This window comes from Lygodium microphyllum, chromosome 26 (assembly GCF_053477565.2).
Source record: "Lygodium microphyllum isolate KBCC chromosome 26, Lygodium_microphyllum_v1.1.10, whole genome shotgun sequence".
NCBI classification, from domain to species: domain Eukaryota; kingdom Viridiplantae; phylum Streptophyta; class Polypodiopsida; order Schizaeales; family Lygodiaceae; genus Lygodium; species Lygodium microphyllum.
The window spans coordinates 23,627,362-23,771,540 of record NC_141160.1 but is presented as its reverse complement, the minus strand read 5'-3'; the positions used below and the strand labels follow the sequence as shown (position 1 = coordinate 23,771,540).

The window sequence follows — 144,179 nt, the reverse complement described above, 5'->3', positions numbered from 1 at the left end:
CAGCGGAGGTAGCGGCTTTTGCAAATGCGAATTCAAACGTTTCCCAAGAACAAGGCATTGTCTAAACTTCGGTTGCGAAGGATTCGTCCAATAGGCCTAAGTCGAGGCGATCGTAGCTCAGAGCTAGCGACACAAAGGTGGCGTCCAGTCGCTTAATGCAATTCACCACGTCATCCCTTGTTTCTTCAGCTAAATCAGTTGCTAGTGAGAGAAAGGATTTCCTCTCATAAGAGGGCCTAAGGCCTGCGGGTGGTTGGGGTTTGGTAGGACTTAAGCCTTTGGCGACGAAAAGTTGCGGTGATGAGTGTTCTTGAGCTTGCGATTAGGTCGCTGGGACGAAGGCTGGGTTAGCAGCAGCCTCGAGTGACGGCCTGCTGCTTTCAGGATGGATTTGGAAAGTCGGATCGATGCTGGCGAGTGATGACTCTTGTGACGACGGTTGTCGCTTGGGTCGATAGGCTTGGGAGACTCTCTTGGGTTCGCGCATGGATGAACTTGATGGTTGCGGGTCAGGGAAGCTCTGCAGCTTGTGGTTTTGAGGTTCTACGATTTTTGGGATGACTAAGCTTGAGGCTGGCGTACGAGTGGTGCCTTCGGCCGTGTGGGCCGTAAGTATCCATATCCAAGCATTGCCCTCATAGTAGCCTTATGCATGCAAGAGGGCCTTGGGGACCCATCTTTGACTGATTACACATCTATTCCTGTAACTGCGTTTGGGCCTCCTAGGTTTAGAGTTTCTGGTCTTATGAGGGTAGGAGCGTCGACTCCTAGGCGACTGTTGCGGCTGTTTAGGCATCTATTGAAGGCGAGGCTGTGGGGCCTTAGCTTTGGCTGCTATGGGTTGCGGTCTATGAAATTCGGGGAGTGGCGACCGTGCACTATCCCCCCCTTTAGACTTGACTACATATGTTTCTATCGGTGGCTTTGTGGCCCGGGATGAGGTCGCGCAGCCCTTGCTAAAAGCTGTAACAATGTGAACATTGCCTATTGCGAGGTGGATGCACTACCACATGTAGTCAACATTGCAGTGGGTCTGCTTTTTGAAGGTTCGCCCCAACAATGACTCTGTGCCTATGTTTTTAGCATTTGGCAACACTTAAAAAATCATTGGAATAGTCTCAGGCTCGATAGAAACGGCTGCTTTACACTTGCCGAGTAGTGCATAGGAATGGGCCCCATATGGGCTTAATTTGGCAGTGGTGGGTTGAAGTTGTGGTCTGCCAAGTTGAGTCCAATGATCGTGGGTTAAGACATTGAAGTCTGCTCCCTCGTTGATCAAGTCGTTGAAAGCACATGTTTGTGTTGCTGTGACCGTGATACGGAGGTATGTGGGTTCTACGACTTCCTCATCCTCGTCGTCGACTTCAGTGATTGTGGCTACGCGTACTTTGACAGGTAGTTCTAACATTGGTGGCTCATGCAAAAGATGCGTAGGAGGGTAGTACTTCTTGACACGACTGCCATTGAAGAAGCCTATTCCTTCACCGTTTAGGGTCTCAAGTTTGACATTTCCTGTTTGGCTGATCGCACGAACTTTAAAAGGTCCAAGACCTCTAAATTTCATTTTTTGCTTATGCCCCTTAATTGAGTAGAGGAGCACTAAGTCACCCTGTTCGAACTCATGTCGCTTGATGTGCTGGTCAAACCAGCTCTAGCGTCGGGCTTTCTCACAGATCAACGCATGGGTGGCTAGAAGACGAGTCTCTGAGAGGCGTTCGAGCTCAACTAGGTGTTGTGTCCATACCTCCTTCCCTTCCCATCATTCTTGAAGCACTATTCTCAGGCTAGGAATGAAGAATTCTAATGGTAGAATCGCTTCTGTTCCATAGGTCAGGCTAAAGGGGGTTTGACCGACAGCCGTTTTATAAGTTGTTCGGGAAGCCCACAGAGTTGCCATCAGCTTGTTGTCCCAGTCGCTGTGTGAAGCAGAGACAACCTTAGTTAGGACATTGACAAGAATCTTATTCGTTGATTCGGCCTGGCCGTTTGCCTTAGGATAGTATGGCGAGGATTTGCGATGGATGATGAGGAAGGTGGATAGGAGTTGCGCGATCACTTCACTGATGAAGTGCATGCCTTGGTCACTCACCAGTTCGATGGGGCAGCCGAATCTTGAAATCACTTGCTCCCATAAGAACTTAGCCTTCATTCTAGCGTCATTTTTTTGTGTTGCTCTCGCTTTTGCCCATTTAGTGAGGTAATCCGTGGCCACAATGATGTACTTGGCCTGCGAATACTGTGCCGCAGGACTGATGGGTCCAATGAAATCAATTTTCCATTTTTCGAAGGGTTGTCGAGCAATAACTGGGGTTAATTCCATTTGATCCTTGTGAATTGGGACCTTCATCTGCTAGCACTCATCAGAGTGCTTGACAAATCGTGCTGTGTCGCGGAAAAGCGTGGGCCACCATAGTTGAGACTGCAACACTTTTCATGCTGTCGTGTCTCCGCTAAAGTGCCCTCCGGCAATGCCGCCGTGCGCTTCTGAGAGCACATCATGCATTTCATATTCGCATATGCATCTATGCAACAATCCGTCTTGCCCTAGCCTATAGAGTTGGCTTGCAATCAGCTGATAGGGCTGGATCTTAAGGATTAATTGCCTAAGTCGGGCTTTTTCTATTGGTCGGTCAGGTAGTCCATGCTCAAGCACTTGGACTATGTCATCTACCCAATACATCATTAGATCAGCCTTAAATAGATCTCTCTCACTGGAAAGGTTGAACAGATGGGTGTCGAGCAGTTCATCAACAACACCTTGTCCAGTGGCTTATCCGGTGGGAATGCATGACATGTGATCAGCCATGTGATGCTGCTTTCCCTTCCGTACCACCACGGAGAAGTCGAACTCTAAAAGCAGAAGGAGCCATCGAGCTATGCGTCCTAGATAGAGCAAGGTTTGATGGTCCACAAAGAAGGTAAAGGGCGTGGCCAAAAGATAATGCCGGAATTTCTTCACTGCGAATACCATGGCTAATCCCTCTCTTTCCGTCGTCGAGTAGTTCATTTCCATCTCAGTGAGTTGTCTGCTAGCAAAGCTCACTGGATAGTCTAAATTGTGTTTGCCAGGTTGGCACAACACTGCCCCTATGGCAAACTTGGAAGCATCGATATGCACGTGGAAGGTGATGGTCCAATCTGGGGCTCGTAGGATTGGTGCTGTGGTTAGAGCCTTCTTCAATTCTTCGTATGCCTGTTGGCATGCTTCAGTCCATTTGAATACAATAAGCAGCTTGTACAAGGGTCTGGCGATCAACGCATAATTCAGTACAAACCGCCGATAGTATCTAGTATGGCCTAGGAAGCATTGAACTCCCTTGTAGTTGTTTGGGGGTGGAAGGTCAACAATGACCCTGACCTTCGAGAAGTCAATGGCAATGCCGTTCTTCGAAACCACATGCCCTAGGATGCATCCGTGCTTCACCCAAAACTAGCACTTTAAGGGGTTCAAGGAGAGATTATATAAGCGACACCGCCCGAAGACTGCTCGGAGTTTGTCTAAGTGTTCGATCCAGGTCAAGTGGACACAGAGGTCATCGACAAAGACTTCTAACTCCTTGTGAAGCATGTCCTTAAGGATGGTGCACATGAGGCGTTGGAAAGTGGCAGGGCCATTAGTCAACCCGAAGGGCATGACTATGTAAGCAAAGACACCCCACTCAGTGGCGAAGGCAGTTGTCCAAACAGGATGCACTTGCACCTGGTTGTACCCTGAGAAGACATCCAGAAAACTGTAGGCTTCCTTGCCTGCCACTCTCTCAAGCATGTGCTCAGTGATGGCAATGGATAGTTGTCCCTCTTGGTAGTAGCAGCGTTTACCTTCTTGTAATTGATGCACACTCGGATTTTTCCATTCTTCTTCATCACGATGACTATGGGCGATACCCAGTATGTGTGCTCAATTTCGTAAATGAATCCTGCTCTCATCAGCTTATCAATCTCTTCCTTGACAGCATGAGCATGTTTTGGATTCATAGGGTACGATCGCTGCTTGACTGGCGTTGCGTCTGGTGTCATGGGTATATTGTGAGTCACGACACTCGGATCTATCCCCTTAAGCTTTTCTAAGGACCAGGAGAATACATCTATGTACTCTCGCAAGAGAGTGACAAGACTCGTTTCTTCTTCATTAGTCAAGTCATCGGCAATGATGACTAGTCAGGGTGTTTCCCCTTCATGGGCTAGGTCCACCTCCTTGACCTTGGGTGGTCCCTCGATTGGTTTGCTTGTCTGTGCTTGACATTTGGCACCTAACAGAACTACCACCCTATCCCCTTTTTTGAATTTCATAAATCGTTTAGGGAGGTCCTGCGGTTTTCACTGTTCTTTCGTTCGAGTATCCCTAGGTTATTTTGCCTTTTCCTGCCTTAATCGTCTGTGCCTCAGGTGGACAGGTAGGTCCCCCTTAGTGCGTTTGGTTGTGGGTGGCCTAGGGATTTCTGGATCACTATCCGAACTAACCTCTGATTCAGAGTCGAACCCTCCGTCTTCGCTAGAAGAGGTGGTCTCCCCTGGTGGGCGTAGTTCAGATGGTCATTCAGTCCTAAACACTGATGTCATTCCTGGCTGGGCTAGTCCTGCTTGCTCAAGGTCTATGGCTCCTACGTGTTCCAACCAGGCGCGATCACATTCCACGCGCATGACTCCTCGCTCCATCCTGAAGATACTCTTTTTCTGCGGCTTGGAGTCTGCTCGTATTTGCTCTATTTCTTGTCCTTCAGTGTTGTATTCCACGGTATCTACCTCACCCTCACTTTCATCACTGAAGGATTGACAGTCTTCGTATTCGTCGTTAGAATTCTCTCCATCAGGCTGCTCGTCGCCTCCTAGGGCTTGGTATATCTTTGGTCGTTGGTCAGGAACCAGGGCCTAGTTATACATGAGGTTTAAGTCATGCACCCTGGTCCATTGCCACTTGGATTCATCTAAGAGATCCTGGAGTGGTTTGAAATTTGCAGCTGGATTGCCAGCTAGGTATTCCAGTATCTCCTGGAGTTCCCTTTTGTTGGTTGGGACTTGGGAGTTGACGAGCTTCGGCTTCCCATGAAGGCTTCCTGTCATCATGCAGACTGGCACGAAGAGCGTGTCGTTAGCATTGTCGATTGTGGAAGCTTTCACTCAACGCCAAGACCCACGGACCGCTTATTGTTTCAAGCATTCCAAGCGAGCTCTAATGGCTATCTCTCACCTAGCCGATGCGCTATTGATCCTACGAGTGTAGTGAACTTCCCTTGATGCTTGATCGAGTACCCTCCTCTCTCTTGCACTCCGGTAGCTCCACGATTCTTGATGCTAGCTCAAGCATCCTCAAGCCTTCTCCATCTCCAAGCTCCATCCTCCATAGCTGCGCACGCAAGAGAAGAGAAAAGAAGAGAAGAGAAGAGAAGAGAAGAGAAGAGAAGAGAAGAGAAGAGAAGAGGAGATGGTGAAGAGCTTCACCCTCTTGATCCCTCACTCCCACACACACTCACTCCCTCACACTCTCACACTCCCTCTCTCAAGAGCACACACAAGCAAGAAGGAGAGAAGAAGAGAGAAAGAAGAAGACTCTTTTGCCACACACCAAAGAATGAGCTTCTCATTCACTTTTCAACTTTATATACAAAGCCCTAAATCCTTTTTGGGCGGTCATCCCCTTTTCACTTTTTTACATGGCCGGCCGTAGCCTAGGCTCTTTTTCCCATTTTCCACCATTCTAATTTATCCTATTCCCAACTAATGCGTACACTTTGCACAGGAGCGAGCTTGGCGCTCTTTTACAAGGGTTCGGGGGCGCTTCCACATTTTAATGGTGTGCCTTTTACTCTTTTGTTGTCTCAGGGTGACACTGAGACTTTCTGAGGGACATGCTTGAACATTTAAATTTTTCAGGGTCTGGTTACCAGTCAAGGCGCCTTTTTTTACTTTTATTCTACGCTTTTTTTGCTATTTCCTTTTTTCCATTTTTCGCTCCTCTATGCTGCAGGAAACATGGTAACATTACCCCCCTCCTAGCCAAGTGCCAGACCCATGGCACTGCGATGGGAAGAAGTGGCTAGTTAGGTCTGCTGCTAGGCGGAACTGGTAGGTGGATAACACTGCTTCCAAGGTGATGGTGTGAATGAGAGGTGATGGAGTTTAATGACGATGACCAGTAGAGATTCTGGCATGCTTTAGGCTTCATGAAGATGGTCGGCATCTTTCACATAGTTGTGGCATCCATTATGTATCCGATCATCTCTTGAGCACCAAAAACGCTTGAAGCAATAAGCAATCCCTTAGGAGGATGGTATTGGAGGGATTTATCCTGGAGAAGCCCCCTCGAATACTGCCTTGACAATGATATGGTTTGCCTTCACATTGAAAATCTATGTCTTTGATTTGAAGAGCTTTGTCTTTGAGTTGAAGGTCTTCAGTGCTTCGTTGAAGATCTTCAACCTTGCATTGAAATTCTTCAGGCTTGTGGAATCAATAAGCGATCCGTAGATCTTGAGATGTTGGGCATGCATCTTTGGAAGATGAGGTTCCAAGATCTATGCCAATGGCCGGTCTATTACTGAGTACTCCTTTTGCTTGATTTGGTTCAATCATGGTAGCCATCTCAGCAGACAGAGGGTTGGCGGCGTGAAGCATGTTGGTCCGTTCACTCCAATGCAGAAAAGCTCCTGAAACAGCAAATGGTGTCACGTCCGACGTATGGAACAGATGTTGGTCATTCACGAACGCCGTGGGTAATCTTCTTTAGCTGAGTAGCCAGTTGTTGAAACTCGAACCTAACCTGCAAGAAAAGTTGTGCCCTCCCTAAGGGGTGTATCTACCCCTCCGTATAGTGCATGGTGCCCGTGGGAGTGGAATTGGGAGATGGGTCTAACCTTGGGCAAGCCCTTGGTAATGTCCACACTTGAGGACCTAGTCCATGTATCGTTGGAGGTGCGGTGCAAGTCTTAGGGTGACAGGTCTGAAACTCCTGCCCTTGATGTGCCCTAAGTGTGAAGTGGGGAAGGGGCTAGGGAGAACCCTAGGTGCAATGACGGCGGTGCACGATGAGGCGAAGGGGAGTTGCAAGCGGATCTTGCGAAGGTCTCTCTCGCTTATCTTGGCTTAATAGTAGTTGCATCCCTTGGCTTTGCTATGCTTTGCTATTGTCTCTTCTTTCCAGTTCACCCTGTTCTTTTTTTGTTTTGTGGCTTGCTTTTTTTAAAAAAAAATAAGGCTTATACATGGATACATATGATACAAGGGCACGACGGGAGGTTACTCCTTGTCATCCGAATGGCAGGTAGGGGATGGTGGAGGGCAGGGGGCCTTGTTAAGGAATCTGCGACTCAACAAGTAGCCCTTGAGATTGAGGCAGGTTTTGAGAGTGGTGGTGGAAAGGAAGGGGTCACTGGGTGAATTTGCTATTGATCATATCTTCGAGCAGTGCAACACAGAAGGATGGCAAAAGAGTAGCGCGCATCATGAGGCAAGTCATGGTGCTGCTATCTATGGTGTTGGGGTCGAAGTAGAGGGGTGGGAGGTGGCATTCTTGAGGTACAGGCTCTCGGTGTACTAGGACCCTAATTAGTCTAAGATAATTACAAGTGGTTATGAAGGCAGGGTCAGGGCAGGAGGTGAACTCACTAAGAAATCTATCTATAGAACTGTACAAATCAGGGAGGGTAAAGAGAAGGGCATCCTTATGGGAGGTGCTATTGGCGTTATAGATAATGGAAAAGTCAAACCTGCCATGGATGGATGGATTAAAGTCAACAACTACCCTTCGAGGATACGGCATGAAAGTGGGGTCGTTTCTCTCAGAAGGGAGGGTGTTATAAAACGCCATCAAAGCGTCAAGGTTGACGTCAAAAATGTGTCTTCTCCAAGTGGGTTGGCAATTATAGCCTTCCACCAATCTAGGCACCTGGAGGACTTTATCCTACCAAAATTCGTGGTCCTCAACTCCCCAAGCAGTTGGGTTGGCCTCTCGCTCTGCTAGCCACTTGTCCTTGAGCCTCGCACCCATAGTGATTACGTCGTTTACAAGTTGAATGGGCATTACTCTGTTTAATGTAGCGGGAAACTCAAAGCTCAAGTCGAAGGGATCGCGGGCACATTCCTGTTGTTCCCAGATAATCAACTCTGCATGGAATTCAACGGGGAGATTCTCAGGGCATGGTAGGAGAGGGGCAGGTTGTCTTGGAACAGGTCTAACGTTCAGCTTTTTCCTTGCCTTCTCTACCATTTCTCTCTTGCAGTTAGCCTAGGCTACTTTCCTCTCAGCAGATGTGTCATGGGGTTGCACTTCGTCTTGTTGTGGAGGAGGGGGTGCTGGGATGTAGTCCTCCTCTTGAGGTCCCAGATCAAACTCTGGTTCACCCCCTTCTGCTTGCACGTCTTCTTGCGCCTTCACCTCTGTGAAGCCGAGTTCATCTATTTTCTGCACTGTCAGGCCTACCTGTGCAAGATATCTTCTTTGCTCCTCCAGGCTCTATGGCGGGCCTCCTAGCTACAGTGCCACATGCAGGCCTACTGTTAAGGCTCTGCGTGCAATGGCTAGCTTCTTCTGCAGCTAATCATTGGCCTCGTTTCCTTCCGGTTTGGTGGAGTGGAGCAACGTGTTGAGGAAGGTGTGTTGTTGGGCTATCATGGAGAGCTGGGCCGCCTCTGCTTGATTCTCAGCCAACACCCTATCTCCTTCCGCTTTGTCTAGCCGGTGTGCCAAGTTTCGTATTCTCCCCTCATTGTGGTCAGCCCATTCTTTTGCTCTTTTTTCCATATCTTCCACGCTCTCCTCCTGATGGAGGGACATAGCCATGAGTTGTTGGTGCTGGTCCTTGAGCTCGCGATGTAGGCCGGACTCCTCCTGGCGTTCATTGGCGATCTGTGCGTTGAGCTGGTCCAGCTTCACCTGCATCCTTCGCACCTGCTCTCCTCTTAACTGGTCCAGCTCTGCAGCCTCCTGTCTGATCTTCTCAAGCTGGTTTTGTGCTTCCAGGTTGACTGCTGAGAGCTGGTCGTTCTTGCGCCATAGGTGAGCATTGGTCTCTCTCTCTTCGTTGAGGCGTTCCATTAAGATTTTTCTTCTTCCTTCCCAAGTAGCTTCACGCTCCTTCACGGCTTTTGATTCTTCTGCATCCTTATTGCTGGCTTCTTCCTTTAGCACAGCAATCTCCCTTTGGTATTCTGCTATCTGCTTTGTTTTCTCTAGTTGGAGAGCGGCTCGCGATTCTCGTTCTGTTGCCAGCTCCTCCATGGCTGTTCTCTTTTCTTCCTTGGCCTTTTTTAGCTGCGAGAGCAGCTCCTTAACGTATTCGTCGTATTGGCCTGCTGGAGGTGGGGGATGGGACATGGTGGCGGTGGTGACAACGGCCTCTGTTTTCTATCTTTTTAGCTCTGGCCTTGGCTCCATATCAACCGTGGTTGCCCTCTTGACTCCTAATGTTGGGGTGGCCATGCCTACTTCTCTTGCCAACTCCCTTTCCACCCGGAATTGCAGCCAAGTGACCATGTTGCTCTCATCGACTTTTGGGGTGGATCCTTGGGTGGCGGTGACAGTGGGTGTTGTCATGATGAGAGTGGCTGGTGTGGAAGGTACGAAGAGGAGGGGAGTTGGCATCATTGGTTCTTTGCCTTTTCCTTCTGGTGGGGCCGGGGGTGTGATTTTTAGCACACTGGTACTAGAACCGGGTGCCTCTGTTCGGTGTGGGCTCTCTGCGCCTTCCCCATCTATTTTGTGCTGCTCCTCAATGGAGTGACGGGTGGCCAGTGCTAGTTCTTCCTCTTCCTTCCTTCTCAGCTCCTCTTCAGTCTTCTTTTTTCTCTCCTCCTCATCCCTGACCGACTCCCTTCGAGTCCTCTCCAGATCTTCCTTCTTTTTCTTATTGCGCTCCTCTTCCCTCTTTCCATGCAGGGCTTTTGTTCTTTGTTCTGCGTGCCTCTGTGGGCTGCCCTGGGACTCTCCCTCTTCATCTTTGTCAGTCTCCGTTTCATCTACGCTGCTCTTCTGTGTGAGGTGGGGATTGTGATGGTGACTCGTCACTTCCTTCTTCGCCTCCCTTCTTGTCTTCTTCTTCCTGTCCTTGCCCTAGTGCTTCTTGGATTATGGCAGTAAGGATGCCTCCAAACCCTATGGTTGCGGCTTTGAAGGATGAGGCCTTGCGTGTTGATTAGGACAATGGGGATTCTTCTCCAGCGGCTCTTCCTCCTGTTGCTAGGGCCTTAGCCGAAGACTCTATGGTTCTCCTCACAAACCCATTCAGGTTTACCTCGTCTAGTGATTGTGCCGCAATGCTGTCGTGCAGAGGCATGTTGATCCGGCTCATTATGATATTGTACCTCTAGCTCGAGAACAAAGCGTGCACCATTTTTGCTTGTAGTTGGATTTCTGGGTTTCGGATGTCTGCCAAGCTAATCCCATCATTGGTATGGACCTTCACCTTGTCCATTCCCAACATGGCGTAGACGTCCCTCTTCGGATTTCTTTCCACCTTCTTCGACAGACCCAGTGCCCTTTCCACCAACTTCGGGGATCTGTGCTTGCCTGGTGGCTTCATTCTCATGCACCATGATGGTGCCTTTGTTTCAGTTAAAGGTGCTCAAAAAGTCGGCGCACTGGGTGTAGTCCACCCTCTGGCCCACTGCATCTATGTATTTCTACAGATGGCACTAGTCTATGATCTAGCGCACTGCTGGCTCTTTGATGGCCACATCTTCAAGATTGAAGATGTGACGGAACTTCAATTGGTTGAAGGCTCTCGTCTCCACCGTGAGGCCGTACTTCGCTTGCTCCTCCTCCGAGAAGGGGAGCTTGCCTGCTTTGTCCTGGCTTGCCATGATCGGTGCCTGCAAGTTCAGCCATTTTCACTCACTCGTAGTAGCCTTACGCATGCAAGAGGGCTTTAGGGACCCATCTTTGCTTGATCACGGACGCTTCCTATGATTGCGTCTTGGTTTCCTAGGTTTAGAGTTCTAGGTCTTATGAGAATAGGAGCGTTGACTCCTAGGCGGTTGTTGCGGCTGTTTAGGCACCCACTGGAAGTGAGGCTGTTGGGCCTTAGCTTTGGCTGCTGCGGGTTGCGGTTTATGGAAGTCGAGGAGTGGTGACCTCGCACTACCCCCTCCTTAGTCTTGTCGATGGATGTTTCTACTGGTGGCTTTGCGGACGGTGATGGTGTCGCGCAGCCCTTGCTGAAAGCTATGACAATGCGCACGTTGCCTATTGCTAGGTGGATGCGCTGCGACTCATAATCAACGTTGTAGTGAGTTTGCTTTTTGAAGGTTCACCCCAGCAGTGACTCCGTCCCTGCATCTGTAGCACTTAGCAATACGTAAAAAAGCATTGGAACAGTCTCAGATTCGATAGAAACGGCGACTCTACACTTGCCGAGAAGTGCATATGATTGAGCCCCATATGGGTTTAATTTGGCAGTTGTGGGTTGAAGTACTGGTTTGCCAAGTTGGATCCAATGATTGTGGGTTAAGACATTGAAGTCTGCTCCCTCCTCGATCAAGGTGTTGAAAGCACATGTTTGCTTGGCAGTAACTGTGACACAGAGGTAAGCGGGTTCTACAGCTTCCTCATCCTCTTCGTTGATTTCAGTGATTGTAGCTACTCGTACTTTGACCAGCGGTTCTAACAATGGTGGCTCATGCTAAGGATGCATGGGAGGGTAGTACTTCTTGACACGACTGCCATTAAAGAAGCCTATTCCCTCACCGTCTAGTGTCTCAAGCTCGACATTGCTGGTTCGGCTGATTGCACGAACCTTGAAGGGTCCGAGACCTCTGAATTTCATTTTTTGCTTATGTCCCTTAACTGAGTAAAGGAGCACTAAGTCACCCTATTCAAACTCGCACTGCTTGACATGCTTGTCAAACCAGCTCTTGCGTCGGGCTTTCTCACAAATAAGCGCGTGGGTGGCTAGAAGATGAGTCTTTGATAGGCGTTCAAGCTCGACCATGCGTTGCGTCCATGCCTCCTTCCCTTCCCATCGTTCTTGAAGTGCTATTCTCAGGCTAGGAATAAAGAATTATAATGGTAGAATTGCCTTAGTTCCATAGGTCAACCTAAAGGGGGTTTGGCTGACAGCCGTTTTATAAGCTGTACAGTAGGCCCACAAGGCTGCCATTAGCTTGTTGTCCCAGTCGCTGCGTGAGGCTGAGACTACTTTAGTCAAGACATTGATAAGAATCTTGTTAGTTGATTCTGCCTGGCCATTCGCTTGAGGGTAGTATGGTGAGGATTTGCGATGGATAATGAGAAAGGTGGATAGGAGATGTACTATCACTTCATTGATGAAGTGTGTGCCTTGGTCGCTAACCAGTTCGATGGGGCACCCAAAGCGCAAGATCACGTGCTCCCATAAGAACTTGGCAGTCATCCTAGCGTCGTTTTTTCATGTGGCTCTTGCCTCTGCCCATTTTGTGAGGTAATCCGTGGCCACAACGATGTACTTGGCTTGTGAGTACTACGCCGCAAGACTGATGGGCCCTATGAAGTCGATTCCCCATTTTTCAAAGGGTTGGCGAGCAATAATTGAGGTCAGCTCCATTTGATCTTTACGAATCGGGAATTTTGTCCATTGGCACTCGTCACAATTCTTAACGAATCGCTTGGCGTCGTGGAAAAGTGTGGGCCACCATAGTTGAGACTGCAGCACCTTCCGTGATGTCGTGTCTCCACTAAAGTGTCCTCCCGTGATGCCATTGTGCGCCTCTGAGAGCACATCGTGCATCTCATGCTCACATACGCATCTACGCAGCAATCCGTCTTACCCCAGCCTATAGAGTTGGCTTGCAATTAGGGCTGGATTTTCAGGATCAAGCACCTAAGTCGGGCTTTTTCTATTGGTCGCTCAGGTAGTCCGTGCTTGAGCACTTGGACTATGTCATCCGCCCAATATGGCATTAGATCAGCCTTAAATAAGTCTCTCTCGCTGAACAGGTGGAATAGGTGGGCGTCGGGTAACTCGTCAACGATGCCTTGTCCAGCGGCTTCTCCTATGGGGATGCGTGGCATGTGATCAGCCATGTAATATTGTTTTCCCTTTCGTACTACCACAGAGAAATCGAACTTTAGAAGTAGGAGGAGCCATCGAGCTATGCGCCCTGTAGCACAAGGTTTGTTTACTAAATAGAGCAGGACTTGATAGTCCACGAAAAAGATAAAGGGTGTGGCCAATAGATAATGCCAGAATTTCTTCATAGCGAACACCATGGCTAATCCCTCCCTTTCTGTTGTCGAGTAGTTCATCTCCGTCTCAGTAAGTTGTCTGCTAGCAAAGCTCACTGGATAATCTAAATTGTGCTCACCAGGTTGGCACAACACTACCCCCACGGCAAACTTAGAAGCATCGATGTGCACGTAGAAGGTAATGGTCCAATCTGGGGCTCATAGAATTGGTGCTATTGTTAGAGCCTTTTTCAATTCTTCGTACGCTCGTTGGCATGCCTCGGTCCACTTGAAGACAATCAACAGCTTATACAATGGTCCGGCGATTAGCACGTAGTTCAGTACAAACCGCCGATAGTATCCTGTATGGCCTAAGAAGCATTGAACTCCCTTGTAATTAATTAGGGGTGGAAGGTCACGACCTTTGAGAAGTCAGTGACAATGTCGTTCTTCGACACCACATGTCCTAAGATGCATCCGTGCTTTACCCAAAACTGACACTTCAAGGGGTTCAAGGAGAGACGATATAAGCAACACCGTTCAAAGACTGTGCGGAGTTTGTCTAAGTGTTCGATCTAGGTCAAATGGACACACAAGCCATCGACAAAGACCTCTAACTCCTTGCAAAGCATGTCCTTAAAGATAGTACACATGAGATGTTGAAAAGTGGCGGGGGCATTGGTCAACCCAAAGGGCATGACTATGTATGCAAAAGACACCCCACTCAGTGGCAAAGGCAGTCTTGTGCCTGTCTGCAGGATGCACTTGCACCTGGTTGTACCCTGAGAAGCCATCCAGAAAACTGTAGGCTTCCTTGCCTGCCACCCTCTCAAGCATGTGCTCAGTGTACGGCAATGGATAGTTGTCTCTCTTCGTAGCAGCGTTCACCTTCTTGTAATTGACGCACACTCGGATTTTTCTATTCTTCTTCATCACAATGACTATGGGTGATACCCAGTCTGTGTGCTCAATTTCGTAAATGAATCCAGCTCTCATCAGCTTGTCAATTTCTTCTTTGACAGCATGAGCATGTTTTGGATTCATAGGGTACAGTTGCTGCTTGACCGGCATTGCGTCCGACATCATGGGTATGTTGTGAGTCACAACACTTGGATCTACCCCCTATAGCTCTTCTAAGGACCAGGAAAACACCTCTATATACTCTCGTAAGAGAGCGACAAGGCTCGTTTCTTCTTTGCCCATCAAGTCGTCGGCAATGAACACTAGTCGGCGTGTTTCCCCTTCCTGGGCTAAGTCTACCTCCTTAACTTTGGCTGGCCCCTCGATTGGTTTGCTCGTGTGCCCTTGACGTTTGGCACCCAACAGAACTACTACCCTATCCCCTTTTTTGAATTTTGTGAAGCGTTTAGGGATGTCCTGTGGCTTTTGCTGTTCTTTTGATCATATATCCCTAGGTTGCTTTGCCTTTTCCTGCCTTACCCGTCTGTGCCTCAGGTGGACGGGTAGGTCCCCCTTGGTACGTCTGGTCGTGGGCGGCCTAGGGATCTTTGGATCACTATCTGAACTAACTTTCGATTCAGAGTCAAACCCTCCATCTTCGCTGGAAGAGGTGGTCTCCCTTGGTGGCCGCAATTCAGATGGCGATTCAGTCCTAAGTATTGATGTCGTTCCTGGCTAGGCCAGGCCTGCTCGCTCAAGGTCTATGGCTCCTACGCGTTCCAACCAAGCACGATCACATTCCATGCGCATGACTCCTCGCTCTATTCTAGGGGTCTGCCCTTCCTGCGGCCTGGCGTCTGCTCGTATCTGCTCAATTTCTCATCCTTCAGTGTCGTATTCTATGGTATCTACTTCACCCTCACTCTCATCACTGAAGGATTGGTAGTCTTCGTATTCGTCGCTAGAATCTTTATCATCCGACTGCTCGTCGTGTCCTAGGGTTTGGTATGCCTCGTGTCGTTGGTCAAGAACTAGGGCCTAGTTATACATGAGGTTTAAAGCATGCACCCTGGTCCATTTCCACTTGGATTCCTCTAAGAGATCCTGGAGTGGTTTGAAATTTGCAGCTGGATTGCCAGTTAGTTGGTTCGTTAGGTATTCCAGTACCCCTTGGAGTTCCCTTTTGTTGGATGGTACTTGGAAGGTGACAAGCTCCGACGGCTTCCTACCATCATGCAGACTGGTATAGAGAGTGCTTCGTTAGACTTGCCAATCGTTTTGATGGCCTGCTCATATGCCTCGTGATCTGAGAATGGCAGGTCGATTGTAGTAAGAACATGCATCCAATCCCGCTCATACTCTGGTCATGGGATATACTTGGTCAAGGGCCCATAGGGCTTCTTGACCTGAGTGTTCCCCTTGAGCATAGCAGAGATGGTGTCTAGGTCGACTGGTGAGGTCTTCCAAGTGTCCATCTCTATTCTTACGGCGTCCGTTTTATTGTCAAGGAAGATCAAGCCGTTACCCCAATCTTCGATGACTCTAGCATTGCACATCCAGGGTTGGCCTAATAGGACATCGTAGTCCACTCCCTTCATGACTATAAAGTCGATAGAGAACTGGACATCTGTGATCTTCACTGTCCAATTCTTTAGTACCCCGAATGGCTTCACTCTCATACCATTTGCTAGCATGACATTAAACCTAGCAGCTTCGACAGGCGGGTTTCCCCAAGTTTGAAGCATTGCGTGGCTAAGCACACTAACCCCAGCTCCCATGTCTACAATTCCCTTTCTTGTTGTGTCACCCAGGGCTAGGACTGACAAGAATGCGTGCATCTCAAAGCCTTCCCAAAAGGCGTTGAGGTTCAAGGATTTAGGCACGGAGTGCAGTGTCAAACTCGGTAATTGCGTTTCTGCATCATGGTCTTGAGGGCCTGCCGTGACCTGCTCTTGTGACCCTTCGACCCACTGCTTAAGATCTTGCCATAGGGTAGGATGCTGCTTAAGTAGATATCCCAGGCTAAGTGTTACAGGGGTGGTCACTAGCGTGGTCACGAGATCGTTAGATACTCATCCTTCCCCTAACCTAGATTGTCCGGGCCAATGGCCGCGGCTGATCTGCGGCTCTGTCGCTTCGAGGCTTGGTCTTAGCGGCACTGCTTATGGCGCGGTTTCTTTTGCCAACTTAGGTTAAGGCGGTGATATCGGCGTGCTTATACTGGAGAGGTCATCGATCTCATCCTTTACAATGGGCTCAGCGTCTCTGAGGTGCTCTTGAGCCTCCTTCACCCATTCCTTCACCTTTTCTATGGCCTCTAACTGTCGCTTCGGATGCGGGTATTCCCCTACCTTAGCGCTTCCCTTTTCGGTCGTCTTAGGGGCTGAAGGCTTTGCCTCTACATCTGAAACCTTCTTTCCCACAGGCAGAGTCGTAGCACTCTCGATTTTTAGTGCGACTTTAGCTTCCGATCTCTTCTTCTTCTGCCTGCAGCTTTTCTTCCCTATCGAGGTTGCGTCAAGATTGCTAGGTCATGCCAGAGAGATGCCGGCCTACTTTGTTTGGGCTCGGGTCATAACCCGCAATGGGATAGGTGTGGCCTCCCCATCGAGGTTTTCGACACCAAACAGGCCCAATGGGACAGATGGCACGTTGGCTGAGCTAGAGGATGGCTTTCGCTTTGGGCAATCTACGAAAAGATGGGTGATCTCGCACTCTGCGTATCTTTGGTCAGCCTTGTCTGTGTTTTGCTGCTCTCTTTCTCGGCAGTGTGATGAGACATGGCCCGGGTGATCGCAAGTTCAACATTTGACTGGTTCCTGCGTCTGCCCTCCTAGGCCTCTACCTCGTCCTTGTCCTAACGCCATCACTGGCACGGGTCGATAATCCATGAGGACCACGTTGCCCTCGTCGTCATGCGAGACATAAGGGTATATGTAGGTCTCTTCATCATTCGGCTCCTCCATGTAGTGGACTAGAGCGTCGATCGGTGGGTGGGTCACGTAAGGACCAGGCGGTCTAGGAATGCATGTAGGGTTTATGTCCATTCTAGGGACGGCTGGTTTCATATCGTTAGGCGCGGGAAGGGCCAAGCTCCCCTTCTGAAGAATGGTTGCGGCCTGTTTGCTAGATAAGGCTAGCTGTAGGGTTGTGAGTATGGAAGTCTTCTTGGCAATCTACAATGCACGACATCATGGCCGAACCTACCGCAGTTAGCGCAAGGTCTTGACTTAGGGTCTTGACACTCGGCCGGCAAGTGGTTTTTTCCACAGTATACGCATTGGACATGCGGGCGCGTTGGTCGTCTCAACATGTCTTGCAACTTGGCTAATTCCATCTTGACCTCAGCCAAGCCATGGTCTGTCTCGGTGGCCTTCCCCTTATCTTGGGATGATGGGATTGACCGCTCACCAGAGGCTGACGTTCTCTTTGAGCTTCATGAGTTGGTCTCCTCTAGATTTGAGCTCCTGGAGCTCTGCTCTTTCAGCTGATCGTCGACTCTGATGGCTTCCTCAAACACTCTAGCCACCGCGTCCTGCTGTAAGCTTGAATTGCCTGCCAAAGCCTTATACAACTCCTCGTCTCAAATTCCACTGATGAATACAGTTGAAACTGCTCTGTCCATCGATCGCTCGCCTAGGGGGATTCTCTTAAAGAGACTCCTCACATGGGTCAGGTAGTCATGGATGTCCTCCTTCTCTTTCTGCTTGATGTTCATCAAGCGTACTAGCAGGTTATCAGGGTATCCGAGCTCGGCGAATCTCTTGATGAAGAGATCCTTGAGGTCATTGAAGTTGGCTCGCTCAGCAACATCTAGACTCGTATACCACGTCCTACCCTTGTCGCCTAGGCAAATCCCGAATGCTTGCACGCATTGAGTTTGGTCGTTGAGGCCATTGGCTTTGCAGACTTGCTCAAACTGCTCAACAAAGCTGTATGGGTCGTCATGAGGTTGGTACTTATGGAGTTGCTTGGCAAAAATCGGTATTTTGGCTTGGCTTTTTGAGCCTTGGTTTGCCCCTAATCCTGCGAGCAGCGACTTCGCTAGTGCAGTGGCACTCTGCTCTACTGCGGTGTTATCGAGCAGCCGTTTCATGAGGAGCTCGCTCTACGTCAAGTCTCCCTCCAGTGCTCTCTCGTGGTTCATTCGGTTTCAGCTAGCCAAGTTCAGCACTCGCTGCACCTCATGCAGCTCCATGCTTTGCCTTTGGCTCCTAGCCTGCTGATCCCTATTGTACTCAGCTATTCCCTGCAATGCCTTGCGGGCTAGCCTTCTCTCCTCCTCTAGATCAGCAATGATTGCGTCTGCTGTCTTGCCGCGGTGCTCGTACCGGGCATGCGCATCGTAACTGCTCACCAGCTGCTGCTGAATAACATCTGGGAATACGTTCAAATCGAGCTCCTCACTAGACTGATGGTCGGAGCTCTCTTCCGTCATGGTCAAGTTCTCGCGCTCCACTATGCTGTTGATCAGGTTGAATAGACTTGACAGATCCTCGTCGTTGGCGCTCTTTGCTTGGCCCTATTCTGCGCTTTGATGGTTTGTCTATGTCTTGGTTCTCTCGTGCTGGTGGGTTCCTTGAGTGATTTTATCTGGGTGAGTTCCTTGACTTATTGAATACAGTCCTCAATTATTGTTCACTCAGGGTGTGTCTTTTCTCGTGCACTTGTGGTCAATCAGGCTTTCAGCTTCCTCATGTGTACTTCAAGTGTGGAATTCAATGTGAGTGCAGCAACAATCTCTATATGCTTACGCCCTCTTGTCTCATCTCGGGCCTGATAAGTTTTGTCGCTCAAGTCCTGGCCATTCTAGTGGATTCTGGGGTCTGCGCTGCTTCTTGCTATTCACTAAGGGGTCGATCACAGGTCCTATGATTGGATTTTCGTTCTCAACGCGTCTGGTCGTTGGGGAGCGCTCCAGCACCGTCCCCCTGTCCCTTGGTGGTAACTCCTATGTCGGGAACTACCTACGAGGCGCTCGCTACATTGTCCTGAAGCAGGTTGTGCTTCCAGTCGATCGTGGGGGTCAATTTTGAGGTTTTTCTTTTTTTTTTCTTTTCTGCCTAAGGGTGTGTCCGATTTTGAGAATCGGACGTCTGATTCACCAGTGGTCCGATTCTAGGAATCGGACTAGGTGGGTCCGAGTTTGAGCTGTCCGAGTCTCAGAATCGGACGGGGGTTAAGTGTCCAATTTTTGAAAATTGGACAAGTGGTCCGATCAGACCAGGTATGTGGTCCGATTGCTGACGTGTCCTAATTTGTGAGTCCGATTTCCTCGATCGGATGATCGGACTAAGCGTCTGATCGGAAAGGGTTGGTCCAAGTGTTCGAGGGGTGCGAGTCCAAGTTGTCCAAGTCCGAGTGGTCCAATTTCCAAAATCGGAAGGGTTGGTCCAATCGGACGATTGTCCACCGAACATCCGATTCTCAAAATCGGACGTCTAATTCTGAGAATCGAACGTCCAATTCTGAGAATTGGACACTGAATCGGGTGTCCGATTCCACTGACCCGAATGCACTTTTGAGCATAAAATCATCCAAAATCTTAAGATACTGATTATTATAAGCTACAAGATTCAACCAGAATGATGCTGGAGTGATAGGGGAGAGATCTATATACCTGGGGATCACCGATAGCAACGTCACTCCTCGCACTCATCGATCGAACGGGTCGCCCAAGCTTCCCCCCCCTCTCTCTCTCTCTCTCTCTCTCTCTCTCTCTCTCTCTCTCTCTCTCTCTCTCTCTCTCTCTCTCTCTCTCTCTCTCTCTCTCTCTCTCTCGCTGTCTCTCTCAGCTAATTGCAAATGAGGATTCCCTTGCCCTTCAAGAACTTATAACCCTACTAGGCATTACCCGGATGTTGCCGATCACTCTCCTTGCGATTCCTACACATTCAAATGAGCATTTCCTCCATTTTCCACCTGTTTTCCCTAATTTTCTCCCTGTTTTACAGCAGCAAACCCTATGCCTCTCATGTGTGATTTCCTAATGTTAACCTACTCTAAATGCAACAAAAATCGAAAGCAAAAAACTGAACTAATTTCTCCATGTTTTCGAATCATCAAACAACCAAAATATCCCAAAATACTTACTTGTTTTGAATATCAAAAACACCCAAACTTCCTACCTATCTCAAGCTCCGTTTCGGGGATGAATCCCTTACTTCGATGCTCGATATGAGGCGCATAAGTGCTCAAGCTTGAATCCGTTGGTCCCGGCAATGGAACCAAAATGTGCGAGCTTTTGCTCTACTACCAAGACCCACGGACCGCTTATTGTTTTAAGTGTTCCAAGCGAGCTCTAATGGCTATCTCTCACCTAGCCGACGCGCCGTCGATCCTACGAGTGTAGTGAGCTTACCTTAGTGCCGATATGAGTTGCCTCCTCTCTCACATACGCCGGTAGCTCCACAATCCTAGATGCTAGCTCAAGCATCATCAAGCCTCCTCCACCTCCAAGCTCCATCCTCCATAGTCGTGCGTGCAAGAAGAGAGAAGAGAAGAGAAGAAGAGAAGAGGAGATGGTGAAGAGCTTCATCCTCTTGATCCCTCACTCTCACACACTCACACCCTCACACTCTCACACTCCCTCTCTCAAGAGCACACGCAAGCAAGAAGATGAGAAGGAGAGAAGAAGAAGAAGACTCTTGTTGCCACACACCAAAGAATGATCTCTTATTCACTTTTTGAACTTTATATATACAAACCCTAAAATCCCATGGGCACCCATCCCTTTTTTACATGACCGGCCATTGTGGCAAGGTCCTTTTTCCATTTCCCTCTTCTAGCCTTGTGTCTCTAGCCTACACCCATCTAATATTTTACAATTGGCACAGGAGGGAGCCTAGCACTCTTTTACAAGAGTTTTCCGAGTTTTTTGAGGCGCCTTTTCATTTAAGGTTGCGCTTTTTGCCCCGATTCATCTTTAGAGGCTGCCTGCATGTCGTTGCTCTTTTTCCATCTTCCTTTTACTTTTTCCTCCATTTTTCCGCCATCTCGACTTGGGGTTAACACCTAGTGCACCCATCGATACATAGTGCACAATGCATTATGCACATGCAACGGTGCACATGTACTAGTGCACACATGAACTAGTGCACGTACCTACATTTACGTGGCTTACAATGGCACAGTATACCCATTCTCTAGCCTATTAGGATTTTATCCTGTTGCATAGTACCCCTATGCATGAGCCCTTGCTCAATGCATGGTGCTGAGTGTACACATACACATGTACTAGCACACACCATGCTAGTATATAAAAAATGAATGTGTACATCTGTACTCTCTAATTGAAGTGTGAGCTCACACATGACTGCCAAGACCCACATGCCGCTTATTATTTCAAGTGTTTTAAGTGAGCTCTAATGGCTATCTCTCACCTAGTCGACGTGCTTTTGATCCTAAAAGTGTAGTGAGATTACCTTGATGCCCGAATGAGTGGCATCCTCCCTCAAGCACTCCAATAGCTCCACAATTCGTGATGTGAGCTCTAGCAAGCTCAACCCTCTAGCATCAAGCTCCATCCACCATAGCCACATGTGCGAGAGAAGAGAAGAGAAGAGAAGATGGAGAGCTTCTCCACCATGGTCCCTCACCCTCACACACTCACTCCCTCACTCTCACACTCCCTCTCTCAAGCACAAGCACAAGCACAAGAAGCAATAGGAAGAGAAGAGAAGAAGAAGAGAGCTACTTTTGCCACACACCAAGAATGAGCTTCTCATTCACTTTTGGAGTTTATATACAAGCCCTAAATCCTTTGGGCACCCATCACTTTTTTTACATGACCAGGCGTCTTGCTAAGGTCCTCTTTTCCTATTCCCTTCTATTTACCTTATCCCTTTACCTATGCGTGTCTAGATTTTACAATTTTCACAGGAGGGAGTCAGGCACTCTTTTACAAAATTTTAGGGGTGTCTTTCATTTAAAAATGCACCTTTCGTCTTTTGCATTTTGCTGAGGTTGCCTTTTGCATTTTCTCCTTCTTGTTGACTTCATGGGTCTGCATTTTGGAATTTTCTTGGATTTATTTTTTCTTTTCTTTTTTCTTGTCCTGCATTGGGGTTAACATTACCCCCTCCTAGTCGAGTGCCAGTCCCATGGCACTTGGGGCTCTTTGTTGATGAGGGCTCAATGAGTTGAAGGGTTGTCGTGTGGGTCGATGATGGGGCCTTGTGGGGATTGGTCATGGAAGAGAAGCTTATCAAATGATTGAGGTGGTGGAGGTCGAGGGTATGTCAAGTGGATGATGGGGCCTCCGAGGTCCATGGTTGGTCACCTTCATCTTTACCTGAAAGGAAAAGAAAAGTGCATTGTCTAGGGGGTGTGTCTACCTTACCGTGTGGTGTAATGTGCTCGTGCTAGTGGAACTTGGAGCTAGGTCAGCCTGGTTATTGTCCCACACTTGAGGACCCAATTTGTGCTGCATAAGGGAGGTGCAATGGGTGAAGTTTAGGGAGACAGTTCTAACCATAGACAAGTGTGACCACATTAGGTATGTCCTTCCCTTGAGGTGCCCTAAGTGTAAAGTGGGGGAATCAAAAAGGGGATAGGGGTTAGAGATAGAGCTGGCCGACTGAGGCCACTGGATTCTTGAGAACCCCCAGGTGCAGTGACTGTGTGTGGCGCTCATGTAGTGAGTTTCTTGCTTTCTCTTGTGATTTTCTTCTCTGTTTTCTTACTCTTTTATTTTTCTCTTTTTTTAAAAAAAGTAATGAAGAACTAATCTTTGTCATCACGATCATGAGAAGAAGTTGGGGGCTTAAGGGACTTGCGAAGGAAGCCTCTTCCTTGCATATATACGTTTAGATTCATCATAACTTGGAGAGGAGTGGTGGACAAAAATGGGTGGCTGCACCTATAGTGAAGTGACTACCATTCATGTCCTCTAAGAGGGCCATGCAAAAGGATGGTAAGAGGGCAGCTCACATCATCAACCAACCCATTCATGTCCTCTAAGAGGGCCATGCAAAAGGATGGTAAGAGGACAGCTCACATCATCAACCAACCCATGGTACAACTATCTATACCGGCATTAAGATTAAAAAATAGGGGTGGGGGGCAGTATTCTTGTGGTATAGCATCTTGTTTAAGTATTACCCTAAGTAATAGAAGATAGTTAGAAGTAGTGATAAAGGTGGGATCTGGGCAATAGGTGAACTCATTAAGAAAATGGAAAATCGAGTCTCATAAGTCATTCTTGGAGAAGGTCGGTGGCATTTACATTGTATATTTTTTCGGGATATCATATCTGCCGTGGATGTCAGGGTTGAAGTTCACCCCTACCCTTCTCAAATATGGCATATTTTTTTGGGATACCATATTTGTCGTGGATGTCAGGGTTGAAGTCCACCCCTACCCTTCTCGAATATGGCATGTATGTGGAGTTGTTTCTCTTGAAGGGTAGTGTGTTGCAAAATGACATCCAGATGTCCATGTTGCCATCCTAGATTCTCCTCCTCCACTTTGGTTGGGACTCGTAGCCTTTCACTGTCCTGGGCATTGGATTCTTCTCCCTCTCTTGGTTCCAGCTATCGTTCCAAGCCTTCCTCCCATGCTTATCACCTCCTCCACCACTTTGGTTGATAGTACTATGCATAGTGTAGAGGGGAATTTGAAGGTAAAGTTGAAGGGTTGGTGGCCTTTCTCTTTCTACTTCCACACTATGAGCTCTACATTCTAATTCACTGGGAAATAATCTTCTCATGGCGCAATGGGCACTTCTAGGGCTACTATGGGTTGGGCTTTTAATCTTCTCCTTGCCTACTCCAACATCCTCATTCTCTTCTTCTTGATTTTTGCTTTTTCTCTCAACAATGGTATCCACCTCTTGCTGCGTTTCTGGTTGAGGAGAGGGAGGTTGCAGGACTAGCTCCTCATTTGGCTGCCCCATTTCAAATTCTAACACTGCTTCAGGATGTGACCTCTGCATTTCATATTCTCTCTTGGCCTCTTGTGGTTCTCCTTCCTTGAAGCCTAGTAGGTCCACATCTTGGACCGTTAGCCTTGCCCTCTGCCTAGTGTTTCAACAGTCTCCTCCTCTTCTAATTGTGTGACATCCAAGATAATGCTACTGAGGAAGGCACATTGTTGGGCTTCCAATCTTGTCTGTGTTCTCTGCCCTGCTTTTAGCTAACATTCTATTCTTTTCTATAAGGGCCAAGAAACTTGACAAGTCTTTCACTGTCTTTTCACTCTTCCCATTCTTCAGCTCTTTGTTTCATTTCCTCTAAGCTTTCATTCTATCTTTGAGCTAAGGCCACTATCGTAGGTTCTTGCTCTTTCCACCTTTCAGTTATTTTCTCTTTCTCCTTCTTCAAGCATTCAATCTCTCTCTCTAATCTCCCTTGCTCTTCCATCTCCATCAGCACCCTACATGTCATTTCATCTATCTATCTTTGATGCTTTTCTCCTTCTTGAGCTTTCTCTGTTGCTTCTGTGATCCATGGTTTCTTGGATTCTGTCCATCTGCCCTGTCAACTCTTCATTTTGCACAATAAGAAGTTTGTATTGTCTTTGTAGGCCAATCATCAGTTCTCCTGATGCTCTTCTTCAAACCCTTTTAGTGATGGACCTAAAAACGGACCGGCACTGGCTCATGCACTAGCCGGACCTCGTCACTACGCACAAGACAATCCCTCGGCCTCGCGGCCAGGAGCGTCTATCAAAATCTCTACCTTCCTAAACATTGCGTTTGTAATTCGTTGTAGTCCAACTGATCCTAACCCAATATTACTCCTCAGAGGGAGTCCCTTTCACATAGCCAAAAGGCTCGAATCACATACACATGGGGTTCCTCCTACGGCTGAATGCCGTCAACCCTCTGCGACTCTCCTACACCTTGGGGATTGGCCCCTCGATGCGTCGCTCAACATCTAAACATTTCGCACAAAAGTCGCTCAAGGTACCAAATAAGCGTGTCCAGGAGTGTACCATTTCTTCCTCACTTGCTTTCCCCTTTGGGACCCGCGTCTACCTACAGCATGGGTACCTCACTGCCTCTCATCGTAGGCGAGGTTCCAATAAACCAATTGCAATGCATGTCCAAGAGCTGGTCACTGATACTTTTTAAATTCTTTTCATGCTCTATGCATTTGGTGGATGCCTAGTGCTCAAACATTTAGCAAAACAGTATCGTGCACAAGTGCAAAAACATTCTTTTAATGGTTTCCAATTACCATTCGTGCTTCGTTGCATGGGCCTAGCACCGAGGTGATCCTCGTGCTGCTAAGCTCTTAATTTTAATTATCATCCGTCCTAAATGCTATGCATAGAAATCAGCAACTCTCCCATCATCTCACATGGCATTTAGACATATTTCAACTCCTCTACTCTTCCCTGTTTAAATATTGCATCGTTGGATAGATTTATAGGGTATTCTACCATCATTTTATGTGAAAAAAACCGGAAAAAGACACACTAGAACAAGAAGGTGGGGTTGAACTGAGGCAAATCCCCATGCTTCAGTCCCCACAAACATTCACGAACATTGCTCTTATTTATCCTTATTTTTCGAAGCCCAAAATATATTTTTTCCCTTTTTTTTAGGATTTTTCCACCCTTTTCTTGTATTTTCCCTTATTTTCCTGCATTATTTAATTACTGAAAATTCAAAACAGGTTTTGGACTGTGGCCCTTAGTTCCTTCTTGCAGAAAAGTGAAAGTTTAGTTGGTGTTCCTATTTACTTTCCCATTTTTATGCCAAAAAACCATCATTTTCCCTTGATTTTTCATATTTTACGTGTTTTAATGTATTATTTTGAACCACAAGATGCATATTTTTCTGATTCTCTAATTATGACCAGCAAGAACTCATGAAAAATAGCAACATACACAATTTTTAGCCCACATGAACAACATTTCATCAATCAAAAGCCATAAAATCTTAAATTTCCTTTGAAAATTTTAAATTACTGCTTATTTGCGTGTTTCGGGTTTCATGTCCATGGCTGCAAATCTGAAAATCAGCAGCACTTCATGTCCAGCACAATCACCAATCACCATTTCCAGCCCGTGGAGCAATCCGATCCATGCCGGACAAGCCTCCATCATTCTTTCTTCTTCCTTCTTCTTCCCACATGAACTTGCCTTTAGAAGAGAGAGAGAGAGGAGAGAGAAAGACTGAAATCAGAGATCTTCAAAGAGAGCATCATTTGACGGGCAAAGGGCGGCAAAGTGATTGGCATCCAGGGGGAATGAGGGCCAATGATGATTGGCATGGGTTGTTTGCAGGCTGGAGATCACCATCAAGAGCATGGAGCGCATTTTTCGGCGCAGTATGGCGCCCCCTCTTCTCCACGTTTTTTCCTCATCATCTACATCAAACTTTCATGCTACATTTAAAATTGGGCTCCCAAGGGTCACTTGCCCATTTTGGCCAAATTTTGTCCACCTCTTTGTATCTTGACCGGTTTCTTGGCCATTTCCCCGTCCGGACTTGGAATTGAGCTCTGAAAAATCATGGGCGTCCGGCTTAGCATCCCGCATTGGCCAATAGCTCGTGTCAACCCGCACGACTATCTGAAAAATTATGAAAAATCAACGAGTGTCGCTCGGGTGCCTTTAAAGTACTTTGACGCTTAAAATCGTCCTAGATCAAGCCGCCGCCTTTGACAGTGAATATTTTTCCCTTGATATTCATAATTTTTTGCTATTTTTAAGCACTTCCCGTCACCTAAATTCCTCTCTCATTTAGCTACTTAACTTTTTCTCCTTCTTTCGCCTTGAGCTTTTCCTTAAGATCACTTATCTCTTTTTGATAGCTTGCCACTTGGTGTGTTCTCTTGAGTTTGTAGGCTGCTAGTGTCTCCTTCTCAACCTCCAACTCGGCACTATTATCTTCTTATCCTCCTTTGCTTTCTCTAGCTCTGTGAGAGAAGCTCTTGGATGTATTCATCGTAGCCTATGGAAGGAGGCACGATGATGGGGATGGAAGTGGTAGAGGCCTCTATCTTTTGCCTTTTGGGGTCTTGTCTCGACACACCATCTGTATAGTTGACGGTCTCTTAAGTTCAATCGTTGGGTTTCCTATACTCACCTCCTCTAGGGATGTCTCCTGTGCCTTGTCCACCAGGAAGAACTACAACCAGGCCATGAGATTGCTGGCATCTACCTTGGGCGTAGTGCTCTGGGAAGTTGTGGTAGCTGGGGTAGTCGGCAGCATGAGAGCGGGTGAGATTGGATGAAGCAAGCCCTTGCCCTTGCCTTCTGTCTCATTGGGGGTGGCATGATGTTTGGCACTTGGGCACTAGTTCTTGGGCTCTCTTCTCTAAAAGGGCTCAAGGCAGCCAACTCCTCCTCCATGGAGCGTTGTTTTACCGACATGCGGATGGCCCTAGCCATGTCCGCATCTTCTTTCCTTCTAAGCTCTTCGACCTCTTCGTCTGCCTTTCTTTTTCTCTCCTCTTTGGCCTTCTTGGACTCCTTTTATGCCTTGAGTAAGTCAGCTTTTTCTTTCTTCTTTCTCTCTTCTTCAACCTTCTTTTGGGGAGTCTTCTTATTTTGCTTCTTAGCCCCTCCTTGGCTAGACTGTGTCTCCTGCTCTCTTTCCTCACTCATAGTTCTCTTGCTAGATTGTTCCTGCTCATGGAAAGGTGACCTGTCGAGTGTCTCTCCAACTTGTTCTTCGCCGCCTTGCACTTCTCCTACTGCCCCTTCTGGACAACAGTTGTTGTCAATACCCCATCAAATCCTATGGTTGAGGCTTTGGAGGATGACTTCTTTCTTGCCTTTGAGGCTGGGGACTCTCCACCTCTGGTCTTCCACCTATGGCTATCTTTGCTGAGGTTTCAATTGTTTTTCGCACAAAGCCATTCAAGTTCACTTCATTTGGGGATTTGGTTGCAATGCTTTCCAACATCGGTACATTGATCCAACTCATTAGTGTGTTGTACCTATGGTTAGAGAACAAGGCATGCACCATCTTCACTTGCAATTGGACTTCCAGATCTAGGATGTCAACGAGGCTGATGGCGTCATTGCTATGGACTAGAATCTTGTCCATTCCTAGCATGTTATATGCATCTCTTTTGGGCCATCTCTCTCGACTTTGTTGGCTAGGCCTAATGCTCTCTCCACCAACTCAGGGCTCAGCTGCTCAACCTCCACCTGCTGGCGGGTTTCCTCTTCTTGCTGCACAGTTACAATGCCATGGTTCCTGTTAAAGGTTCAAAGGAATTCCACACACTTTTTATAGTCCATTGCTTGCCCCCGACTTTCTCCGCATACTTCTGTAGATTGCATTGTTCCACAATTTGTTTCACGGTTTGTTCTTCCATGGATACATCTTCCAAGTTTAGGACATGCCTACACCTGAACTGGTTGTCTCTACTAACAACCCGTACTTTTCTTGTTCCTCTTTCGAGAGTGGATTTTTGCTGCTTTTCTCCTGACTTGCCATTGTGGGTCCCTATCATAATACCATAGCTCACCATTAGTTTTCTTAAGATAATTCCTTGCACACGAAGATGAGTAGAGAATGATTGTGTGCTTATAGAAAAATGAAATGCTTAAGTACAGAAAGAGAATTTTTCTTCAAGCAATCCGCACAATCCAATAAAAATCCATACAAATTTTCTTAAAGTACGTTTTTTCAATTTTCCTTAAAGTATGTTTTTCCACCTTACCCCTTCCCCCTTGGGAATGAGAAGAATCCTTCCTAGGATTAGAGAGTGAAGGGCTAAGGGCAGTCAGCACGTGTTCACCGTGCTTTACTTCTGCATAAGCCAAGTGTAGAATTGTGGGTTGTACTCCAAGTAGGCGTGGTAGTCCATGTCAAAAGGTCGAATACCAACGCGTGTTATGTATGTTAGGACATCCGTTAGAAAGTCACCAGAGGTGATTTGGCTAGCAATATGTAGTTTCTCCTCAGTCAGCAGGACATGCGATCTTGGTAGGGATGGGTGAGTTTGTGATCTTCTAAAGTCCGACTGCGAGTGATGTCTAAGACTCTAAAAGAATGAGCTAGGAGAGCCACATAAGTGGGATCATACTCTGAGGTCTTGATTATTGCACATCTTTGCTCAGTGTTGGTCATGATGCGGCAGCCCTCTTGTGCCCATGGGAGTCAGAGAGCATACCATTTACGCAAGAATGTAGACTCGGTGTTGGTTAAGGCCTTTAATAATTCAATTTCTTGGGTCATAGGGCAGAGATCGTGCACATGTCATAAGATGTCACGAGTCATCGTTTTGCACCCTTACTTGTGAGAGATTTCATTGTCAATTAACTCTTCAGCTATACTATGGGAGCCTTAACGAATATGAATTCAGATTCCTTCCAGGAGCAAGGTAGCATACACACTTCAGTTGCTAAAGGCTCTTCTAAAAGTCCTAAGTCTAATCGGTCATAGCTTTTAGCAAGCATGGCGAATGTAGCATCTAAGCATTGAATGCAAGTGACCAAGTCCTCCCCCATATTCTCAACTAAGTCTGAGGCCAAGGTAAGGATAGACCACCACTTGTAAGAGTATTTAAGGCCTGCAAGAGGTTGGGTTTTAACTACGTTAGATAGCTCAATAGAGTAGCTGACGTCTATAGCTTCTGTGGATTTGGAGTGGTTAGTTTAGGTTCTAGTGCGATAGGCATGGTTTGCGATTTTGTTGTTGTGCTACTAGATGCTTGTGAGACTCTTAGAATGCTAGCAGTGCTAGGCTGAGGTGGTTTGGGAGCGGCAAGCTACGTGTTCGGTTGATAGACTTGTTAGGCTCTGCAAGCTTAGTGGGTTAGGGCTCTATGGGCTTCGCAGTCTTATATCGTTTCGGCTCCTTAACGGTTGTGTTGTCCTATTTAGACAAGTTCGAGGGGGGTTGCGCAAGTTGAGTAATGCTTGTGGCAGTCTTGGCCTTAGGCACCCATATCTAGGTATTGCCCTCATAGTAGCCTTATGCATGCAATAGGGTTTTGGGAACCCATCGTGGCTTGATCGTGCATCGATACCTATACTGCCTTTTTTGCCTCCTAAGTCTTAAGTATGAGTTTTTAGCATTGCGAGATCATATCTGCTTATTTCTAGGCAGCAATCCTCGGTGTTTAGGTGCCCATTTGAATTTAGGCTCATTGGCTTTGGTTGCACTCTCAATGGTCACGTGCTAGCGTTGAGGCTTGATGGGTTGTGACAAGACCCCCTCCTTAAACTTGGTTGTAGGTTTCTCTATCGGTGGCTATGAGGTCTTTGGTGTGGCTGCGCTGCCCTTGCTAAAAGCTGTCGTTGTGCATACATTATCAATGGCAAGGTGAATGCACTGTGACTCGTAATTATTGACATTGCAATGTGTTTGCTTCTTAAATATGTATCCTAACAACGATTCCTTACCAGCATCCTTTGTGTTTGGGCAACACATAAAAGACCATGGGTATGCTCTCAGACCTCGATAGAGACTAGGACTTTGCACTTTTCCAAAAGTGCATATGATTGACCCCCAAATGGCCTGAGTTTAGGGTTTGTGGGTTGTATTTGTGGTTGATTAATTAGGGTCCAAAGATCATAAGTTAAGATATAAAAGTCGACTCCCATCGATATGCATCTATTGGGCAGTGTGGCTGTTATGCATAGCTACTACTTCCTCAACTTCATCCTCAATCTCTATGATTGTGGTAACTCATACATTCACAGGGGACTCTAGCATCAGAGGCTCGTGCGATGGATGCGTTGTCGGAGGGGTTTTTGTCAAAAGGTCGAATCCACTGGGGATCTGAAGTAGAAGGAAGTAGAGATAGGAGATGGAAGAGAAGATAGAGAATACCCAAGTGGTAAACACGACAAAAACAAATCACAATGAATTGAAACAATATGTATTGAAAGAACCTGGAATCTTTGCTCTACTCAGAAGCAATCTCCAAGCATTAGTTCTCCTGGAGCTCCTTCGTAGACCAAAAACGTGGATCAAAAAAATCAGCTCTTTCTCTATTGCCCGGAACCCAAATCTAATGGCTCTATTGGCTCCGGAAGGGGGGTAAAACTGCAGGACACCTGCTCATGGATCTCCCAGATCACTCCTTCTTCTTCTTTCAGTTCAAGCTGCAGTTTTCAGCCTGTTTACAGCGATCGAGACGCATGCAATTTCGTCAATCTGTCCTTCTTGGGAAAATTCCCTAACTGGTTGAAAAAGCAACTAGCTTTTTTCATGCCATCCTAATCTAGAAGCTTTTTCTAACTTTTTTAGCTTTTTACAATAAATAATATCAAAAATAGACTAAAATTATCCAAAAATCTAGTATTTTGGGATAATTCATGCAACTTGCACTAGTACTAATGGCTCAGATCACGTTGACTCTCTAGATCAATAGAGAAGTCGGATGATGGTGCATTCCATACTTTTTCACACTGTGTCCTCATAACATCACGACATCCACCCCCTCTGAACCTGCGCATCCTCCGGTATGCACCACAAAATAGTCCTCTTGGATCGAAGGGCCACAATATTATCTTCCAAAGTAACTGCCGCATAGACAAAGCACCTCCAGGATAAAAAATCCAATGCTCTTCCATCCAACATAGGAACATCTCACCATCCAAACTCACCCCTCCTAGATCATAAGGTTTTATCAATGTATTCAAGCCACATAGCTTCACTTTTGAAGACCCCCTAGATACCGTAAACATACTCACAATGTGCCCATCTTCATAGACATAACAACACCCTTGCTCCTTCTGAATCCATTGCTTTGGAAGCAACCCATGTTGATACTTTACTTGATTTTTCACATCCAAGATCTTCAGAACATCATCCATATCCAAGCCATCCATAGCATCATGAGCATCCAGAAATAAGGTATCCACTGTAGTTCCTAGTAAAGCATCAAATGATATCCTGCGTTCATTAGCAAGGTCTTCTGACTGTGTAAGAGCCATAGGCATGGTTCCTTGAAGCACACTCTCCTCGGCATCCCCTAGCTTTGATACTTCCTTTTCCAAAGCATATCAAGAACTGATTGCTCAATAGCAAACAATGATTCTGCCTCTTGCACATCAAGAAAAGTATTCATAATTTCTTGTGCATCCTCATCGTCCTTTACCACGGCATCCTCCAATGCATTTGTCCAATCATCTAGTGCATCCTTCTCATCTTGTTGACTACCCTGCTCCAAATATTGTGGAACCTCTTGAGCACAAGCCTCATCCATAGCAACAGTATCAAAGTCATCACCTGCATTAGAAATCAAGTGAGTCTCACATGAACCACACATGGATCCCTTTGCCTCTTCATAAAATACCTCAATGTTGCCAACATGCTCTTTGTCATCTGCATGCAAACAAGTAGCCAGAGAGTCTGATGTTTCTTGCATAGTCCTTTGGTCTAACACTTCTGTATCTTCCTTGTGGATCTTTATATCTTTAGTAGTCTCTTGTAAACCTGTCATAGAATCACAAGCTGCATTCACTTTCACTTCTGGAGCAAACAATTCAACCACCAACTTTGAATAGACAACCTCGACTATAGCTTCATCAGAAGCCTTCCACAGGGTAACATCTTCTTGCAAACACTCATCAACCAGAGCCTCAAGTAAGGAATGTGCCTCATGCACATGGTCATTCACCTGTAAAGAAGTATCACTGGATAAACTCCTAGTATCATCTACATCAACAGAAACTGCAGTAGGCAAGACATCTCCATCACTACTATTATGCACATGTGTATCAACATTGTCAGACTCAGGAAATTCTTCTTTCAAAGCATCCTTGAACCCTTTCCAAGTTGCATCATGCCTTCGTTGTATACCCTCAATTCGGTCCTTAAGATTTTGCTGCACGAGTTGGAGAAAATAGACAAACCTTTGTATCTCAGGCACATCGCGCCTTTGTATCGCTATGTCAAAATAGTTGAGATATGTTGCTGCATATGACCCATCAAAGAAACCCAATTCTTGTGTCATCTACTGAAAATAATCCCTGATCAAATCCTCTTTTTCAGTCTTCACCTCTTCTAGCATGCTTTGTCCTTGCTCTTCTATCTGCTTCTGTTGCTCATACAACTGTCTACATGTGTCCAATAAAAACTTTTTGAAACCAATATCTGCATCTCCAAATTCAATTATCCAAGAACACCTGTCAATAAATTGCTTCAAATCCGCCATAGAACTCACAGCTAGAACTATGCCTCGTGATAAGTCACCCATGTCTACCCACCTTTCGTCGACTTTCACATCGAGTTTGCCAATGTCGGAGGGGTTTTTGTTGAAAGATCGAATCCATCGGGGATCAGAAGTAGAAGGAAGTAGAGATAGGAGATGGAAGAGAAGATAGAGAATACCCAAGTGGTAAACACGACAAAAACAAATCATAATGAATTGAAACAATATGTATTGAAAGAACCTGGAATCTTTGCTCTACTCAAAAGCAATCTCCAGGCATTAGTTCTCCTGGAGCTCCTTCGTAGACCAAAAACATGGATCAGAAAAATCAGTGAACCCAAATCTGATGGCTCTATTGGCTCCGAAAGGGGGGGTAAAACCCCAGGATGCCTGGTCAAGGATCTCCCAGATCACTTCTTCTTCTTCTTTCAGTTCAATCTGCAATTTTTAGCATGTTTACAACGATCGGGACACACGCGATTTTGTCAATCTGTCCTTCCTGTGAAAATTCCCTAACTGGCTAAAAAAGCAACTATTTTTTTGCATGCCATCCTAATCTAGAAGCTTTTTCTAACTTTTTCAGATTTTTACAATAAATAATATCAAAAATAGACTAAAATTATCCAAAATCTAGTATTTTCGAATAATCCATGCAACTCGCACTAGTACTAATGGCTCAGATCACATTGACTCTCTAGATCAATAGAGAAGTCAGATGATGATGCATTCCATACTTTTTCACACTGTGTCCTCATAACATCACGATAGCGTGGGAGGGTAGTACTTCTTTATGTGGCTACCCTTGAAGAAGCCTATGCCCTCTCCATCTAGGGTCTTGAGTTCTATATTACTAGTTCGGCTGATGGTGCGGTCTCTGAAGGGCCCTAATCCCCTAAACTTCATCTTTAGTTTCACTGAGTATAACAAAACTAGGTCACCCTGGTCGAAGTCTCATTGCTTGACGTGCTTGTCAAACTAGCTCTTACGTGGTGCCTTCTTGCAAATCAACGCATGGGTGGCTAGAAGTCGAGTCTCTTTGATAGGCATTCCTTCCATGCCTCCTTTCCATCCCATCTCTCTTGGATTGCCTCTCTTAGGCTAGGGACAAAGAATTCTACTGGTAGAATGACTTCAGTTCCATAGGTCAGCTTACCCCACTGTCATTTTATAGGCTATTCGATAGGCCCATAAAGAAGCCATTAGCTTGTTGTCCCAGTCACTGCGAGAAGCAAAGACTACCTTAGTCAGGACATTCACTAAGATCTTATTTGTGGATTCAACCTAGCTCTTAGTGTGAGGGTAGTAGGATGAATATTTCCTATGGATGATTAGGAAGGTAGACAGGAGATGGGCAATCACTTCATTGATGAAGTGCATGCCTTGATCACTAACTAGTTCAATGGGGCAGTCGAATCATGAGATTACTTGCTCCCAAAGAAACTTGGCCGTGGTCCAAGCATCATTTTTCCTAATGGCTCATGCTTCTGCCCACTTTGTGAGGTAGTCTTTGTGGCGGCTATGATGTACTTCACTTGCAAGTATTATGATGCACGACTTATCGGCCCAATGAAGTCAATCCCCCATTTTTTGAATGGTTTTCTTGCAATGATTGGGGTGAGCTCCATCTTGTTGAAAACATGGACCTTGGTCCATTATCACTCATCATAGTGCTTCATGAATTGTGCTACATCATGGAAAAGCATGGGGCCACCACAGTTGAGACTGCATCACCTTGCATGCTATCATATCTCCACTGAAGTGTCCTCCTTTGATTTCATTGTGTACCTCCACAAGTACATCATGCATCTCATGTTCGTACACACATCGTCGTAGTAAGCCATCTTGTCCTAACGTATAGATCTGACCGACTATCTGATAGGGTTGTATCTTGAGGATAAGTCACCCCAGCCAAGAGCCTTCTCGATAGGTCTTTTGGGTAGTCCGTGCTCTAGTCTTTGGACTATGTCATCCGCCTAGTACAGTGTCAATTTGGCTCTAAATAGGTCCTTTTCGCTAAACAAGTTGAAAAGATGCACATCTGGTAAGTCGTCTACTATACCTTATCAATGGCTTCTCCCATGGGTATGTGGGACATGTGATCAGGCATGTAGTGCTGCTTCCTTTGTGTACAACCACAAAGAATTCGAATTCTAAAAGCAGAAGTAACCATCAAGCAATGCGTCCTCTAGCGCAACGTTTATTCACAAGATAAAGCAAGGCTTGATGGTCAACAAAGAAGGTGAAAGACGTAGCGAGAAGATAATGTCAAAAAAATTTTATGGCAAAACCCTCTCTCTCAGACGTGGAATAGTTCATCTCGATATCTATGAGCTGTCTACTAGCAAAACTCATAGGATAGTCTAAGTTGTGTTCTCCAGGTTGACACAAAACAGCTCCCATGGCAAACTTTGAGGCATCAATGTGTACATGGAAGGTGATGATCTAGTCTGGGACTCCTAGAGCGGGTGCACTTGTCAAAGCATTTTTCAACTCTTCGTATGCACGTTGGCATTCCTCGGTCCATTCAAATATTATCAGCAGTTTGTAGAGTGGTCTAGCAATTAATGCATAGTTCAACACGAATCACAAATAGTATCCCACATGTCTTAGGAAGCACTGACCTTGACTTTCGAGAAGTCGGTGGCAATTCCGTTCTTGGACACCACATGCCCTAGGATGCATCCATGTTTCACTTAGAATTGGCACTTATTAAGGGGGTTCAACGAGAGATTATATAATCTGCATCGTTCAAAGACTGCGTAGATTTTGTTTAGGTGTTTCCTCTAACTCGAGTGAACACACAGATCATCAATGAATACTTCTAACTCTTGCCTAAGTGTACCCTTGAAGATGGCACACATGAGCCATTGGAACGTGGCTAGTGCATTTGTTAGCCCAAAAGGCATGACTATGTAGGTGAAGACGCCCCATTTCGTAGCGAATGCGGTCTTATGCCTATCATCGGGGTGGACTTGCACTTGATTGTAACCTGAGCAGTTGTCCAAGAAACTGTAGGCTTCTTTGCCAACACTCTCTCGAGCATGTGCTCAATGTACAGTAGTGGATAGTTGTCTCTCTTCGTAGTAGCATTGACTTTCTTATAATTAACGCACACCCTGATTTTTTTATTCTTCTTTATGACGATTACAATGGGTGAAACCCAGCATGTGTGCTCAATTTCATAAATGAATCCTGATCTTAGCAGCTTGTCTATCTCCCCCTTTGGACTGCATGAACATGCTTAGGATTCATAAGATATGGTCATTGCACTACCATTGCATTTGGTGTCATGGTAATGTTACGAGTCACTACACTCGGATCTACTCTTTTCAGCTCATTGAGGGACCAAGCAAATACATTTATGTACTCTCGTAGCAGCGCAATGAGATCTACTTCTTCCTGCTCAGTCAGGTCGTCAACTATGAAGATAAGTCAGGCTTCTCCCCTTCTCTAGCCAGGTTGACGTCCTTGACCTTGGTAGGCCCTTCCACAGGTTCGTTCACTTGTCCTTGCCTCTTGGCACCCAGCAAGATCACTACTCTATCACCTTTCTTAAATTTCGTGAATCGTTGTGGTAGATCTTATGGTTTTTTCTACTCAGCGTTTGACTCCCTAGATTGCCTCTTTTTTTCCTCCTTCAACCGCCTACAGTTTTGGTGGACTGGCAGGTCCCCCTTGGTGCATTTGGTCTTAGGTTGGTCTTAGGTGGTCGAGGTATTTCAAGGTTGCTATCTGAGCTTACTTCTGACTTAGAGTCGAACTCCCCATCTTCACTGCTAGAAGAGGGAGTCTCTTTCCTGGTGGTCATAGCTCCAAAGGTGATTCCATCCTAACTAGCAGTGTGGCACTTGGTTGGGTGAGCCCTACCCGTTTGTAGAGTCAATCGCTCCCATATGCTCCAACCGCGTGCGATCACACTTTGTTCACACAATTGCTCTCTCGACTCTAAAGGCACTCTCTTTTTGCGGCTTGGAATCTACTTGTATTTTCTCAATCTCATGTCCATCTCAGTGTCATACTCTATCGTGTCAATCTCTTCTTCGCTCTCTTCAGTAAAGGAACAACAATCCTCGCACTCATCATCCGAGCCATCCTCGTCATCATCTTCTAGGTTTCTACACTCCTCTTTCTTCTCATCTGTGGACCACAGCCCAATTATACATCAGGTTCAGATCATGTACCTTGGTCCATTTCCACGTGGGTTTGTCCATGAGATCCATGAGGGGTTTAAGATTAGCGACTCGGTTGCCACCTAGCTTGTCCATTAAGTACTCTAAGATCTCGTGGAGCTCTTGCTTGTAATTTGAGACGTGGAACGTGACAGGGTTGGACCGCGGCTATAAGAGCTTCTAGCCATCATGCATAAAGGTACTGAGGGCTTATTCATGGGCTTATCGACTACATTAGCAGCTTGCTCATATTCCTCCTCATTGTCTAAGAATGGCAGTTCGATTTATTGTGGCTAGCACATGCATCCAATCTCGCTCATCCTCAGGGAAAGAGATTACCTTGTTAGTGGCCCGTAAGATTTCCTAACTTGAGAGTCACCCTTCAGCATGGTGGAGATGGTATCCAGGTTGAATGGTGTGGTCTTCCAGTATCCATATCTACCCTTGCTACCTTCGTTTGATTTCCCAAGAAGATTAGACCATTGCCCCAATCTTCTATGACTCTTGCGTTCCGCATCCAGGGTCAACCTAGCAAGATGTGGTAGTCTACCCCCTTCATGAGGATGAAATCCACTGAAAACTAGACTTCTGCAATCTTCAACGACCAATTCTTCAACACCCCGAATGGCTTAACTTTCATCCCATTGGCCAGTGTGACATTGAACATAACGTTCCCGACAGGCGGGTTACCCCAAGTCTAGAACACTGTGAGGCTAAGTACACTGACTCCTGCCCCCATGTCTACCGCGATCCCTTTCCTTGAAGCATCTCCTAGTGCTAGGATGGGCAAGACCGCATGCATTTCAGTGCCTTCCCAGAAAGCATTAACATGTAAGGACTTGGGTACTAAGTGCAGCATCAAGCTCGCTATCTGAGTCATTGTATTGAGGTCATGCAAGAAGTAGAACTTTTTTTGTGTAGGCAGGCTCTAAAATTGCATCTTTAGATTAAAATCCACTTAAATAAAGGAATTGGTCAACTGTCCCTTGCTCGATAGGTCCTTCTACCCACTGCTTCATCTCTTACCATAGCATTGAGTGCTGCCTAAGCAAGTCTCCTAAAGCACAAAGTCACAGGGGTTGACACTAGCATCGTAAGAAGGTTGCCAACTACCTGCTTCCCTCCTAATTCCATTATGATTTTCCAATGGTCTTGGCTAGTTTACTGGCCCATGGCGCCTAAGATTTGTCTATGCGATACTGCTTGTGGTTCAGATGCGTCTCCTGACTTCAGATGAGTCGGTGAGACCGGTATGCTCCCACTAGAGATCTCATCAATTTCATATTCTAAGATGGCTCGGTGAGACCGATGTGCTCCCACTAGAGATCTCATCGATTTCATCTTCTAAGATGGGCTCCACATCCTTTAAGTGCTGTTGGGCTTCTCTCACCTACTCCTTGACCTTATCTATGGCTTCAAAGCTCGTGCTTCGGGTTAGGGTACTACCCGGCCGACCTTAGCACTCCCTTTTTCTATAGTCTTTGTAGCGGATGTTTCTGCCTCTGCATCTGTGACTCTTTTTCCTTGGGTAGTGTCGTGGCACTCTCCATGTCTTAAGCGTGACCTTTGTGTCATTTATCTTCTTCCTTTGCCTACTATGGCTCTTTTTTCCTATTGAGGTTGCATTTGGGTTACTAGGCCATGGCACTGATATGTCGGCTTGCTTCGTTTGTGTTTGGGCATGCAATAGGATGGGCGTAGCCTCTCCGTTGAGTGTTTCAACTCCGAACAGTCCAAATGGCGCACTGATGGTGCGATTGCTAAACTAGAGAATGATTTTCTTCTAGGGCAATCGTCAAACAAATGGGTGATTCTGCACTCTGGGCATCTAAGGTCAGCATTCTCTCTATTGGCTTGGTCCATCTCGGGGCAGCATGAAGAAATGTGCCCTGGGTAACTAGCTCTTGGTTCTGCCCTCCCAGGCCTCTACCTCTACCTCTACCTTTGCCTTAATGCCATCGGAACTGATCGATAGTCCATGAGGATGGGGTGGCTCTCTTTATCACAAGACGTAAGGGTTTACGTATGCCTCATCATCATTTGGTTCCTCCATGTAATGGACTGGGGCATCGCTATCGGTGGGTGGGTTATAAAATGTCCAGGTGGCCTAGGGATGCTTGTGGGATTAACCTCCATTCTAAGGATGGCCATTTGCATGTTGTTAGGTGCTAGAAGAGCCAATGGGGCTCCCCTTTCGAAGAAGTTTTATGGTCTATTCCCTAGGTATGGCTAGTTGTACAGTTGTGAATATGGAAGCCTCCTTAATAGCCTACAATGGATGGTGTCATGGCCGAACCTATTGCAATTGGTGCAAGATCGCGACCTAGGGTCCTAACATTCTGCCAGAAGATGATTTTTGCCCCAATGCATGCATTGGACATGTGGGCACATAGGTCTCCTCACTATCTCTTACAACCTTGCTAGCTCCATCTTCATCTCTGCTAGCTCATCGAGTTATTTACTAATCTTGAGTGCTCATATAGTCATATGTGCAATAACCTCTTGCAACTCTTTTCATCATGATTGGCTTTGTTCAATGCTTTTCCCTTTATCTTGGATGCCAGGGATTGAATGTTCGCTAGATGTGGTGGCTCTCTCTAAGAATCTGGAGTTAGCATCATCTCAGTTCGAGTTTCTAGAGCTTCTCTCTTTGAGCTAGTCGTCCACTCATATAGCTTCTTCGAAGACCTTAGCTAGCATTTCTCTCGGCAAGCTTGAGTTGCTTGCCAAGGCCTTGTAGAGTTCCTCGCTACGAATTCCATTTACAAAGACTGTGGAGACCGCTCTCTCAGTGGGTTGTTCGTTAATTGAGATTCTCTTAAAGAGACTCCGCACGTGGGTAACGTAACCCTTGATGTCCTCCTTGTCCTTCTCCTTGGCATTCATCAACCTAACTATGAGATTGTCGAAATATGTAGCCTTAGAGAACCTCTTGATGAAGAGATTCTTGAGGTTGTCGAAGTTGTTGCACTCTGCCACATCTAAGCTAGTGCACCATATCCTACCCTTGTCACCCAGGCAAAGACCGAAGGCTTGCAAGCGTCGGGCAAGATCGATGAGGCCATTAGCCTTGTAGGCTTGCTCGAACTACTCTATGAAATTGTATACGTCGTTGTCCGCTGGTATTTGTCTAGCTATTTCGTGAATGCATGGATTTTTTATTGTCTCTTGGACCCTTGGGTGACTCCTAACCCTGCAAGCAATGAGGTTGCTAGGGCTAATGCACTTTGCTCTGCAAACATATTGTCTATGAGCGCCTTTGTGAGAAGCTCACTCAACATCAAGTTTTCCTCTAACACTCTCTCTCTTTTCGCATTAGGTCCTGTAGGATTCCTATTGGCTAGAGCTAGAATGTGCTGGACTTCCCGCATCTCAATGTCTTGCTGCAACTTCCTAGTTCACTGCTCGTGGTTGTACGTTGTTATCTTCTATATAGTGCTTTTTGTCGTGCTAATCTCCTCTCCTCCTCGAGGTCTGCTATGATGTCTTCATATGGCCTACCATGGTGGTCCATCCTGGTTTGTAAGTCGTATTTGTTCACCATATGTTGGATGTTGATTGAGAAATCTCCCAAGTCGAGCTCGTCATTCTTGCGGTTGGAGCTGGATCCTGATATGTCTGCGGCTTCTTGCTCCATTAGGCGGTCGATGAGGCTGATTAGGCCAGGAAGTGTTGCACCTCCAATGGTGTCGGTCCTTTAATGCCTCTAGCATTCTGTGTTGGCTCTCTTGCTCCTACTAGCTGGGGTTCATCCATTTAAGTTTGAGGGCCGCCTCCTATTAGTGGGTTCATTCCGCTTGTTATGTTTGAGTGTGTTCCTTCTTATTACAAACAACCCTCAACTTACATCCACTCAATGTGTGCGTGGTGATCTTTTCGTGCACGATGCGATACTTACCTAATCATTAAAAAATCAAATATTTACTTTCTTTGAAGATTAAACTCCCAAATCTCCTACCTACATCAAGCACCGGTTCGGAGGTGAAACCCTACTTCAACGCTTGATTTGAAGTGCGCAAGTGCTCAAGCTTGAATTCATTGGTCCCGGAAATAGAGCCAAAATGAAGTACGACCGCCAAGGCCCATGGACCGCTTATTGTTTCAAGCGAGCTCTAATGACTATCTCTAGCCAACGCACTTTTGATCCTACAAGTGTAGTGAGCTTACCTTGATGCCCAAATGAGTGGCCTCCTCCCTCAAGCACTTCGGTAGCTCCATGATCCATGATGCGAGCTCAAGCAAGCTCAATTCTCTACCATCAATCTCCCTCCACCTATTACAAGCCACAACATGTGACTTTAAGTGTATGTAAACATGTTAGGTATACGTTTTTCTAATATTTATTATCATAAAGTGAGATTGGTGGCTTACAATTCATGTATACAATTATTAATGTGTTTTGTTTACACACACATATATATGGGACAATTTTAGAATTTGTTGTGAAATTTTGGACTTGTTGTGTACTTTGAAATTGCAATTTAACAAAAAAGGAAAAAGAAGGGAGTTATTGATCGCAGAAATCCATATTATTTTATATGCAATTTTGCAACCAACTACTTGGTGGACCTTTTTAAGGGTTGTTCACATTTATTAGCTCATTTATATGTCTTATGTTTTAGTAAATTTCTATATAAAAGCATGTTCAAATTGGCTTTAAAAGCATGCTTTAATTATCAAAAATGTCATGTGCAAAAGTATATTTATGTTTGCATTTGTTGTGTATAATATACACATGATTTTAGATGTGTGTCATCTAGCACATGCATAAGCACACCAATACATGCCCTTCTACCATCGTGTAAGTTTTTTGGTAGCTCATAAAATGTGTCTTATTCATAATTCATATTATGTCAAATGGTCATGTCAACTAACATCCAACATGTAATCATGAGAGACATGAATAATTAGTTGCACTTTTAACTACCTTATTACACAACTTTTGAGGCCATTGGATTGGTAGTTGACATGCTTCATAGAAAATTGTACTCCTTTGTAGCATCCAAAGATTATAGTAAGATAGGAGAGGCTTTACTTGCATCAAAGGTAGATGTTTTTTCGGAATTCAAAGTTCAATAGATCCCAGGTGGTTGATTGCACCACAAGATCCCAAAACTATTCAACCTCTTAAAAACTAGCAAGTTCCTAGAACAATATTCTCTCATTTTGTGCATAGACTTGTATTTTGTGAATCTTTTCTAGTTTTTTCGAGCTTAATTTTGATGCTCATGTCTCAATTAGATCATACTACAATTTGTATGGGAGTGAGCCCTATTCCCTCCCCCCCCCCCCCCCCCTCTCTCTCTCTCTCTCTCTCTCTCTCTCTCTCTCTCTCTCTCTCTCTCTCTCTCTCTCTCTCTCTCTCTCTCTCTCTCTCTCTCTCTCTCTCTCTCTCTCTCTCTCTCTCTCTCTCTCTCTCTCTCTCTCTCTCTCCCCCCCCCGTTGTCTAATCACATCTTCACTCTCCGTTGTCTGATCGACCAGACACAAGTGAAGAAACAGAGATTGTATTGTTGCTTTGTGGATTTCCGCAAAGCCTTTGACACGGTTCCGAGAGAGAGGCTTTTCAGATGCCTACTTGATCTGGGGGTGGATGATGACATGATGTGGGGTATTTATGCACTATATGAGCGGGTTACTGGCAGAGTCAGATGTTCGGGAGGTATATCAGATCCCCTTGTGAGCACCATTGGTGTGAAACAAGGATGCCCACTCTCATCGACTCTATTTGGGCTATACATTGATGAGATAGCAGAGGTTATTCAACAGCGAGCCGGTGGAGGTATAGATCTCAGTGGAGCCACAATTCATATCTTACTATATGCAGATGACATTGTGTTGGTCTCAGATTCAGCTCTGGGATTACAGCAGCATTTATTAGCATTGGATGATTTTTGCATACAGAGAGGCATGACAATGAACCTTGGTAAAACCAAGGTTCTTATATTCCATACATCAGCTCAGATACGCAGACAGAGTATTTTCATGGCAGCAGGAGGGAGTATTGAGGTCACTGGATCATATGTATATTTGGGAGTCACCTTTACAGCAGCTTTAGGGATTTTCTCGATGACACAGGCAGCTCGTGACCGCCTCACTAGAGGATACTCAGCATTGGCTCTTATGGAGCAACAGTGTCATTAGGCACATTTCCAGGAGCCCCGCACCAAGGGGTGGCTCTTTGATACTCTAGTCACTCCAGCACTGATGTATGAAGCAGCTATATGGGGGCCAGGCCTTGCCGATTATGTATGGACATTGATGGAGAGACCTCAGGTGATCATGATATCTAGATTGATTCCCAGCAAGGCCTCAGTCCCACATGACATTGTGCGAGCAGAGCTTGCCACACCGCCCATGGTAGTCGAGGCATTATTTCAGACAGTCTGCTTCCTACACAGATTTCAGGATATGGACAGAGATCGCATTGCATACAGAGCATATATGGCATCTCAGAAGATGGCTCGAGCGGGGGATACCACATCATGGTATGCACAGACTAGAGCTTGGTTTGACAGACATGGGGTGGACATTGATAGACTCCCACCTCTTCTATATGATACTCAGGCTCCCACTTACACCCTCTCTCTCTCTGAGAGGAACAGAGTCATCAGACAGGAGATATGGCATATTTATATACAGAGGACATGGGTCAGCCCTGCACAGCCACTGCCATCGAAGATGGCACATTATTATACGCAGTTCTTGAGCATATCAAAGCAGGGATTCATAGAGATTCCGAGATATATGCAGATCTATATGCCACATCAATTGAGAGTTCTTATTGGACAGCTCAGGGTATCATCACATCAGCTTATGATTGAGAGTGGCAGAGCCAGTGGCATCCCACGGGAGGAGAGGATATGCCCCCTTTGCAGATCAGAGGTGGAGAGTGAGGAGCATTTTGTTCTCAGATGCCCGGCATACTCAGAGTTGAGATCTAGATACACATTGAGCAGCTCACTTCAGGGATGTATGACTGATATGGATCAGAGATCATTTGGCCGTTTTCTGGGAGAGGCATGGCACATCAGAGAGCAGAGCACACAGCGGGTCCCAGTCAGAGAGGGGCCCACCCAGACGACTATTACATAGTTCTTTTAGACAGACAGAGTGAGAGCTACTGTACCAGCCTCCAGCCAGACCTCCGGGCTCACACCACAGCAGGCTGAGGACCAGCGTACCCGATGCCGTGCGAGGATCCGTGGGTTTTGGACCCCACAGCCACACCGATACGAGATCCGGAGGATTCTTGATCTACATCGACAGCAGACTGAGATCCGACGACACTCGACACATTGGATCTCAGATCTCCAGTTTGCTCTTTCTCCACCGTCAATGTACCACATCCTGCATCCAGGAGGGATCACCTACTATTAGCGACTTCGACGACTGCTACTACATCCCAGGATAGTATATCTCCCTGCATCTGTTACATATACACATCGCACCACTTTATCACAGCCGACAGTTGTTCCCCTATCACAGTCGACATTTGTTCCCCTTTTGTAGCCATTATCTGGAGTACCAGAGCTACATACGCACATACACATACACGACACTTATCACACTCACAGCACCGTATTTTCAGTTTTCAGTTTTTAGCTTTTCATTCAGCACTTTTATTTTGGATACCTGGACCTCATCAGTTGTATCACAGTTTGTCTCATAGGCCAGTTTTGGTCTTTAGAAGACGTTAATATAACTTTCTTTCTTTTGCGGGGGTTCTCTCTCTCTCTCTCTCTCTCTCTCAACATATTATAATATAATTTTTTGCCAAAAAGTAAAAATGCTCAAGAGATGCCCTTGTGCATCCTTTCCTTTTTTTTGTTTCTAAAATTTTAAATTTCTTATTGTGCACCTCACCTGCATCCTTGCCATCTTACAAAGGGTTAACAACCCATATTGACCTATTATTCCTTAATTGTCATACATGTTAAGGATGCTAATCCATACAATGCAACATATCATAGCTTAGCAATTATATTGTTAAAGCCTTATAGGAGATTCTTCATAGTTTATCAATAGATTGATACTAGAAAGGAGATGCTTCATATTCCACTATCTCATTTGGGAAGCCATTGCAACATATGTTGAGATTAAAAATTGATTATGGGTCACAGTCTCAAACCTGATTGACCAAACAATGCTACACCTCAAACACTAATGTATGCTTTCTCCTTTGTGAGGGTAGCAACCTCCAAGCACTTACTCATCAAATGTTTCATGGAACAATCCCCTTACTAATACTCACATCTATCATGAGGAGAGTAGAATATCGATTATAACATGAAGCTTCTATGGCTATCCTCATAAGAGGGTTCATTAAGTGATGGTATCTACATCCTAGCTAGCAATAAAAAGCTTGCAAAGAGCACATAAATAAGCATGAGTGTCACAATTATTGCTAGAATGAAGCTTGCAATCTCACAATCCCAACTTTATAAGAAAGAGTAAAAAATGTGTATGTGAAAACCTTGTATGTACTCTATGAACCTTTACAAAGAACAAGCTATGTGACGAGAGAGAGAGAGAGAGAGAGAGAGAGAGAGAGAGAGAGAGATTGACTATTCTCAACAAATTACATGTGCAATTTATGAAGAGTATATATGCACTCATAGATTTATACCCATTCAAGGTGTAAATTTTAAGAAACATGGTATATTCTAATCATAAAGGTGATGTAATGAATCTTCTTCTATGAGTGAGTACACACACACACACACACACACACACACACACACACACACACACACACACACACACACAAACGTGTGTGTGTGTGTGTGTGTGTGTGTGTGTGTGTGTGTGTGTGGTGTGTGTGTGTGTGTGTGTGTGTGTGTGTGTGTGTAGAGAGAGAGAGAGTGTGTGTGTGTGTGTGTGTGCATGCACAAAGCACACACGTGTGTGAGTGGGTGAGAAAATAAATGAAAGAAGGCATAATGTCCTTCTTAAAGACTAGTGCATAACCATGAATTTAGCATTCTTTTGATTGTTGAAAAAGTGGGATCCAAATAACACGTCCATAAGTATCTCAAAACCCCATAGTTTGGCATATCATCTAAAAGTTTTTTGAAAATGGATTCTATTGAGCTATTGAATGCAAAATTCAATTTATTATAGAAACCAAGTTTTGAGCATGAGTCCCAAAATTTTGGGAAATTCTTGACTTCACCAATATTGTATCCGTCCACAGAGAGAGAGAGAGAGAGAGAGAGAGAGAGAGAGAGAGAGTTCACATATATATATATATATATATATATATATATAGATATATATATCTCCAAGCTATAAGATGTCAAAGCCTAGATCCAAGGTGCATGAGCCTTCATAATATTAAGAAAACCCTCTTCTCACAAACTCCAGGGGCATGTTTCACTTCTTATGTTTTGATGATTGATGGTTAGTATCTTGTCTTTTTCTGTTTATATAGAGCTTGTCATTAGAGTTAGGCCTTAGTCTTTTTGTGTTTATTGTTGTTTAGGGGTTTCTATTTCAATTTTTTGGTTTCTGTTGAGTTTCTTCCAACCCCCTCTTCCCCACCCTGCGCCCTTCACCCCTCCCTTGGTGTCGTCAAAGAAGGGTGGAACCTTGAACTGTTCTTTGTCTTTAGCTAGACAAGTAGTCATTTTCATCCTTCTTTACTGTTTCCCTTTGTGAACCCACTCTTATTGGGATCTGGCATTTTTATGGGAACATCTACTAATATTTAATTGTTTAAGGCCTATCACCTTCTATGCAAATCTAAATGGCTTTATTGGTGGTTTTGCTGGTTAGTTTTTGGGCTTTCTCCAAAAAAAGTACTTTTTTATAATTAGTTAATGGAATAGATTTGTAAAATATGTGAAATTAATAACTAATTTATGCAATTAGGGATAGACTCTTTCATAGATACAATAGACATTCATATAGATTGGCTTCGAATATAGTTGTAAAATCTTTGCATGCATTCAATACAACTAAGCTATCTAGCATTTCACGCATTATTAATCCTTCAAAGCTTTTCTACATTTTTAAGAAACATGGATCAAAATTCTATTTTGATGGATGCTAAATTCATCAACATCTCATGTGTGGGTAATTATTAAGAAACCACCAATCCCTTTGGAATTGATACAACTTGAATTAGTCTTTTCTACCATTCTCTATATCATATCATTATATAAAGAATTAGTATCCATTAACAATGTGGCCATCTTTACATGTGATGGATCCAAGTGCATTAGAGCAACAAGTAATGTTAAATATGGTCTTCACAAATCCAAATAGCTCTTTCGTTACCATGTAAACATTTTTTGGCACAAAACGTTTTTGATAGCCTAAATGTGTGCTTGTATCCAATAATCCCTCAATGAAATCCTTTTCTCTATTGCTTTATTGAATTAATGCCCTATTTGTTAATAATTTCAAGAAATAATAAAGAAACCCTTTTTAAGTCCTATGCACTTGTTTTAGGTTTCCGCATCGTAAATCAAAAGAATAAATTTCTAACATAACTAGATATACATTCAATTTATCTACAATGACTTATAAATATCAAAATTAGACCTTATATTGATGGCCAATCACCAATAGAAGTTATTGGAATGTGTGTTGTTAGCATTTCTTAAAAATAGAAAACTAAAGCAAATGAAACAAAATCAACCAACCATGTATAAGAAAGTAGAAGGTAGAAAATATTATTCTAGAAAGAAAACTAACACAAAGGAAACAAAAATCAATCACCCATGTATGAAAAAGGGGAACGTAGAAAATATTATTCTAGAAAGAAGATAGCCATTTTTTAGGGATTAGTGGAAAGTGCCCATGTTCCATGGATGATTGTGAGTGGACCAAGATGACATAGTAGGAGAGCTAAGTGGCTAGTGATGCCATGGCAGGCTATAAATAGATAGCAAGATTGCATAAGCAACATGATCATCTAGGATGACATGGTAGGAGAGTCAAGTGGCTAGCAATCCCATAGTGGGCTATAACTGAATATCAAGATTGCATAAACAACACGATTATCTAGGATGCCTCTTCTCATGCAAGGCATCATGTGGTCAACAATACCATTATGTATTGGACTATTGTTGGCATTTTCTTAGTAGGGCCTTGAATTTTGAGATGACTTGTCAAATTGAAGGTTGAAGTTGGCTTTTTTCAAAATGAACATTTAATTTAATTGGTTGTTGGGCTACAAGATTTCCCAAAAACTTGTTGGAGACAAATAAAAAATGGGTGGTAAAAGGCATCATGGCTCATCGTCAAGTGATCATGAGTGGATTTCCTTCATGGTCATCAATATAAATATTTGCAAGTGTGTCTTCCTTCAAGATCATGCCAAGCTATGGAATAGTGGAGGGACGCAACCAAGTGAGATGACGTGTTCATGGTCGACATGAAGAGTAGTGCTCATGGCTAGATCATGGTTGAAGATTATTCGAGGCAAATCATGACATGTTGAAGAGTTGTCCTAGATCTAGAGAGCAAGGTGTCTTCAAGGATTCAAAGTGAAGAGTGCTAGTTTAACTTTGGACTACTTCAACGATGTACCTTATACAATATCCTACTTCATTGAGAGTTCGAGTAGCTCTTTGAACTTTTGGATTATTGTATATTTCTCTTTAGTTGTGCAATTAGGGCTCAACATGTTACAAATGGGGATGAGAGTGAATGATGGACAAGGAGCAATTGGAGTTGGAAGATTTTGAATTTTTTACTTCTTTACAACACGTGTACAAGTTTTTCATTTATCCCACCATTGTAGCTTTGTGAAGATAGGTTTGTTGAGTAACCATAGAGCAAGCCTTTCGATCTAAGAGGGGGACCATAGTTGAAAAGTGAAACTTAAGGTAGTAGGTGGTGTATGTGGATGTGGCTATACAAATAGAAGATTTCCAAGTTTTGTATAGTGTTAAGGTGCCTTGCCTCCTCAAATTTGACATGATTTTGGGGCAGCCATGGCTTCATAATCCCATGGGTGTTATGGATTGTCACACACTATATCCTCATGCGAGATAGATTTTAGCAAGTGGTAAGGACCTTGCTTAGCATTGTTGCACTCTTGGAGGCTCAAGCTCTATGAGTGCTCCAAGTGAGGCCTACAATTCAAATAGGTGATTGTGCTATGATGTTGTATTTTTGGGATCTTGACATGGAATCTTCTTATTTTTCTTCTTAGTGAGATGTGGATGTGGCTAAGAGTCGTTCAAGGAGTTTAACTTTCTCTTTTTAATACACTACCTTGGGATTTTCCCCCATCTTTACCAAAGGACCTCATGATTTGAGTTAGTTCTTAGAGTAAAACCTGCCTTGAAGGCACCTTATCATATGAGCAAGGAGAAACTTGAGGAGTTTTGACCATACAGACCTATTAGGAACTAATTAATGTGACCTTTAGCACATTCAACGCTCCACTTTTGTTCATAAAAAAGAAGAATGGGAACTCATGCATGTGTCCAAATGGATTATACACAGCTTAACAAGCTCATCATCATAAAAAATAAGTTTCATTTGCTATGGATATATGAGTTTCTTTATCAACTATAACTATATGTGACTTTCAACAAGTTAGATTTGAATTCCAATATCTAATGTTTGTTTCAAACTCCTGGTACATTTGAGTCTCTGGTGCTTCCTTTTGAGCTATCCAATGCACTATTTACTTTTCTAGGCTCACGACTCAAGTATTGTGCCTCTACTTGGAAACTATCTTATTGTTTTCCTTGATGGGGTATTGGTTTACAAGTCTTAGGAGGACTACTCTCTTCACTTACAAATCTTGATCTTGTTATAAGAGGATCATCCTTTCTTGAACTAGAAGAATGTGTGAAATTTGTATGGTATTGAGACCTTATTTAGGACACATTGTTTCCATGGGGTAATTTCTATGGAACCAAGGAGTCCAAGGAAATCATCGTGTGGTCTTCTCCTAAAGATGCTATGGAGATGTGCATGTTCTTAGGATTGGCAATGTTCTGTCACAAATTCGTAAAGCACTATGCACGTGGCATTGCACCTTATTTATACCACAAGGCAAGAGTTGCAATGGACATGGATGCGAGCAATGGACAAATACTTCAAAGAGGTAAAATACTGTCTACCTAAGCTAGCATCTCAAAATAAGGGACCTTTCCACATCATTGAGAAGCGACTTATTGATTGGAGCTACCAAGTTTGGCTTTTATGAAGTGCTAGAGGATCCTATTCACCTACCATACCCCAAAGGAATACACAAGATTACCCACCTAGAGAAACATGGAAGGTGTAGCATTCTATTAATCTTCAATATCAAAGTCAACAAGGATGAGGATAAATCTCAAGTTTCAAATTGGTGATTTGGTACTCTCATTTGAAGAATCTATACAAGAGTCCACCAACTGCTAGGGTCAATCTTTCATTCCTACTTGCAATTACATCAAACTTTTGATAGTACCACATACGTGGATGCATTTGGTGTCTCATGTTATTTTTCTTGCAAAGCATCATGGGCATATTCCTAATCAACTTAACAAGCTTTAGGATGATTGTCAAAGTTAACATCCACTAACTATCATTTAATCTTGGGACCATCATCCACTAATACTATCAGCATCCACCAACTCTACGAACATCCGCTAACAATCATTTAATCTTAGCTTGGTTTTGCTTGTCCGTACTATGGAAGTATTCTTTGTTTTATCTTTTTCTCTTTTCTTAATGAGAGGAATGAAGCTCTCCACAACCGGCTCTCGGAGTCAAATGAAGCATTGGTCTATTCTCATAATTGCTTTTAAAAAATAACAAATTTCCTATAGACATATAAAATCATGCCTTTTTCCTTCTAAAAAATGAAAATTACTAGGTCAAAGAGAAAAATGTGAGCGCTTGTTTGTAGAGATTTTGAGAGATGCCACACACACACACACACACACACAAAAGTAAAAATAATCAGATGAAGAAAACAAAGTTAGATGAATGTCGATAAAGGCTATAACAACCTATGAGACCAAATATACAAGTATATAATACATGAGGTTACCATAAATGAATGATAGATATTGATCCAAAAGAGAGAGAACTTTGGTATGATTTTTCATCCTAGGATGCTTTGAATTAGCCTATCATTACTATAGAAAGTTGATGAGGGTGTTCAAAATTGTATTTGTCAATGTGGCCTTGGACATCAGAGGTCCCAACATATCTCCATGGCATACACAAGTGTCATACTTTGGTGGCCTATGTAGAGGTGGTCATCTATGTCGCTCGGTTGTTTCCACTATTGGAAAAGTCATTGATGGCAAGGTTATTCTCTTGTTTTGCAATATCTCAATGCCTTTATGGACCCATAGCTCTACTTGGAAGAAGAACTCACATGATCAAAGAAAATGGCCCAAACCAAAGTGGAACCTCCAATGGATGTTACAACACAATGAACCATCAAAAAGCTCATTTGGCTCAATCTCAAACAATCACAACTCAAAGTTGACCAAAAGACGTAGGTTGGGCTCTAGTGGCTTTGGTAAAGGTGGTCATCTATATCACTCGAGTGACTCCATTAAAAATCTCATTGATAGCATGACCATGTTTCGACATATTCCCTTGTTTTGCAATATCTCAATGTCTCTATGGAAACATAGCCCCATTAGCAAGAGTCCAAGAGCATGGTTGGTGCAAGAATCCCACAATAGATGAAGGAACCCAAATTATCCTGAAAATTGAGAACCTACGACACTCTTGCAATAGAATGGACAACAACAAAGCTGCTTTCAACCTATAAATGGCAAAGCTCTTATATCCTTATGATACCCTAGACATATTTGTCTCAACTCAAAGTTCATGGGAAGAGGTATAAATCTAGTCAATCATTGATTCCACATCATGTGGAAGGTGAGTGTCTATGTACAGAGGGCATATAGTGAACCCATATTTTATAAACTAAAGTATGTAAAAGGCCACTAAGTTTGCCACTATGTAGCTGAGTGAGGTCAATTTGTGGGAGATCCATGCTAAAATAGAAAGAGTAGTGCATCATCTACAAACAATATGTACCAAACAAACAACTAAGCTATGATGCCAACAATCCTAGTCATTACCAACAACCATGGTCAGAACTTGAGCGCTGACCTAGAGTACCTCTAAATCAGTAAGTCCTCATACCTAATGCACAAAGCGACCATCTAGAAGAGAGCCTCTAGTACTATGGGTGTTGCACTTAATTTCGCTATCACAATCTTACAATATAAGGGCGTTACTTGGAGTCATGAAAGATCATCAAAATGAGCCTTTCCATTGACTTCCATCCTCTCCATCGCATATATAGTCTTTGATGCTCTACCTCTATCATGGAGGCTAAAACAAAATGGGCTTCAATGCTCTTCCCATGCAGAGAATGAAGGACCAACAAAACCTATCCCTAAGTATACACAATATGTCACATGCTCCACTAGCTCTCCCTTCTTAGGCCAAGTATGCTTCAAATCCACCAATCAACTACTGAATACCCTTACCTTGACCCTTTAAAAAAAGTTTCTTGAGCGTAAAAAGAGCATTGCAATCACTATGTTGCATCTAATATGTAGTCCATGTCATCGTAATAGAGGCATATGGGTATCTAGATTACTACTTCTGTCCCCTATACAAGTTACATCATCAAACATTCTTGTATGTGCCAAAGAAGTCGGTAATAGGGGGCAACCTTAGACCCACTCAAAATAATCAATTGATACTTAGACTTGGCTCATGGCAAGCACTCCCCATATCCTCTCCTGAGATCCCACGTCTCATAATCTTCTCAGAAATTTGCCTGCCTGGAGCATTTGGAATTGGCTGTTCAACCCATCAGCTCAACTAAGGTCTTTGACAAGATTTCACTTGCAGGTCATGTAAGATTATGAGCACTCATTTAATGTGTTTGTAGGCAGCTGCTTGCTTTGCTTCCTAAAGCGTGAAAATCATTAACGCAAGATATACTTGCATACTTTTTAACCACATAAAACTTATACATAACCTCCATTCGCAATTGTCATCTTTCTAAAGATGTGGATAATGTTCCCACATTAACTCTTAATGCATGTGGCAGCTTGAAGTATCATTGTAGAGTTGCCTCTTATCATTGGAAAAATGGTAGTACTTCGGCAACATGATATCGGATGGTCTAGCTCCACCATTATCTTGTATACATAAGCATAAATAACCAAGTTTTTGGCACTCTCACTAAGCATTGGCCTCTAGACGTTGCTTATTGGCAATTGTTCCTTTCAGCCGTAAAGTTCAACATTTGAAGTTAAGGATATTAACTGCAAATAACTGCTCCAGTTCAAGATATTCAATCCAATCGGCAGAGCGACCCACTCTGCACTAACTTGAAACACTTGACCCAAAAAAACAATTTATTCGATCAGCATATATGCAGGAAAAGCTCACTAAATTGAAGATTTGGGTTGGGGCAAAACCTTACCAGAAGGCAAGGATCATATGCCAATACAGAGATTACTTCATATCATTCAAAACTGCAGTCTATGTTACAAAAAAATAGCCATAGACATGGCTTCCTTAGCCCCTTGTTTCACTAGCATGTACATGGCCCTGCCAATAGCTTGCTTCACTCAATTCATGCATATACTCTATGCATCATTGAGTACTATAATCTATCCTCCATGGGATTTTCTTCAAGCTTGTCTATAATACGACATGTTACAAGTTAGCAGCCCCCTTGGTCCCTCCATATCTGATAGCATTTGCCCACTCATGCATAAACTTCCATTTTGGATGTGACCAGGAAACTTCCACTTTCAGCTTATTTAAGCTGTGCAAACTCCAGGCCACCTGCTCATCTTAGGCAAGTAACAGATATCCCAGTAGAGCGAAGGGCTGAAATACTTCTACAAATTTTCCCCTGTTAGCTGCTGCCTTTTGTCAGTTCTCACAAGCATTCCTGATCAAACAGGCTTTCGAGCAACTTCAGGATAAGTTCTCTTAATTGGGAAGCATCACTAGGTTTGAACCAATTTCGACCAAACTGGAAAAAGAATGCCTGAGTTCATTACTTGAGCAGGTGTTTTCCGTGATACACAAAGAAGATGCAACTTTGAAATCTGCTTACCATTTTACTAAGAGCACTCGGTTCAAGTTCCATAGGTGCCTCTTGCACAAAACGTTCAATGTAATAAAGCATGAACAGCCCACAATCCCACTCATTATCTTGCAAAGGTACCTGTCTTACAAAGTGAAGAATGAATCAATTAGAATTGTTTAATTATTAAATCAAAAGCAATCTAGTAAAACTGTGAGAAACAGCTGTGTGTCAAAGTTCATACCTGGACCCTTTTACAAATTGCATTGTCAGTGCTGAAAAGCTCCCCTGATAAGTATGCCTTCTCTGCTGCCAAATAGCTGTGAAAACATGGAGAGATGGATCGTAAAGATAACCATCCCCATGAAATACAACAAAAACAGAAACTAATCATGTGATGTACATAAGGTCCTGAGCACATTCACTACTACAAATTCATCTGCTATGTCCCACTTTAGCATAACAAATTCTAACCTCTACCAAGGACTAAAGCTATTCCTAATGATGGCACTACACTACCACTCCTCCAGTTTATCCTCCACTATTCATTATTGGCTGTTTTCCATCAATCTAGTAGTTCACTGTTGAAAAGGATTGTTATATAACCCCTTGTTCATTTGTTAATATCATTGTCTCCATTGATCCACAAAAAGTTTATGAAAAAGGAGATCACGCAATGCCCTGTATTAGCCACCAGTCATGTAAATGCAGAGCTATATAGACTGAAATAGAGAAATAAAAAGCTCTAGCAAAGAGAACTACACAGACACGCTTGTGCCATCTAGTTCAAAATTGTGAGTAATCCAATCCGAAAATATTTTAAGCTTATATATGCCAGGAAGTCATAAATCAACACACAAAATCCAAAGATTGAGAGGAGCAGAGTCTGCCATCAATTCCAAAACGGATTGCTCTGTTATTATCAACCATTTTCAAGCCTTCCTATAGTGTGGGCACTTCTGCAGCTCCAGTAAGACATCCAAAATATCATGCAGAATCGCACATAGCCTCACTACCATGCTTCTATTGCATTTCCAATCTTTTGCAATCAGATATCAAACTTGATATAATCAATTCCTGTTAGCAACACCAATGCTGCTCAAAAAAATCCCATGTAGGGTGCTTTTTCCTTGGACTTTGGAAAGGTGACATAATACAAGGATGTAACTCTTCTCATGTTGATGAACCTAGTATCATCACAGCCCAACTAGAACCCACATACTCAACAATACAATTTGTACAAGATATGTGTTGCCTGCAACTAATCTTCCACTTGCTCAGCTGATTCCCAAGCAGAAGTCCCCCCCCACAATAAGCCTCCATAAAAACACCGCCTTCAAAAAATCCCTGGAACTGCAAGCATTAATTAGAGTGATATTTCACCATCTTGCTTGGTGGCCTTGGTCCTGTTTGTCAACACTTATCTTGCACTTGTACAGCATTTGCAGACTGAGTCCCGACCAATAAGATCCTTACAGTACTTGTAACTTCCAATCCTAGAGATAGGTCCCAAAGTGGAGACAAGCTGTGTCCAATAATCCCAATGTATATAGTGTAGCCATGAGGCAATTGTACATCTGAAGACATTCCTGAAAGACAGCAGTTATGCCCCACAAGGCAAAAGAACAATTTAAAGGCACACCACCCTTAGCCTGCCATTGTATCGATGAACCTGATATGGCTAGGTAGCATAGCTGCAGACCAGGTGCAGAGACGCAAGTGACAAAGAGCAGTCAATGCAAAGGTGGCAATTTTTTAGCACATCCATTGTGCACCAGCAGGAGTGAAGATGAAGGTGACACAATTCTCAGGCAATTTGTGACATGGTAATCCAAAACATACTAGACAAGCATGGCACAGGGTCAAGAACGAGTTTGACTAACATCCACAACTTAGGAACGCAAAGATTATGCAGCTAAGTCAGCACAAGATGACAAGCCCAAATCAACACATCATAGGAGATGACTTCGAGGAATGGAAGAGGTCCATCAAGTCTACCTTGAACATACATTCACATTGGGAGTACATCACAGATGCTGAGTATGATTGTGATGCAGTCCACAAGTTGGTTGTTTCAGAGTAGGCAGCCTCAGCTGCCCTTGTCACCCTCATCTTTGAGAAGGTATTTGTTACAGCAGGTAAACACAAGGCTGCTTAACCTCTTTGAAACTATTTGAAGGATTGGTATGCTAGAACGACAGCTATCAACGTATGGATGAGGAGGTTGAGTTTGGTTCTTCCAAGCCTCATAGAGGGCCCTATTGCGAATGAGGAGCTTGTGTTTGTGGAGGTGATCAATCCTACCTCATTCCATCAGACACACCTTCACAGCATGCTTTTCTCACATCATTCCACTCCACTTCATGCCTTCCTTGTCAGCAAGCAAGGAGGCCATCTCATTGTACCAAGCCTCAACAACATTCACCTCATTCAGCGGCTCCTTGGCTAGTGGCCAGCACCATTAGGATGTGTTCTACAATGAGTATTCTTAGTGGAGGTTGACCTTGAACCCTCTGTTTTCCAATCTTCGCAAAATAAGGTTTCCTCTACTTCATGAGACTAGCCTCCCGCCCTGGCTATGCATGGCCATCTCACCCTTTGTGTCCTTCTCATACCTTATCCAACACCATGCACCTATCACCCTCCTTTGCATGTTCAGCTGGTTCAATAAGTTCCCTTGGAGGCCCCATTCATCTGTTCACCCTTTTCCACGAGTTTCACACTCTTCACCCATCCCTCTTGATCCTCCTATATACAACAAGCTTATCCTCCCACGCCCCCCATTCTTCAATTTCATCCTTTCCCCCAATTCATCCTTTCCCCAAAAGCTCTACACTCTAACCACTGGTTAGTAAGATCTAAAAGGTTCGATGTACTTGGGTCCTAAGGAATAGAAATCAAGACTGAGGCGAGGACCAACTAGATAAAGATCATACAACAATTTGCAAGCCCCTCCACCACAATTCAACAAAGTTTGATATACACCACTACAGACTGCTATAGCCAAAGCCCAGAAGCCATCATGAAAGTAGAAACGATAAAAGTGTCAATGAAACAAGACACCTAGACACATTATTAATAGCTGTAGCCTATGCCACGACTACAAATACAAATCCAATATCTGTGTGATCATCTAAACTCTGATATTTAGAAGTTGTTTCTGCTTCTCAACTAAAGCAAATAAACCAACAGATCTGTGCAAGCTTCATGTACACTTGCAAACAAATTGTGGCCTACCATTTGAGAACATTGAAAAGCACTTCACTTGAATGTCCTGATGTTTGAGACATGGAATCAAGGTGCAAAATGCAAGTCTTTCCATCACCTCTAGGCAAGCAAACAATTGCTAAACTCCAATGTGCCCTGCACTCAAGAAAACACAACCAAAATCCCATAAATTACCGAAACAGCATTTTAGCGCCTTCAGACTAGTAAAAGTTGAATGTGAGAGAACAGATCACATCATGGCACACAGAAACATACTAAATAACAACTTAATAAATGTGAGAGAACAGATCACATCATGGCACACAGAAACATACCAAATAACAACTTACTTGTCATGTATTGGCATCAGCAGATAAGATCTTTCAAAAATGTTGAGACCCTTTGTCCACTTCCGCAACTTTTCAAAACAATCATCGCGTTTTGCTTCCTTCCACAAATAGGAAAAACATGAACACTGATTAAGTTTTTTATGCCTGCACTACATTTCCTTCTTCGACTTGACAAAATACTAAACAAGCAATGTATATGCTGAAAAAAGTAGGCTAGTGACAGCCTCTCAACGCATGTATGCATCACGATATTTCCACATCTATTAGTGAAGCCTCTCATGTGTGCACTGACTTGATGGTATGTATTCACAATTTCCCCTTCCTTTGGATCAGCAAGTACTATTATTGCCATATCAATAGTACCCTTAAAACACAAGTTACAATATCAAGATGGATTGGTTGTCACGTGAGGAATCTACTAATCCCTTGCTTGCTAGCACATGTTTAACAAAGCCCTATGTAAAAATTTCATGCTATGGTGGGTCAAGGATTGCATATGGGGATGTATGGTACAACTTCTTATAGTATGCAGCAACCAATGCATGGTGTGCAAGGCCCAATGTATCCGAGTATGGCTAGTAATATGCATAACCTTTTGTACAGCAATGTTTGCATGATGTTGGGGCACAAAGTGACAAGTTTGGCAATGCATATATGCAGCCCACTATGTTTGAGACTCATGGTATCAATGATGGTCATATGCTGCTAGTAATGCCTACATAAGAAATAATGCAACTAGCAATGCATGCAATGTATGGGAAAATGTATCTTGGTATGGCTAGTAGTATGCAAATTCCCATGCACAATCACATTGCAATGCTCCAAAGTATGCAAACAAGAATGTTTCTTCATGCATCTGGTGCTCCTAGCATGTCAGGTACACATGAGGGGCGATTCAATCGGATGCAATGTTGTATATTAGTTAAGTTGGAATTGCAGCAATGTGAACATATAAAGCATCGCAATGCTCAAGAAGGAAAAAGTCCTAGAAGCTAGTAGAGGTTTTCGAGGCAAGTTAGAGGTAAAGTTTCCATATGCTTCTTGGTGAAGCTTCAGCCTTGTTTCACCTCTAAACGAATGCAACTAGATGGAGGAGGGTGACCTGGCAGAACATCCTCAATGATGCACTTTACCCTGATGTGTCTCAGCAAGAGCCGATTTTGAATCCGGCTCTTTCAGGCTCAGCAAAGCATAGAAGATCCAGAGGATTACCTGATGCTCAATGGGAGGTTGCATCTCCACTCTGCTAGTGATGGACAACTCAATTATGTAGTGGATCTTGGATGTATTTGATTTCCATCCAAGATACTGTATGTTTGCAGTATTTCCACCATTGGGATCACTATTCAATGTACTAGTCGCTGTGAGTCAGTATGCATATGGTATGGTTTGTACCTAAGCTCTAAAACAATACACTTGCAAGATTATTGACGTGTACAAAATGCATGGAATGTACATTTTGATGTGATATACATTTGCAAGGCATACAGAATACACGAATGAGACACAATATACATTTGTAGGTCATGCAAAAGACAATTGCATAAGTTACATGTGGTATATGCTTTACATAACTATCATGCGGTACATCATTGCTATGAGATGTTTATGCACTACAATGTCTTGGTGATCAAAACACTTTTGGGTTGGCATGTGGATACATCCCTTATGGTTCTGACAATGGTTATGATTCATATGTATGGATTGTAATTGGTTTAAGTGATTGAAATTTCACATGCAGAGGGCATGAGCATGGTTAAGCAATAGGTACACATGTTGTTTGACTACGATACCCGCATGTATTTCCAATAGTGGCAACAAATACTTTGATACATTGCAGTGTAATTGAGAATGATTACAAGGATTTTAAGGGGGTGGTCTATCACGAGGACATGAAATTTTATTACTTTGCTTAGCATTTGATTAAAAGTTAATCAAATGTGCTAGCGTGACTTGCACACGAGAGGTGCAAGTTCGTTATTTCACAGTGTGTGACCCAAGACCTTGAGATATCAGTTGGTCCCGAAGGCAAAAGGTATAATAAGTTATGACTGACAAGTACTAAGTGGTACTGGATGTCAAATTTTAACCTAGATCAATTTATTGGCCATTAATATCAGTAATGACATTAGAGACTAGGCATTAATTAATTAATTAATGCCAGCCTAAGATCAATAACTGCTCATAGACAGTCGGGAGACAAATTGATCCAGCCAATTTAATTATTGACTGGTGGAATTATTTTTTTTAGCACTAGAATAATTATTAAACTCATTTTCAAAATAATGTTCTAAAAATTAACTTAATAAGCTGGATAATGCTGGAGAATGTGATTAGAAGGCTTCGACTTGACAAAACTTGCCTATGCAAGTGAAAAAAATGTTTTTTAGAGACTGGTGGAAGTCTATTCCAACCATTTGTAAGAAAAAATGAGGTTGTTATAGAGCAAGGAGATACTATTGATGTGATTTGCAGCCACCAAGGATCAGTCCTATAGCAAGTGACAGCAGTTTGCAGCCCTCCAAGTACAAGTAGCAGCATGTAGGAGGAGACAACCACCTTTCTAGTGGTCCTAAGATGTAGGTGATAACTTTCATACTATCTGAGCAAGGCAATAACAGTTTTTCAGCCTTTCTTGCAATGAAACTCCAAAATTTCTATCTCTACAACATTCTCTCTCATGTCACATCCATGTCTCAAGTTATCTCAACAAAATTCAGCCATTTGAGTCATCAAACAAAGAGATTTCAGTCAATCTCTATTGTAAACCCTAATTTACAGCAAAAACTAGGGTGACAACCACCTCGAGATGTGTGCTCAAAATTGAGGGCTTAGGACTTGAATTCCAACAACTAACATTAAAGAATTTCAAGATTCAAGAGGCTAGCCAACCCGTATTAGATTTGGGGCTTAATTTGTCTTTTAAGAAGCAAGGTGAAAGCCAATCCCCAAGCAAACCAAGGGACAAATTAGTTTGAAGGCTTACTAGTCGATTTTGAAGGCAAGAGGGACTTGGACTAGTGGAGGAGATCATAGGATCTTAGTTGTACTCCATCCATTTGCAATAAAAGATAAAGAAATACCTCAAGAGGCATCAATTTCAAAGCCAATTGGGTGTCTAATGGCCAAGATTAAGTGGTAACATTAGCATTTTCAGTTTATGTGAATTTTATACTTGTTGTAATTAGTGTTTATTAATCAAGTTATTTACCATCCTATCCGAGGAGGAAAGCTGGTCTCATTCGCTGCCACCGTCTCAGACAACTATTGCCAATCATTCTCTTACGTTCAAGTGGAACTGCTGGTGTACGCAGCCCGCCATTGCCAGTCTATTCAGGGTCTGATCGTGCTGTCCAAAGGCTCTTGATTGCTGTGTTTTCTGCATCAGAGCACTACTATCTGCATTGACTGCTCTTGAAGGCTGCCACATCGCCATTACTACTGCGTTTTGCTGTTCTCCATCATTGTGCAGCAGGGTAGCACTACCAAGGGGGAACAGTGAGCACTCTATCGGCATCACACACACGGACTGTTGCTGCACTTCGAATCCGTGTCAAGTACACCACACTCTTAGAGTTGTTCTTGGCATCTCCAACACACCTCTCAGCTCACCTTTGCCCCATCCTCAAGACACAAAGGCTTGAGGCCTGTTTATATCATTCCCATTTCTATACACTCACTTCGAATCCATGTCAAGTACACCACACTCTTAGAGTTGTTCTTGGCATCTCCAACACACCTCTCAGCTCACCTTTGCCCCATCCTCAAGACACAAAGGCTTGAGGCCTGTTTATATCATTCCCATTTCTATACACTCGTTCACTTCATCAAATTGTGTTTATTGTGTGTTGTACGCTTTGCATTTCTCTATGTTTTCCTTAGTATTCCTCAATGAGGCATTGAAGAGATATTTTTTCTCTTCTTTTGCGAGACATGCACTAGACACATTAGGTTCTTGGGATCATGATTCATCAAAGCAAAGGTTGTAACATCCCCCTTGTTAGTAGATGCTCCATTCCAGCCCATCATCTACACTCCATGTTATCAGATCTGAGAGCCTAGACAGACTATCATGCCCAAGGACTGGAGTCCTCGAGAGTATTGCTACACATGACTGCATCTATCATAGTTTGTTGTACTACTTGATTGTCGGTTCTCATAGCATGGGCTGGACACAGAAATATTACCAACCTTCCAGTATGATCAAGACTCCCCATACTACAGACTCTCGTAATGTGGGTTTTCTAATGTTGTGTTATTTCCTGCAAACTTTTTACTCCTTAAGCTTTGCAAACTTGTTGTAAGAGCACCCTACTGCTCTCTACATTCGAAGCATGCGATTCCTTTCGTGACACTGTTTTACAGTCCACCGAGCCTCAGATTTGCAAGATGTTTGATACAACTTCTCAGTTTGTCATCTGAAATAAAAGATGACATGCATTCTCAAACACTGCTGGTCCCTTGGTAGTGGCCCAAGCAACTACACCCCATGCCACCATCATTTGCTTGTGAGTGCCTCTAAATACTATTTTGATGGCCCACCTCCAAATATCCTAGGCTGAAGCACTATCCCAAAGGCAATGTCTTGTGAGTCTCCTGTGCTCAAACTACAGCAGATAACCTTTTGCATGATCTGAGGTTGACCAAAACAACCAAAAGAAATATTGACTGAGTTGAAACAACTTTTCATGAAAATATAGATAATGAAGTTGTTATCTGTAGATGCAACTGTTTAGCATGACGTATCAAGTGTTAGATGTATTGGAACTCACACCTTATGCAAAACAAAAGTTGATAGCTGATAAAAGCTACTGCCCCCATGTAAGGAGAGATTCCATGACTTGAATACTCCCTTAAATCGCAAACCCTACAATGCACTCACATACCTGTCCAAAAAGATTGCAATGCACAATAACCCCTCACCCCAAAATCCCACTTGTGTGCATTGTCTTCCATATTTTTTCTTAGGATCAAGATCAAAGACAGATGGGAAGAGAAGGCAAGCATAGAGTATGCGAAGACTTTTTGTCACATGCGAGAGGACTTTAAAACAGAACATTACAAGTAGGAATAGTGCCAGACCACTGCAGATGCAAATTTTTTCATATCAGAAGCAACCTTGAGCCAATCGTGAAGCAAACCCTATGTCTGCAACGTGAAGATTTGATGCAACTTGTGTGTGTTTGTGTGTGTGTGTGTGTGTGTGTGTGTGTGTGTGTGTGTGTGTGTGTGCACGAACATACCGGCATGTGTGTGTTCGTGATTTCACCCACAAAAAAAAAAAGAAAAAAAAAGAATAGTGTATGTATACTTGGTGTGATCACTTTCATGAAAGAGGTTTTGCTTTGTGCATGTTTGCAGGTTTCAGAAGGAAGGGAAGGGCCAATGTGGGATGCATACCAATGCCATTGTGAGCTTCTTGTAGAAAAAGCTATTGAAGAAGTAGAAACATTGCAATCTATCATCATCTGAGATCTTCTCTTTTTGGATGTACCTAAAACAAAGCACCCAAGGCATCAAATAGTCCATTTACTCCTCCAAATAATGCATTTATATTGAATCAAGAGGGACTGTCATAAAACATACTTAATGTAGAAGTCAATAACCGTATCATTCAAAAACTCAGAAGGTCCAAGATGGCGAAGGTCTGTGTATTGAACCTCAATGGCTTCAGGATCAGATCTGTCACCATTAAGAAGAAAGATATGAGCAAAAAAGAACACAGCAGTAGACTCTCTCCCCTCTCATTGCCTCAGTAAACAATTCCACGCAGGCAAACACTGAGAGATGCCCTGTAAGAAATAGCAAACTTGTTTTATAAATTTCCAATAAAAACTGTACTTCATTGGGATGGACTAAAGTTGTGTGAAAGTGATACAGAGTGTAAGTCTGACTACTAGGTACAGCTAATTAACAAGGTGAAGAGTCTGAGAGCCATCCCATAAGGGTATGTACATGGTATTGAAAAGACTTAACGACCTGACAGGGCTTATTAGGATAGTCAGAACTTCTGCAAAGCAAATTAACATAAGACAAAACACTTTTTACATCATTTGTAATTGAATTTAAAAAATACAAAGTGCTAAAACACAGATTCTACCAATGACAGAGAGAGAACGTAACCTAGGTGTATTATCCAGGCAGTCTGCAGATACTATTCTATTATTTTTGCACATCCTTGTACAGTCACCAGTCTTCCCAAACATAGCATGCCCTCCCTGAGTGGAGAGGAGGCCAGTGTCACCAACTGATCCTGACTGATGCACAATGCTTCTAGGAGTGTCTCGAGGGTGGTGACAATATTTGATATGCAAGAACTCACTGAACTCCCCTTCCATCATGAGCCCTACATCTGGCCAAGAAGAAGAAAGAGATGATGCATTGTCCTCTTTGAGGCCATAATGTCTCCTCAAGGCCTCCAATGATAGAGAAGCCTTAAAAGACATTGTAGGATCCCAAGAGGAAGGAGTCTCAAACATTGTGAATTGGCTACATGTCACCCATGTATCTTGCACAAACCAAGGCTCCACAATAGCCGCAAGATACTCTTTAGAAGAGCACCCGCCCTAATACCATGTAAAGATATGCTAGAGTTTGCATGGAGAAAACACAAAATGTACAAGCATGACTAAAACACAATAACGCAAACAAAAATGCAAAAACACAAAGATAACTCTGAAGTAATCCAATGAATGTTGTAAATGAATGAAAGAGTGTACAAGATGCTCAAAAGTAGAGCTGTCCCACAGCTAATGACTCTCATGGGAGCGGGCTAAGCGAGTACTCTAAGAGTGATGTCCACCAGAGATAGATCCGCAGGGCCATAACCACTAGCTAGAGCTGAGACGATGCTAAAATTTGAAGAGAAGCAGAACTGAAAACCAAAATGCAGCAATTTGGAGAGCCAATGGAACTCGTAAAAGTAACAATGTACAACTTGAAAGAGCACGCAGCCAGTGATATGTTGTGAAGATATGCTAGGGTTTGCACAAAGAAAACACAAAATGTACAAACATGGTTGAAACACAATAACTCAGACAGTAACATAATAAATGCAAACCCTAAATGCAAAAAAGCAAACACAAATAGAGAAGAAAGAGAACTCTGAAGTAAATGTATCAATGCTGTAAATGAATGAGAGAACGTACTTAATGCTCAAGGTTAGGGTAGAGCTGTCCAACAGGCTACAGCCCATGGCTCTCGTGGGATCAGCCTGAGGGAGGTGTTGATGTGTGCCATTCACTGGAGACCAATCTCGAGTACAATAACCACTAGTCTTGGAGCAAAGGCTGATGAAGTGTTGAAAAACCCAAAAACAATCTGCTATAGATGCAAATGAAATCAAGCCAATACTAGAAATGGAAGGACAACAGGCTAGAAATTAGAACCCAGCAGTCTATGCGGCTTGAACTGGTAAACACAGCAAAGTAACCACTTGAAGATGTTGGCAGCCAATCACCAACAACAATGGGAGGCTCGGCAATAGTTGTAGACCACATACCAACAGTCGCTCGTGGCTAGACAGCTAGTAGAAAAGGGCTAATGGTTGGAACCTGCAAGACAAGGATTGGGCTGAATGGTGGGCGGCCTATTTGTTTATAGATGTAGAAGGATTCTCCCAAATTAGGGTTTTGCTTACAGGACACAGAAACTCTCAAGAACCATGCACCATTTAATTAAACTCTTGGTAATTTACATGTTTTGGGGCTACTTTAAAGAGCTAATCAATTTGTAACGCAATTTCAACTCAAAACCCCCTCTCAGGCCCAACACTAGAACCAAGAAGGGACTGGAAGAAAAGCTCAATCCCAATTTTACCCCAAGGCATTCCACCCCAAAGCAACCAAGACATCGGACAAAGGGTGCATGTCGACTACCCAGTGACCTACCAAGACTACAAAGGTAGTGGTTATCTTACAAAGGGAGTCCAAGTGATCCCCCTAGAGAGGTCAACGCATTGGATAAAGGGTGCTCATCGGCTACCCAGTGGCCTACTAGACCTATAAGGGCGGATGGAACCACATTGAACTTTTTTTTTCTTTGGAAGAATAGATGGTTTGCGGCTTGTCAAGGAATTATGCCCTGGGCAGAGAATGAAAAGGGATGGTTAGATCCAACACATCACAAAACAAACAAGCTATCCTGACCACTCAAGAGTATTGATGACCAGGAAGAAGGGAGAAGAAGTATGTAGGTGTGGTGGTAAGGTTGTGAAAGAACCGCTCGTGGAAACAGCTCGGGATCCACTCACAGGTGCTTCACACAATGAGATGCATAGAGTAATGCTACATGATAAGAATGTACATGTGGCAAGTGCAACTTGGATAGTATCCCTCATGGAAAATTTGTTCACTTGTCCAAGCACCCTTTTACAAAGATGATGAAGATCATGCAATGCAAAGGGAAGGTACAACAGGGAATAAAACCTGTAGAATACCGATGAAGGGTAGAAAACCCCTCTCAACCATGGATGTTGATGCCGAAGGAGAAAGAGAAACCTGATGTTAGTCTTCACATGGTGCCGAGAACCATGATGAATTTGATGATGAAGATGGACTTATTATCCCTTAACCGGAATGACCAAAGGAGAATCATCCTTTAGGTATGCGACATATGCCCATACTCAATCTCGAGAGAGGGCTCCAATACTGATCAAGTGGCCTAGGCAAGTCCGAATCTCAACCTCGAGAGAGGGCTCCATGCTAGTCGAGAAGTGCCAAGAGCACAATCCACCATACAAATAGACCAAATGGATGAAGAAGAAAGACTTGACCCTCCCCAACTGGAAGAGCAAGGAAAAGTCAACCACCAAGAATGGAGACATTTAAGCCATCGTGAATCATCATGTCGTTTGTGTATCTCACACAATACCAAGCTCTCTACGATAGCCACTAAATACTCTTTAAAAGAGCATTAACTCTGATACCATGTGAAGATATGCTAGGGTTTGCACAAAGAAAATACAGAATGTACGAACATGACTGAAACACAATAACTCAAATAGTAACACAATAAACACAAAACGCAGAACGCAAAAACACAAACACACACAGAGAAGGAAGAGAACTCCGAAGTGAATGTATCAATGTTGTAAATGAATGAGAGAGAGTACTAAATGCTCAAGGGTAGAGCTGTCCAACAGTGGATGGCTCTCATGGAAGCTAGCTGAGGAAGGTGGTGATGTGTGTCATCCACCGAAGAAGACTAATCCCGAGTGCGGTAACCACCGGTTGGAGCAAAGATTGATGAAGAAAAGTGTTGAAAATACAAAAAAGACGCGCTATAGATGCAAACGCAAATCAACCGATGCTCGAAAGGCAATGGCAATAGGATGGAAATTAAATAACAGCAATCTATTCGGTTGAAGCAGATAAACACAGCGATGTAACCACCTGAAGTTGATGTCAACTAGTCACCGAGAGCAATCAGAGGCTTGGCGAGACCACGTAGCAACAGTCACTCACAAGGCTGGAGAGCTAGTGGAAGAAGGCTGATGCCGAAACCTACAAGACAAGAATTGGGCTGAATGGTGGGCAACCTATCTATTTATAGATGTAAAAGGATCCTCCCAAATTAGGGTTTTGCTTATGGGACACAAAAACTCTCTAGGACCATACACCGTTTAATGAAACTTTTGGTAATTTACATGTTTTGTGGTTGTTTTAAAGAGCTAATTAGTTTGTAATGCATTGTTAGCTCAACACATGCAGTAGTATGCAGCTAGGTGACAGCTAGCTAAGGGTAGTCAGATACTGGGCGGCCTATGCAACAGCCAAACACAGGCTGGAAAGGCACCAATCAAAGGAGAGATCGCCTTATTGTAGAGCAGCAGCTGGAGTAAACAGCAACCAAAAACAGGGTGCCAGAAATTGATGATGGTGTGGCAGCAATGAGCTTATGGATGAACTTGCAAAAGAAGGGATGAACAAAGTGGCTGGGCAGCTTCCTATTTATAGATGTGGATCCTCCCAAAGTTAATTTTGGCTTATGGGACATAGAACCTTTGGTAATCAGTGAGTTTTGGAGCTGTTTTAAAGAGCTAATGAAGTTTTTATGAGCAATGCATGTTTTTTAGCTTAACATGTACGTGTGTGTGTGTGTGTTGGGGGGGGGGGGGGGGGGGGGGGGTATAGAAGCCACTACCTCCTCCCTGCAATGGCACCTCCAATTTCTTACTATTAGCACAATGAGATAAATATTGTGAAGAAAGAAAAAAACATAACAATCAGCTCAGTTGGAAGTGTGCAATAAAAAAGATGAGGTGTGATTACCTCGAAGGATATTGAAGCTTCATGACTGCCATTCTGAACATGCAATTCACCCCAAAAGAAACAAGTTATGCAACAGCCAGATTAGAGAAATCCAATTGTAAATCATTACTTCATATCTCGCATAAGTACGCAAAAATATGCATATCTAAAGGTTAAAGTAGATGTATAATCATCAAAATACCTTCTTGCATTACTACGCAAGCCTTGTCTTTTTGAAGCACGATGACTAGAAGAGCAGACAACATCAGCTTGGAGCTCTTCATCGTCCGATATATCCATGGCTGTATCCTAATTGCATCCATGAATTGAAATTACTAAATGTAATATTTACTGCATGCACCAATTCAAGGCTATACACTCTTTAAGCCAACATACTAGTGTGTCTCCAAAAGCTTTGATGATCCCCTTTCTGAGACCCGGCATTGGACTAACTTGTTCTTGAGAAGAGCATCCATTGCTTGCCTAACCAAGACATACAAATATAGAACAGAATTTATTTGAATTGAGCAATGATATCATGGAGCCAGACCAGAACTAGAGGAAGTAAACTGCAACAACCTCCTTATTCGATGGTATAGGAATTATTGAGGACTTGTTAGATTTCTTCCTGCAAAACGCCAAACTTACTCTTAAGCTAGAGTAATAGAAACATAAACTGGTTTAAGGTTCGGAACAATCGTAAATTTGTGGACTTTGCTCTTTCATTTTGGCAGCTGTAGATACATCACATAATGTGCACACTACATTGTAAGAACTCCAATCAGCATTTCAGAGTACATAAAGCACTTATTATTTGTTTATGTAATAAACAAACAACACATGGATTCTACAGGTGCAAGCAGCAAGCCTGACTGACTAGAATGATGAAGGTGTACCAGTCACTAAACCAACCATATAACATCTAGATCAAAGACACACACATCGTAGAAAAAATTATGATAAAATTGTTGAGCTAAACCAGGTACATTACAGATTAAACCTTCATTAGCTCATTACATAGTCCCAAAACTCAAATGTACTACATGTGTTTCAGTGTCTTAAGCAAACTCCCCCACTTTTGACCGGTTCCATCTCTATAAATAGAGAGTGTGCTAGGTTATTTGCATCCCTTGCTATCCCTAGTTCATCCTTTGTTATCCCCAGTTCATCCATTGTCATCCCTTGCACACTCAATCTTCCCCCTTTGGTGGCTGCCATCTTCTTCAACTGGTTGCTGCCCTCCATCTGCAGCTGCTGCCATGGACATCCTACAGCTGCCCTTCATCATCCGGTGAATTGCGTTTGTTCCCAGCCTGCTCACGTCATCAGTTTGCTGCTGTTGGAGCCACCCATATGCTACTGCCTGATCTGGTGGAGTTTTCGTGCTGTTGTACCTGCATTTTCGGCACCATCTCCTCCAACAGCTCTTGCCCAGCTCCTTCAAACCCTTGTCGCTATCAACACCAGCCTGCATTTTTGTTGTTCCAATGATGCCTGACTCTGCTGATCATCATCTGCAATAGGTTGTTTTTGAGTTTTCAGCACTTTTCTACATCATCCTCTACTCCGACTTGTGGTTACTGCATTTCAAGCTCTCTAAATTGAGACTAGTTGATCTTTGAAGAAACACAATTTGTGCACAAGATGAAGGCCATTAGAGTTGACAAAGGTGGCAAGTTTACATCTAAAGAAATGGTTCAACTCTATACAAATCAAGGGATGAATGCCAACACGCGCGCTCCGTCAAAGAATAGGGTGTCGAAATGCAAAAACAAGTTGGTGTTGGAGAGGATTGCCAGATATCCCAGGCTCTAGGTGAAGATGGTAAGGACTATGCTAGAGCATCATCACGTGCCCCAAGCTCTATGGGTGGAGGCCATAGCCATGATGGTTCACATCCTTAACAGATCTCCTACTTTGAAGGTTCCAAGCATGACACCTTTTGGAGGTATACTTTGGCAACAAACCTAATCTCTCATATTTTAGGTCTTTGGGTATGAGGCATACATTTACATTCTAAATAAGGAGCGAGGAAAGATAGATGGATCAGAAGGCATCACGACCTATTTGTGGGCTACAACTCCCATTCCGTGGGATATAAGTTGTATGATCCAAGGACTCAAAACATCTATACTGGAAAAGATATGCACTTCATGGAATTTCTCGCATCATAGGGGGGTTGTGGAGCACCCTATTCTTGGAGATCCAAACGATCCACCACTATTAGCTTCCCATCCAAACTCCAGTGGTTGTTTTGGATTTAGATCTCAAGACTTTGAAGCTAGAGGAGTTTCAACCTCCTCCTTGAAGGGCTTGTCAATCCCTCAAAGATGCAAGCATTGAGGGTGCCCTAGAGGAGTGGGAGTGGCAAGATGGTCCACAACGATCTCATCTACATCAAGCACACTCTGGAGTTTTCGCACACCAATTATGGATTGATGACCCATGCAATAGAAAATCAGGGCCCAACTACCGTTGAAGAAGCTATGTAACATCACCATTGGCGGAGAGCCATGGAGCAAGTATTGGAGGCCATTGAACAGAATGGCACATGGGAGCTAGTGACTTGATTAGCCAAATGTAAAGTCATTAGAGTCAAGTGGGTGTTCAAAACAAAATGTCACAACAACAATTCTTTGGACAAGCATAAGGATAGATTGGTCACCAAGGGGTGGTTTGCTCAAAAACTCAAAGTATATTTAAATTATACCTTCCCCCTACTGCACAGATGGTGACCATCAAGGCCATTCTTGCTTTGGCTAGCCAAAGCAATGGTCATTAGGTTAATCTAAAGTTTGTGTTTCTCAATGGAGATTTGAAGGGAGGAGATCTATCTTGAGCAACCTCCCAAGACATGAGATCTCATGCCAAGGGATAGGTGTACAGGTCAAATAAGGCTCTCTATGGCTTGAAGCAAGTTCCAAATGTGTGAAATCAAAAGATCACTATCTTTCTTCGGGAAAGGTTGGGGCAAATAAGGCTCTCTATGGCTTGAAGCAAGTTCCAAGTGTGTAAAATCAAAAGATCAGTACCTTTCTTCGGGAAAGGTTGGGTTATCAAAGATCAAACTGTGATCCCAATCTCTATGTCCACATCTCAAGTGGTTGGATAGCAATGTTCATGCTATACATGGACAACCTCACTTTGGCAAAAGACCACACCTAGATGGGGTCGAAAACCAAGGATTCCCTCAACCAGGAGTTCAAGATGATAGACATGGGATTGATACACTTTTTTCTTTGCCATGAGATATGGCAGAGTGGGAGGGGGATTTTCATTTCCCAACAACAATATGTTCAAGAGTTACTCGAAGCTTTAGGGATGACAACTTGTTAACAAATTCTTCTCTAATGGATCCACATTAGAAGGTGATACCTTATGGATGCTTCTCTAATAGGTTTATCCTTTTCCATTGTCTTCTTACAAGGTTTATGAGAGAGCTCATAACAACTCATTGGCATGCAAGTATGAGGATATTATGATCCCACAAAAGCACACCGGACCATGGTTTGTTCTTTAAATTAAGTGCAACTTATAAGTGATTCGCACATTGTGTTCTACGGATGAACCAATTCCAATTGGGTAAGAGATGTTCACTATCTAAGGTCGACCATGGGCTATTGCTTCGTGTTGGGTTCGGATGTTGTTTCATGGAGCAACAAGAAACAACCCCAAATGGCCCTTTTTTCACAAAGGCAGAGTATCAGGCAACATGTACCACGACCATGAGTTCACAAACTATTAGTGAGATTGGCTCTTCTTAGAGCCATGCTATTAAGCATTTAAAAATGCATTACACATTAAATCTTCATTAGCTCATTAAAACAGCCCCAAAACTCAAAGATTACCAAAGTTTTTGTATCCCATAAGCAAACACCCAAAGTTGGGAGGATCCATATATATAAATAGGAGGCTACCTGGCCACTCAATTCATCCCTGTTTTGCAAATTTCGACCGTCAGCCCATGCCATCCAATGGCTCTCCAACCTTTGAGGCTGCTGCCACAACATCATCAGCATCAAGCAACTTGATTCCAGCTGCTACCAACCACCTAGCGCCTCATATCAGGCAGCGTTTCTTGCACACTGCTGATATCATCAGTCTATCACCTTTATCACTGCCCTACTACCTGCATTTACTGTTCTTGCAAGCCACCCTACATCAGCTCACCCTCCACCTATCACCAAGCTCTTGCTTGCTGCCGGTGATCAGCTGCAATCACTTTCAGGTGGTTACACTACTGCATTAACCAATTCCAGACCCAGACTGCTGCCTTTTGGTTTCCAACCTGCTGTCCTTCCACTTTCAGCTTCATCTCAGCTCCAACAGGTGGTTACAGCACTCGGGATCCATCTCTAGTGGACGTCACTCTCCGACTACTACCTCAGCCGGCTCACAAAAGAGTCAGCAACTGTTGGACAGCTCTACCTTTGAGCATCTTGTACACTCTTTCCTTCATTTACAACACTCGTTCATTCACTTCAAGAGTCCTCTTTCTTCTCTATTTGTACATTTTGTGTTTTGTGTTTTGCGTTTGTTTTTACGTTTCAATCATGGTCATGCACTCGGTGTTTTCTTTTGCAAACCCTAGCACATGGTATCAAAGCTGATTCTTTTCTAAAGAGTTACCTGAGGTTATCGTGGATTGCTTGGTTTATTATTGATTACAGTATATGTCACGTACTGATTCACAATGGCTCAAACCACTCCATCTTCAGATCCTTTGATGTTTTCTTAGACTCCTCTTACAATGAAGGCTCTATTGAGGCATTATGGTCTTGATTCGGAGGACAATGCTCCATGTACTTGCCTTTTTTCCAAGGATCGTTCACAAAGGCCACAACTCTTCTTTGTCTCATATTCCTTCACAAGGTACATCTCAGTGGGAGTACTCTATTGATGAGACTAATTACCTCTCGGTTGAGTAAAAACTATCAAGTCAGAAGACATCCCAAAATTCAAATTCTTCAAAATCAAGCCCAACGGCAAGTTTGTGCAATCCATTTTTGTGTGAGTCTAATTATGTCTATATTGCTCCTTTAATTATGCAAGGACCAACTATTAAGTTCGTACTAGTATGGATTAGAAGAAAACTCTATGATCAAAGATGTTTTACAATGTAATCCTTTATCTTCTGTTTCATTTGAGTTTGAGTTTGATGCTTTGTATTCCCCTGCACATTTCCTGCCCTTCCCTCCCACTTTCACTTCATATTTAGATTCACCTCTACATTCAACCTAGACCCCTATTTTAGACCTATCTTAGCTCACGTTGTCATTGATGTACATTTAGGTTTCAAGCCATCGCTAGACACTTAAAGGTGTACCACTTTGCACCCTAGTGCTTTGTTGCCAGGAATTCCACTTGTGCACTATGCACCTCCTCCATATCCACAAGTGTCACTCTATCCTCTGGTCATGTTGTGCGGGAAATCATCCTCCTGCAAACTATACCGCCCTTTTCGGTTACTCCAATGCACAAACCCTCTTCTTATGCTAACGAGTGTAAGAAAATGGGAAGAAGAGATATTTAGTGTAGAAATAATAGCAATACCATGTCACACTGACATAGGTATAAAAGACAGAGACATGTAATTTTTCACATCTTTTTGAAACATTAATGCATTATTGTCTCTTTCCTCATCACCTAGCTCACAGCTTCTATGGCTTCTCATCTCTTTCTGTCTTTCTCTCTCCTTTTCTAGTCTTTCTCTCTCCTCGTCGTTCTCTTTCTCTCTCTTCTACCCTCCTTTTCTCTCTTCTATAGTCTTCTCTCTTCTTTCTCTCTCTTCAGTCCTCTCCTTGACAAGTGGTATCAGAGCATTGGTCTTTGATCCATTTTTCTCCTCTTTTTTTCATATTCAGTCCAATTTTTCATCATAAAAACCAATTTCAAACAAGTACTACAAGTACAAGGCATGGACAGTGACTAGCAATGGCTTGCAAAACATCTACACCTGGAAGAAGACTAAATCTGGAGATCTTTGGGACAGATATAACGGTGGAAGGACAAAATAGCAAGTCGTCATTAAATTTTCATACAAATTTTGGAGATATTTGGTAAAATAGGGACTAACTAGACTAGGAGAAGACTTAAACCTCAGTTACTTTTTTTAGTAGAGCCTTCTTCTCTCTCTCTTTCAAGCTTTTTTCTAAAGCTTCCATGGTGGCTACCAAGAAATGCAATAATCCTGCTCTCCAGTGACATTTCCTTCCTATCTAACCTTGGGGCAATGATTCTTCAACTGTTGGGCATCAGAAAGAGCACCATAGTGTGAGCTAAGCTGAGTAGACTTTTCCAAGAACGGCCCCGCATTTTTCGGCACAAATTTCATTTGTCTTGCTGCTCAGATTTCATGCTCTTCTTGCTCCTAATTGTCAAAAGATGATGTACCAGCAAGACAGTAGGGTTTATGGGGAGGAACACAGAGTGAACTCGACAAACATGGATAAGAGAAGAGAAGAGAGAAGAAACTCTGATGAATGGAATTATGAAGATCTGAATCATGGAGTGAATGTGATACAAGGGAACAAGGGTGCCATAGCACAAGGAAGATGATGAAGACAGCCACGAACCACGAACCACAATGTCCTCCTAAAGGGGTGTGAGAGCAGTGGAGATGCTAGAGAGAAGAGATGATGGACTGAATGAATCAGCCGTAAAGAATGAGTGAGAGAGTGGCCTATAAATAGGCACAATCAGTCTAGGATGGCACACCTTTTTGGGGCTACAAACCCTAAACACAAAATGCAAAAACACAAAAATGCCAAAACGCAAATTGCAGGTGAAGGGTGAAGGGTTTCTCAACACCCCCTCTCAGGCCCAAAAAGGGAAAGAAGATAAGAGTGAGGTGGAGATGGAATGCTACATGCTGAAAAATGCTCATACAGCAAGTGCCACTTGGAAAGTGTCCCCCGTGGGAAAATTGTTCACTTGTCCAAGTGCCCTAGTACAAAGATGATGAAATCATGCAATGCATAGGAGAAATGTCGAACTTTGTGTGGTGCCGAGAACCATAAGGACATGCCCGTACACGATCTCGGGAGTTGGCTCCATGCTGACCAAGTGACCAAGGCAAGAAGAAAAGGAGGAAGAAGATGTAGAGGATCCCTAAGATCCAAGATTTCCACCTGAAAAGTAACCTGCAGGAAAGAACAGTAGACAGTGTGAACTCGAGAACCAGAAACTCAACCTCGAGAGAGAAGCCACTAGCTCCGTGCATCCATGCAAGAAGGAATATGAAGGCCTCATCACCAAGTCACAGCTGAACCTCCAAGGCTCCGATCTAGGTAGATCCTTGGTATCAATAGTTGAGATGACCACTGGAAGGAAGCCACCCCATCCAAGGATAGAAGAAGAAGGCAAACGGCCTCCGCCATGTTGGGAATAAAGGGCCATCATGCCTTTTATATGTGCACAGGTATGAACACACCCTTAGCACATTGTACTTTCATACATATATCTATCTAAAACCTAAAGTGATACACTCGTCATTGCACCGAAAAACGTGTTCACTCTCTACTCTGCTCACTCGCACTCTCTCTGTCTCTCTTTCAGAACGTAAGGTCTGTCTACCTCTATCTCTGTGCCTGATCGATTCCTTCAAACTGGTATCAGAGCATAAGGTGTTGAGCGTGCTGAGCACAATCGTCAGTCAGGTTGAGGCAATCGTGAGCTGCAGAAAACGGACAGGCTGTGGAGAGTGTGCACTTGGCCCCCAGCGTGGAGCGGCAGGAACTATAGCCGTGTGGCCCTAGCGTGGAGTGACGGGCGACAACCAGTCGAGCAAGTCTGCAGTTTCGCAGTGTGACGTGACGGATAGTGAGCAGCAATCGTAACGTGACGGAACCAGCAGCGGACAAGGACGGGCATAACGGGGCCCGCGACACCAACGGGCAAGGATGGGCCTGACGGGGCACGCGACGCCAGCGGGCAAGGACAGGTCTAACGAGCGTGTGATGTGGGAGGCCTGACGGGTCAACGGACCCATCATTCGAAACTTTTTTTTTCAAAAAAAATCTTTTTCTCAAACTCCTTCCCCTAACCGGGGTTCGCGCGTGCAAGCACAAAAGATCAAATTTGTGCAATTTTGGCCCAAAAAGTTGGGCCTTTGCCAGACTGAGCAATGTTCATAAAAATTTGAGGCATCTGCGTCGGAATTGCAGACATTGTGCGCATTTGAATTGGGGATTTTGCCAAAATTGTTGAAATTTTACTCATCTGAGTGAAATTTCTCAACATTTAGCCCAAAAATTTGGGGCTTTTTCCAGATTTGGGAAATTTGATGCAAAACAAGCAAATTTGTCTCAGAAATTGCAAGAATTTGTGATATTTTGTCCCTGACATTTGGGGCTTTTCATGTACATGCACAAATTGGGCTGAAATTAACCCAATTTCTCGACATTGAGGCACATTGGACCCTGTGCAATTTGGGGCTTTTGCAATTTGGGTAAAATTTATGCAACATTTGGTCATTTTATGTACATGCACGTTGAATTCCGCGCAATTTGGACATCAACACTTGGTGAAATTTGGGGATTTTGCTGAAATTGCTTTATTTTGGCAAAATTGGACAATCCTATGTATGACAGAGGAAATGAAGATGTGCGTTTGACGCTTTTGAGCACAAAATTTTGGGGCTTTTGACCGTTCGAGTCAAATTTTATGCCCATGGGTATACGTACAACAGAAATTGCAGCTGAAATTTTGGGATTTCTCATGTAATGTGATGCACATGCCCTTTGGAACAGCTGTAATCAGTTGGATAATGTTGTAGCACTTGGTTTGATACTTCTAAAAATTGAATTACAAATCTGAAATCTGTACTTCTGCGTGGTCATCTATTGCTGATTGGTACTTGTTTGTACCTTGGTCACTTGGGTGACAATTTGGGCCTGCATTTACTGGTTTTTTTGTCACTTTTGAGCTGAAAACCATGGCTGGCAGCAATGACAGCAGTAATTTGATGCATATAAAGAAGCTTGAAGGCGCACATAATTTTGCAGTGTGGCAAAAACAGTGTTACAATATCCTGTTACAAAAGAAGCAGGCAAAGCCGATCAAAACTAAAGGGGCAAAGCCTGCGGACATGGATCAAGACGATTGGGATGAGTTGAATGAGCTTGCACGCTCAACCATAGAGCTATCGATTTCTGATGCCTTGCTCTTCAACATTGAAGGTTTGGATTCTACATATGCTATATGGACTAGACTGGAAGAACTGTATGCACAGAAGAGCGCTGCAAGTAAAGTGTATTGGCCGAAAAAGCTTATGGATTTGCGTATGAAAGAAGGTACAGCAATGTCTACTCACTTGAGTGAGTTTAACTCCATTTTCAGCCAGCTGGTTGCCTTGAAGTTCATGATTGATGAGGAATTTAAGGCTACTTTCTTGCTTTGCACTCTACCAGAGAGTTGGGATACATTCAGGACTACTATGAGCAATTCTAATGTGATCCTTTTGTATACTGATGTAGAGAGTGCTCTACTTATGGAAGAGATGAATCAGCAAAACAATGCATCCAGCAAGTCTTCCAGTGCTTTGCATACTAGGGGCAGATCACAGCAAAAGAGCAAATATGATGGCAAGGGACACAGTAAATCACGTGGCAAAGATGTTGAATGCCATTATTGTCGCAAGAAGGGTCACTTTAAACGTGACTGCTACAAATGGAAGAAAGAGAAAGGAAAACGCAAGAAGACAAATGATTGCAAGGAAGAGAAGAAGGACAGTCAGCCTAAGAAAAGCAGTTTTAAAATTGAAGAGGTGAATGTAGTCACTCATGACAATGATAGTGGGAGTGATATACTCTTTGTCTCTTCACATTTTGGTACACATGCTCTACTTGCAGATACAGACGATGACATGCATACCTAGATTCTTGATTCAGGTGCTTCCTTTCATGTCACCCCTCATCGTGAGTGGTTTTCCGCATATACAGGGGGTCGACATGGTGTTGTCCATCTTGGGGACAACTATGCATGTGAGATTGCAGGTATTGGCAGTGTGCAGTTACAATTTCAACATGGCTCTGTCTTTACACTTCAGCATGTACGGCATGTACCTCAGCTCAAAAAAAGCTTGATCAACATAGGGCAGCTAGATAATGATGGTTTTCATACCACCTTTGGTGATGGAAAATGAAAGATCTGTAAGGGATCTAGGGTTATTGCCAGAGGTTGCAAGAGTAATACGTTGTATCCACTTCATGTATCTAGTATGCGTGACCATGTTGCAACCACGTGTTTCTTTATGGCATGGCCGGTTGGGACACATGAGTCGAACAGGAATGAAAGTGCTTTCTCATTTGGGTTACTTGCCTTGTCTTCGTTATGCTGATTTTGAGCACTGTGATCATTGTATTTATGGCAAACATGCACAGACTTCTCACAAAAAGTCTCTTTCTTTGAAATCTTCTCCTCTAGAGTTAGTACATTCAGATGTATGTCAAATGCCAGGATTATCTTTAGGGGGGAAGAAATATTTTGTCACCTTTGTCGATGATGCTACACGGAAAGTATAGGCTTATCCTATTCGTAGCAAGGATGAAGTGCTTGACAAGTTTTAAAAAATTCTTAGCATTGGCTGAAAATCAGACAGATAAGACACTTAAGTGTCTTCGCTCTAACAATGGTGGGGAATATGTGTCCAAAGCCTTTCAGGCATTTTGTGACAGCAAAGGGATAAAGAGGAAGCTCACTGCCCCTCATAATCCACCCCAAAATGGAGTTGCAAAGCATATGAATCGGACCATACAGGATAAGGTCCGTACGATGTTGTCTCATGCTGCATTACCCCATGGTTTTTGGGGCAGAGGCTGTTATGACAGCCGTTCACTTAATTAATCGGGGGGGAGAGTTCCCCAAGAAGCGTGGTCGGGCAAGCCACCTTCATATGCTCATCTAAAAGTGTTTGGCTGCGAGGCTTTTGTGCACATTCGTAAAGAAAAACGCAGCAAACTTGAGCCAAAGTCCTATAAATGCATTTTCCTAGGATATGGTGATGAGGGTGAAATGGGGTATAAATTGTGGAACCCCGAGAAAAGGAAAATAGTACGCAACAATGACGTTATCTTCCGGGAAGATCGCATGCACAAACAACCCGAAAAGACTGAGAAGGTCCATAGGGTTGTATTCCGGAAAGAAATACCTTTTGGACAGCAAAATGTGCCTGCTATACAGCAGCAAATACCTGCTGTAAATGAACCTGTAAATGCAGGAAATGATCAGCCAGCTATTGCCCATGAAAATGAGCCATTACATGTGCAGGAACAGCCAAGACATCAAGCTGTTAATGCTGATTTGCAGGCTGAAATGCCAGGACAGCATGCTGAAAATGAAAATTTGCAGGAACAGCCAGCAAACAATGACCATTGGGTTAGGAGATCGTCTAGGGCTACTAGACAACCTGACAGATTTGTTCCTGGTGCAATTAATGTGGCTGAGTATGTCATGTTGACAGACTGTGGTGAACCGTCTTGCTTCAAGGAAGCAATGGACAAACAGGACAGCAAGAAATGATATAAAGCCATGCTGTCAGAAATGGAATCTCTTGACAAAAATGGCACTTGCGACTTGGTGCAGTTGCCTAAAGGGCAGAAAACCCTTCCATACAAATGGGTTTACAAAATGAAGGTCACTTCTGGTTCCTCACCAAAGCACAAAGCAAGATTGGTTGCAAAGGGATACAAGCAGGAGCATGGAATTAATTTTGATGAGATTTTCTATTCTGTAGTCCAGATGACTACATTGAGAACCATTTTGGGCTTGGTTGCAGCTGAGGATATGGAGCTCATACAGATGGATGTAAAGACTACATTTTTACATGGTGATCTGCATGAAGACATATATATGCAGCAGCCTGAAGGGTTTGTTGAACAAGGGAAAGAACAAATGATCTGTAAACTCAAAAGGAGTTTGTATGGGCTGAAACAAGCACCAAGAGAATGGTATCACAAGTTTGATACATTCATGCAGTCCCAAGGCTTTCATAGAAGTCAAGTGGATCACTGCCTGTACACCAAGAAGGCAGCAAATGGCAGCCTGATTATCTTGGTTTTGTATGTTGATGACCTGCTGATTGCTGGCAGGGATACTCATGCCTTGGATTCATTGAAGCAAAGTCTTCATGGCAGCTTTGACATGAAAGATCTGGGTGATGCAAATCACATTCTTCGCATGCAAATACTCAGAGATAGATCTAAAGGTTTACTCTATCTATCTCAGTAGGAGTATATCTCCAAAGTTTTGCTGCGTTTCAATATGGAGGGGGGGAAACAATTGGGGTTCCATTGCCTCCATATGTGAAACTCAGTGCAGAGGACAGCCCTACATCTGATGATGAGAAGGCTAAAATGGCCAAGATACCATATGCTTCAGCTGTTGGCGATTTGATGTATGCTATGGTTGCTACACATCCTGACATTGCTTTTGCAGTGGGAGTGGTTAGCAGATACATGGCAACCCCTGGCAAGAAGCATTGCGATGCAGTGAAAGGTATTATGAGATACCTCAAAGGCACAAAGGAGTTGTGCATCTGCTTTGAAAAGTAAAAGGCATCTGTTGTTGGCTTTACGGATGCAGACTATGCTCGTTATGCGGACTGCAGGAAGTCCACTTCTGGGTATGTGTTTACTTTCACAGGAGGAGCGGTCTCTTAGATCTCCAGGCTACAAAAGTGTGTTGCATTGTCTACTACAGAGGCAGAGTATGTAGCTGCCATTGAGGCATGCAAGGAGGCTTTATGGCTTTCACGTTTGGTGGGAGAGCTTGGCATCACAGAGTTACCTGTTCTCCATTGTGATAGTCAGAGTGCTATCATGCTAGCATGGAATCCTGTCTTTCATGCAAAGACAAAGCACATACAGGAGAAATATCACTTCATTAGAGATGTACTTGACAGCAAGAGCATTGAGCTTGTCAAAGAGCATACAGATGATAATCCTGCAGACCTTCTCACGAAGGGTCTTCCAGCAGAGCGGTTTGCTCATTGCCGACAGATGATGAGAGTTGGATAGATATATTTATTTCAGCTTTGTACATATTTAGACTTAGCTAATTCTTTTCTCCTCTTAAGGCACATTGCCTTTAGGTGGGAGGTTGTTGGGAATAAAGGGCCATCGTGCCTTTTATATGTGCACGGGTGTGAACACACCCTTAGCACATTGTACTTTCATACACATATCTATCTAAAACCTAAGGTGGTACACTCGTCATTGTACCGAAAAATGTGTTCACTCTCTACTCTGCTTACTCGCACTCTCTGTCTCTCTCACTGAGCGTGAGGTCTGTCTACCTCTATCTCCGTGCCTGATCGATTCCTTCAATACCTGACTTCACACCTTTGTACTGAGTTTGAAAATATTTAAGGGAGATGTTATTTGTATACACCTTTGTTAGCTTGTCTTGTACATAATGTCTCCATTTCCTTAAGCAGTATACTACAGCATACATCTCTTTTTCATGTGTAGCCCATCTCCTTTCTGATAGATCCAATTTCTTTAACTCATAGCACACTGGATGGCCATCCTGCATGAGCACACCACCAATGGCATAACTTGTCGCATCTTTATGGACCTCAAAAGGTCTAGAGAAATCTGTCATCTTCAACACTCGGGCTTGAATCATCATACTCTTCAGCTGCTCGAAGGCTTGTTGTTCCCGCTCTGTCCATTGGAAGGTAGCTAAATTTGCTGTCAAATCTGTTAATGGGGCTGTGATTTTGCTATATCCTTGAATAAATCTGCGACAAAAGACTGTAAAGCCCAAAAATTCCCTCACTTGACCAACTTTGCGGGGAGCCTCCCAATTTTTCACAGCTTGCACTTTCTTGGGGTTGATGGCAATGCCATTTTCTTTGACTAAGTATCCCAAAAATTCTATTTCTTGTTCTGCAAACTCGCATTTCTCAGGCTTGACATATAACTGGTTGGCCCAGAGTCGGGAAAAGACATTCTCCAGGTGTTCCAAGTGCTCTTCCAAAGTTTTGCTATAAATTAATGCATCATCAATATATATAATCACAAAATCATCCAAATAGTCAATGAATATTTTATCCATGAGCTCACAAAAGGTAGCTAGTGCATTAGTGAGCCCTTCTCGCATAACCAACCATTCATAGCTTCCATACTGGCTTCGGAAAGCTGTCTTTTCTTCATCACCTTCTGCTATTCTGATTTGATGGTGCCCTGACCTCAAGTCGATTCTGCTAAAATAGCATGCTCCTTGTAGGTGATCCAATAACTCATCCATTACTAGCATAGGGTATCTATTCCTCACTATTGACTTATTGAGAGCCCTATAATCTGTGCATAGTCGGAGAGACCCATCCTTCTTCTCAACGAACAGCACAGGAGCGCCATAGGGCAATCTACTAGGTCGAATGTGTCCGAAGACTTCCTTTTCTCCCGTCATTCTGTAGGTTGGCCTAGCTGGAGGCTACACTCCTGGCAAGAGATCAATCCTGTGATCCACTCTCCTGCAAGGAGGCAATCCAAGATGCAACTGGTCTGGCATGACATCTTGGAACTTGTCTAGGACCTCTCGGACCCTGTCATCTCCTATAGTCCAAATGATTTGTTGAATCACTAGTTCTTCTTCGACGAGCCACATCATACAGAACCGTAATTGGCCTCCACGCTTCAACTCTTTTCTCCAATTGCTTGGCAGTGATTTCTATGGAACCTTGGGCCTCCATTTGTTTTTGCTTCCCTTGAGTTGGCTTCGTTGCTTCAGCTTGATCCTTCATTGGCTCCATCTTCTATATGCTCTCAACTTGTTTTTCTTATTGTTAATCCTTTGTTGGTGCCTTTTGCACCCATACTTGTGTGGCACTATCCTTCCCAGGGCTCTTTGTGTCATTCACCTTTGTAACCACCAGCACAGCATCCACTGCATTGCCTGCCGATGCCGTGTTGTGGCCTTTGCACTTTGTGCGAAAATATGGTACCCACACCATTGATTGTGGGTTTTGTAAGTATATCTTATTCTTTCTCATGCCCAGTATTTGTATGACATGGTTATCTATCCAATCCATGCCTAGTATGCCTTCGAAATCATCCATTGGGACTACTATGAAATCCAAACTTGCTTGCCACTGCCCAATCTGAGCTGGTACATCTCTTGCCAATTCACAATATTTGTATTTCCTTTGAACAAATGACACCTCCAGCCCTTCCGCCCTGGCAGGCATCACACCTAGTCGAGCGGCTACTTGAGGTGATAGAAAATTATGCGTTGCACTTGTATCCACCATCATCGCTTGAGGTTGATTTCCCAACCTAGCCTGTACAAACATGTTGGAGATGCTCGAAATGAAAGTTGGCACAGTGGGTGAGGTTTTGCTCCCATAGCGCCCACCTTGGCCTTTGCTTTCCACTCCTTGTCTTCATCTTCTATCTGCGTAATCTGCACTATTGACTTTGGCTCCTCTATGTCTGCTTGCGCATAAGCAACTCTTGACCCACTTGTTGAGGCTGCCCCTCTCGAGCAATCTCGCATGAAGTGAGGTCCCCCGCATGTGTGGCAAGACAATGGGCCTCCTCTTTCTTTACCAAATCTGCTATCCCCTCCGTAGCTCCCTCTACTTGTGTTCTTCCCTCGGCCTACCCCTGAGTTGGTCATTCTGGAACTGGCAAAATTGTTTGCTAGGGTTGTCTCGAACCGAGTTCCCTCGTTGTACTCCAGTCTGAGGGGCTGTCTATCGTTCCATCCACTGCTTCCAAGTGCATTGCTATGAAAATATACTTGGCTCTGTCTATTTCCCCATGTTGACTTTGAAGGAGTGGTGTTGCCTCCTTGAGAGGTACCACGACCCGCCCCTCCTTGTCTACCCTCATAATCTATGAGTCTTTCAACCATGGTCATAGCCTCCATCACACTTTCCGACTCTTGTTTCTCTATTTCCTTCGAGCCTAGGGTTGCATTCCATATAGAAAACCATGCAATTTGGTAGTCACATCCATGTCTGGGAGCTGTAGCATTAGAGATCTGTACTTTTATACATAGTCCCTCATCCTTCCGACATTCTGCCTTAGATTTCTCCATTCATCTCTAACTTCAAATGATTCATTCTTTGGCACGAAGTAGTCTTTCATGTTTCTCTGTAACTCTTCCCATGTGAGTTTTCTGCCATATTGTTCGTCTTCATACATCAACTACTTCGAGGCATCACCCTCCAATAGCTGGGCCGCTACTAATCCTTTCCTCTTGCTTGAGGCCTTGAGTAGTCTCATGTAGCCATCCACTTCACGTATCCATCTATTTAGACTCATTGAGTCCCTTTCTCCTTTGCACTTTTCTGGTGCGCTTGAGGCTTGTATTTTCCCGTCTCATCCGATGAGGAATTATCCCGATCCTTCTTTTCTTTCTTTCGGCGTCTTCGGTGATTATCCCCATCATTGTCGGTCTCAGCTTAAGCCTTTCCCAAAGCATTGGGTAGCATGGTAGCCAGTCAGTCCTTCATCATCTCTTGCATAACATCCATCGGGTTGGGCTCGCACCAAGGCACCTCTTCATCATGCATTGCAGCATCTAACTCATTCTCATGTTCTGTTGCATACCCTTCCCCAATCTCCAATTGAGGTCTACTTGCCCCGATTCCGAGGGCCACAGAGATCTCATCTTAGTCATCTCGAATTCCACATTTATTCTTGTCGTGTCCACCCATGTTGATGAACCACAACTAGCTTTCCTTCCTGATCGCTCCCATGCTCGTTGAAGGACTAGCCTTCGTGTGAGTAGAGCTTTGATACCAAGTGTAACACACTAGGAGTGCATAGAGTGATTTTCTCCACTTTGCGTTTGTTACCCACGGTTGGCACCGTGATCCCCCGCGGTCAATCCATCACCTTTGCTTGCAAGAAGACACTTTGCTAGAAAAGAGAATAGAAAGTAAGATAGCTTTGAGAATGAAAGAGAGTACTTGTATTATGTTGGCGCAAGGCTCGAGTGGAGGGAGGAACACCCAGGCGTTTGCAAGATGATAAGTTGTTACAATGCTTCTTGTGCGCTTGACCTCCCTCATAGCCAGACTGTAGATGACACAAAGGGACAACTGAGACTGCGATGTCCTCCACGAAAGGGGTGTGGGAATGAAAACACCTAAAACCTGCAAAAAAGAGATTTTGATGCAGCGGAAGAAGAAGAGAAGTAGATGCTGAAGTTGCCACCGGTCTTTGCCGTCACTGGAGTGGAGGATCTTTGCCGCTGTTTGAGCAGATCCAGCTTCGATACCATGTCAAAAGATGACGTACCAGCGAGACAATAGGGTTTGCGATGAGAAACACGGAGTGAACGGGGAACAAGGGTGCCGTAGCACAAGGAAGATAATGAAGATAGCCACGAACCACGAACCACAATGTCCTCCTGAAGGGGTATGAGGGTAGTGTAGAGACTAGAGAGAAAAGGTCACGGGCCAAATGAATCAGCCGTAAAGAATGAGTGAGAGAGTGGCCTATAAATAGGCACAGTCAATCTAGGATGGTGCCCCTTTTTGGGGCTGCAAACCCTAAACACAAACCCTACACGCAAAACGCAGAAACGCAAAAAACGCAAACTATGGGTGAAGGGTGAAGGGTTTCTCAACACTAATCTCTTCCAAGCTTATCAAACAACCTTGATACACTCTATGGGGACATCTCCAGCAAGTTTCTACAAGATCTGAGCCCTGATTTTCTTCCCTTTGCTGAAAACCCTAAAACACAGCAGGGCAGCTAAGCCATAGATCTGGAAGCTTCAATTTCTTCAATCTTTGGCTCTTTCCGACCTCCAAAGTCTCTCTACCATCATTTTGAAGCAAGATGAACTCCAAGATTCAAGGCATTGCAATGATTTCAACATTTTGAGATTCTTGAAGCTCATATTGAAGGATTATTTTGGGGCTTTTCTTCAAGAAACTTGAATCTTGAACATTCAAGTGTTCAAGAAAGCCCGGGCATTGATTCTTCACGGATTCAATCATATTTGAGCTTATATGGGCTGATCTTATGGACTTTTCAAGCTTCATGATGGATTCATGCTGGATTATGGAGACCTCTTCTAATATTTGGATTGGAGCTGCCATAAATCATCTTTTTCAAGCTTAACCAAGACATTCCACTTGCTTAATCTCTGAAATCTCTCAATAATCCACTTGCTTAAGCTTTTCCACTTGATGAGAGATTATTGATCAATTAATTCTCTGAATTGATCAATAGATCAGAGATTAGTACTCTTATCATTAATCAAAGCCTATTATATTGAATCTCAGCATTCATTCCAATCTTATTCTATCATGGATATCATTTACAATGTTTTAATACATAACCTTGACTTAATTGGCTAATTTCCTTTACCCAAGATTGAAATATTGTAAAGGGCAAGTATTAGCAATCAGTGAGTCACTGAATTGCATTGGTAAGACTGTCAGCCAACCATTTACTTCTTCATATTGAGATCAATTATGCATATCATGGAAGGCTGAATGAAAATTTCACTAATGCATATCATGCTAATTAATCAGAGTAGTATGCCAAAGCCATGTTGATATTCCCACCAAGGAAAAAGGTGGATGCTGAGGGAGATAGTGGCACAATAGAGAGGTGACTCTCCCCCACTATTAAAGATCCCAAAGGGATGCAACCAACTGACTTGAGGGAAACTTTGCCCACCTCCCAATGATTCGGAGCCCGTGTAGAGAGCCTGTCTTGCCGCTTATCCCTCATACAGGTACAGCGAGTGGAAAATTGAAGATTGAAGCATTTTCAAAAACTCAAGTACCTTCGAGATCAAAGCAAGGTGAAATAGGGGATTTACAAGACACTTCAGGGTATATACACGTTATTACAGGTACCATCTTCATCACTGAAGTACAAATGCAGGTACTACAAGGTGCCCATAGGTCCTATCCAACTTCCTACATGGTTTGGTAGCCATTAGGCACTACCATTTTTCTCTCACAAGTGGAAACAAGATACTTACGAGTTAAAACAGGGTGCAGGCCTGGATATTTCAACCTCAAAGATTGAATTGCAGAATTTTCTGTCCTAAACTTGTTATAGCGTGCTATAGCTCATCTTGAAGAGGGCATCGTTGGCTCCAATTTGAATCAAAAAGTTTGGGAATCAGAGTTTCCTAGCTCAAGTCATAACCAATTTTCCGACAAGGGGTGCTACACGACTGCACTACTATGGCAAGTCATAAGGGAAAAAGTAAAGCCCAGGATGAGTATGCTCAACAAATCAGAGATTCCATGCTAGAAAATACATCTCAAGAGGGCCCTGAAGAGCCTCCAATGCAAAGAGAAATCAACGCACTCAATAATACCATGTGTGAGCATGAGAATAGACATGCTCAAAGGCATATGGAGCTATTATCTAGAGTGGAACAGATGGAATTGTCTACTAATCAAATGACGTCTTCCATTAAGAACTTGGTGGATTCCACTATCCAAACGAAAGCTTCAATTAACAAATTAGTAGAATCCAATGCTCAAATAATGGATCAATTCTCCCAATGGATGCAAATGCAAATGGGAAACAAGGAAGCTAAGGAGAAAGCTCATTCGAACAGTGAACATTTAGTCCCACTTCAGCCACCTAACCAAAATGGCCAAGGTCATGGTATCATTGGATGAAGGGTATTCCCAATAGTCAATATGAAGTAGGTGAGACTTCACAAGGCATGATGCCCATTTGGGCAATTTGAATGGAACAAATCCCCAAGCTTATGGGCTAAATTCCCAACCTCCAAGAGGTCTTATATTATTGGAAAGGTTTCACACTAGTTCTTAGCCACCTATTGGAAGAGTACTATCTTATTTTGGAGGTTCAATGCCTAAAAATCATGAGTAGACTATTTTGGGACAGCAACCCTTTCATAAAAGAGAGTTGAAGGATAAGATCATTTTGGCAAAGTATAACGGGCAATCATCTTCACCATCCGATCTAGAGGAATGAATTTCAAAATTAGAATCCTATTTTGATATATTCCCTAGGACTTACGATATAAAGATTTATTTTGCATCTTTGCATTTGGAAGGATTTGCACATACTTGGTGGAGTTACATCAAGAAAGAGAACATACATGTAGAGAATAGGGATGCATTCAAGACACTTATGGCTGAAGTCTTTGTCTCTCCTCTTGAAAAAGAGAAATTGGCACGAAGATGGTATGGATTAGAGCAAAGAGGCCTAAAGTGTACGGAATTATACAAACCAATTTCTCAACCTTACCATATATGTAGAGAGCATTAGTGATGAAACTAAACTCCACAAGTATATGTATAGTTTAGAACCTTCTTTATCAGCAGTGATGTTATGGCACAAAACCCTACCAATCTTTTCAAAGCTATTGAGCTTACGAAGCATTATGGAAAGAAGTAAAAGGGAGTTTTCATTTCAGCCTGGTTATGGACAGCCAAGGACTGTTTTAAAACAAGGATAAGTTGGCAATGTTTATGGCAGCAATCATGCACCAAGTGGGAGCCTAAGAGTACTAACTTATCCATCATTAAATGCTTCAAAAACAAGGGGACAACAAGTTTAAATCTACTTCAGCCAATATGAAACCAAAGTCTATTCCTATGGACCTCTACAAAGAAAGGAAGGAAAAAGGCTTATGCTTCAAATGTGGAGAAAAGAATACATCTGACCATGCAACAAAGTGTGTATATAAAAATGCAAAAGCCAAGGTTCATAGTATGCTAGTCTTTGAAGATTCAGAGGATGACATTGATGATATCAATGCATTTGTAACTATCGCTAAAAATGAGGATGTTGAGGAAGAAGTTAGGCAAGAACACTTTTATGATCCTGCCAACACTTTTCCTTTTGATCCGGGCGGTAGTGTTTCTTTTGATCCGAAAGAAACTCATGATGAGCCACTTGCTACCACTAATTGTTCCATTTCCATGGTACTTGGACAGGATCTAAGAGCCCTAATACGCTTTGTATAAAGAGTAATATTCATGGGAAGGATGTGTTTATCCTGATAGATAGTGGCAATACACACAGTTTTGTGAATAAGTCCATTGTGGATAAATTGAATTGTCTTCCCACTGATTTACAACAACCCATAAGAGTTCAAGTAGCCAATGGTGAAGAAGAAATCGGCACTCAAATATGCTCACAGGTTTCTTGACAACTGGCTGAAAATTATGAAGTAAAAGTAAACCTGGTAGCTTTGGAAATGGGGCCCATAGATGTTGTACTTCAGTGTGATTGGCTGATAACATTGGGCAAAATTACTATGGATTTCTCACACCTGTATATGGAGTTTATCTTTGATGCACAGCTCATCCATTTACAAGGAATCTCTAGTAAATCAAATTTTCAACTTATCACCATTCAACAACTCAAGGAGAAGTACAAGAGGCACTCATAGATTTTTGTTTTGCACCTAAATAAAGAGGTTGAAGATCAGTCCAAAGATTCAAAAAATCATCCAGCTTTGAAAGCTCTTCTTGAGGAGTATAGAAATTTGTTTGAAGTACCTACTTCATTGCCTCCTAAGAGAGCAATAGATCACCGAATCGAATTGAAGCCCAACTCAAAGCCAATTAATAAGCCACCCTAGAGATTGTCCAAGTGTGAGCGTGAAGAAGTAGCTAAGCAAATCAAGGAGCTTCTTAAAATGGGATTCATTGAACCTAATTTTTCACCTTATGCATCTCTGGTCTTGTTAGTGAAGAAGAAAGATAGATCTTTCAGGATGTGTATTGATTACAAGGATCTCAACAAGATCACAATGAAGAACAAGCACCCAATACCCAGAATTGATGATTTGCTTCATGAGCTCAAGGGGGCTAGATTCTTTACAAAGATTGACTTGAGGTCACGGTATCATCAGATTCGTATGCGAGAGGGTGATGAAATCAAGACTACCTTTAGGACTGACTGAGGGCTCTACCATTTTCTAGTGATGCCATTTGGGCTTACCAATGCTCCAGCTACTTTCCAGAGTCTGATGAACAAGATTTTGCAGCCCTTCCTCATTCAGTTTGTCTTGGTCTTCTTTGATGACATTTTGATTTACAACAAGACTCTTCAAGACCATTTATCACACATGAGGAAAGTTTTTGATGTATTGAGGCATCATAGACTCCTTACTAAGGAGAAGAAATGCTCTTTCATGCAAACTGAGGTGGAGTACTTGGGACATATTGTCAATGAAAAAGGAATCCAAGCTTACCCGAAGAAGCTGCAGTGTGTTAAAGATTGGCCAACACCTACGACTACTACTTCACTTGGAGGGTTTCTTGGTCTATCCTCATTTTATACGGCTATCACAGCTCCTTTGACTGATAGGTTGAAGAAGGAAGAAGCTTTCTTTTGGGATGCACTTATAGATAGTAGCTTCAACCAATTAAAGGAACTTCTTACTTCTGCTCCTATTCTAGTATGCTCGGATTTTCAAAGGAGTTTACCATTCATTGTGATGCCAGTGGTGGCCAAGGCATAGGGGTTGTTTTGTTACAGAAGCATAGAATGATTACCTTTGAAAGTCACAAGCTTACAGATAAGAAAATGGCTATGAATATCTATGACCAAGAGATGTAGGCTATCTTACATACGATAAAGAAATGGCACCATTATTTGAATGGCAGTTGGTTTAGAATTCAAAGTGATCACAGGGTCCTAAAGTATTTCCTCACTCAATCTAAACTTACTTCTAATCAACATAGATGGGTAGCTACATTGCAAAATTATGATTTTGACATCACTCATACCAGGGGCAAAGACAATGTAGTGGCTGATTCTTTCTCGTATGTGGGCATATAAAGTTTTAGCTATGACTAAGCTACATAGTGACTGGATTGAAGAATTACAGAAAGCCTATCTTTTGGATGGAGAGCTCAGTCATGTTTTTCAAAAATTACAGCAAGGTCTCATAGAGAATAACTCCCATTATCAGCTTAAAAATGGCTTAATCTAGTTAAATGGCAAGATTGTTATTCCCTCTACTTCTTCTTTTATACGGAAAATTATGAAGAAGTTGAATTCTTCACCTTTAGCTGGACACCTTGGAGTTTTTAAAACCTATGATAAGATCAATAAAAGCTTCTATTAGAAAGAACTGTGGAAAGATATAAAAGATTTTGTCATGAAGTATACGCCTTATCAGCAGAATAAGGACAACACCCATAAGCCAGGCGGTTTGTTGCAGTCATTACCTATTCCTATGAGTAAATGGACGCACATTACCATAAACTTCATTACTAGCTTGCCTACTACCAAAAAGAGATGGAATAGTATATATGTGGTAGTGGATAGACTCACCAAGGCAGCCCATTTCATTCCAATCAAGACCCAGTTTACTGCTTCTCAAGTGGCCAGTTAGTTTATGGAGCAAATGTTTAGATTACATAGATTACCACAGGTAATTGTTCATGACAGAGATTCAAAGTTCATGAGTAACTTTTAGCAGGCGGTATTCACATCTATGGGTACTAAATTGGCTCTTTCTACAGCCTATCATCCACAAACTGATGGACAAACAAAAAAGGTAAACAAGTGGTTGGAGACTTGTCTTCGCCATTTCTGTCGTGATGCGTAGAATTCATGGGATTCTTAGTTATACTTGGCTGAGTTTGCCTACAATAACTTTAATCATGCTAGAATTGGAGTTTCAACCTTTGAGACTATGTACGGTTATAAGATACCCTTACCCACAATCATTTTCAATGAGAAAATCAATCCTCGTGGAAAAGAAGAATTGGAAAGAATGCAAACTCTTTTTCAGCAGTGTAAGATGAATCTTAGGAAAGCCCAAGATTAGATGAAGATGTATGTAGATGAGAAAAGGCGACCCTTAGAGTTTTAAGAAGGAGAATTAGTTTTGCTGAAAGTGCCCAAGTCTCATTATTCTACCTTGAAGGATGGATCTGTTAGAGTTCATAGCCTGTTTTTTAGGCAGCAGCACAGCTGGTCCAGCAGTCGGACCAGCTGCACAGTCGGACTGTGCAGTCGGACTGCCACGTGGCAGTCCGACTGCCTGCAGCCATTTTTATCAGGCTGCGCCCCATTTTTGAGCCCCGTTCTAGGTGATTTTTCGCCTATTTATTGCTGACGTTTTCAGCAGTCTGGACATTCTTCTCTGTCGCAGATTACAGACCGGTGCCGTGCAGATTTCTGTCTCTGTTCACAGATTTCAGATAGCAGACAGTGCAGACTGCAGCAGACTTCGAGGTGGACAGCAGGTCGCATCGTCGAGGTGGAGACACGCAGTCCAGCGCACTGCGCCCGTGTATATCTTTGTATTCAGCATTCTTTATACAGCAGATCTTCATTGTACACTGTCTCTTTCTCTCCCTTTTCTCTCTGCGTTCTCTCTCTCTCAGTCCTACGCTTCCGCACCGCTGCACTCTGACATGGTATCAGAGCAGTGTTTGAGGGCTGACTGAGCGCAGAATCAACCTGAAAAGGAGTTTCCATCGCGACACAAATTTGCGTTTTTTGCGTTTAAGGGCAGACAGGAGGGCTGCGCCTTGGAACAAGGCTGAAACGAGTGTGGGCGCACAGGAAAGGAGTACAGGTGGTGGATTTGCTGCTGTTTACTGCTGTTTTACGTGGAGAAAGTTTGAGTTTTCAACCTAAAAGTGCAGGTTTTGCTTTTTCATCACCTCCGGCGGGTGAAGAAGCTTCGGGACGCGGAAGAGCCTTAGCAGGCTGAGTTTACCCAGTCAGAGGGGGCTGCTTTTGCGTTTGAGAAGGCATTGCAGGTGAAGATGTCTACAGAGATGGACTTGGAATTCCAGGCGATTATGGACCGGAAGGTGCCTGTCCTACCGGCTCTTCCTACAGATCAGAAGCTCGACGGCGACAACTACCGCATTTGGCGCGTTATGATGTTGGCCATTCTTGAGTCCTATGATTTGGCGGAGTTGGTACAGGAAGATATTGACCGGCCTTCGGTAAGAGATGAGTCCAAACTCTCTTCCGATGCTCGTGCGGAGTTGGCCAGGGCCCAGTCTCATTGGGACAAACTGAATGCCAAGATTCGATCCTTTCTCTTTCTATCATGCACTACAGCCGTGATCGCTTACATCGAGCACTTGACGGTGGCTCGTGAGATATGGCTGGAGCTTGATCAAATGTACAATCGGATGACCCTGATGAAGAGGGTTTCTTTGGAGGTACAGATGCGGACCTTGTCCGTCAATAAGTCTTCTTCGCTAAGGGAACACATTAACAAGCTAAGGCAGCTATAGATGCAGGTTCAGAATGCGGGGAAGCTAATTTCCTCCGAAGACATGGCGATCACACTCTTGTCCCAGTTGCCGCCACGATTCGGTACATTTTACCCTGCCCTTATTGCTTCGGGGCGAGAGTCTACTCTTCGGTGGGAAGAGTTGGTTCCTATGGTCTTGGACCAAGAGGAACAGTTAAAGGGACAGAATGCTTCCAAGACGGAGGCGTTGACAGGTCAAGCCTCTCAGAAGAAGGGGAAGGACCAAAAGAAGAAGAAGGGGGATAACAAGTCCAAGAAGGACAAGGAGAAGGACAAGGACAAAGACTCCACATGCCATATTTGTGGAAAGACTGGCCATTGGAAGAAGGATTGCCCTGACAAAGACTCGAAGGACACCAAGAAGAAGGAAACCAAGGATTCTGGAGTGGTGGCTGCACCCTCATCAGCTGCATTTCTCCATTTAGTTGTCATTGAGGACGCTTCACCGAATGCTTCTGATGCTGCGATGGCAGCTCCCCAATCTCGAGAGTGGATTATTGATAGTGGTGCCTCACGGCACATGACTCCTTCATCAGATGGTGTTGCCCAGCTGCGACCTTCGCGTGGGCAGGTTCTCATTGGAGACAGCTCTTCAGTTTCTATTGCAGGTCGAGGTAAGATGCAGCTTATTCCGGATGGACGAGGTGGCACCCATACCTCAGAGGTTTTGCATGTACCAGGATTAGGGTACCATCTCCTTTCAGTTCATAAGATTTGCTCCCTTGGTCTTTTGGTGGAATTTGACAGTTCTACTGTGCGAGTCCTTGATCGTGAATCGAGGAAGGTTCTATCATCTAGATATGAGGAGAATGGCATTTACAAACTGAAGTCTTCCACTGCCCTCTCTACTCTTCTTCTTACCTCACAGTCACAGTCTGAATTATGGCATGCTAGGTTTGGTCACCTGAACTATGACTATCTTCGGAAGGCGTCACGGGGACAGCTTGTTCGAGGGTTGCCGGATATAGTGGTGAGCCAGCAGCCATGTGTCTCCTGCATAAGGGGGAAGCAGCATAGGGATGCCATTCCCCACACCGCTTCGCGGCGGTCTACTTCACCGATGGAGTTAGTATCTACGGATCTATGTGGCCCTATGAGGAATGAGTCCCTGCGTGGGAGCTCGTACTTCATACTCATCGTGGATGACTATAGCAGGATGATATGGGTCTACTTTTTGGCACCAAAGTCAGAAGCTTTCTCGCACTTCAAGGATTGGCTTCTCTTTGAGGAGAACCGATCAGGCCGGAAGTTGAAGACCTTGCGATCCGACAAGGGAGGTGAATTTGTGTCTAATGAATTTGCTCGGTTTTGTGCAGATAGAGGAATTCACCAGGAGTATGCCAATACCAATACTCCTCAAGAAAATGGTATTCTAGAACGGAAGAACCGCAGTGTGATCGAGATGGCGCGCACCATGATGGAGCACCGACAGACCCCTCAGGTTCTGTGGGCCGAGGCTGTGGCTACTGCAGTCCACATCCTTAATCGATCCCCTACTTCGGCCGTGGAAGGGATGACTCCATTTGAGGCTTATTTTGGGACGAAGCCAGATGTTTCTTACTTTCGGGTCTTTGGGTGTGATGCCTATGTTCACATTCCCAAGGCTCACCGTGACAAATTTGAAGCGGCTTCCCAAAAACAGGTATTTGTTGGCTACAGCTCCCAGTCCCAAGGCTACCGACTGTATGATCCCGTCAAGCGGGATGTATATACTAGCCGTGATGTGCGGTTTGTGGAGGTTCTGGCTTCTTCAACGGGTGAGGAGCATTCCGTTCTTGGAGATCCAGGGGAGAGTTTGGCTCCTTCTACAGTTCCACTGGAGCCTGTGCCGTTTGATTATGATTCTGTTTCTGACACAGAGTCTACTGTTCCACCGGACCCTTCTGAGGAGTTACCCCCGGTGGACATTCCAGAGTCTTCTACTGATGGAGAACGACGAGGGGAGGTTCGGCCTCCTCCTCGCTGGGCCCGTGACACACTCCGTGATTCAGGGATCGAGGGGGTTCTTGAGGAGTGGGGACCGCAGGATGGTCCGCGGCGGTCATGGAGGCACCAGGCGCATTCTTCGGAGCTTGTTTGCTCCAATTATTGTTTGATGTCCCGAGTTATGCAGGATCGAGAGCCCACCTCCGTGAAGGAGGCTTTACAGTCCGCCCCATGGAAGAAAGCTATGGAAGCTGAGTTGGAGGCTATTGAGAGGAATGGCACTTGGTCACTTGTGCCACGCCCCCCGAAGAAGAAGGTGATTGGAGTCAAGTGGGTCTTCAAGACCAAATATCTCAGTGATGGTACTTTGGATAAGCACAAGGCTCGCCTTGTTGCTAAGGGTTTTGCCCAGCGCCCAGGGATTGACTGTCATGACACCTTTGCCCCTACAGCTCGTATGGCAACCATTAGAGCTGTTCTTGCTTTGGCTGGCCATAGGAGATGGCCTGTTTATCAGCTGGATGTGAAGTCGGCCTTCCTGAATGGTGATTTGAAGGAGGAGATCTACGTTGAGCAGCCTCCTGGCTTTGGTTCTTCAGATGGGAAAGTCTACAGGTTGAAGAAGGCCCTGTATGGTCTCAAGCAGGCCCCGCGAGCTTGGAACGAGAAGATTGATTCGTTCCTCCAGACTCAGTTGGGATATCGGCGGTCCAAGGCCGATCCGCAGCTGTATGTTCACACTTCCGGGGAAGGTTGTGTGCTGTTTGTATTATATGTTGATGATTTGATTGTCACAGGTGATGATGCACAGCAGGTCCAGGAGACAAAGTCAGCTTTACATCGGACGTTCGAGATGACGGATTTGGGGCTACTCCATTTCTTTTTAGGACATGAGATTTATCAGTCTCAGAGGGGGATTTTTCTCTCCCAACAGAGATATGTACAGGAGCTCTTGGTGTCTTTTGAGATGGAAGATTGTCGGGCCCTCTCTACTCCTATGGATCCGAACTGGAAGGCCACTTCCCACTCAGCTTCTCCTTTGGCGGATGCTTCCCGCTATCGACAGTTGATAGGGTCTTTGATTTGGCTTCTCAACACCAGGGTTGATCTATGTTTTGCTATTGGGCTCTTGGCCGGGTTCATGAGTGAACCTAAGATGGTGCATTGGCAGGCTACTCAGAGGATACTTCGGTATCTGAGGGGGACGTCTGATTTGGGGATTCATTATCCCGCAGGGACAGATGGGTCAGATCTTGTACTTGCAGGTTGGAGCGACTCGGATTGGGCCGGTGACATGGACCACAGGCGGTCTACAACAGGTTACTGCTTTACTTTGGGTGCAGGTGTTATTTCATGGAGTAGCAAGAAGCAGCCCACGGTAGCCCTTTCGTCTACTGAGGTGGAGTATCGGGCCGCATCTTCCACCACATGCGAGGTTGTGTGGCTTCGGAGATTGTTGGAGGAGCTTGGGTGCCCCCAGACTTGTCCTACATTGCTGCGATGTGACAATGAGAGTTGCATTGCCTTGGCAAGGAATCCTGTTTTTCATGCCCGGACGAAGCACATTGAGATCCAGTACCACTTCATCCGAGAAAAGCTTCTGGATGAGACCATCACTGTGGAGTATTGCAAGACGGAGGATAATCTTGCGGATTTGTTTACGAAGGCGCTTCCTCAGGCTCTACTTCGGTAACATTCCAGATCCCTCAAGCTTCTGCCTTGTCCAAGCTCTGAGAGGGGGTGTTAGAGTTCATAGCCTGTTTTTTAGGCAGCAGCACAGCTGGTCCAGCAGTCGGACCAGCTGCACAGTCGGACTATGCAGTCGGACTGCCACGTGGCAGTCCGACTGCCTGCATCCATTTTTATCAGGCTGCGCCCCATTTTTTAGCCCCGTTCTAGGTGATTTTTCGCCTATTTATTGCTGACGTTTTCAGCAGTCTGGACATTCTTCTCTGTCGCAGATTACAGACCGGTGCCGTGCAGATTTCTGTCTCTGTTCACAAATTTCAAACAGCAGACAGTGCAGACCGCAGCAGACTTCGAGGTGGACAGCAGGTCGCATCGTCGAGGTGGAGACACGCAGTCCAGCGCACTGCGCCCGTGTATATCTTTGTATTCAGCATTCTTTATACAGCAGATCTTCATTGTACACTGTCTCTCTCTCCCTTTTCTCTCTGCATTCTCTCTCTCTCAGTCCTACGCTTCCGCACCGCTGCACTCTGACAGGATCCAGTAACAAGCTTGCTTACAGGTTTTATGGACCCTACAGGATCCTAAAGCGCATTGGAGACTTAACATATAGATTGGAACTACCCTCTTCTACTAGGATTCATAATGTATTCCATGTTAGTTGGCTCAAACCTTTCTATGGTGCTCTTGTTGATACAGTTGATGAGCTGCCACCTATTGATGAAGAAGATCTTATTCACTACATCCCTGAGGCTGTCATAGGTCAACGTGAGAAGAAGCTTTGCTCTCGCTCTATTATTGAATATTTGATTAAATGGAGAGGTTTGCCACCTAAAGAAGCTTCTTGGAGGCCTGATTCTATACTAGATGAGTTTCCTTACCTACGAGACACATTGGTGTGGCTGAAGCATACTAACTATGGAGCCAGCTATGGTGCAGACAGGGTCCTGACAACACACTGCTTTAAAACAATTTTTATTCTGCCCAATTTTCAGAATTATGCCACCTACATAGGGTCAAAGTACTCTTCAAGAGCTACGTTTTAACATATGGTATGCTTCGTTTAGACACTTCTACCAGAAGTTATGGCAGATTTGGTTTAGAAGGGTCTATTCTTACAGCAAGCTATCTTCTTCATTTTAATCCCATCTCTTAAAAACTTTAAGGCTCCAAATACTTTTGAAGTACTCTTGATCATGCATATAGCTGAGGCTTACTTTCATTCCTTCATTTCAATCCATATGTCTTTAATCTTTCATTCATTTCCCTACTTGTATAGTTAAAAACAAAGTACTATTCCGTTTAATACCATGTCAAACTGACATAGGTAGAAAAGGGAGAGATGTAATTTTTCACATCTTTTTGAAACATTAATACATTACTGTCTCTTTCCTCATCACCTTGCTTACAGCTTCTATGGCTTCTCATCTCTTTCTGTCCTTCTCTCTCCTTTTCTAATCTTTCTCTCTCTTCTACACTCCTTTTCTCTCTTTTGCAGTTTTCTCTCTCTTCTTTCTCTCTCTCCAATTCTCTCCTTGACAATGAGCCATCTCCTTCATTGTAGGACTCAAGGAGTGGAAAGGAATCACCTATACATTTTGACATGGAGCCTATTTTTGTGAATACAAAAAACCTTTGTGAAAAATGTTTCAAACCTTTAGTCAGCCTTACCATATTTTCGAAGTGGTTGCACACTTATAATAATATTATAAATCAAGATGCCCTTCCCAATCGCATAAATTATCCTTCTCCAATTAGACATGTGCTTGATCTACCCTTGCAATCATATTTCCTTCCATTCATTCAAGACGCTCATTATGTGTTCTATGAAGTTCCATTTTTGACATCCACCAAAAATTGATTACTCTTTCTTTACAAAGAGAAAGCAGCAATCAAAGACTTTTGCAAGTACTAGGGGAGAAGGGTATATGCAAATATAATAAATATGCACAGTAGCAAGTGTTTCAGCAGCAGGTTACAGTCAAAGAGGCAAGCATGAATACAGAAATAACTGCTCTTGATTAAGATTTTACATCTATTGTTCATATACACGTGTATCAAAGCTTATAAAGCAAAAAATTTGTTGCAGAATATTACAAGTGAACTCCTTTAAGCAACCACACGGTGATAAGATGCAATCATTCACTGTACAATTGTTCTATCTCTATACTGTGATATTTGCCCAAAAAGGTATGCATTTACCGGCACCGCTTACAAAAAGATGACTCCTTATCCACTGTCATGGCTGCAAACTTCTTTTGGCACAAAAGACAAACTTTATCCTGCAGATCAGGTGAAGAATCTTCAAGGTCTTTCGGGTTTAGCACTACAAGCCTTTCATTTGGAACCAGCCCATTACCGTTTGCATCAGATGGCAAACAGTGCTGCCTGATAGAGTCTCCATTGCTCAATTCACATGGAACAACATGACATCCTGGACTTGATGCTGGACTTTCACTTTTTGGGCTACTTCTTTCAGGAATGTAAGGAACCGCTTCATTGTCATCGATCACCTGCACATCGCATTGACTTTGTCCATGCTTGCCCAAGGTAACATCGATAGGGCGTGCCTGAAAATCTGCCTGGCCAACGGGGTAAAGATGTAAATGCACCCATGGACCACTCTAAGAATGTCCAATTCAGTATCAAAAACAAAGGGGAGCAACATATTTTTCCATCCATTTTTTATGCAGAATCAAAGAAGTGCAATAGTAGGATCTTATCTTTGAAGAAGTACAATGCTTTGATCTCATCGTCTAATTAGGCTACAGAACTTGCAATCTCACGGTCTAAAACAAAAGATCAGCATATGACCATGAATGGAGTAACCAACCTCGGTCCGGCATTCCCTGTAAGCCTTCTCTTTTTCGCATTTTTCCAAAAGGGCAAGGAACTTCTTGTTGTCATCTTTCGCATTCACCTTCCCAAGCCTTAGACTGTCTCGAATCCTTTCGATTTTCTCGTGCAGGGAATCGTCTGACAGAGCGGCAATATCTTCCCCGGGACCTGTTGTGTCTTCTGATCTGTCGTGATTGGAGTACCGAGGGCGCTTCATCTCTCTCTCTCTCTCTCTCTCTCTCTCCAATTCCTGTCAGGAACCCTGATGCGCACACACAGCAAGCAGAAATGGATGTGCCTTACAGAAGAGAGCGTGCTGTCGACTGCGTGCTAGAGCGAGAACCATCCAAAGTGGCCTATTTTTTCCACACGTGGGACCATTCCTTTCATAGTTTGTAAGCTTTGCATTTCGCACAAGGGCGGTGTGTGGGACCATTTCTTTCATAGTTTGTAAGCTTTGCATTTCGCACACGCGTGACATCGCTCTTGTGCACTTTGCGTTGCAGTAATGCAACAACGCTATCGATGCACTTTGCATGCATGACAACACTCTTCTGTGCTTTGTGTTGTGATGTAACAATGCTATCGATGCACTTTGCACGTGTGACAACACTTTTTGCTTTGGATCGTGATGCAACAACCCTACGGATGTGCTTTGCACGTGACAACACTTTGTATGCTTTGCGTTGTAATGGGGCAACGTTATAGATGTGTGTTGCATGCTTGACAACACTCTGTACACTTTGCGTCGTGATACAACAATGATCCAACAACACTACAACAATGTTACAGATATGCCATGCATCGTGCTAGTGTATGTGACAACACTCTTGCGTGTTTTGCTTTGGGATGTGGTGATGCTATAGATGTGCTTTGCATGCTTGACAATACCATGTGCACTTTGTATCGTCATGCAACAATGTTATAGATGTGCTTCACACATGTGACAATAGTCTATGTGTTTTATGTCAGAATTTGGCAATGCTTTAGATGCGCTTCACGTCATGATGCAACAATACTACAAACAATGTTATAGATACACTATGCATCATGATACAACAACACTATAGATCCTTCAACCTCAAATTTACCAAGAATCAAAGTTTGCCTTTCGTGTAGCAATGCAAAGTGTGTTTTGTGTCATGATGTAGTAACATTATAGATAGATAGGCAATGCTACAAATGCATTTTGTGTCATGATGTGGCGGCATAATATAGATCTTGTAGCTAGAAACCTCTCATAATAATAAGAATGAATGATTGCCTATGGTCTCACTATTGAACACGAGTTATGATACTTCCAAACACAGAAGTAAGGAATAACTTATAAAAAGTTAAATGAAAAAAGGAGTTGAACAAGAGCACAAAAACAGTTCTTTATACTTAAGAGCTTTAAATAGATGTGGCCTCTTAAAACATTTTGATAAATGAAAAAAGGGCTAACTAGAGCCACCTCATTTATTATTAGTAAAATAACAAGAATGTGGCCAAGACCCTACATATACCCAAAAATCTTTAAAGTGTTACTAGTATATCATGACCAACCAAAAACTGCCGCTTATAAGATTAGCTTCTATCAACCTTAATGATTTAGTCAAATAAAAGAAATGAGGTGCCTATCTTCTACCTAGATCAAAAGACCAAAGTAAGTGCACAACACTCTTATCCTATTAAGATATCAATGAATCTATTTGAGATGTAGAAGTAAAAAATGTGTGTAGACTTGCAAGTATATGTAATAATATAAGGAAAGACATGAAGAAGAAGACCTTGTGATTTTATACGATTGATTAAATTAATAATAAGTAATTCATATTATTATTTTTAAATTAGAGCCTAATTAGATCAATCATTGTATGATTAGTCCTTGTTGCTAGTTTGAGCAAACCTGCAACACAAACTCCAATTTTAGTTGAAAAATAGATGAAACGAAGATACCTTTCAAGATTGTATCATTGCACTACCATCAAGTGTTCCAAATATAAATGGCTCAAAAGAAAGGCCAAAATAGAGTGGGCAATCCATTAGATTCCCCAATGAGAAGTTCTTTCCATGAGATAGGATGTGGATGAAAGTCCCTGATGACCATGTGCAAAAAGAGCAGTCCTTCTCAATTGAACTAGAAATGCAAGAAAATGTGTGGATTCAATCTCAACTTTACATCTTGGACACATGCCATTGCCTAGGCCCAATTGTAGAACTTTCTCACCTATCCAAAGCCCTTTATTTAGGATTTGCCACATTAGTGTAGATTTCTTGGCTGGAACGATGGGTGACCATAAGTTCATGAATTTGAATTATGCCACCTCTCATTCATTTTATTAATTAGCTTGTGATTGGATGGCTCAAGATTTGGGAGAGGGAGGCATGGCTTATGGAAAGTCATTGCATATCCCTTGAATATGGAAATGTATAGCTCCTTAGCTCATTATATTAATAGAATTGGTTATTTTTGTTTCACGTTCATTCTTCCAATTGTAGTTGCTTCGCTCTTTGGCCTTATAAATTGATTTAGCCATAAATAACCTTGCATGCACCCCCGATCTAAATAGGTTCATGGAAATGACATGACAAGGTGGCCAAATTGGGTTATAATGTTGTTTTTGAAGGGAACAATTTTGTTCATATTCATGTTGGGAGTAAAGGCACCTCCGCCTAGCCGCTCTTGTATTACTACACTAATAGTACCCGCCATTGCACACTGTAGGTGGTGGGCGCCCGTCATACTCACTTATTCTTTATTCTTTTAGTGACAGTTTGAATAAAAGAAGGCCCAACCACACATTGTGGCTGTCGGAGTTCCCACTTTTGAGTTTCTCTCTCTCTCTCTCTTGCTCTTTCTCTCCATCCGCCATCGCTCTCACCGCCAAGCTTCTTCCTCCTAGGTTGTACTTCCCTTTCAACTGGTATCAGAGCAAAGGCATTGGAGCTTGCTCGGCATTCTCTTCAACCCGGATTTGAAGAGCTTCAACTCGAGCTTCAATGGCAACCATGACACCTTCATTTGCAGGTATGTTTTGATCTCCCGCCTCCTCCCCGATCTTTCGGCCTTCATTTGGCACCTTGCAGGGCTGCATTGGAGCCCCCCTAACCATTGCCAAGTGCTTAGTAGCACTGCTGAAGAACCCCCAACCCCTAGGAGCAGCCAATGCAAAATGCGATGCATTTTTAGGGGACTAGGCTAATCTACTCTTGGCATTTCCAGCTTCTTCCTTGACTTCTTGGCATTGCTTGCAACCTTCCTGATCATCTTCGAACTCCCCAGCATTGGTTCTTCACTCTCGACGATCGATACGAGTGCTTCCACCTTCAACCATTGATGTATACACAATCCCAGGACTGTCAAAAATAGGGTAGCACTTGACATTTGATGTTTGATGCTTCTTGGCATCGCCCGTTTGATACCTATTGATGCTCGGATATTATGGGATGCTATCTCTATGATTTGGGATTGATTTGGAGCAGATTTGGGCACAGATTAAGCTTCATTTGACAGTGAATATGCAATTGTAATACAGTGGGCTGAAGCTCATTTACTTGGTATATGCATTGGTTCTTGGATACGAGGTGCTTACTGGCGATTTGAATGATCATATCGATGTATTTGGAGATTATCAAATGCTTCTTTTTGGTTCTGGAATGCTTTTGAGCTTGGATTAGGCTCCGTCTTGGTCATCATTCACTGGCATTTGGATTGAGTTGGTATGCTTTGGACCCATTTATGCCTATTGTCACTGCTTGACATTTAGGCCTCTTCCATTTATGCTTTGGTCAGATATGGCTGTCACTTTGGTTTGCCCATGCATGACAGCCCCTTGGAGCTTCGTCTTTGGATGTATTTGAGCATTTTGGACCCATTGGGCATTACATTTGGTTGTCAGTTACATGCTATTTGAATGCTTTCAAGCTTATGCTTTACGGGTTTGAGATAGCTTGGGATTTATGCTCCGGATGTACCCTACTGGGATTTGGAATGTTTGATGCTATGTACTCGATGTATTTGAGTGTTGCTTGCTCTATTTGCATCTGACTTTACTTCCAGTGTGAGCCTCTTGGCATATTCAGACGTACACAGTTTTTTTCTTACACTTGAGCTTGAGCTTGTGGGACTGATTTGATACGCATATTGGGGCCATCACCTATCTTTGTCACAGGTTTGTCAGTTTTGTATGCATCTTGGATGGTTATGCATTGAGCTTATTGCTCTATCAGTTGTGCTTGTGCTTAGTCTCTTCTCTTATCCCGAGACCCATTACATGCATGACTTCTAGACCTATGAGATGTATCTTACTTAATAGGTTATTGGTTTGACACTTCTTGGTACCTTCTTGCCCCTTGACACTCATTGTTGGATGTATCTTGCTACTTGGCAATTGCAGTGACATATGTATCAGTGATTGCTTCACTTTAGGACAGTTTTACATACTGTTGTAATTTATTCCAGTAAACTAAAATCTGCAGATTTCGAGCACTTGTATGAGGGTAATGCTTAATGTTTGATGTCATCTTGGTCATATTTGGTGGACAGGTGGTTCTCTTGGTGATATCCACTCTTTTTGTCAATTTTAGTTGTGGTTTTAGTGCATTTTCTGCTAATTACAGCAACCTGCAATTTTGCTTTCTTGCTTTAATTTGGGACAGTATGGCTAGTCATCTGAAAGACATAGCTCTCTTTAACATTGCCAAGTTGGATGGTACCAACTATGGGTATTGGAAGTCCTAGATATGGCAGGTTTTGATGCAGAAGTTGCAGATCAAACCATTGCATTTCAAAGGTGTTAAACCCGAGGATATGGATGATGATGTTTGGATGCAAGTTGACGAGCTATGCAAGTCTACCATTATCTTGTCACTCTCAGAATAGGTCCATCATAATGTTGTTGAAGATGAGAATCAAAGTGCATGGGACTTATGGGAGAAGATTCAGGAGCTTTATGTGCAGTAGAGTCGTGTGTCATAGATGTATTGGTTGAAGCACTTAATGGACCTTCGCATGAAGGAGGGGACCTCCCTATCATCTCATTTTAGCCAGTTTCATGCTATCATGAAGAATCTGTTGTCACAGTTTATTGAGTTCAAAGACAACTTGTACCCATTGTTTTTGTTAGGCACCTTGCTTGAATCATGGGATGTCTTCCGTACTGCCATATGCAAGAACAAGCTTGATGGGCTGAAAATCAAAGATGTTGAGAGTGCTTTATTGACTAAGGAAATCAACAGGAGAAACAATGATGCTTCCTACTCTTCACATGCATTGACAGTTAGAGGTGGCAGACATAATAGGCATGATAATGATTATAAGGGCAAGGACTCTTAGAAGTTCAGGTCAAAGTCACGTGGCCGCAATAAGTCCTGTGGACGGAAATCTAATCTTACCTGTCATTATTGTGGGAAAGCAGGACATATTAGGCCACAGTGCCATAAGATGCGCGATGATAAGCGCAAGGAAAAGGGAAAAGAGAAAGTGCTAGAAAAGTCTTCTGAGCGTAGTATTGTACTTGCAAATTCCAGTGTGAAGATAGAAGAGGTTAATGTCATGCAGGCCACTGATTCAAATAAGGATTACATACTTGCAGCTTCTTCATGTGATACCTTACAGGCTTCTAAGACACATTCTATGTATGCGCAGTGTTGGCTTTTGGATTCGGGTGCGCCATTTCATGTGACATCTTGTAGAGATTGGTTTCACACCTATCGTACCATCTTTGGTTTTGTGCGTCTTGGTGATGGCAGGTCTCTTGACATTGTACTTGCGTTGACTCGTAGCCTTATGTCAGCTGGACAGCTTGATGATGCAGGGTATTTTGTGTCTTTTGGAGACTCTGCATGGAAGATTACTCGTGTGGCAGGCTTGTGTTTGCAAGAGGTGCCAAGTCTGGCAGCCTCTATCCCTTACTTGTATCTGGAGCTACCTTGAATCATGTTTTGTCTATGAGTTCTATCCCCCATGTATCCCTTTGGCATGCTCGTTTGGGGCATATGTCCCTTAAAGGAATGAAAATGCTCAGTGCTTTGCAGTATCTTCCGCCTTTTGACTCTTCACATTTTGATTCTTGTGATCATTATTTGTATGGCAGGCAGACTAGGAATACACATAAAAAGTTTGGTAAGAAATGCATGGGTGAGCCTTTGGCTCTTGTGCACTCAGATGTATGTGGGCCCATGCCCTGTCAGCACTAGGTGGGGCAAAGTGTTTTGTTACTTTCACAGATGATTACTCACGTAAGGTTTGAGTTTATCCCATAAAGAGAAAATTCGATGTCTTAGACACATTTCAACGTTGGCTTGCATTAGCAGAGAACCAGTCCAGGAATAAGCTGAAATGCCTAAGGTCAGATAATGGGGGTGAGTATGTATCACGTGCTTTTGAGCAGTTTTGTGATGAGCGGGGTATTAAGCGTCAGTTGATCGCCCCTTACACCCCTCCCCAGAATGGTATGGCTGAACGCATGAATATGACCATTCAGGAAAGGGTCTGTAGCATGCTTAGCCAGGCTGGCTTACTGCATCACTTTTGGACTGAGGCAATTACTAATGCAGTGCATCTCATTAACAGGTCACCTAGCAGTGGCATTGACTTTCAGGTTACAGAGGAGGTATGGGGAGGCAAGCCCCCCTCTTATGATCATTTGCGTGTCTTTGGATGTGAGGCATTTTGCCATGTGTCCAAGGACAAACGCAATAAGCTGGATCCTAAAAGTGTCAAATGCATTTTCATTGGCTATGGAGATGCAGGAGAGATGGGTTACTGTCTATGGGATCCGCATGTGTGAAAAGTGATCCGTAGCCATGATGTCATCTTTCATGAGGACAAAATGCATATGCAGCCTGAGAAAGTGGTTGAGGTACGCATAGTCATCTTTTAGGAGGATCCACCTGCTTCCGTAGAGCCCGCTCCACGGCCAGCTAGACAGCGTGCAGCATCACCCAATGCTCATAGCCCAGATGTTAGACATGCTGATGTTAGACAGGATGTTGGTCAAGCAACAGAGCCTAGGTTGAGGCATTCTACTAGAGATAGATGACCTCCTAACAGTCTTGCGCCCTCTATGGATTATGTACTAGTTACAGATACATGAGAGCCTCTCACTTATGATGAGGCTATGCATAGGGGTGATTGTCACTCTTGGGAGAGGGCTATGCAATCTGAGCTTGACTCATTGTATAAGAATCAGACTCGGGATTTGGTTTCCTTGCCTCAGGGTAAGAAGGCTTTGCCATGCAAGCGGGTGTACAAGTTGAAACGTACCCCTAGACACCCCAAGCCGACATACAATGCTCGATAGGTTGCTAAGGGCTTTAAGCAAGAGCATGGTGTTGACTTTGATGAAGTTTTTTCTCCTGTGGTCAAGATGGCCACCCTACACTTAGTCTTGGCTTTAGTTGCACAGCTTGACCTGGACTTGTACCAGATGGATGTCAAGACGGCTTTTTTACATGGGGACTTGCATGATGAGATTTACATGGAGTAGCCTAAGGGCTTTGCAGACCCTGGCAGGGAACACCTAGTGCACAAGCTAAAGAAGAGTCTATATGGCTTGAATCAAGCACCTAGGAAATGGTACCATAAGTTTGATGCAGTCATGCAATCACAAGGCTACAGCCACAGTGCTATGGATCTGTGCTTGTACAGAAGCAAGCCCGTGACGGATCTTTACTAATTTTGGTACTCTATGTGGATGACATGCTTTTAGCAGGGATAGCTCATGAGGAGCTAGATGCTCTTAAGGCTCAGCTCAAGAAGAGCTTTGAGATGAAAGATCTGGGACATGCCTCTCATATACTTGGTATGTGCATTGCGCATGACATATCTCAGGGACTACTCTATCTGACAAAGGGAGTACATTCATAAAGTCCTTGAGTGCTTCCATATGCAGGATGTTAAGCCTATTGGCTGTCCATTACCTTCTCATGTGAAGGTTTCACAGGTCGATTGTCCGCAGGCAGATGAGCAGAGGGCCGAGATGGCCAAGATTTCCTATGCATCAACCGTGGGCAGACTATGTATGCCATGATAGCCACCCGTCCAGATACTGCTTTTGCAGTTGGGGTGGTGGCACGTTATATGGCTACACCTGGCAAGAAATATTGGGATGCCGTGAAGGGTATCATGAGGTACCTAAAGGGAACAACAGATATGTGTATTTGCAATGGCAGCCAGGATATAGAAGTCGTGGGGTACATTGACTCTGATTATGCAAGACATGCAAATAGTAGGAAGTCCACTTATGGCTATGTGTTCACTTATGCTGGAGGGGCTATCTCTTGGATGTCCAGGGCGCAGAAGTGTATAGCTCTTTCTACTATAGAGGCCGAGTATATTGCAGCCACAGAGGCTTGCAAGGAGGCTATCTGGTTAGGCCATTTGATTGTAGACCTTGGTATGACAGGTGCTATGCCTACACTGCATTCAGATTCTATGAGTGCCATTTAGTTGGCTAAGAATCTGGTCTTCCATGCAAAGATGAAACATATTGAGGTGAGGTATCACTTCATTCACGAGGTCATTGCGGACAGGCCTGTTGACCTTGTCAAGATTCCGACTGAGCTGAATCCTGTAGACTTGCTCACGAAGAGCCTCACTATAAAGCGCTTTGCCTTCCTTAGGAGATTGATGGGCATTGGATGAGATGACGTCTTTTTCCTCATCCTGTTGTACATGTGTACATGTTGTACTGTCTTTTCTTTTCTTTTCTCTCTCACTGGGGCAGATTCGCCTTTAAGTGGGAGGTTGTTGGAGGTAAAGGTGCCTCCGCCTAGCCACCCATGTATTACTACACTGACAATACCTACCACTACACACTGCAGGTGGCGGACGCCTGTCATAGTCACTTATTCTTTATTCTTTTAGTGACAGTTTGAATAAAGGAAGGCTCGACCACACATTGTGGTTGTTGGAGTTCCCACTTTTGAGTTTCTCTCTCTCTCTTGCTCTTACTCTCCATCCTCCATAGCTCTCACCACCAAGCTTCTTCCTCCAGGGTTCTACTTCCCTTTCAATTCATCTCTCATCCATTGTGATGAGAAATTTCGAAAACTAGGGATTGCACCCTCACTGGTAGTTGTCCATATGATGCATAAAGAACCAAGGTAACCAAAATATGGTAAGAGTCTCGGGCTTTCATTCTATATTTATCTTGACTACCTTTATGTTAAAGAGGATCGGGACTTCCTCTCGGTCCATATCAAAGTTGGAACTAACTGGTGCCTCACAAAACATGTTGATTTTGTACAAGAATAAGAATGATTGTCCTAGTCTCAAAAAGTATAGCCTATTTTTCCACATAGAGAGCAATTCTTTCACATAAGTGAGCTTCATCTTTTACACAACAATGTTGAATATGCTTCGTCTCATGATCCAAAACTAATATAGATGCATCTTGAGTAGTAATATGGCAACCCTACGACAAGTGGCTTCTTTCATAATAAATAGGAATATCAAAGCTTGCCTTTCATATAACAATACAAAGTGTGATTTGTGTCATGATGTGGCTATGCCATAGATGTGCTTTGCATTGCAACATAGTATCTCTATCTATCTTGCAACCCGATATCTCACTCACATTCAACAAAAATAAAGTTTGCCTCTCGTTCCAATATTGAATAACAACCATCATACTTACGAATGTGAAATTAAGAAGTAATGTATAGGGTGGTAAATAAAAGAAGTAATAACTAGAGCCATGCTAGTAGATGATTGGCACTGTGTAAGAATGCCAAGCCAATGCTTTGAAAATACCCAAAAAGAAAGGTCTAACTTTCTCAAAAATGTTAATATTATGGCCCAAAGTAAATGTATAGTTGCACTTATTTGATTAAGATGTCAAACTTTAACCATAGTAAAGTGTGAGCATAGAAATGACAAGGTTTGTGAATATACCTACTTGAGATCATCAAATGTAAATAGTAGTAACGTATGAAAATAGAAACAAGAGCCTATTTAGAGTTGAAAAAGCAAAAGCATATGTGGAATTGTATGTATATGCAAAGATGTAAGGAAAAAACAAAGAAGATAATGAAGAAAATTATTTGTTGTCTATGTCCTTCAATTCATATCAAACTTGGAGTTGGTTTGCACCTCATAGTGTGTTACTTGTGTCTTAGAGTGACAATGATCCTCCTTATGTGGGAAAAGAGGCAAAATTTTCACACACAAGACTTGCAACATCTAAGTTTCATGTGGGCATAGAGAATATGCTTTGCATCATGATGCTTTAACACTATACATGTGCTTTGTGTGGTGATTCACCACTTGTGTAGATCCACTTAAAGTCATGATATGGCAACTCTGCAAAACTAGAGACCTTCCACTTGTTCAATAGTAATCAATGATAGAGTTATATGCAATGGTGAAAGAAGAATCAAAGGTTGCCTATGATATTGCTACTAAACAAAAGTTATGATACCTCCAAATGCAAAAGTAACAAGTATTATGGATATATATGTTCTTGATACTTAATATATATACACATTTTTTAAAAACATTATGTACATGTTTCGATAATGAAGATTAATGAAAATAAAGCATGAATAAAAAGGCAAAACAATACTTTATACTTAATGGATAAGACCTCTATACATAAAAGTAACAAATTCAAAGAGGCATAAGTAGAGCCATCCAATTCAACAATTGATACAAGATCATAATTTTCAAACTATTCGAAAATATCATAATTTGCAAACTATTTGAAAACATAACCAAAAATCTTTCAAATACTTATATTACATTATAACCAACAAAATCAATGAATGCATGAACAAGTGACTCACTAAACCTTGTTTATGATAGTGGTTTTAACACTAGTTTATCACACCGAATTTAGGATTTTATTTTGTCTATAATGAAAAATTACATGTCATGGTACACATCATTAGACATGTGTTGAAGAGGGGATTTTAGCCACATAATTATGCATTCCCCCTATAAGCCTCAATGGTATTGGCTAAATAAAGGGAAAAGATGTTTACTTCCTAGCTCTATTTGTAGGACCAAATTATGGGTAGAAACCAATAGCTCCATTCAAATATTAAACCTATATAGACACAAAAATCTACACAAGATATAGATGCAAAAAATTGCATAGAATTATGCATATATAGTGGGCAAAAAACATCTACATGAGATATAAATGCATAAATGTGGCAACTTTATGTATGTATGTATATATATATATATACACAAGAAAAGTAATTTTAAAAAAGAATAGGTTTTTGTCAACAACTATCTACTCTCTCTCTTTCAAAATATATCACATCTCTAGTTAGTCAATGCCTCTCAAAAGTGTTTTGATTGAGAAAGGTGGCCTATTTTTCCACACACAAGATCACTTCTTTGGTGCTATGAGTTTCTTGCAAGGATACCAAGGACATTGATCATGATACAACAATGCTATATATGCCCTTTGTGTCATGGTATGACAATATTATAACACCCTTTGAGTCATGATGCAACAACCCTAAGATGAGAGACCTATATCTCTAAACAATAATCAAATGTTGCATTTCGCATAACAATATATACTGAGATGTGCAACAAGTATATGGCAAATGTTATAGATAAGCTTTGCATCAAGAGCAACAATTTTATAGATGTGCATAACATCATGATGTGGGAATGATATAGATAATGGGACCAAAGGCCTTTCTCATATTCAAGAGTCAATAATTTAACAAACAAGAGCTATGGTACTTCCAAAATTGGAAGTAGTGATAAATATGTAATTGTTCAAGTTAAAAAAGTTGATTAAAAAGGGAGGTAAATAAGAAGATAAAATTAAATTTAACACTTAAAGGAATTAAGTAGACAAGCCAAAACTTTGAAATCACCCAAAAAAACCACCAAGCAATCTTTAAAGTCCTAATATTACCTCATAACCATCCACATTCTATAGCTTAAAGGATAACTCTATCAATCTTGGTGACTTTGGCCAAGTAAAGGGCAAGACATGTATATATATATAGACACACACACACACACACACACACACGCACACGCACACGCACACGCACACGCACACGCACACGCACATGCAGGCACGCAGGCACGCAGGCACACACACACACACACACACACACACACACACACACACACACACACACACACACACACACACACACACACACACACACACACACGCATGCACGCACGCACGCATGCACATACATACACGTGTGTGTGTGTGTGTGTGTGTGTGTGTGAATCTCTCTCTAAAGAGAGGAATTATTTTTTTAATTAGATATACAAAATGATATACTATTTTAATGATTGAACATGTGCATGTAATACGTACATACTCTAAAAACATCCACAAATGCACATACACTAGAAAAAAAGAGTTGAATTTCTTTTTTATTGAACATAATGGGATGGGACAATAATTTTAATGGTTTAACATGTTTATGCAATGTTTACGTGTTGTAAAATCACACACAAATACACATGGACTATAAAAATACACAAGTATACATGTATGCATGTATGCAAACATGGTCATGTAGACGTAAATATATATGAATGTGTGTGAGAGAGAGAGAGAGAGAGAGAGAGAGAGAGAGAGAGAGAGAGAGAGAGAGAATGGATACACACTTATAAAGCATGTGCCTACAAATATGCACACACACACACACGTAATGCATGCAAACATTTGCATACATAAATATGTACACGCATATGTATGCACACATATGAGGTGAAGAAAGATGAGATACATTAGGAAGAAAAAGAAAGGAGAGAAAATAAAAATGATAAGAGGGAGAGATTGCACATGCATTTACAAGACCACACACACACACACATAAAGCATGTAAATATATAAAAATATTAAAAAAGAAAAAAATATGTGCATGCGTGTGTATCATTCGCACACACACAACCCCCCTTGATTATGTATTAATCATTAAATGATACCCTTTACAACATCCTAATGTCACCTACCAAGTTTAGCCATATAACATGCCACAACTCCCACTACAAATGCTATGTCAGGATGAGTGGCTATCATGGCATACATCAAACTGCCCAGTACAAATGCACAAGGGATCTAGGCCATCTCAGCCTTCTACTCATCAAATTGCTTACAATTAGGCTGACTAACATTCACATGAGAGGGTAAAGGATAGCCAATTGGCTTAGCATCATATATATGAAACTACTCAAGGACCTTCTAGATGTACTCCTTTTGTGATAAGTAAAGGATCCCCTTAGAGCAATTGTGCGTGATGTGCATCCCAAGAATATGTGAGGCTTGTCCCATGTACTTCATCTCAAAGCTCTTCTTGAGTTACCTTTCAAGGTATCTAGCTCATCATGAGTACTCCCAACAATCAACATATTAAACATAGGGTACCAAAATCATAAGGTTGCTATCACGAGCCTTCTTTCTGTATAAACATAGATCCATATCACTATGGGTATATCCTTGGAATGCATAAAAGCATTGAACCTATGGTACCATTCCCTAGGTGCTTGCTTAAGACCATAAAGGCTCTTTCTTAAGTGAGCAAGCCAACCTTGAAAGGTAGCCAATATATCTTATTTTTGCTTTATGGGATATGCCCAAACCTTATGTAAATAATCATCAATAAAACTCACAAAGTACTTCGCACCACTTTAGTGATTGACAAGGCATAGGACCATATACATTAGAATGAACAAGAGCTAGAGGCTCACCCATGCGTGTAATACTAGACTTCTTATGAGAACTATGTGTCTATTTGCCTTAAAGACAATGATCACATGAATCAAAACATTTGTAGTCAAGGGATATAAGATACTACATACAAGAAAGCATTTTCATTCCTTTTAAAGACATGTGTCCAAGGTGATGATATCATAAAGATATATGTAGTATGTCAACCACAACCAAAATAGGTCATGAGAGCGGAATTTAGGTGACGGGAAGTGCTTAAAAATAGCTAAAAATTATGAAGATCAAGGGAAAAATATTCACCGTCAAAGGCGGCGGCTCGATCTAGGACGATTTTAAGCGCCAAAGTGCTTTAAAGGCGCCCGAGCGACACTTGTTGATTTTTCATAATTTTTCAGACAGTCGTGCGGGTTGACACAAGCTACTGGCCAATGCGGGATGCTAAGCCGGACGCCCAGGATTTTTCAGAGCTCGATTCCGAGTCCGGACGGGGAAATGGCCAAGAAACCGGTCAAGATGCGAAGAGGTGGACAAAAATTGGCCAAAATGGGCAAGTGACCTTTGGGGCCCAAAATTTTAATGTCACATGAAACTTTGGAGTTGGATCATGCATGAAATCGTGGGGAGAGGAGCACGCAGACAGGCGCCGAAAAATGCGCTCAATGTTGATCAATGCCTCTCCCAGCCTGCACACAACCCCCCCATCTGACAATGGCCCTTGCCTACACTCCGTATGCTGATCATATCGCCGCCCTTTGCCCGTCGAATGATGGCCTGGTTTGAAATTTCTGATTCTAGTCTTTCTCTCTCCTCCCTCTCTCTCTTCTAAGAGGCAGTTCATGTGTGGGAAGGAGCAATGAAGAAAGAATGATGGAGACTTGTCCGGCATGGACCGGATTGCTACACGGGCTGAGAATGGTGATTTGTGATGTTGCTGGACATGAAGTGTTGCTGTTTTCCAAATCTACAGCCATGGACACAAAACCCGAAACACGCGTTTAAGCGGTAAACTAAAAAATTACAAAGAAAATTTAGTGTTTTATGCTTTTGATTGATGGAATGCCGTTCATATGGACTAAGATTTGATTATGCTGCTGATTCTTCTGAGTTCTTACTGTTTATAACCAGAAATTATGAAAAACATGCATTTCATGGCTCGAAATAATGTCAAGAAACCCGAAAACGCATGAAAAATGGGGAAAAACAAGGGTTTTGGGTATATAAATGGGGAAAACCGTCGATACACATCAACTAATCTTTCAATTTTGTTGCAAATGAACTAAGGGCCACAGCCCACAAACTGGTTTTCATTTTCAGCAATTTAAAAAATACAAGAAAATGAAGAAAATGGCAGGAAAATGATAAAAAACCATGAAAAATAGGGGAAAAATACATTTGGGGCTACAAAAAATATAGAAAAATAGGATTTATGTTTGTTGATGTATAGCAAGGCTGGGGCATGAAGTTATGCTTCAGTTCAGCCTTGTTTATATGTTTTAGTGCGTGTTTCCTTCCTTTCTCCACATAAAATGACAAGGAAACCCTAAAAGAAATGAATGTAATGATGCACTATCAAAACGGGGAAGGGTAGAGTTGTGGAAAAAATGGTTAAATGCCGTTGAGCATGAGGAATAATTTGCTGATTTTATATGCATCGCATCTAGGACGGAATAATAATGATAAAAAAATTAAAACCTAGTAGCACGAAGATCACTTCGGTGCTAGGTGTTGCAGCGAAGCACAAAGCGGTTAGAAAGAAAAGCATGAAAGAGATGTTTTGCACTTGCACGCTACTGGTTTTTAAAATGTTTGAGCACTAGGCATCCACCTCTTTGCATGATCATTTAGAGGAAATTAAAAGTATCAGAGTTAGCTCCTGGATATGCATAGCAATTGTTTTCAGTAGGCCTGTGACCCACCGTTGAGAGCGTGAGGTTCCTATGCTGTAGGCTAGTCGTGGGATCATAAAGGGGAAGTCAAGTAAGGACAATGGTACATTCCTGGATACGTTTATTTGGTACCTTGAGCGAGGTTTGTGCGAAATGTCTAAATGTTGAGCGGCGCATCGAGGGGCCAATCCCCAAGGTGTAGGAGAGTCGCAGAGGGTTGACGGCATTCAGCCGTAGGAGGAACCCCATGTGTATGTGATTCGAGCCTTTTGGCTATGTGAAAGGGACTCCTTCTGAGGAGCAATATTGGGTTAGGATCAGTTGGACTACAACGTATTACAAACGCAATGTTTAGGAAGGCAGAGATTTTGATAGACGCTCCTGGCCGCGAGGCCGAGGGGTTGTCTTGCGCATAGTGACGAGGTCCGGCTAGTGCATGAGCCAGTGCCGGCCCGTTTTTAGGTCCATCAGTGGTGCGTCTGCCGGGAGCTGCTTAAAAGTGGCGGTTCTCGAATCCTGGTTGTTTAAGGACCAACTAGTAGTTTATGCCAAAGGATACTGAGATTGATCCGTTATTTATTGATAAGCATCGTCTAGCAGAAATCCAAAAGCAAGAAAGAGACGAAAGAGCTAGGCGACGTGCTGAAATTTTTAGGAGATATTCCCCTAAGCGTAGCGGTGCTGAACCCTTACGAGGGAGTGGATCTAGTGGTCTTAGGACCACAAGCAGTAAGTTAGGAGAAGGTGGAAGCTCTAGTGCTCCCCTTCCTGCCATAAGTCAATCCACGTCAATTGCGGGAGGTGTAACCCCACCGTTCCCTATTCCTAGTGCAAATCCAATCCTCGTCATGGCGCAGCCTATTGCAATTCCAGCAGGAACGACAGATTTGCCGGCTCTAGGTTACCCGCTACCCATTTTTAATGGGCTAGTTGAGGAGGATGCGGAACTCCACATTAGGGAGTTTCAAAAGTTGATGTTTAACTGTCGCATTCAAGAGGAAGGACATTTAATGATGTTCTTCAACATGACTCTCAAAGGAAGAGCCGCTATATGGTATCATGGTTTAGAAGCCGGAACCATATTGAACATTGATGCATTTTATGGAGCTTTTCGAAGGGAGTTTGCCCCAGAAAGGGGTGGGCAATATTGGTTGCGTGTACTCAACGTGACCCGCCAAGATCCACACGAGGATATTCGTGCTTATGCGAAGAAGATAAAAGAGGTCTTCCGTAAGTTGGACACCTCTATTCCTATCCCCGCAGCTGCCCAATTGCAATATTTCCTACATGGGTTGGACTTCAATATCCAATTGCAGTTGAGTAGTGTCCCCTTGGGGGATATAGATACTGCCATTACACGAGCACAAGAGGTGGAATCCCGACTACAAGCAGCCTATGCTTCTAGAGGCAATTCGAACATGGATTTAGTATTGGGAAACAATATGGCAATAGCCAATGGCAGTAGTGGCCAAGGGATAGCGATGGCTAACCCTAATGGGAGAGGGAACATGATACAGAATGTCCCTTTATTACCAGCTCCCCCTAGCATGTCGATGCCTACGGGTAGTCAAATGGCTCCAAGTAGTGGAGGCCAGGCGGTCAATTCTAATACCATGCCTGTGGCTCAACAACCAGTGCCTAATCGAATTGTTAGGCCGATTGAACGACATGGTAATGACCAAGGCTATGAGTCGAGTTCTTCCAATGTTCTTGGCGAGGTTAAGGACATGATGAAGCATTATACCGACATGATTACGGAGCAGTATCGACAAATAGCTGTTGATGTCAACTTCCTTAAAAAACAACAAAATTTGATAGGAAGTAGATACCCAGAGGAGGGTGCACCGGCGAGGTTTAGTTGCAAATGGTGTGGCGGGCAGCACTATCCAAGAAATTGCCCAAATGTTAAGTGCGACATTTGTGGAAAATCCGGCCATCTAGCAGCTACTTGCTGGAGTAAGATCAGTTCTCTCCAGCGTGGTAGTCAGCAACCAGGGCCTGTTAATCATCGTGCCCAAGGAAATGATTCCCAGCCAGAAAACGGGCCTAAACAAATACTTCAACGACCAAAGACTACAGTGGAGGAGCTACCAAGTGGTAGTGGGGTTAGTTTGATTGAGGCTGTACGCGTTAATGATGCTGAAACCTCTAATCTACGAGCTGTTCTTACAAGAGGTAAAAAGGGTAGAGAAGCCGACATGGATAAGCCTGTCGACGGAAACCCTAAACAAGGCGACAAAGGAACGCAAGTTTTGGATCCTGCCCTAGAAGGGGGACCTTTGAAGCCCGTAGAGAGTAAAGCTGATAAGGAAGCACCAAAGAAGAAGGTGAAAGTTAAGAAAGAGGTAATAAAGCCAGTTCAGCGACCTAAAGAGCGGATGATTTGGCGTGAAAAGCGAGCTCTATCGAACTATCATGAATTCGATTTGGCGAGCTCTCTTTGAGAAGTCAAACCGGATGTGAACCTTTTGCAGCTTATTAAGCTTTCCCCAGGAGTACGCAAGGAATTTAGAAAGATCCTACGTACCGGGTATATTGTAGAACCTTTGGGTATTGCGCGAGTTGGTGATGACTGGTTCGAGCATACTGAGAAGCATTGCCCAAGGGTTGCAGCCTATGTTGATGGGATATTAGTAGATTATGCCATTGTCGACATGGGATCATCTGTTAACATTATGAGTTCTGAACTGATGGAAAGGTTGGGTCTTGCGATTCAGAAAGATACCTCCACAATTCTCAGAATGGCAGATGACAGTTTGAGACAGCCGGAAGGCTGCATTACTAAGGTCCATGTCACTGTTGCAAATGTAGAATGCCTGTTGGACTTTAGGGTGATTCGTTTTGCAGGGCAGCCAAGTTATCAAGTATTACTTGGACGACCTTGGATCTTGCAAGCGGATTGCCAAGTGGATATACCTGCCGGTCGATTAATATTCGGCAGAGGTGCCCAGCGTGTGGTGGTTGATGCTTACCCTGAGTCCCCGCAGAGTGAGAGAGCTCCTCTATCTTCTACAGAATTGGAGACATTAGAAGATTTATCTGCTAGTGAGACATCATCGAGTGATGAGTCCAAAGAGGGATCCACCACGGAGGACATCTATCAGATCACTTTGAACGAGCCGATAGAGGGCCAAGAGCGTATAAGAGATGCAGATGTTATCGAGCTAGACCTTGGTACGCTTGGTGATTCGCGGCCAATCAAATTAGGGTCCATGCTCAGCACAGCAGAAAGGGAGGACTATGTGGCCTTGATCCAGGAATTCCGTGATATCTTTGCCTGGAGTTATGATGAGTTGAGAGGCATTCTTCCTAGTCTTGCTGTTCATACAATTCCGTTGAAAGAGGGCAGTCGTCCTGTGCGGCAGAAAGTAAGGCGTATGCCTTTCGAATTGAGGGACGGGCTGTTTGAGGAGTTAGAGAAGCTTCGAAAAGCGGGTTTGATTTTTCCTGTGCAACACACGGAATGGTGTTCGCCAGTTGTGATTAGAAAGAAGAAGAATAATCAGATCCGTTTATGTGTAGACTTTAGGGAGCTGAATAAGCAGACAGTTAAGGACTACTACCCATTGCCATTTATTGACCAGATTTTGGATCAATTAGCGGGTAGGGAGATATATTCGTTTATGGATTGCTTTGCAGGATACAACCAAATGGCAATTGCAGAAGAGGACAAGTTGAAAACAACTTTTATCACTGTATTTGGCACTTTTGCTTACCACGTGATGGCTTTTGGTTTATGCAATGCGCCTGGTTCGTGGCAACGAACAGCCGATAAGACATTCGGTGACATATCCCCTGAAGAGTTGAGGGTGTTTATTGATGACTTAGGGGCTGGCACCGTGAGAGAAAGGCAGTTGATCATTTTGAGAAAATGCTTTGAGCGCTGTAGACAATTTTGCATCGCCTTAAACCCACGGAAGTGTGCTTTTGGAGTACCTTATGGGTTATTGCTGGGTCATGTGGTCAGTTCGGTAGGAATTGCGACAGACCCCGAGAAGGTCAAAGTTATAGTTGCCATGGGTCCACCACGCACTCCGAAAGAGGTTCATAGCTTTCTGTCTTCGGTTGGTTACTACCGTAGATTCATTAACGCCTTAGCAGAAAGAACGTTGCCGCTTACAAATTTATTGTCCTTTAGCTGTTCGTTTGTATGGGGTGACCCTTGTAAGGTAGCATTCGAGGACGTGAAACAAGAGCTAGCAAGAGCGCCCGTTTTAAAAGCACCTAAAAGAGGTGAGGTGTTCTATATATTTTCAGCAGCCACCATGTATAGTATCAGCTGCTGTTTAGCCCAATTTTGGGAAGAGAAGTGGTACCACCCGATTGCTTTTGCTAGTCGGAAGCTGGGGGTATCCAAAATCAATTACACCTACATGGAGAAGCTGTGTCTAGCGATGGTCTTTGGGACCAAGAAGTTCAGGCATTACATTCTCTATGAGAAAGTCGTGCTTTATACGAAGGCGGAGGGACTTCGACTATTGATGAATAAGTTACAGCCGCCTGATCGTTTAGCGAAGTGGTTGATCACTTTGCAGGAATTTGATTATGAAATCAAGAGTAAGCCACCAAGGTTGCAAGGCATCGTGGAATGTCTAGTGGACTTTGGGGAGCCGAAAGAATCTGTGGTTGAAGGTAGTGACATGGAGATGATATTTAAAATAGATACAGCATCTATTCCCTCCTGGTATGCTGCAATAACGCATTATTTATCAACAGGAGAGGCGGGATCTGAATTATCTAAGGCTGAGAAAAGGAAAATTAAGCAGCAAGCGTTAAAGTTTGCCTTGATCGCAGGTACATTATATCGGCAAGGGGTTGATGATATCTATCGCCGATGTGTGACGCCTGACGAGGTGCCATTCATTTTGGAAGAGTGCCATGATTCTGCTTGCGGTGGCCATTTTGCTGGACGGCTTACAGGACAAAAGGCTTTAAGAGCAGGTTATTGGTGGCCTGCCATCTTCCAGGATGCGTTTGCGTATGTTAAGCGATGCGATATTTGCCAACGACATGATAGTCGAGAGAATAGGAAACGACCACTCACCCCTATTATGGCGATACTTCCATTTGAGAAGTGGGGAATAGACTTTGTGGGTCCTATTACTCCGTCATCGACTACGCAAAAGCGGTACATCATTGTAGCAACTGACTACTTCACAAAGTGGTCAGAAGCACGTGCAACAAGGAAAGATGATGCTAAAGAAACTGCTAGTTTCCTTTTAGAGCAGATAATATGCCGGTTTGGTCCACCGAAAGAATTAGTGTCGGACCGCGGAACCCATTTCTTGAATAAGGTGATCAAAGGGTTGACAGAGTTGTGGAACATCAAGCATAACAAGACAACCCCATATAATCCGCAAGCCAATGGGCAAGTTGAAAGTACCAACAAGCAGGTTGTGGGCATCCTGTCCAAAACTGTGTCGGAAAAGAAACGGGATTGGGATAAAAAGTTATACGTGGCAGTGTGGGCTTATAATACGACTTTCAAACGAGCCACTGGCCATACCCCGTTCAAGTTAGTATATGGGGAGGAGTGTGTCTTGCCTTTAGAAATTGAGCTGCCGACTATTCGGTTTGCCATCAATCATTCTTTGAGCGATGAAGACGCTCTTTTTGAGCGCTTGACGACACTGGCACATTTAGATGAGCTTAAGTTGCAGAGCTTATTGCACCAAGAAGTGGCGAAGCGCCGAATGAAGAAGCTACACGACCTCAAAGCCAAGAAATACACCTTCAAGAAAGGACAGCTTGTTCTGTATTATGACGCACGACGAGAATTATTTCCAGGCAAGTTAGAGCCCAAATGGGATGGGCCCTATAAGATCGTTAGAATAGGAAAGAATAAATCCACAGTATTGTTAGCTGACCTTGAGGGGATAGAATTTAAAAATAAGGTTAATCTTAATAAGATTAAACCTTATTACTTCTGATTGTACTAATGCTATGACTGCTTTGCAGGTCTAGGAAAGATCGATCAAACATCTGCAAGGAAATCGTGATAGAGGTTGATGGGTCGTCTGATCCCTTATTTAGAACACCCATATTTGGAACAGAGGTATCATCAGGGAAAGCTCATTTGGTGGAGCAAAGGATACAAGGTGATTGAGCAAGAAGGCGGGACATTTATTTGGGAAATTAAGGTCTTCTGCCATCACTGCCTACAAATTTTGACGAGCATCCCTGTTGAATTCAATGATGATGGAGGGATGGAGCCTACAGTCCACCCGTTGAATATGCTGAATTTCGATTACCATAATTACGAGTAGAGTTCAGGATGGCAGACTATGTAAACCCTTTATGGACGTACACCTTGTACTTTGATGGGGCGTCCAGGGGTGCCTGCAAAAAAGGAAGTGTAGGAGTTGTCATCCGCGACCCCCGACGACGCATTGTCATGAAGTTAGCTGCTTAGCTCGGGGCGAATTTTACCAATAATATGGCAGAATACAAAGCCCTGATCATGGGTTTGAATATTGCAAAAAAGGGTGGTATCCGCCAGTTGTTGGTGAAAGGGGATTCTCAGTTGGTTTTAAATCAACTCAATGGGACGTACATGGTGCGGAACCCGATCCTTTGTATGTACCATCATACTGCCATAGCCCTGCTAGATGAATTCGATAGAGTGTCTTTTCAGCTGATTCCACGGAATTGGAATCAGTTTGCCGATTCATTGGCTAATCTTGCGTATGAAGAGGACCTCTTCTTTAATTGTGGCCCTTGTCCCGATATATCTATTGATAGTGAGACAGGACCTGGTCGTTTGTGGGGTATGCTTTCTGAACATGCCCTCTTTGGCAGACGATGGTTGATTTGGGTGATGCAGAGGGTAAGCGAGACTCATCTACCTTTATTATCTCGGACCCATAGACTGATTCGACGACATGTGATGCGAACACCTCTTGCGATATACGCAGGAGGGATAGGTCATAATCTACTGCACCTAGTTTAGGGCTACAAGCCCTGTTCCCCTGGGAATAGTATGCTTTGATGTCCATCATGGTTGTTTCCAGGAGGATGTTATGCATAGTATTGTTTTATTTCATTAGGCCAAGAGGGCCGATTCAGTTTTGTAGCAAAGTCATGTCTGATTTCATTAGGCCAAGAGGGCCATTTCCCTGTCTAGTGCGGGTGCGTTTAATTGGGTTTTTGTTTAGTGTTGTGCTGGACAGGTTTCGCGGGTTGTGGAATTTTGTGGAGCCTGGAGGAGCCTTTGCTGCGATGGAAGCTTCTTGTGGCCACTCCAGGTGATATTTCTCCTTTACGAGTACCTTTCTTTCCTGTTATATGTGTATTTGTACTTGTCGAGAGGGCACATTTTTTTTTGGGACCGGCAACCAAGGCATGAAGTCCCAGGTTTAGGCTAAGTATGTTTGAGGGAGGTCGGAGTAGTCATTGCCTCCTGTAAAGACATTGTTAGACATTGAAAGACCTGTTTTAGAAGGAAGTCCTAGTGGCCTTGTCCTGCTAACCTGCTAGGCAGCCGTTCTAGGAGTTCCTGTTAGTAGTGAGGCAGTTAGAGAAGCCTGCTAGAAGATAATAATAATGATGTCAAGAAATCTTGAATATCCTAAAAGATGAATATAAATGCGAAGGTGTGTAAAAAGGGGTTCTAATCCCTATCAAAGAAATGAAATTAAAAAAAATATATATATAAGCAGTTGCTCATTGCCTTGCGAAGGCCTGGTAGGTTCCTGGGACCGAGTCAGACCCGGGGCCGATACCTTGTTTTCCTAGGGGTGGCTTCTTGCTGGAAAAATAATATCAAAACCAGGAAGGTTGGAGCGAAAATAAAAGTGAGCGTTAGAAAAGGATTACGTGTCGCCTTGCGAGGGCTTGGTAGGTTCTTGGGTGCCGAGACAGGTCCTGAGACCGATGCCCTGTTCTCCTTGGGTCACTACGCTCAGCTCCCTCCTTTTTACATGCCCAAGTATGTTCATCCAATAAAAACCCTAAAAGAAGACATGTACTGAATGAAAATATTCCTTGATCAGGCTATAGGAGTCCTCGCCTTGTAGGAGCTCCTAGTTGTGTTGTCTTTAGTTGGTCAGTAGTTCAGACTACCACTTAGGGCAACCTCTTTGATAGGTTTTTTTGTTTGGCTGTGTTGGAGCAGCTGGTTAGTAACTCGCTTCGGATCTTCTATTAAATGATGCTAGGCCTACTCCTTGTGGATGTCATGCCTTGGTTCTGTCTAGGGGTAGGGGGAGCATTATGCTGAGTTTTATGATGATAATTGTTTTGTATCAGTTTGATGCTTCTTTGGTTGTTTATGTGCAGATATGTTCGTGGATTCGACGGGCTGAGTCGCCCTATCCCGTGGTCGCCAATGAGAGCGGAATTTAGGTGACGGGAAGTGCTTAAAAATAGCTAAAAATTATGAAGATCAAGGGAAAAATATTCACCGTCAAAGGCGGCGGCTCGATCTAGGACGATTTTAAGCGCCAAAGTGCTTTAAAGGCGCCCGAGCGACACTTGTTGATTTTTCATAATTTTTCAGACAGTCGTGCGGGTTGACACAAGCTACTGGCCAATGCGGGATGCTAAGTCGGACGCCCAGGATTTTTCAGAGCTCGATTCCGAGTCCAGACGGGGAAATGGCCAAGAAACCGGTCAAGATGCGAAGAGGTGGACAAAAATTGGCCAAAATGGGCAAGTGACCTTTGGGGCCCAAAATTTTAATGTCACATGAAACTTTGGAGTTGGATCATGCATGAAATCGTGGGGAGAGGAGCACGCAGACAGGCGCCGAAAAATGCGCTCAATGTTGATCAATGCCTCTCCCAGCCTGCACACAACCCCCCCATCTGACAATGGCCCTTGCCTACACTCCGTATGCTGATCATATCGCCGCCCTTTGCCCGTCGAATGATGGCCTGGTTTGAAATTTCTGATTCTAGTCTTTCTCTCTCCTCCCTCTCTCTCTTCTAAGAGGCAGTTCATGTGTGGGAAGGAGCAATGAAGAAAGAATGATGGAGACTTGTCCGGCATGGACCGGATTGCTACACGGGCTGAGAATGGTGATTTGTGATGTTGCTGGACATGAAGTGTTGCTGTTTTCCAAATCTACAGCCATGGACACAAAACCCGAAACACGCGTTTAAGCGGTAAACTAAAAAATTACAAAGAAAATTTAGTGTTTTATGCTTTTGATTGATGGAATGCCGTTCATATGGACTAAGATTTGATTATGCTGCTGATTCTTCTGAGTTCTTACTGTTTATAACCAGAAATTATGAAAAACATGCATTTCATGGCTCGAAATAATGTCAAGAAACCCGAAAACGCATGAAAAATGGGGAAAAACAAGGGTTTTGGGCATATAAATGGGGAAAACCGTCGATACACATCAACTAATCTTTCAATTTTGTTGCAAATGAACTAAGGGCCACAGCCCACAAACTGGTTTTCATTTTCAGCAATTTAAAAAATACAAGAAAATGAAGAAAATGGCAGGAAAATGATAAAAAACCATGAAAAATAGGGGAAAAATACATTTGGGGCTACGAAAAATATAGAAAAATAGGATTTATGTTTGTTGATGTATAGCAAGGCTGGGGCATGAAGTTATGCTTCAGTTCAGCCTTGTTTATATGTTTTAGTGCGTGTTTCCTTCCTTTCTCCACATAAAATGACAAGGAAACCCTAAAAGAAATGAATGTAATGATGCACTATCAAAACGGGGAAGGGTAGAGTTGTGGAAAAAATGGTTAAATGCCGCTGAGCATGAGGAATAATTTGCTGATTTTATATGCATCGCATCTAGGACGGAATAATAATGATAAAAAAATTAAAACCTAGTAGCACGAAGATCACTTCGGTGCTAGGTGTTGCAGCGAAGCACAAAGCGGTTAGAAAGAAAAGCATGAAAGAGATGTTTTGCACTTGCACGCTGCTGGTTTTTAAAATGTTTGAGCACTAGGCATCCACCTCTTTGCATGATCATTTAGAGGAAATTAAAAGTATCAGAGTTAGCTCCTGGATATGCATAGCAATTGTTTTCAGTAGGCATGTGACCCACCGTTGAGAGCGTGAGGTTCCTATGCTGTAGGCTAGTCGTGGGATCATAAAGGCGAAGTCAAGTAAGGACAATGGTACATTCCTGGATACGTTTATTTGGTACCTTGAGCGAGGTTTGTGCGAAATGTCTAAATGTTGAGCGGCGCATCGAGGGGCCAATCCCCAAGGTGTAGGAGAGTCGCAGAGGGTTGACGGCATTCAGCCGTAGGAGGAACCCCATGTGTATGTGATTCGAGCCTTTTGGCTATGTGAAAGGGACTCCCTCTGAGGAGCAATATTGGGTTAGGATCAGTTGGACTACAACGTATTACAAACGCAATGTTTAGGAAGGCAGAGATTTTGATAGACGCTCCTGGCCGCGAGGCCGAGGGGTTGTCTTGCGCATAGTGACGAGGTCCGGCTAGTGCATGAGCCAGTGCCGGCCCGTTTTTAGGTCCATCAGGTCAATAGATCTAGATATAAGCAAGGGATAGAGGTTGCCAGCCTTGGTACCTTGAGCAAATATGAGATTCCCATGGGTAATCTTCCACATAGAATCACCAAAAGATATATGATATCTTGCATCATCCAATTGTCCAACAAAGAGTAGGCTTTTGGCCAAGCCGAAACATAGCATACATAATGTAAAACAAAAGTACTGCTTGAAGCAAACTGCAATCTAACATCACTAATGCTAATAATATCCAATGCCAATTCATTTTCTAGTCACACATAACCGGTCATCCTGTAATATGAATGAAACCAATCCTTATGTGGGGTAGCATGAAAAGAAGCCCATGAATCAAGTAGCCAATATTGAGAAAAAGTTAGATGAGATATCAGCCAAGTGACTAGCATCAAGAGAAGAAGCTCCCAAGATGTAATCATCATCAGACTCAGGCTCCAAGGCATTTATCTCCTCAATTTTCATGTTGGACTTGCTAGGAACAATGCTATGATCATTAGACTTATCCTACACTTTGCCCTTGCCTTTCTCCTTGCGCTTATCATCACATACCTTATGGCAATGTGGCCTAATATGATAGCGCTTCTCCCATAATAATTATATGTAAAAGAGGCTTTATGACCATGGGACTTACTAACTACGAGACTACCCATGAGACTGAGATCTTTGTGAGTCTCTACCACGATGGTCATTGCTGCTCTTACCATCATGTTTGCATGGTAGTACTACGTGAAGTGTCCCATGATTCAGGAAATGTCACAAGTAAGAACAAGGGATGAAGATTATCCTTAAAACTCAATGTCTTACAAACTCAACTAGCTGAAAATCAAGTGAAACTCATTAAAATGGGCCAACACACTAGTCTCTTCCTTCATGCAAAGGTTCATGAGTTGTTTCAACCAATATATCTATGAAGCAGAACTTTGCTTATCATAAAAGTCACATATCTTCTCCCATAACTGCAAAGCATTATTCTTAGGTACCACAACATTGAAATAAATTTTGACAATGAAAAAGGCCTAGCCTGCTTCTTTTGAACCAATACTTGCCATATCTATGTCTTTCAATAGGTGAAGTTTGTGTCATCAAGCTTTTCAAAATTAAAAATAGCATTATCATTCAAAGAACTAGCCATAATGATAGTATATTGATGTAAAATCCAAGAGAATGGACTGTTGTAAATGACTACAAATTAGCCCCTAAAACTTAGCCAAAACAAAGGCAAAATAGGAGGGAAGACCAAAGTATAGAGCTATCTACCAACTAACAAGTGATAGACTCCCAAAGTACAATATCTACTCTTTAAGACAATGCTGAAAACTATAATTACAACAATGAGAAAATAAAGACAATAGTATATATCAATCCAACTATGGGCAAATAGCCAAGAAAGCAAGCTTTCACTACCAGGGATATCTGAGCAATCGAGATACAAAGAATGCAACTAGCAATGACTAAGCATGGACCACCGGCACCAAAGACTCTCACAAACTCAAATTGTTAGTATGCCATACATCCCATAAGCATATACATCACTGAGAAACTGTGACAGAGGTAAGTACCAATGTTCAAAGCATAAAGAGTCAAATCAACCCACAAGTGGAGGTAATTGTATCCAATAGCATATACATAAACCAAGAGTTTCATTGTCTCAAAGAACCAAGCTCTCCTAAGTAAGTACAAGCATCTCCCATTGGAAGCAAATTCAAAATGCAAAGTGAGCAAGCAAAACTCAAGACATATACATCAAAGTATCCAAGAAGCCCAAGTGCATTACAAATATATATAAGAGTATCAGTATCAAATGAAGCTTCCATACACGTAAGTAAGCATAACGGCTCAATGCAACTGACCGAAGCCCAAGTACATCAAATGTAGCTCAAATCCAAGTACCAAAGCATGCCATAACTATATCCCAATTCATACATCAATGCTAGACATCACCGTAGATATGTAGCATACTTGAAATACTATGTAGGCACAATAGGCATTCAAAGCATGAAGCTCACTATTGTATGCTTGTTGTCCAAACTTTTATGATAGCAATAAACCTTTGAAAAATTGAGCTAATCAAGCTCTAAATAATCCAAGTAGCATCCCGAAAGTATAACTATATTAAATGGGCACCAAAATAGCATCCCTGAAGCATCAAACATGAAAACCAAAATTGTTCTATTTTGTGTAAAATAGAGAACAAAAAACTATGTAGAATCAACTTTTTGAGTGCTCAAATCTATAGTCTCATTGCCTTCTTTGTTTCTAGCTATAGAGCACTTGAATCTAGTATCGTATGCAAAAGTTATGGGCAAAATACGCTCGTGTTGTCAAGTTGCCATAGTTATCCACAACTTTTGGAGCATGCTTCATATCCACTGAAAATGGATAGAATGGCTACTCCTTAGCTCAATAAGCACTCAATAAGACTCAACTAAGCGCTGTGAAGCTCCTCCACAAGCTGGGGGCAAGCTAGAACAAGTTGGGAGAAGGGAAGACTCAATGAATACCTTGGGTGGAAGAAACAATGACTACCATGGAATCTTGAGCCAAAGCTTTGAATCTAGACTGAAGCAAAAAGCTCCTCGAATGGTTGGCTCTGATATCAATTGAAAGGTAGAGCTCGAGTGGAAGCACACAAGCAGAAGCAAGATCTATGGTAGATGGAGAGAGAGAGAGAGAGAGTGTGTGTGTGTGTGTGTGTGGGAACTCCAGCAGTCACAATGTGTGACCAATCTTCCCTTATTCAATAGTCACTAAGAATAAAGAATGAAGTGATAGTGATGGGTGCTCACCACTTGCAGTGTACAAGTGTGCAGGTACTGCTAGTGTAATGAATACACAGGCGGTTAGGCACATGTCCCTGCATCATGTAGAATAGGTCGTAAAATTTGCTATGTGCTAGTTACCCATCCTCTTGAAATACCACTCTATAGATCTCAACCATTTTGATAGGCTACTTATGTATCTTATCCTCGTTAAAGTTGACATCATGGCTGCATACTATCTTTTTTGATTGAATATCTCATAAGAGATAATCCATTTCACTTGCTATTTGACTCTCCATAGGCAAGAAAAATGTATTTCTTGGACTTAAGATCAAGCATACTTTTCTTGTCCCTAGGTACATGTACAAATATCTCACAATAAAAAACATGTCAGTGATAACAAATAGGTCTCTTGGTAGACCATAACTCCTATGGTATCTTGCTATCCAATAGTGAGACCAGCATTAGGGAGTATATTATGGACCCTTTCTTGAATGGTTCTATTAATCTTCTTAGCTATATCATTTTGAGCAAGATTCTCAGGAGCTGTCAACTCTCTCTTAATACCACGACTTGTATAAAAGTTTACAAAGACATGTGATTGTACTCTCCACCATTATCAATCCTCAAGCACTTAAGCTTCTTGCCTAACTACTTTCAATTGCAAATGCCATGAACTTTTGAAATGCATCCAATACATCGCTCTTCTTGTGAAAAGGATAAGCCCAAACCTTTCTTGTGGTATCATCTATAAACATGACATAGTATGATGCTCCACTAAATGAAACCATGGGCATTTGCCTTACTCCCACTATCTCTCTTATATGACATTTTCATTTGCTTTCCAAAGAGACATGCTCACAAAACCAATACTTAAAAAATCTAGACAAGAAAAATAGTCCAAATGGCACAAAGCTTCCAATAAAACTAACATATATCCTAAACATCGATGCCTTAAAGAAACAAATGGTTGTTTAGTGAGACAACTACAACATAGTCTTTAACACTAGAAATATGCAAAGGATACAAAGTACCAAATTTTGGTCCTTTAGCCATAACAAGAGAACCCTTGTAAATTTTCCACACATGATCACCAAAGATCACTCTATAACCACAATCACTAACAAGCTATCCTATGTTGAACAAACTTTTTGTCAAGTTTGCAATATGCCATACATTCTGCAAGGCAAAAGAAGAACCATTTGGTAATGATAAGTGTCTATTCCCAATTCCAATAATGTTTCATGTATAGTTGTTTCTAAGGTGAATACATCATCTCTTTCCAACATCGCAAGTAGAGAATCACTCCTCATGTGTGGAGTAATATGATATGAGGGTCCAAAATTCATAAGCTAGTTTCGAGACATACCATGATCCATGGCATCCAAGAATGCATCACCAAAAGAGGATACAAACATAACATCATTATCATTGCTGCCATATGCATTAATTTCCTTAAAATTTGCCTTGCTTTTCTCTTTGCCATCATCCTCATTTTCCTTCTTGTCTCTTTGATTGTTCTTTCATTTAAAGTAGTCATTTTTTATGTGTCCCTTCTTATGATAAAAGTAGCATTCCACATCCTTTTTGCTACTTACGTGACTTGCCTCTCTCATAAGTTCCCTTGCAAATTGACCATCCTCTCCATAAGTTCATTGGAGCTCTTTGACCTTATATTGTCCATTATGGTCATCTCCTTAGTGAGCAAGATGCTCTCAATATTAGCACACTCATAAGACCACTTGCAATTGTAGAGTTACTAGTGGCAATCTTTAAAGTATCCTCACTCTCAGGCAAGGTAACTAATAAGAACATGGCCTTCATTGAATCATAAAAGACAATCTTCTAAGATATTAGTTGGCTGAAAATAGTGTTGAACTCATTAAGGTGATTAGACATTGAAGCCCCCTCCTCTATGTGAAGATCAATGAGTTTCTAAAGCCAATAAACCTACAAGGCCATACTTTTTTTTCATATAGGTCACCAAGCTTTTTCCATATACCATATGTACCTCCCATTTCTTTTACATCAAAATACACAAACTTTGAGAGTATCAACATAATAGTGGAGCATGCTAGCTCATCTAGTTTCTCCCATTCATTCTGCATCCATGTTCTCAGGCTTAATCCCACTACATTTGATCAGCTTTACCTGCTTCTTTTGGACTAATATATTGTATATTTGCACTTTTCAATATGAAAAGTTTGTTCCATCAAGCTTTCAATATTAAAAATGTATTGTTTGAACTCAATGAAGAAGCCATAATGACATGCATATGCCTATACACTAAAAATAGCAAGATATACCCAACTACAAACTCAGAATAGACCAAGGGATTGCAAAATAGAGTGCCTCATAAAGCCAAGAAACAGCTATCTAAATATCAAACCAACTTAAACCTAATGCAAATATGATATTTTAGCACTCCTAAAGGCATGTGAATTTTTTGCAAGTATTCCGACTATCTTTTGAGCATAAAATAGCCATATCGGAGATTAAGTACATGTAAATTGCCTTCACAAATCAATTTCAGCCCACATAATCTCTGCAAAGTAAACATAAATCAACATGAAAAATCCTCTAAGATGATAAATTCATCAAAGTCAATGTTCAATCTAAAGCCCTGGGATCCTCCCAATGCAAGCTGGTCATCAATGCTAAATAATATTTAAAACCTATAGAAGGGTTGATGGATACCATGTAGCTTCTAAATAATGAAAAAATATGGGAAAATATGGTGAGCAATCTGAATCACCAAAAAGCATCAATATAGGTCATTTTTTATTATAAACAGTCTCATGGAACATCTAGTTCACCAACACAACTCATAGACATCATTGTCTCAACAAATCATTCTGTGTGTGTGTGTGTGTTTGTTTGTTTGTTACAAACACAAGCAGACTCTTGCTTCAAAACAAGTAGAGCCTAAGCTTAAATAAGCCCTTGCTAGATCCAAGTAGACCCTTTGCTTTCGAAAAACAAGCTACCCTTGTGCTTAAGCAGGCCCTATGCTTACATCAAAACCATGTACCAAGATCTCTTCTAAAGTATCCAAAGCCAAGCTATTTTGCTTCAAACTTAGCTACTAATGGATGCCCAAATCAATGCAAAATGGGCTATTGTAGCCCCAAATCAAGCCTCAATGGCTCAAGCACCTACTTGACTTAGATCGAGATCTTGACAATGAGAATAATACCTATATCAATGTGTGAATCATAAGGATCATTGGCAAAGAAGAATCTCGATCCTCAATTTTTGCAACAAAGCTTCGCTCCTTGCACTCCTCACTCTAAGCATAAGGTCCCACGAACACCAAATGACACTCTAATACTAGTTGAGAGGAAAGCGAGGGTGAGATGAAAGCTAGAAGCTATGGAGTGCAAGAGGGTTGAGAGAGAGAACAACATAAGAGAGTTATGTGGTCACAAAATGAATGGTATCCTTATGCTTTGTTATCATCACTATGTACCTATACAAGGGGTGCCTGCATGGCTATAGGCCATTGGCATTTACCCCAACATATCATTGCAGTGTGAAAAGAATACAACTAAACTAGTTTTCCAAAATAACTAGTTCATGGAAGGCTATAGACCATTGGCATTTACCTCAACATATCATTGCAATGTGAAAATAATACAACTAAACTAGTTTTACAAAATATCTAGTTTAGGTCTTCCACAACATGAATTTTTTTTTTTTGCAAATAGCTCATAGTATAACTAGTTCCCATTTTTTGCAATGTGAATATAGCCTCCTGACAAATTCAAATCTAAAGTAGGTCAAAAAATAGCAACTGTGAAAGCAGTTCCAAAATTTATAGCTCTTTAACTCTGTAGTGTGCATATGATCTTGATTGATAATATAGCCTTAATCAAGATAGAAGGCACATAATCTTGCAACATGACAGTAAGGTGTCTAGGCTATGAGCATGTTCTTGTTGGTATCTAAACACTTTTGAATTAGGCCATGACAGCCCTAAACTGAACTCAACAATGGCTCCCTTAACTAGAACACTTGTTTGACTTGGTGAGATTTGTACCCCTTTCAAATCCTTATGACAAGCATGAATATTACCTCAATGTGACAATGAAGCTTGGATCCCAATCCAACGATGAAGCTTGACTCCTTGTGCTCCTTGTTCTAATCATGAGCTCCCATGGATGCCACTTTGATACTAGTTGAGAGGAAATAGTGGTGGGATATGGAGTCAATGCAATGTGTGTGTGAGAGAGAGAGAGAGAGAGAGAGAGAGAGAGAGAGAGAGAGAGAGAGAGAGAGAGAGAGAGAGAGAGAGAGAGAGAGAGAGAGAGAGAGAGAGAGAGAGAGAGAGAGAGAGAGAGAGAGAGAGAGAGAGAGAGAGAGAGAGAGAGAGAGAGAGAGAGAGAGAGAGAGAGAGAGAGAGAGAGAGAGAGAGAGAGAGAGAGAGAGAGAGAGAGAGAGAGAGAGCACATGAAGTTTTTTGGTGGGACTCATTTACCCTTATGCTTCATTATCTTCACTTATATATGACTATATGGTGTGCATTACTACAAGGGATGCCCACTTCACCTTTGGCCATTGGCTTTTACCCCAATAAATAGTAGTAAGATGCCAACACAAAAGTAAGAGGGTTTGTGGATAAGTCTACAGTAGATTAGCAAACCTAAATGGTAGTAAGGTGCAAACATAGAGGTAAGAGATATGCAGCTAAAGCTACTTTTGATACGTAAGCAAAAATGTGCGTCGAACTGTCCATATATGCAAAACATGAGAACAAACTAAGTAGTACCAAGTTCATATTAAATAACTATTTAGTCTTGGTGTATTTTAGTTCATGTTGAAGCTGGACTTGATTTGCCCTCACAAAGTGCATTATTGCATGTTTGTTTTGCCTCCACATAGTACATTCATTGCATTTAGGAGCAATAACAATCACACTTATTTGGGCAGAGTGACTTGTTTATTCACACATAAGACTAGTGAGCTTCATCTTTTGTTCAATGATACATATTGCACTTTGCATCATGATGTTGCAACAAGCTCTGCATTGCAATCAACATTGTTGTAGATGTGCTTAGAATCATGATATTGCAACTCTATGACTAGAGGCCTTTCATGTATTAAGAATCAATAATAGCCTTCCACACAATGATATGAAGAGTGCTTTGCTCATGATGTAGCAATGCTATAGATAGACTTTGCATTGTGATGCACAAATGCAATAGATATTTTAGCTAGAGACCTCTCTCATGTTAAACAAGAATTGTGGATAAATCTACCTTAGTCATAGGAGCAAATATGTGTATAATAGAACAATAAGTATATGCAAAAGTATAAGAAAAAGAATGAAGAAGATGACCAAATTCCAATGAAAATAGGTTGTTCTCTTAAAAATATGCAAAGAAATAAGAAAATAAATCAAGAAAATGACCAAATTCCAATGAAAGCAAATTGTTATTGTATCTTTTGGTTTGTATCAAAGATGGAGTTGGTTTTCCCATCATAATGTCTTTGGTTGTGGGCTAGAGTTAGAACCTCCATCCTTATATGAAAAAAGTGGCCTATTGTCTCACATACAAGGCTGGTGAGTTGCATATTTTGGGTGATAATATAGTATGCACTTCATAGCATGATGCTAGAATGTTATAGATGTCCTTTACGTCATGGTGTAACACTACTATAGATGCACTTAAAGTCAACATGATGTGGCAGCTCTACAAGTAGAGATCTCCAATATGTTAAACAAGAATCCATCATAGTTTTTATGTAATGATACAATCTGTCTCACTAACCCAATTGCCTTTCCTCTACATCTCTCCTCTCCCTCTCCTCCATCTTGGATTCTCCTCTAAGTCTCCTCCAAATTGGTGCTTCCACCCCAATTGCTTATGCTTCCCTGAATTGCCATCACCCACACCTTTGCCAACCAACTTGCATGCTAATCAAATGTCCATAAACAAAAGTTAGAAACCTAAGCTCTCTCTCAATTCTTAATTGTATATTTTATGAAACTTGTGATCATTGTATATTTCAAGCATGTGGTAGGGAATGCACAAAATCTCAAACATTTTGCTACGCCCCCAAAACAAACATTGGGTGATCCTCGATTTTATGTTCTTTGATATGTTGCCTAAATAGTATAATAAAATATCCTAAGCAAGTCATTTAGGAATGACATGGAGAGGGGGAATTCTAGCATCTTTGAGCTTTCATAACAACCATGGCTCATTTTTGCCACCTTCTATTCTCCACTCACCATGTGCATTGGAACAACATTCACTTCAACCGATGGTATATAGAACCACTCTCCCTCCATTGGTGGGGTCAAATCTTTGGTGTTGGGATGATCAAATATTTCTTTTACATAGCGCCACCAGCTTATTTGCACAACTTGTGTGCATGCTCACATCCTCTCTTTGTTAGGGGAGAATACTTGAGTCATTGTTAATAGTCAAAGGTTGTGTTTTCTTAATGCAAAGAAAGGTTACCATTGCTCTTCTTGACCTTGCAATTGGTTGTTGCTGATATGCACTTGTAAAGGAGGAATTTGGTTGCATAGAGGAGGCGAAGACATTTGTGACAAAATCGATCTGTTCATCACACCTAAGAGACCTGGGCATTTTGTCACCATTAAAAAACAATCGCTACGCCTTAATCGATTTCTTTAAACTTTTTAAAAAGCTTTGTCCAAAGGATATAGTCCCCCCTCTCTAAATTAAACCCTTTTCACATTTAAAGGAGTTGAATTGGTTTAGAGTTGGAAGTTCATACTGGACGTGATGAGTAACTAGTCATTTGTAGAGCTGCTTTTACATTGGGATTTATTGAACTAATTATTTTGTGAACTAGTTCCATAGTTTTGTGTTCATACTACAAAAGGACAAACGAGTTGTTTTGAAGACCAAAAAAGATTGACTTCTATGCAATTTTTTTGTGCCAATTTGAAGGGCAAAAGTTATCATAAAAATTCTAGAAAATTTAATGTGGTTTGGGCTTGGACTTCATTCTTAAGAAGGTTGGCCACATAAAAAGCTAGTTTCGAAAGTATATCTACTAATAAAATAATAAGAGTGGCCCACTAAATGCCCAAACAACTCACACCTCATTTTTACATACTGCTAATAATAGTTGCTATTTAGAATATTCCTATATTATCTACGTTCAAGCTCCACAAACAAATCCCTTGAATACATTTTGTAGGTAATTAATAGACTTTCTAATGTAGGAAAAACCTTTTTTTATTGAAGGCTCTCTCTACACATACTTTTGTTTCTTACAATTTGACGAATCCTCATGTAGAAGAATCTATATAAAGGCATCAACTATGTACCTATAGGTTACAAGAGTTAAAAACACATCATTTGTCACATAAACATATGCATACTTTTTTCTCTTACAATCTGATAAACCCTTATACAAAAAAATCTATATAAAGGCATCAACTATGTAGCTATAGGTTACAATAGTTAAAAACATGTCATTTGTTCACTTAATGCATCTACGTCACCACAACGTCTATGGCATAATATTCTTGCTTTAGAACAGTATTGCTACTAGTTGCATTTTGCAACTACCCAAAAGTTACCACTTATGGTGTGGATAGTAGAGTACAACTCTTGAAGGAAATGAGGTAGATAAGGTGATAACCCATCTCCCTCCTAGAGAGTCTTGAGTGAGAACTTGACCAAAGCAGCATTGATGGAGTTCTTAGGGTCAGCGATGAGATAAGATTGGTTAAAAATTGTTGAAGCAATCTAATATAATCAAGGATATGCCATTAAGGGCCTTTAGCTCTCTCTCCTCAAAACAACAATAAGTTTTCTCAAGTTAGAATGAAGCCTAAGATTAAACCTAAAGTAAAACTACAAGAAATAATTTTGTAGCTAGCCTCAAAGGCAAAGAACCAAACTTGCCCTCATTCCCCTTGTACTTCACCATGTTCAAAATACAGATAGTGGCATAAGAGCAATACTCGACAATAATGTTTTAAGGATACGCTTTGAGAATTTTAAAAAGTTTTCATGGCAAGAGCATCTCCAAAAGCTTATGTATTTTGTGATTTTTTTTCACAATTCTAGTAACTTTATATTCCATAATATACATCCTTCTATTCTCAAGTCGCAAGGCTCCTAAATTCAAAGGAAACCTAAGGCTCTCTATCTTGTTATGTGCAAACCATTTTCACAATAATTAATCTTGAATTGTATGCTTTCACCTTGCTATAAGCATACCAATTTTATAAGAACTAGAACCCCATTGACCCAATGAAGCAATCGGTAATTAGTGGTCTATGTATCTAGATTTGAGGAATATGGAGTTTAAAACCCTCCTAATGCGAGGGTAATATGATTGAACCACCATCACCATCTAAGCTAATCAAGTGAGCTCGGAAGATCTAGTATGAAATATAAATATTTACATCCTTCACACAAAGCATTTTCATCTCAAAGGTACATTTTGGTGCCACAACTTTTTTCAAACAAGGTGACGATTGCCAATGGCTTGTTGAGTTAAGAATAAATCTTTGTGGCTAAAATTTTGTATCCACATCAATCTATACGTTGGAAGCATTTGTGTCTAGATATAGGGTTGTCAAATTTAGACAAAGAAGTGTGCAAAGGCATGGAGCAGACTTGGAAAGAGATGATTTGATCAAACTTGTCCATTAATGTGAGATTTTGTCCACCAAGATTTGTGTAAATAGGAAGCCTATGTTTACTTTCTTGTCACACCACAATTCTTCACTCTTCTAGATTTATATAATGGATATCCAATCACCAAATATATGTGAAATTGCACCCATAACCTTTTTTAAGGATAACAACTATATGCTTGAACATGTGTGCACCTAGCCACATTTAACCACACATGTATTTGTCTGAACATGTGCAATTATGTTTAAGGATGCATGCATATGTCTAGACATGTGGTTATCTAGCCATGTTTAACCATCATGCATGCTATAGGCAACAAAATTACATATAAACATGTATGTACGAATGCGTTACTAAAAAGGTTATCAAGCTGTAAATTTTTTTTGCAAGCGTTTGCCTAGATAAATATTTTGAAACTCTAATAGACAACAATGTCATTGTATAAATAAGAGACCCGATTCAATAGTATATACTAGTAGGAAAAAAGATTACAAAGCTCTATATGATTTGAAAAGGAAAGAGGGGGGTTTTGGGAGGAGAGAGAGAGAGAGAGAGAGAGAGAGAGAGAGAGAGAGAGAGAGAGAGAGAGAGAGAGAGAGAGAGAGAGAGAGAGAGAGAGAGAGAGAGAGAGAGAGAGAGAGAGAGAGAGAGAGAGAGAGAGAGAGAGAGAGAGCTCAATTGGTTAAGTTGAACACATGGTGACAGGTCTGGGATTCAACTCCTATATTCCGCACTATCAATTAGTATAGGTGTAGGAAAACGAAAATTTGAACCCAAGTTAGTGGGTTAATAAGATAGGTGGCTCACCACTAGGGTATCCACACGATTAATTATGAAAAATAGAATTGAATTAACACTCTCAAAAGCCAAACTACATAATTCTAAAACACTTCATATCTAAAGGGTATTATTAAACTATATAGCCAATGACAAGGAAATTAAAAAAAAGAGACCTTAGCCTATGAAGCAAACTAATAAACTAATGGGTAAAAAGATATGATATAATCTCTCTTAAGAAAATCACTCTTTAACTGAAACTATGGCATCACAAAGATTGGTCTCTAGTATTCATCTCATGGTTGGTGGTTGTAATTTATCCACCACGTTGGAGGTAAGGTATCTTGGTGGCTACCTTCTATAGAAGGTGACTAGTGTTCAACGCACGTGCGGAACGCTAGGCCGCTTCGTGGCAACTTCACTGCCTCAAAGCAACAATCTCTCAGTTTCTAATTTTTTAATTCTCTCTCCCCCCCCAAATTTCCTATGTCTAATTCTCTCTCTCTCTCTCTCTCTTTCTTTGCCTTCTATTTTAGTTTATTTTTTCTCCTCTCTTGGTTCTCTCTCCTTTTTTTCTCCCTGCTTTTCTTCTCTCTCTCTCTCTCCTTTTATTCTCCACCTCTCCTCTCTTTTCCTTCTCTCCCTCTCCTCTTTTTTCATTTTAAAAAAAATTCTCTCTCTCTTCATTCTCTTTTTAAAAATTTTCTTTTCTCTCTCTCTCTCTTCTTTTCTTCTCTTTGCACTTTTCCTCTCTCTCTCTTTCTCTCTCTCTCTCTCTCTCTCTCCCCTTATTTCGCTTTCTTTCCTCCCCCCTCAGTCTCTCTTAAAGTATGTAAATTTTATCTTTTCCCTATATATAATTCTCTCTTTATGTTTATATTCTCTCTCTTTCTCTCTCTCTTCCTTCATCTCTCTCAAAAAATATTTAAATTAAAAAAAAATTATCTTCTCTTTTTTCCCATCTCTCTTCCTCTTTCATCATCATCATCATCATCATCATCATCATCATCATTATCATCATCATCATCTTCTCTCTCTTCTCTCTTTTCCTTCTCTCTCCTCTTGTTTTCTTCTTTATCTTCTCTTTAATTTTTTTTCTTTCTTTTAAATTTTATCTTCCCTCTCTAAAATTCTGTGTGTTTAAATTCTCTCTCCTTTTCTTCTCTCTGTCTCTCTCCCCCCTCTCTCCCATCTTTTCCTTTTTTCTTTTCCTCCCTTAAATTTTATATTTTCTCTCTCTATACTTCTCTTTCTCTCTGTTCCCCCTCTCCTTTTCTTTCTTTTTTGCTTTTTGTATATTTCTCTCTCTCTCTCTCTGTTAGATTAAACTTTTTAATTTAAACTTTCTTTTTAATTAAAATGAGAGAGAGAGAGAGAGAGAGAGAGAGAGAGAGAGAGAGAGAGAGAGAGAGAGAGAGAGAGAGAGAGAGAGAGAGAGAGAGAAAGTTATATTAACGTCTACAAAAGGCCAAGTTGGCCTATGAGACCAAAAGGTTACATACAAAATGTCTGGGAAGTTTTCCAAGTCCTAGTAAAGCTACTATTTGGTGTTATGGTAAACTAGGTGAGTAGGTACAAAATGGTATACAGACTCGATACAATCTAGATGCACTTCAAGTGCAGTGTGGAACTACTCATGGAGCATGGTCATCTTAAGATGTCCCGCATGGGCCTGTCTAGCATGGAGAGGCTGAAGCGGCGGGATATGGTTCCCTAATGGCGCTATAGTATTCGATGAATTTGTAGATGATGTCTCCTGCGAGGGCATGGGCCTGCTGGGTGCGGGCGAGAGCTCTGCCTCTCTGTGTAGCTCTATCCAAGGTGACTCCTCGAGGTGGGGCCATTGGTCGGTTGGCTGCAGTCCTCGTTGTAGAGGGAATGGCCGAGGGTCTGTAGAACTCTTGGAGGGTGCATTGCTATGTGTTCCTGACTGTTCGGTCCCAGACCCATAGAAGATGGTCCCTATGTCAGCATAGCTCCAGGAGGAAGAGCCCGAGGCATTTTTGGTCGGGGAAGTCTAGTGTTTGGGAGAGTGGTCCGAATCCCTCCTTGAAGAGACAGTGGAAGCGGCCTCTAATCTCGTAGTACACTGGGCATCTACATATGTAACGTTCTTCTGTCTATGGCTCCAATTGGCAGATCCTGTCCTCTGGTGGGAGAGAGTCCACTCCGTATCTGCCTGTCTCAATATGTAGTTGGTGTGATGACATATGGAGTTGCTTGATGGCACTTCGAACCCCATGGGACAGGTGTACATCCATGTACCTTGGGCATATAATGAAGTCGTTAGGTTTGAGGCGTAGGAGGTGCTCTCAATAGAAGGCCATATTCTTCCCCAGATCCTCGGTCGGTAATACCCATGTCCTGGCTGTGTGTAGCTGAATAATATCCGTCTTGATGACGCGGTTCAGCCCCTCTCGGCTAATCTTCAAGTGGGGATAGTCCAGACTATATTGTAGGGGTGGGAGGTGGTACATATGTAACCCATGCAACTACAGCCATGCCTAAGTACGGGCGTACCAGCATTCAGTGTCCCCTTGCGATACGAGTTGTTTGGATGATTCTAGTGCGAGGTAGGAGTATCTGTGTCGTGGTAGGCTCCAAAGCCAGTGCAGGAAGGTCACTATTTGGGATAGGGCCTCTGCCACTATAGGTGGTGCTCCCAATTCGGCCCTCGTGTGGTATTGATGGTTTACTTTTAATCAACTGTGAGATCATCATCACCAGGGGGCGTTCCATCTGCTCCCATCCTTCGTATCTCTCCTCCCCTTCGGGCAATGGTTGCCCTTGTGTAGTTCGCCATGTATGGTAGAGGTTAGACCCCCATATCGGGACCCCCCATACAGAAGTGTTGGTGTGACCAAGGTATCAAAGAGCCATAGCTTCGTTCGAGGTTCCTGAAATTGTAGACGTGCACATTGGCTTTCCATAGATCCCAGCGCAGCGTAGCCATGTGTGAGTCTATCCACCACGGCCTTCCTTAAGGTGAATCTCGGCCCTGAGAATGTGATCCCCAGGTAAACATATTTTTGGAGCACCTTGACTATATCCTCTCCATATTTGAAGTGGGTCATTGATCGGCGGATCCATTGGGTGGATGTGTTGAATACCATGATCTTGGTTTTCCCCAGGTTCACTGTGAGGTCCTTGTCTTGGCAAAAGGTCCGTAATGTGTTTAGGTGGCGCTACAATCCCTTCGGTGTGCTAGAGAGGAGAACTATATCATCTACATATAGTAGCATGGGTATGTGTCCCCCCAAGCAGGACCCCTCCCCTCCAAGTCTATCCACATAATCTAATATCTTGTTGATATAGAGCCCGAACAGGGTGGGGGAGAGGGGGCATCCTTGCTTTACCCCAATAGTGCTAATAATCTCCTTTGATAGCCCTCTCGGTGCTCGGACCTGACTTGTATAGAGCTAGGATTCCCCATTTCATCTTTGCCAAGACTTCGAGCGCTTGCAGTCTTTGCATGAGCCTGGCTCGGGGAACTATATCAAAGGCCTTGCGGAAGTTCACAAAGCACCAATACACCTGCTTTCCCTGTGCCTTGTTGTCTTCAATGATGGCTCAAAGTGTGAGAATGTGGCGAAGTGTAGAGTAGCCTCTCCTAAAGCCGACTTGCCCTTATGCCCGATGTTGGTGTGTCTCCATCCATTTGCTTAGCTCATGCTCCAGGATGGATTCGTAGAGCTTAGCCAGCATATGGCTGACCATGACCGTCCGGTAGTTTGTGGGGACCATGGGGTCTCCGGCCTTTAGGATTGGTACTATTTTGTTAGCTGACCAACTGGTTGGGAAGCCTTCACGTAGTGCCCTGTTGAATAGGTGGGCTAAGAAGGGGGCGATGGTCTCTCTAGTGAATGAGAGGTGTTCTGCTACTATTCTCCCGTGATCTTGGGCCCGACCATTCTAGAGTCTGTCAATGGCATTGTGGACCATTTCAGTCATGAAGAAGGTGGAGGCAGTTGGCTTGTCCTCTGGTGGCCGAGGTAGGGGGGGTTGTCCTAGTACGTTGTACAGTGAGGTGGCGTAGCTGTGCCACGTCTGTGGGGAGGTAATGTGTGTCTTTACTCGGGGTGCTTGGAACGCCTTCCATGCCTCCTTGCTGTTCTATCCTAGAGAGAGAGAGAGAGAGAGAGAGAGAGAGAGAGAGAGAGAGAGAGAGGGGAAGGGGGGAGGAATTTAATTAAAAAGGGGAGGGGGAAAAGAAAGAGAGAGATTATAAGTGAGAGAGAGGGGAGGGGGTTTTAATCTAAAAAAGGGAGGTTTTGGGGGGGGGGGGGGGAGGCAAGCTTTAATGAAAAAAGGGAGGGGGAAGAGAAAATGAGAGATTACACGTGAGAAAGAGGGTTTTGATTGAGAAAGGGAGGTTTGGAAAAGGGGGTAGATTTGGGCAGCCCTCTAAAGGTTCAGGGCTTTCTAAACCTATAGCGAAAATAATATAGTAAGATGATAGTCTAGATCTATCAAGGTAAGGGCGATGTGGTAGTCTCCCAAGGAGTCTAGGGCACCTCATTGTACAAAAGTTTGTGGGTCACACAAGGGTAATACCTTGCAATGAAGATCTCATATCATCTTGAAATATAGCCATGGTGCTCATCTCAATAAAGAAGTTTGTTAGTGCCCTCTCTAGGTAGATCTAAGGAGGCACTATAAGATAATCTTGAGACTGACAAGTCTTGAAGATCATGACTAGGAACCAAATTCACCAAACATTCAATCACTACTTAAAACAAAAAATCTACAAACACCAAAACACCATTGCAATTAATACATATGGGGAAAGAGGAAGTGAAACACAATGTCCTAGTTTTTTGGCAAGCCAAAAGAACATTTCTCAAGCTTGGAAGTTGGTATTCCTTCCTTGTGGCTTATGCATAAGGGGCAATTGGGCTTCACTCTCATCATCTTCCCAACACGATCTTTGGTCGGTAGTTGATCTATCATGTTGGTATATTTCTCAAGATTGGTATTTCTTCCCTCTATATTCACAGAGCTCAAAGAGCACCATCCAAGCTGAATTTATAACAAAGCAAGCCACTAACAGTACAAACATCAGCAAACCTCTTCCTAATGCCTACGGAGTTGCTAATCTTTATTCGTGAAGCTCCTCTCTCCGTCATTTTTGTTCGATGGTTCCTTGATGGGTAACCATTTGCTTGTGCTAGCCGTCATAGAGTCCTTTCATGTACTTTAATCCTTCAACTATGTCATCAAGTCCTTTCATGTACTTCTTCAGCACCAATCCTTCAACTATGTCATCGATGGCAATTCTTTTCTCAAAGCAGAGTATTGGGCGGGCGAACAACAAACACTGCATGTGAGAGGCTTTGATCAGGAAGCATCCGCATACAAAGCAAGCATTGGCCAAAACAATGGGGGAAGCACATACAGAATAGCTTATACAGAATATACATTTTACATGTTTACCCAAATATCGCTCTTTACATTGAATTGTCTACCAAAATAGTGGTGGTGATGGCCATAATCTCTAAGGCTCTCTTCTGAATAGTTTCAGATAAAACTATTCAGATAGAACTAACAGTATACCTAGTTGTAGAAGTTCACTCTAGGATTAAGACTCTCTACCACTAGCTAGTACGGGTAATTATTCACCAACATTAAGCTTCTTTGTGAAAAGAAAGGTGAAATATTTGCAGGACACAGCCTAAGATGATTAATGGCTTTGATTCCAGTAAGGCTCAATTTAAAAAAATATGCCTACTGTTTTCAAAGGAATCATGATTGGCCTTCAGCAAATTTTTTTTCTTCGTAAAAGGTAATTGTATTAATTACGAAAAAAAGGTACAAGTTTACATGATTACAAGATACACGAGGGCTCTAAGCCAATGTGTGCAAAATCCCAGTACTAAGCCACGAAAAAGTTACACAAGTCATGGCAAAGACCCAGAGGAAATTGCCATATGCCAGGGAAGTAAGTCCTCCCGAGGGAGCAAGTCCGAGTGCTGAATGAGATCTATCTGCCAATGCAAGAGCCTTCAGCAATTTTATGACTCCCCACTTGATTTTCTGAGATGCTTCCTGGAAACTCTTTCCTGCACATACCGGTAAGTTTCAGATCCCTGGATTGTCCAGTCTGAGATGATTCTCCAACAATACTTTTAGGGGATAGCCAAACACCAAACATGCCCTTTTTCAGTGGTTCTGCTGCACAAACACGCCTTGCAGTTGAGCCAATGATAGCCATTGCAGCTGCATTAGGAATGAG

The 144,179-nt window shown here is 42.8% G+C and overlaps 1 protein-coding gene across 4 annotated transcripts; it reads right to left on the bottom strand.

The window, feature by feature from the left end:
• Positions 1–53,623: 53,623 nt before the first annotated feature.
• LOC148013053 (ubiquitin-like-specific protease 1C) lies at positions 53,624–100,136 on the bottom strand. 4 transcript variants are annotated; one of them, XM_087668430.1, is made up of 14 exons: positions 99,774–99,913; positions 99,300–99,518; positions 99,143–99,222; positions 68,699–68,747; positions 68,516–68,602; positions 68,322–68,428; positions 68,141–68,173; positions 63,456–63,551; positions 63,270–63,363; positions 57,870–57,967; positions 57,550–57,675; positions 54,557–54,632; positions 54,343–54,453; positions 53,625–54,258 (listed from the first exon to the last, which is right to left on the bottom strand). In XM_087668430.1, exons 2-14 carry the CDS (start codon positions 99,342–99,344, stop codon positions 54,163–54,165), a joined length of 1,098 nt encoding a protein of 365 aa, XP_087524556.1. In that variant the 5' UTR covers positions 99,345–99,518; positions 99,774–99,913; the 3' UTR covers positions 53,625–54,162. The 4 variants fall into 4 exon arrangements, 3 of the variants coding, with proteins under 3 accessions (XP_087524554.1, XP_087524556.1, XP_087524553.1); XR_015688926.1 differs by having other exon boundaries at positions 53,624–54,258; positions 54,343–54,457; positions 99,143–99,522; positions 99,774–100,136; XM_087668428.1 differs by having other exon boundaries at positions 53,624–54,258; positions 99,143–99,518.
• Positions 100,137–144,179: the final 44,043 nt, after the last annotated feature.

Bases quoted from the DNA above. Each gene is read 5' to 3' on its own strand.
- LOC148013053 (XM_087668427.1), bottom strand. From the start codon at position 99,995: ATGAAGCGCCCTCGGTACTCCAATCACGACAGATCAGAAGACACAACA. The intron at 68,174-68,321 runs GTATTTTGATGA...TTGCATGTTCAG, and splicing joins TTGCGTAGTAATGCAAGAAG to AATGGCAGTCATGAAGCTTC. The intron at 54,454-54,556 runs GTATGAACTTTG...TTTGTAAGACAG, and splicing joins CAATTTGTAAAAGGGTCCAG to GTACCTTTGCAAGATAATGA.